Genomic DNA, 144,179 nt, shown 5'->3' on the forward strand with positions numbered 1-144,179 from the left:
ATATATTCTCTTTGCAGATATGACGACAGGTAGCAGAGATAGATCCAGTGGGTCTCGTGGTCGTGGTAGAGGGAGGGTTTCCGCCGAACCCCAGGGACTGTTCAGTCATTGCCCTCTGCCCCGACTGCCTCGTCGACCCCTGTGACGTCACAGGCGAGTCTAGCAGACCAGCAATTCATCATGGTCCCAAATCTGAACTACTTGCCTTCTTCTACTACGCCCCTCTACAGATCCAGCAACAGAGTCCGCAGCAGTTGGTTCCTCTAGTGCCTCCCAGTATAATGCCCCTCCACCACTGCACGTCATTCGGTTGAAGATTTGGCACGATAACATGCAAGCGTGAGTACATACAATTTTTTAATCTTAAGTTTGTTAATCTTAATTTATATGTTTCTATGTGATTATTAATGTTAGGTTTTTTCTGTAATAGATTTGCATGAAACAACAAGCTTGCACACAGGAGATCTCTGAGGTCATTAAGTCAATGTACGATCACCTGTGGTAGAGCTACACGAAGATCCCTACTAAGACCAAAGAGCAATGATTTTAGAAGTGGGCGGTAAGAACCCAATAATGTTGAATTAATTGACTGTATTTGAACTATATTTTATTCTGACTAACTAATGTTGTTGAATCACTTTGTGCAGTTGAAACTTATATGGGATACGGAACATTATCTCATCAGGAAGATCTACGACTACCAGGCAGCTAAACGACTTCAGCAGATGATGAGCAATGTTCATCAGAGGCGCGACTACCTAACAACCTAGATCCGTCCATCTATCAAGAAGGAATTGGAGGCCCATTTTAAAAATGATGAGGGGTTCAAGTATTGCCGTCTGACGAACGTCGCTAACAGGGTTTCACCGAGGTCGTCGAAGTATACAGGTGGGTCTGCGACTTCATGAAGACGAAGAGCAAACCGGTAAGTAGTTTGGTAATGTTTAATTTTTTAGTAGTTACTTGAATTAGTTGTTTGTTGATTTATTTTATTGGATGAGTAGTCTAAGTCGTTGAATAGTAAGGCGACACTAGCAGAGACCTTCAAGTATACCCATATCTTGAAAGCCAACAAGGAGAGATTTGCTGGCGAGCGATCTGCGACCATTATGCGAGTTTCAATTAATTCTAACTTTCATCAATTAACTGTTACCGAATCACAACATATGTGACACAGGAGGATTACACGTAGAGGTTGGAGGTCATGACTCAGCGATCTCAACCGCCTAGTGGGAATGATGAAGCTAGCTCTGAGACCTCGGTGGTAGATTCTGATAGGGTTTGTCGCGAGACTGCCTCTGAACCCCACAAGAATCGCCGCTTCTAGTTTTGATTGTTCTTCACCAGTGGCATTCTCTCCTCCGCATTGGAGGCTTCCTCTGCCTTTGCCTCTGCCACCTGCCCTACCGACCCCCATGAAGTTATCGACTTGAGGGAGAAGGTGCAGAAGATGACACAGGAGCTTCACTAACAAGCAGAGCAATCTGAGCAGAGGTACAACAACCTTCTTGCACGTGTAGGAAGAGTCGTTGCCATCAGCTCGTACCTGACGGAGAGGTTGCAGCAGCTAGATTATTTGCGAGAGCAGATGGAGGTGTACAACTAGCAGATGCGTGATGGAGCCAACGGCGCTACTGGTACTAGCAACAACGCGGCAAGTATGGTACCAACATAAGCACCTACTCCGCTGCCTTAGCAGGGGGATCCCGATGATGACGACGACGATTATCGGGATCTGTAGGGTTTAGAAATTTAATTTTTTTGTCTACTTCATTGTTTTCTACTATTGTGACATTTTATTATCTTCAGACCATTTATTTTTAATAAAATAATTTTTTGATTTCTGAAAATTTTATATTTTTGCTAACAATTTCATTAACAAGTTTTAATTTGACTACTAATTGTGGCTTAACTATGCCAAAAAAATACCATGGGATTTATCGACGGAAAAATCCGACGGCAACTTGGCGCCTAAACACATGATATGGCACCAAAGTTACCATCGGATTAATCCAACAGTAATCAACAACTCAGTCTCAACAAATTCAATGAATAAAATGACGAAAAATTCACCGGTAATTAGTGTCGGACTAAAATTATCCGTCGGTAAACAGTTTCTGGCACCATTTATACCGTCAATTCTAGCACAACGGTAAATCTGATGGTACTCAACGTTTTTCTTATAGTGCTCATAATTAACCAATTTAATTCCTCTGTCTTTTTTTTTTTCTTAATTTCAATCACATATCACTCACTTTTTATTCCTTTCAAGATTTATCATTCAGTCAATCTTCTAGTTAATCTCTTAAAAACTACAACACTTCACTATATTTCCGAACAAATAATCACAATCACAAACAATCAATCACACACATTTCAATTACACAAGTTCCAACAAACAAACAATCCCAAGCAATATACAAACAAATACAATATGATGCATGCCTGTTCTACTGGCCGTGAGCTCACGTCTCGGTTACGTTGTCAGAGTTCCACACATCCGGTAGCTAAACCGGATATGGTCTTTCTATTACATATCCCCAGGAAGAATATAATCGAGGGAGTGTGCCCTACCACCTTCTCCTGGAGGTATCACTAGCAGGAATAAATCGAGAAAGAGTGTCCTACCACCTTTCCCTATGAGGCCGTGCTATATAAAATGAAGGAGAGTTCCTTTCCACCTTGCAACCAGAGAGAATGTGGGGGAATAAAATCGAGGGAGAGTACCCTACCACTTTTTCCACATCCACACCGCAACTCCAAGCAGGCCGAATAAAACCACCATCCTTGTCTGGTGCCAGTGCCTCATTAACAACGCAAGCGGGACAAAACCCATGTCCTTGCCACTCAATAGTCATATTTCAACCATAATCATAATCACGATCAAACATAATCATAATTATAATCAAACATAGTCACAGTTGTAATCAATTTCATACATCTTAATTCCACATATCCCCTATTGTTACTAAAACATTTAACCTCATTATCAATCCGTGAGTAGGACAAAGCCACTATCCTCACCGTGGGCGGGACAAAACCACTATCCCCACATAATAACAATGCACTGAAAAAGCGAGACAATACCACTATCCTTGCCTGGCAAATAATCAATATCAATCAAATATCCATTCAAGTTCTTCACCCATATACACAAAACCATAAATTCAACCAAATTCAAGTCTAAGTCATACTCATTTGTTTCATCCTTAGCTTTCTCTAGCTCTTTCTCAATAACTAATCAAATATCAAGTTTATCTCATTCTTTATAAAGTTTTTCAACCAAAATCAATAAAAGCTCAAATGGGCATTCCCCAAAATTCCATTCTCAACAAATTAAACAAATTACCATCACCACTCTTATCCAATGATCTGATTAATAATCAACCACACTCTTTTATCTTTAACCAACTTTTATAGAAATTGCAGTAGAACCTCCCCTAAAACTCGGATATTTCCACCCTTCAAGGATTCTATCTAAATCAAACATCTCACAAATCCTTCTCAACCTTTCAAAACACCTAATAATTCTCAACATAAATATTATTGACTTCTTATCTTTAATTATCTTTAAGTTATTAAATTTTCAAACATTAGGATAGTAAACAAGTTGTTCAAATCCTAATCCACCCACCAAAAGGCTTCAACCATTGTTACTAATTAATCTTATTACTTAAAATTTTGAAATTATTTAACCAGTTTTATTTAATCAATCACATTTATCCAAAACAGTCTACTTTAATCCATAAGACTCAAACTTTCTCTAAAAATATATTTTTTTCACATTGATATCGAGGGTAACTTAATCCTACGACACATCTCAAAATTCTTAACAAACTATAATAGAACACTAGTAGCGAGGGTTCCGGAATAAGAATACTTACTGTAATTAAGAAGGAACAAGGGAATGGAGCAGCAACAGCAGCTCTTGCAGTGTTTCTGGCAACCACAATGCCGTTCTCGATGGCCAGAGGTATAATGCAACTGAACAAGGGACCACATAGAATATAGCTTGCATAGGGAATTTTCAACCGTACTAGAACCAAAATGGAAAGAAGAGAAGCTTGCAGCGGCAGCGTCAACGGCATCAGCGGCGGGAATGGAAGCAGCAATGACGACTGAATGCACATCGATGACGAGAACTCCTCCTCTTCCTCACATTCTGCTCGTTCTTTCTTTGGGCTCCTTGACGATGTTCTCAATTGATGGCGATGGTGACGACAACACCTCCCGTAACAAGTCCTAGTAGCGGCGGCAACAAATATTCGGCGACGGAGGCACGATGGCAGTAAACAGTTCCTCCTCTTTTGCGTTCCTCTCTCTCCATGAGCTTCTCTCTCTGTGCAATTTTGTCCCTCTTAATGCCTCCCTCTCTTCTGTTCGTTCTCATCCTCTCTCTCCTTTCCCTTTCTTCTCTTCTCCTCTTCTCTGTCTCTTTCTTTCTCTATGTGGTGTGCATTTGTTTTAGTTTTAGGGTTAGGGTTTGGTTTTGAAAATTAGGGTTTGGATAGTGTAAGAATTTTAATAAAATTAGAGAGTAAAGTAGTAATTTAAAATCAAATTTAATTCAATATAATTATCTTTAAGAACAATATTTATTTATCAACTTACAAATTATTTTCAAATAAATATTCTAATTTAAAATTAGAGACAATATAATTAATTTTTTGTTAGTTTATAAAATTGAACTAAATTTTAATTATTCAAATTAAATTAACAAATCTTCATTATTTTTCAATAGCTAAAACTTTAGATTATAAATAAGAAAATACCCAATTATCATGGAATTTATGAGTCTAAAATAATTTTGAACTCAAAGTATCATCAATTTGACTTAAATATTTTTAGTGAAATAATTTTTTGAATATCCTAAACAAATATAATAAATCATAATTAACTCATTATTTTAATTTTTCATATGCTCGGTGTTCCGAGGGTTACCTGAAACTGAAGGTCGATCTTGGACGAGATCTTCTGTGTTGGTCGGTGCTGCTGTGTCCAACCTGTTTAGAGCTGGTGGCCGGAGCTGTCGTGTCTGGCTTGTTGGATCTGGTGGCTGGAGCTGTCGTGTCCAACTTGTTGGACCTGATGGAGCTGTTGGTCCATCGTCACCGAAGGGTGGTGATACCTACAAGAGACTCCGATGCTTAAGTTAGCACGGACTTTAAGCAGGTTTTAAGTAGAATCTGAGTATGAGTTATACCTGGGTGCTCCAGTGTATTTATAATAGTGTGGAGTGACCTTTCTGGAGATAAGATAGTTATCTTATCTTATCTTTCAGTGAAGTCATCTTATCTTTAAGGGGAACCTCCTTTATCTTTCTGGGCTTTGGCTGCCTTTAGATTGGGCTGTGTTCCTTCGTTTGGTCTGCTTTGGGCTCCTCTGGCGATTTGGTTGATCTCTTTGAGAAGAGGTCGGTAATGGGCCAACCTTCCAAGAGGTCGGTCATGGGCCAACCTTCCAAGAGGTCGATCATGGGCCAACCTTCCAAGAGGTCGGCTAACCCGGTCCTTTATAGCTCGAACCGATGCATGAACAGTGCCCCTGCTTGAGTTTGGACCTTTCCGTGAGATCGTGCTTTCAGAGCTTCGATCTCTTTGAGGAAGTTGTGCTCAAGCATCTGTCTGGCTTTGTTTCTTCATTGCTTTGCAATCCTTGCAGATTTTCTAGAGGTTTGGTACTTCACAGTCTGACCTCTTTTGAGTGGTAGTGTGGGTTTTCTACCCTTGCCTTCTGGATCACGCCTTGCTTTAAGTTTGTGTTGACAACCCTCTGCCTTGGCGAAGTTATCCTTGCGGCTTGATATCCGGACTTTTAGTGACTTGTCTGATGACTTTTTAGTGTTCTTTATATAGAACCTTTTTAGTTCGGATGACGTTCGTAACCCTGTTTGAGATTGTGTCTTCTTTGAGCGGAGTTGTATCCCTTTTAGCTAAGCACATTTGAGACTTAAGTTGTTTCCTAACCTTTTGGCTTGTTCTTTTTTGAGATCGTACTTGCGCCTCTTCTTAGCTAACGTCGACCTGTACGGCTTTGCCCCTGCTTGAATTCGGACCTTTTCGTGAGATCGTGCTTTCAGAGCTTCGATCTTCTTTGGAGAAGTCGTGCTCAAGCATCCTGACTTTGGTCGATCTTGAGTAGTTTCTCCTTGTGCGAGTTTGGTAATGCCCTTTTTAGTTTGTTGAGAGGTCTTTTCAGCCTTCTTTCGACTTATTTGTCTTCACTGCTCGGGCTTTTTAGTCATAATCCAACAACTTTTTAGGTAGTGTTCCGATGGGGAACCTTTTTGTTTGGATGACTTTTTAGCTCCGTCTTTGAGGCCCTGCTTTTGGCTTTTTAAGTAGTGTCTTTTTTTTCAAGACTTCGTACTTTTCAGTGAAGCACTTTTGGCTTTGGTCTTTTGACCTTTTCTTGGCCTTTGTGAGATGTTTATAGAGTGTTGGTACTTTGCTGTCCAACCTCTTTTTTATTAGATCTTTTTAGTCCGTCTTCTGTTTAGGCGGGATGACCTTTGGGGCTAACTTGTCCGACAACTTTTTAGTGTTCTTGGTAGAACCTTTTTAGTTAGTCTGAACAATTTTGATGGCCTTGTCGTGGAGCCGTGGCTTTTTGGACAGAGATGTGTCCCTTTTAGCGCACGCTTTTTGTTGGTCCAACTTCTCTTGTCGATCCTTTTTTAGCTTTCGTTTGGTCCGACTTCTCTTGTCGGTCCAAGCTGTAGCTTTCGTTGGTCCGACTTCTTCTTGTCGGTCCAAGCTGTAGCTTTAATTGGCTTGGGCCGACTTCTTCATGTCGGCCTCTTCTAAGTTATTTCTAGTAATCCATTTTTAGTTGGACCTTGCCAGGTCTCTTTTTATGGATTACTTTTTTATAACCTTTTGTAGCTTGTCGGGCCGAATTCATCTTGTCGGTCCCTTCTAAGTTATTTCTAGTAATCCATTTTTAGTTGGACCTTTGTCAGGTCTCTTTTATGGATTACTTTTATAACTTTGTGATTTTTTTGGGCCGACTTTATCATGTCGGTCCTTTCTAAGTTATTTCTAGCAATCCATTTCATTTGGACCTTTGTCAGGTCTCTTTTATGGATTACTTTTATAACTTTGTGATTTTGTTTGGCCGACTTCATCATGTCGGTCCCTTCTAAGTTATTTCTAGTAATCCTCTTTTTTAGGGCTGGCCAGGCCTCTTTCCAGGGATTTACTTTTTATAACTTTGGTTATTGTTGTCAACTGGTCCGACTTCTTTACGTAAGTCCGTCTTTAAGTTATTTTTAGCAACCCATTTTTATTAAGACATCGTCAGGTCCTTTCCTATGGATCACTTTCGATAACTTCTTGCATTATTCTGTTTTTGCCGCTTTTCATCTTTGCCGATTTTGTAGAAATTGAGTTTGATCCTCGTTTGGTCGACATTTTGATGAATTTGGTTTTCATCTTCGTTGGTTTTCATCGTGATCGAGCAGTGAATTTGATTTTTACTTTCTGCCGATCTGTAACTTTATAATCGGGCAATGAATTTTTTGCATTTCAGATTAATGCGTTTTGATAAGAGGATTTGTAGAAAATTCTCTTAAGTTGCAGGCATGCCATGACCTTGGAAGCTCTCGCCCTTCGAGTTCGGTCAGCCTATAGTAGCCCTTTTCGAGTACTTCTACGACTTGGTAGGGTCCTTTCCAGTTTGCTGCCAGCTTTCCTTCTCTAGGTCGACTTGTTCCGATATCATTTCGGATTAGGACGATGTCGTTCTCAGCAAAACCTCGCTGTACTACCTTTCGGTTGTATCTTGAGGCCATCCGACGTTTTAATGCCTCTTCCTTGATCCGAGCTCTTTCTCGGATTTCTGGAAGTAGGTCGAGTTCTTCCTTTTGAAGTTGGGAGTTGGCCTCTTCACTATAGTGGATCACTCTGGGCGATCCTTCTTTGACCTCCACTGGGATCATTACCTCCATTCCGTAAGCTAATCGGAAAGGTAATTCCTTAGTGGTGGAGTGTGGAGTTGTCCGATATGCCCATAGGACTTGTGGAAGCTCTTCAGCCCAAGCTCTCTTTGCGTCCTGTATTCTCTGTTTTGACCCAGCTAGTATGACTTTATTGGCAGCTTCTGCTTGTCCATTGGCTTGTGGGTGTTCTACGAATGTGAATTGGTGCTTTATTTTCAAGTCAACCACCAACTTCTTGAAACCTGTGTCCGTGAATTGAGTGCCATTATCTATGGTGATGGAGTAAGGAGCCCCAAACCTTGTTACAATATTTCTGTACAAGAATTTCTGACTTCTTTGAGCAATGGCATTAGCTAGGGGTTCTGCCTCAATCCATTTTGTAAAATAGTCTACCCCGACGATGAGGAACTTGACCTGTCCTAATCCTTGAGGGAATGGCCCAAGGAGGTCGAGTCCCCATTTTGTAAATGGCCAGGGTGAGGTTACGTTGATGAGCTCCTCTGGTGGGGCGATGTGGAAGTTAGCATGCTTTTGATGTAAAGCTTTGACTTTGTATTTGGGTTTTTGCTCTGTTGTTGCCTCCAAAGGGTGCCCCTGGACTTTCGTGTGAGTCCTGGGGTTTCCCTTTTACTGCTGTATCTGACACCTGATGTTTTGCTGTTATTGTCCGAGCTGTTTCCTTATTTGCCCGAGTTGTTTGGTAGTAACCCCATAGTTGACGTATGTCTTCTCAAAAAAAAACATTGCTGAGATGTCTACTAAGATCCCAGACGGCATGTTTGATTGGCTGGATTCCATAGTTTTAATGCATGTTATTGTGGCTATCCCTGAGTACTGTGTGTGACTTAAGAGGTTCCATAGAATGTGTAGGGATAGGGATGAGGAGAAGAATTATGAGTTGGTGTCGTCGGACTCTGAGGAGAGGGTTTGTTTTCCTTCCTTGACTCCGGGGAAACGACCCTGACCTGATATAGTTAGGACTTTTTCTTCCTCCGAGGATGATGGATTTTGCAGTGTTTCTTGGATGAGGCTTCTATTATTGCCCCCTAGTTTGGTGTTGGCTAGTTTTGAAAGTGCACCAGCTCGGACATTCTGTTCCCGAGGTATATGTCGGACCTCATATCCCCCGAATTATCCGAGCTGTTGGTGCTAGTTTATTTTGAAAGTGCATCAGCTCGGGCATTCTATTCCCGAGGTATATGTCGGACCTCATATCCCCCGGATTGTCCGAGCTATTCTCTAGTTTTGTCCAGGGTCCCCCGAATTACCCGAGGTATTTTTTCATGGTGGGATACTTAGCTTGGTTGCTCCCTTCTATTTGTGAGGTGACTACTCGTGAATCACTGGACACGGTAAGCTCCTACCTTCTTAGCCAGCCTTAAACCAGCCAGTAGTGCCTCGTATTCAGCTTTTATTTAGCTTGATTTGGCTTCCCTGATCGCTTACTGATGAGCGGATAATTTATACGCTTTTTGGCATTATTTTTAGTATGTTTTTAGTATATTTTAATTAGTTTTTATTATATTTTTATTAGTTTTTAAATAAAAATCACTCTTCTGGACTTTACTATGAGTTTGTGTGTTTTTCTGTGATTTCAGGTATTTTCTGGCTGAAATTGAGGGACCTGAGCAAAAATCTGATTCAGAGGCTGAAAAAGGACTGCAGATACTGTTGGATTCTGACCTCCCTGCACTCAAAGTAGATTTTCTGGAGCTACAGAAGTCTAATTGGCGTGCTCTACATTGCGTTGGAAAGTAGACATCTTGGGCTTTCCAGTAATATATAATAGTTCATACTTTGCCCGAGATTTGATGGCCCAAACAGGCATTCCAAGTCAGCTCAAGAATTCTGGCGTTTAACTCCAAAACTGGCACAAAAGCTGGAGTTAAACGCCCAAACTGGCACAAAAGCTGGCGTTTAACTCCAAGAAAAGTCTCTACACATGGAAGCTTCAATGCTCAGCCCAAGCACACACCAAGTGGGCCCAGAAGAAGATTTCTGCATTAATTACTTATTTCTGTAACCCTAGGCTACTAGTTCTCTATAAATAGGACCTTTTGCTATTGTATTTTGATACTTTGACACTTGATCATACTTTTCATACACTTGATCATGTTTTGGGAGGCTGGCCTCACGGCCATGCCTAGACCTTGTTCTTATGTATTTTCAACGGTGGAGTTTCTACACACCATAGATTAAGGTGTGGAGCTCTGCTGTTCTTCATGAATTAATATAAGTACTATTGTTTTTCTATTCAACTCAAGTTTATTTCTTCTCCAAGATATTCATTCGTTCTTCAACTTGATGAATGTGATGATCCGTGACACCCATCATCATTCTTACCTATGAACATGTGCCTGACAACCACCTCTGTTCTACTAGCAATGGCCTGAATGCGTATCTCTTGGGTTTCTAATCTAGGATTGGAACCTTCGTGGTATAGGCTAGAATTATTGGCGGCCATTCCTGAGATCCGAAACATATAAACCTTGTCTGTGGTATTCTAAGTAGGATCTGAGAAGGGATGACTGTGACGAGCTTCAAAATCGCGATTGTGGGGCGTGTGACAGACGCAAAAGGATCAATGGATCCTATTCCGACATGATTGAGAACCGACAGCTGATTAGCCGATGTTGTGACAGAGCATGAGGACCATTTTCACTGAGAGGACGGGAAGTAGCCATTGACAACGGTGATGCCCAACATAAAGCTTGCCATGGAAAGGAGTATGAATGATTGGAAGAAGGCAATAGGAAAGCAGAGGTTCAAGGGGAACAAAGCATCTTCATACGCTTATCTGAAATCTACCAATGAATTACATAAGTATCTCTATCTTTATTTTATGTTTATTTTCATCACCTTAAACTCCATAACCATTTGAATCTGCCTGACTGAGATTTACAAGTTGACCATAGCTTGCTTCAAGCCAACAATCTCCGTGGGATCGACCCTTACTCACGTAAGGTTTATTACTTGGACGACCCAGTGCACTTGCTGGTTAGTTGTGTGGAATTGTGACAAAGTGTGATTCACGTTTGAGAGCTCCAAGTCCTTTGGCGCCATTGTTGATGATCACAATTTCGCATACCACTTACACCTGCACCACTCTCGGTTTTGTTTGAAGAGTCGTCCACGTAGAGATTCCATTTTGTAAGAGTTTTCGGGGCGTCAGTGTACTTTGTAATGTAGTCGGCCAGATACTGTGATTTGATGGCTGTCCGAGCTTCATATAGAAGATCGAATTTGGATAACTCGACTGTCCACTGTAGGATTCTTCCAGCTAAGTTTGTTTTCTGTAGGATGCCTTTTATGGGCTGGTTGGTCCAAACTTTGATAGTGTGAGCTTGAAAGTATGGGTGGAGTCGTTGAGAAGTAAGTATGAGGGCGTAGGCAAACTTTTTCTATCTTTTGATAGTTTAGTTCGGCCCCTTGTAGAGCTTTGTTGATGAAGTAGACGGGTTGTTGCCCACTTTCGTCTTCTCTGACTAGTGCTGAGGCTATTGCCCGACTTCCCACTGCGAGGTATAATATGAGTTCTTCACTTTCCCGTGGTCTAGTAAGAATGGGTGGTTGCCCCAAGAATTTTTGAAATCTCGGAAGGCTTTGTTCGCACTCTGTTGTCCTTTTCAAACCTCTCTCCCTTCCTTAATATACCTCTTTGAGGTGCCTTTTGCAAGATGATTTAGAGATCCCTACTCCTGTGAATCCTCCATTTATCATATGAACATGTCTCTCAGGGGTGTGAGGTGGACGTTCAACTTGTCCGACCTCTTCGGTGTGAGGTGGACGTTCAACTCATCCGACCTCTTCAGTGTGAGGTGGATGTTCAACTCGTCCGACCTCTTTGGTGTGAGGTGGATGTTCGTCTGACCTCTTTGGTTTGAGGTGGACTTTCAACTCGTCCGATCTCTTTAGTGTGAGGTGGACCTTCAACTCGTCCGACCTCTTCGGTGTGAGGTGGACTTTCAACTTGCCCGACCTCTTCGGTGTGATGTAGATGTTCAACTCGTCCGACCTCTTTGGTGTGAGGTCGATGTTCCACTCGTCTGACCTCTTCGGTGTGAGGTGGACGTTCAACTCGCACGACCTCTTCAATGTGAGGTGGATGTTCCACTCGTCCGACTTCTTCGGCCCTTCTTCTTTTTCTTGGTTCATCCGCTTTATTGGCTAAGTACCGATCTAATCGCCATTCTCTTGCCAATTTCTCTATGACATTCTTTAGGTCGAAGCACTCGTTGGTAGGATGTCCGTAGATTTGGTGGTACTCGTAGTATTCTGTCCGATTTCCTCCTCCTTTTTACTTTTGATTGGGTGAGGTGGTGGGATCTTCTCTGTGTGGTATATTTCTCGGTAAATATCCACAAGAGACACCCGTAGAGGGGTGTAATTGTGGTATTTTCTAGGCTTCTCACCAAGTTGATCTTCTTTTTTCTTGGACTCTTTATCCTTGTCCCGTGGTGCGTTAGGAGAATTTGGTTTTTGAGCTCTCTCCTAGTCGAGAGTTCTTCTCCATGTTGATGTATTTCTCTGCCCGTTCCTGTACCTCGTTCAGAGATGTTGGGTGCTTCTTGGATATTAAGTGGCTAAAAGGTCCTTCTCGTAGGTCATTGATGAGACCCATGATAGCTACTTCTGTTGGCAGACTTTGTATATCCAGGCATGCTTTATTGAATCTTTCCATGTAGTTGTGAAGACTTTCCCGATCTCCTTGCTTGACTCCTAGTAGGCTCGGGACGTGTTTGGCTTTGTCCTTCTGGATGGAGAATCTGGCAAGAAACTTTTTAGCAAGGTCGTCAAAACTTGTGATGGATCTTGGAGGCAAACTGTTGAACCGCTTTATTGCTGTTTTTGTTAGGGTAGTTGGGAAGGCTTTGCATCGAATAGCGTCCAAGGCGTCAGTGAGATATATTCTGCTTCTAAAATTGCTAATATGATGGCTTGGATCCGATGTGCCGTCGTACGGGATCATGTCGGGAGCTTTGAAGTTCTTTGGGATTTTAGCTTTCATGATCTCTTTGGTGAATGGGTCTTGATCTTTGTGGGAGCTATCTTCATGACTGGATCGAGCGGTATTAGTTTTGAGATCGGCTTCGAGCTTTAAGAGCTTGTCCTCTAGATTTCGACGTCATCTTGTTTCTCTCTGAAAGTCTCTTTCGACTTCCCGTTGATGTTCAGAGTCTTGTTCCAGCTATTTAAGGCAATTTTGTTGCTCATGGATAGCTTCCAAAATTTTTGCGTTTGGGGGTTGCTTATCTCCCCTGTTTTGAGGTGTGTCTTTGGAGGTGGCGTCCGTGTCTTTGTTTGGCGTTCTGTCCATAAAACCAGAGTTGTGATCGTTGTCATGGTCGTCCGCCATGGTGATGGGATGACTTCTAGGTTCCCGAGCAATGGTGCCAATGTTCCGAGGGTTACCTGAAACTGAAGGTCGATCTCAGACGAGATCTTCTGTGCTGGTCGGTGCTGCTATGTCCGACCTGTTTAGAGCTGGTGGCCGGAGCTGTTGTGTCCGACTTGTTGGATCTGGTGGCTAGAGCTGTCGTGTCCGACTTGTTGGACCTGATGGAGCTACTGGTCCATCGTCACTGGAGGATGGTGGTACCTGGAAGAGACTCTGATGCTTAAGTTAGCACGGGCTTTAAGCAGGTTTTAAGTAGAATCAGAGTATGAGTTATACCTGGGTGCTCCAGCGTATTTATAATAGTGTGGAGTGACCTTTCTGGAGATAAGATAGTTATCTTATCTTATCTTTAAGTGAAGTCATCTTATCTTTAAGGGGAACCGCCTTTATCTTTCTGGGCTTTGGCTGCCTTTAGATTGGGCTGTGTTCCTTCGTTTGGGCTTGCTTTGGGCTCCTCTAGCGATTTGGCCGATGTCTTTGAGAAGAGGTCGGTAATGGGCCAACCTTCCAAGAAGTCGGTCATGGGCCAACCTTAAGAGGTCGATCATGGGCCAACCTTCCAAGAGGTCGGTCATGGGCCAACCTTCCAAGAGGTCAGTCATGGGCCAACCTTCCAAGAGGTCGGCCAACCCGGTCCTTTATAGCTCGAACCGATGCATGAACACTCGGGGTCTTACAAGTTGCAATGGGCGCGAGTAGTGAATATTAGTTAGAGAAAAAGGAAATCGATGTCACACATCTGCATGTGATTCTTAACTGTGACCATGTTTCACCCTACTTGATGTGAGTTTTCAAATCTTTATAATTATTGCATTTAGTAACATACTATATTAGTCATCTAATCAAAACTTCAGTACACTAAAAGTTTCTTATTCATCCTATTGTATCATAGGTTATTCCAAGAAACAAATCTTGATACATCACTGAACAATTTTTTACATTATTTTAGAGAATACGTTAGAGTGCATCTAGTTGACACAACAGATTGGGAACTAGTTGCACTTAGTTGGGCCCAATGAATAAAGGCACAAGTTACCTGATATACAATGTTAATGGATATCGATTCCATTCTTTACAATGGTCAGTTGGAAGAAAAACAGATAACACCGGAGTCTGGATTCAGGCAGTGGTCATTTTGATTGGTATGGTGTATTGCATAATATAATTCAATTAGAGTATTTTTGTCGCACTACGTATAAGGTGTGCGTGTTGAAATATGAATGGTATGATCCAAGTACACGAAAGGAGCACGAAAGCACAAGGACTACAATATCACTAAAGTAAATGTAACTAGAAAATATAGGTACTACAATCCTTTTATTCTACCTCAAAATGCATGACAGGTATACTATTTGCCTTATCCGAGGTCATGCAAGTCTAGTTGGGTGGTTGTGGTTAAGACTAATCCAAGAGGTCGCATCGAGTTTGATGGGACAGAGGTTCAGGAACCTTTCCAAATTGATGACCCAACTCCTTCGAAAATGGTGTTTGCTACCGGTGATCCGATCACCCTTAGGTCGGTTGTTATGGATGATGATATTATTGACTTTAAAGTAGATGATGACACACTACCACTGGATGACGACGATCTTTAGGAAGAAGACAGGTTGATGGAGACGAAGAAGAAGAAGACGGGTTCGATAATCAGGAAATTACCTCGGAAGCGAAAGATGATGAATCTGAATAAGGTTAATATCAATATAGTTCTATCTTATATATTTCTTTATCAAACTTTCATTGTGTTTTGATTCTGTATATTTGATATTTTATATCATATATAAATCACTATTTTCAGATAAAATACTAATTTATTTTTTACTAATTGAGAGTTGACTATCAATTATTAACTATCGGGGTCCATTATAGAATAAAAAAATAAAAAAAAATGACTCTACAGTTGACGAACGGATTTTCGTCGGTAAAGAATTCACAATAAATTCTCGTTGCAAGTATAGTTTCTAAACCAACAATAATCGTTTCATACAAAAATTTAGTTGTCACTAAAACAAACCCAATAAAATTAAACCGAAGTATTTAAACCTCGGGTCGTCTCTCAAGGAATTGCAAGGAAGTGTTCTTGTTATTGGTTATGAATTTTCTGAGAAATTTTTGAAAGAGGAGTGGAAAAATAAATGATTATAAATTAAAGCAATGAAAATTAATAAGAGGTTTTATGTAATTAAAATAAAAAACTTGGCTAGGAGAAGATTAGTCGGAAGTTCTATCCTTGTTGGATTTCCCAAGATTAATAGTAATAGGTTGTTGTTTCTACTTAGTTAACCCTTACCGAATAAAGGAAAGTCAAGTAGGGAGCCAACTTCTATTCACAAGTCCTAATCCCCTTGATGGTGTGCAGAAATTGGCAAATTAAAAATTGTTAAAATATATACGTTGCAAGTATAGTTCTTAATTCGCCAGAAATCTGCTCCTCAATTTAGAAAGATGTCACAGAAAATTGAAATTAAAATACTGGGAGTATGAATCCCAGGTCATCTCCCAACGAGTTGCAGAAAAGTGTGCTATTTTATTAATCAGAGGTTTTCAAAAAGGTTTGAATTGGGCAAACAGGAAATTAAATTGGTGAATTTGAATAATGTAAATAAAAGCCTTGACTGGGAATTGATTAGTTGGAATCCCTATTATTGTTGGAATGCTCTCAGGATTAATTGACAATTAAAGGTTATCCTGTTTAGTTATCCTTCACTAGGTGAAGGAAAGTTAAACAAGTTGGAATGCTACGTCCGCTCACAAGTTGCAATCCACTTAATTAAAAGGGATTGGTGTTAGTGATTAGAAGGCAATCCAACCATAAACCCAATTACAATTTTTCTTTCAAGCCTTCCAACTCAAGGGTTCCTTTCAATCAATTCCCCATCAAGTTAGGGAACTACTCACTCATTGTAAAGGTAAAGTTTATAGCATATAAAAAGGAATTAAGGAGAGACATTGTAAATAAAGTTAAAATAGTCAATAAAACATAAAAGTGATTCTTGTATTAAATAACCCTAAGAATATTCCAATGGTAAAATTAAACAAAGTAAAGAACATGGAAGAGTAAGACCAAGTAAAGAAAACGAACTAGAATGACAAAGTCTTGATGAGGTAATAACTCTTCTCAATATCCCAAACTATGAATGTAAAATAATAATCCTAAAAACTATGAATGTGTAGAGAGAAAACCTAGGGGAGGAGCCAAAACTAGATCTAAAAACTAAAACTTTTTGTAGAATGAATGTTCTTTGGTTTCTGCTTGTTTTCTGGCTCTAGTCTGCTGTTCCGGGCCGAAAACTAGGTCAAAATAGGGCCCGAAATCGCCCCCAGCAAATCTGTAAATTATGCAGATCGCGCACGTCACGCGATTGCGTCGCTCATGCGGACGCGTCATTCGCGTTTCTGCTTTGCCACGCGGACGCGTCGTCCACACCTCCGCGTCACTCGTGCTTTTCCATTTCGCGCGGTCGCGTCATCCATGCGGCCGCGTCACTCCGATTTGATCTTCTCCACGCGGTCGCGTCGTCCATGCGGCCGCGTCGCTTCTCGTTGGTCATCTCCTCAATTTCTTGTGTTCCTTCCATTTTTGCTAGCTTCCTTTCTAATCTCCAACTCATTCTTGCCCTATAAAGCCTGAAACTCTTAACACACAGATCACGGCATCGAATGAAATAAAGGAGAAGTAAAATGTATAATTAAAAGTCTCTAGGAAGCAGTTTTCACCCCTGTAATAATTTCAGGAAGGAAATATAAATGCATGCTATTTTAATGAATAAGTGGGTCAGGATCATGATAAAACCACACAATTAAACACAATATAAACCATAAAATAGTGGTTTATCAACCTCCCCACACTTAAACATTAGCATGTCCTCATGCTTAATTGAAGGAGATGAAGTAAATAAGTATGAACATGCAGAAACTCATGCAATGCAATGCAATCCTATATATATATATATGAATGCAACTATATGATTCTTGTCCACTTGATCAAAAGTAAATAAGTTCTTCAAAACAATTATAATTCAAATTCCACTAATTCAATTCTTATAAAGTAAGAGCAGATAAAAATGCAAGAGGATAGCTCATGAAAGCAGGGAATATAGAAATTCAAGCATGGAACCCTCACTGATGGTGTATGTACACTCTAGTCTCTCTAGTGTATAGGGTAATCACTCTATCCTTTTCTAATCATGCTCTCTGACTTTTGTTTTTCTCCTAATCAATCAACAACAGTTAACATACCAATGCAAACATCATGAGGTCTTTTCAAGGCTGTAATGGGGCTAAGGCAAAGGTAGGGATACATATATGGTTAAGTGAGCTTATAAATTGAATCTTTAATTAACCCAAACTTCAACCCAACCTATATATTTTACATAACTTTAGAATTCATGCCTAGCTACCCAGAGTTCCCTTTTTACATTCCATACTCATGTATCAACTTTTTATTTTAATTTTTATCATATGTGCATTGATCCTTGAATTCTTAATTCAGCATTGGGGTAATTTTGTCCCCTTATTTATTTTTTTTTTTTAAATAAAAGTATGTGAATGCAGATGCATGAAAGTATCGATAAAGAGAAGAGTTATTGAATAGGAAAAACTGAAAATAAAGAAAAGAACGATCATACCATGGTGGGTTGTCTCCCACCTAGCACTTTGCTTTAACGTCCGTAAGTTGGACGCTCCACTAGCTCAATCTTCTGCTATGTGGGGATCTTCCAAGAGGAAGATCTCAAGCTCCTTATTCTTCTGTATCTTCTCGCCATGGTATAGCTTCAAACGGTGTCCATTAACTTTGATAAGTTCAGAGTGTGAAGGGTGGATTAGGTGATAAACTCCGTACGGTTCTGCCTTCTCTACTTTGTATGGACCTTCCCATCTTGATCTCAATTTGCCTGGCATGAGCCTCAGTCGAGATTTGTAAAGGAGGACTAAATCCCCAGGCTGGAACTCTTTTTTCTTGATGTTCTGATCATGTACAGCCTTCATCTTCTCCTTGTATAGTTTTAAGTTCTCATAAGCTTATAGGCGAAGGCTTTCCAGTTCTTGCAGTTGCAACTTCCTTTCAGCTCCGGCTTTCCCAATTTCCATGTTGCACTCTTTGACTGCCCAAAAGGCTTTGTGCTCCACTTCAACTGGGAGATGACAAGATTTTCCATAAACTAAGCGGAAAGGACTCATCCCAATGGGTGTTTTATATGCTGTTCTATATGCCCAGAGTGTATCTTGTAGCCTGGTGCTCCAGTCTTTTCTATGAGGTTTGACTATCTTCTGCAAGATACGCTTTATTTCTATGTTTGACACCTCAGCTTGCCCATTAGTCTGAGGATGGTATGCTGTTGCAACCTTATGAATTATCCCATGCTTCTTCATTAATCTTGTTAGTCTCCTGTTACAAAAATGGGTGCCTTGATCGCTCACGATTGCTCGTGGTGATCCAAAGTGATAAATAATATGGTTTCTCACAAAGAAAACAACAGTGTTAGCATCATCAGTGCTGGTAGGAATTGCTTCCACCCATTTTGAAACGTAATCCACAGCTAATAATATATAAAAATAACCATTAGAATTTGGAAATGGACCCATGAAGTCAATGCCCCAAACATCAAAAAATTCACAGAAAAGCATAATTTGTTGAGGCATCTCATCCCTCTTGGATATATTACCAAAGTTTTGGCATGGGGGCAAGATTTACAAAATTCAGCAGCGTCTCTAAAAAAAGTAGGCCACCAGAATCCACAGTCCAAGACCTTTCTAGCTGTTCTTTGAGGGCCAAAATGTCCTCCACTCTCAGATGAGTGACAGGCCTCTAAAATGGACTGGAATTCTGATTGAGACACACAACGTCTAATTACCTGATCAGTGCCACATCTCCATAAATATGGGTCATCCCATATATAATATTTAGACTCGCTTTTCAGCTTGTCTCTTTGGTGCTTAGAAAAATTTGGAGGAAATGTGCGGCTAACTAGATAATTAGCTACAGGTGCATACCAAGGGACTACCTCAGATACTGCTTGCAGGTTATCAAAAGGAAAATTATCATCTATAGGAGTAGAATCATCTTTAATGTGCTCAAGGCGACTCAAATGGTCTGCCACTAAGTTCTGGTTACCACTCATATCCTTTATTTCTAAATCAAATTCTTGTAATAGCAGTATCCAACGTATAAGTCTTGGTTTGGACTCCTTTTTAGCTAATAGATACTTTAAAGCTGCATGGTCCGAATACACTACTACTCTAGTACCAAGTAAATAAGCTCGGAATTTATCCAGAGCAAAAACAATAGCAAGAAGCTCTTTCTCAGTAGTAGTATAATTGGATTGGGCAGCGTCTAAAGTCTTAGACGCATAAGCTATAACAAAAGGGTCCTTACCTTCACGCTGAGCCAGCGCTGCTCCTACTGCATGGTTGGAAGCATCGCACATGATTTCAAATGGCTGGCTCCAGTCTGGTCCTCTCACAATTGTAGCTTGAGTCAGGGCGGCCTTCAGCTTATCAAACGCTTGCTTGCAATCTTCACCGAACTCGAACTCAATATCCTTTTGTAGTAATCTGGATAAGGGAAGTGCTACCTTACTAAAGTCCTTAATAAATCTCCTGTAAAAACCTGCATGGCCAAGGAACGAACGGACTTTCCTCACAGAAGAGGGGTAAGGTAAACTAGAAATAACATTCACCTTTGCTGGGTCTACAGAAATACCATTATTAGATACCACATGTCCTAATACAATCCCTTGTTTTACCATAAAGTGACATTTTTCAAAATTTAATACAAGGTTTGTATTAACACATCTGTCTAATACTCTAGATAATCCATCTAAGCAAAGGCTAAAAGAATCACCATAAACGCTAAAATCATCCATAAAACCTCCATACAGTCCTCAATAAGATCAGAGAAAAGACTCATCATACACCTTTGGAAGGTAGCTGGTGCATTGCACAAGCCAAAGGGCATTCTCTTGTAAGCATAAGTCCCAAAAGGACATGTAAAAGTGGTCTTTTCTTGATCCTCAGGAGCTATATGAATCTGAAAATAACCTGTGTAACCATCTAAAAAGCAATAATGTGATTTACCTGACAGGCGATCCAGTATTTGATCAATGAATGGGAGTGGGTAGTGATCCTTACGGGTTGCCTGGTTGAGACGCCTGTAATCAATGCAGACTCTCCAAGCATTCTGAACTCTAGTTGCTATGAGCTCTCCATGCTCATTCTTCACTGTAGTGACTCCAGACTTCTTGGGCACCACTTGTACTGGGCTAACCCATTCACTATCTGAGATGGGATAGATGATACCTGCTTCCAATAGTCTGGTCACTTCCTTTTTGACAACTTCCAAGATAGTGGGATTCAATCTTCTTTGGGGTTGACGGACAGGTTTTGCTCCCTCTTCTAAAAATATTCTGTACTCACATACTTGAGGGTTGATGCCTACTATGTCTGCCAAACTCCACCCAATTGCCTTCTTGTGCCTCCTCAGTACATCAAGTAACTGCTCTTCTTGTTGAGAAGTAAGTTCCCTTGCAATGATAACCGAAAACTTCTGCTCATCTTCAAGATAAGCATATTTGAGATATGGAGGGAGGGGTTTCAACTCTAACTTCTGATCATGGGCAGGCTCTGGATTATCTGGAGCTTGTGAAAATGGCAAAGTGCCCTCATTGTCAGTTAAGAGGGTCCCCACACTTGGATCTTGTCCAGTGTGCCTCTCTTCTAATTCTTCCTTGTGAACTGTAGCTACAGTTTCATCTATGACATCACACTGGAAGATAGAATGATCTTCTGGAGGGTTGTTTATGACTCCATTCAGATTGAAGATTACTGTGCAGCCATCTATTTCAAAAGAGTATGTTCCTGAAAAAGCATCCAATTTGAATTTTGATGTCTTCAGGAATGGTCTTCCAAGTAGGATTGATGATGGCTTATCTGAGTCATTATGGGGCATTTCCAAGATATAAAAATCAGTGGGAAATGTAAGCCCTTTAATGTTCACTAAAACATCTTCAGCAACTCCAGCCACTACAATAATGCTTTTATCTGCTAACACAAAACGAGCTGCCGACCTTTTTAAGGGAGGGAGCCTCAAAATATCATATATGGACAAAGGCATTATACTGACACATGCTCCTAAATCACACATGCAATCATAAATTACTACTCCACCAATAGTACAACTAACTATACAAGGACCTGGGTCACTACACTTTTCAGGTAATCCTCCCATTAAAGCAGATATGGAACTACCTAAAGGAATAGTTTCTAATTCATTAATTTTGTCTTTATGTATACATAAATCTTTTAGAAACTTTGCATATTTAGGTACTTGTTGAATAACATCAAAAAGAGGAACAGTTACCTCAACCTTTTTGAATATTTCTACCATTTTGGGATCGGGTTCCAGCTGCTTCCTGGGCTTCCTTGTAAGTTGTGGAAATGGAATAGGAGTATTGTTTTCTGCAGTGTCTGCGCCTCTTGGTGCTTCCTCCTGTGGTTGGAATTCTTCTTCTTTAGCTATGTCATGTATGTCCTCTTCCTCTTCAGCATCTTCTATTTCTACTACCTCTTCAGCTGAGGCGTGTTCTGGTGAGCTTGGCTCCTCCTGATTCCTCTCCTGCAGTGTGGTTCCGGACCTCAGGGTGATGGCATTAATGCCTCCCTTTGGATTGGGTAATGGTTGAGAGGGGATTCTAGTGGAGCTTGAAGGTTGGTTACTGGAATTTTGCATTGATCCAATCTATGAAATAAGAGCTTGCAAAGTAGAGGTCAGACCATTCAGACTGGCATTAATGTTATTCATAATGTTATTTTCCATGGTCTGTTGCCTCCGCTCAAAAGATTGTAGTAATTCTTCATTAGGAGATAAAGAAGAATGAGTAAATTGAGAGGTATGCTGTTGGGTATTCTGTGGTCCTTGGGATTGTCTCAGGTGAGGTGCTCTGTAAGGTTGGTTCTGCTGCCTGTTGTTATTATTATTCCACCTCTGATTTCTCTGATTATCTCTGCCTCCTCTATTATTGTTGTCCCTCCAATTCTGGTTAGAATTGTCCTGCCATCCATGGTTATGATTTCCACCTTGATTGTACCCTTGGTTGGGGCGGTCATAGAAGTTCTGAGTGGATGCCACCATGTTGTCTTCCTGTTGGAGTTGCGGGCATTCATCAGTATAATGGCTATAATCAGCACAAATTTCGCAAACTTTCTGTGGGACTAACTGTTGGTTTTGCTGTGGTGAAGGAGGTTGAGCTTGCTGAACTTGTTGTTGATTCAATTGCATCTGCTTCAGCAAGTTGGTCATTTCACAAATACTCTGAGTTAGAGCAGCAGTCTCTCTGCTAGAGGATACCTCTACAACAGCTTTTGAACGGCCTTGCTTCTGTCTGTGATTCCTAGTAGATTCAGCTAAGTCACTGATCAATTGCCATGCCTCATCAGTGGTCTTGTACTTCTTCATAGACCCATTGCTAGCACTTTCCAATGTGGTCTTATCTTGGGGCCTCATACCCTGTGTGATATAGCTGAGTAACACTATCTTGTCAATCATGTGGTGGGGGCATGCTTCTAGAAGATTATTGAAGCGTTCCCAGTATTCAAAGAGAGTCTTGTTGTCATCTTGAACAATAGTGGAAATGTCTTTCCTCAGTTTATCAGTAACTTCAGATGGAAAGAATTTCTCCAAAAACTCTTTTCTGAGCGTATCCCAGTTGGATACATTTGCTAGGGGTTGAGTGTAGTACCACTCTCTTGCTTTTCCCTCAAGAGAAAACGGGAAAGCTTTCAGCAGAATTGAAGTTTCATCTGTACCATCTCGCCTGACAGTAGAACAGGCTGCCTGGAAATCTCTCAGGTGCTTGATAGGCTCTTGAGCAGGTAAGCCATGAAACTTGGGCATTAAATTGAGCAATGCGATTTTTATTTCAAAATCTATAGCCACTGCTGGGTGATGCGCTTGAAACGGTTGCATTGTAAAATCAGGGGCTCCTTCCTCCTGGATGGTAACTCTCCTAGCTGCCATGTCATCTGCACGTGAATCAACCGAATCAGTAGAATGGGAGCTGGTTTCTTCCTCAAGTTCACTTTCAGATCCGCCCTCAGAGCGGACTAACCGACGCCAAGCTCACCTTATTCGTGAAATAGTCCTTTCAATTTCAGGATCGAATATTAGCAAGCGCGGATCAGGAAGTGAACGCGTCATTTGACGAAAGAAATATGCAGCTCATAGTAGCAAAATAAAATAAAATGCAAATAAATAAATTCTAATTAATAACTTTAGTACTCTATTGCAACTCCCCGGCAACAGCGCCAAAAATTGATGGTGTGCAGAATTGGCAAATTAAAAATTGTTAAAATATATACGTTGCAAGTATAGTTCTTAATTCGTCGGAAATCTGCTCCTCAATTTAGAAAGATGTCACAGAAAATTGAAATTAAAATACTGGGAGTATGAATCCCAGGTCGTCTCCCAACGAGTTGCAGAAAAGTATGCTATTTTATTAATCAGAGGTTTTTAAAAAGGTTTGAATTGGGCAAACAGGAAATTAAATTGGTGAATTTGAATAATGTAAATAAAAGCCTTGACTGGGAATTGATTAGTTGGAATCCCTATTATTGTTGGAATGCTCTCAGGATTAATTGACAATTAAAGGTTATCCTATTTAGTTATCCTTCACTAGGTGAAGGAAAGTTAAACAAGTTGGAATGCTACGTCCATTCACAAGTTGCAATCCACTTAATTAAAAGGGATTGGTGTTAGTGATTAGAAGGCAATCCAACCATAAACCCAATTACAATTTTTCTTTCAAGCCTTCCAACTCAAGGGTTCTTTTCAATCAATTCCCCATCAAGTTAGGGCACTACTCACTCATTGTAAAGGTAAAGTTTATAGCATATAAAAAGGAATTAAGGAGAGACATTGTAAATAAAGTTAAAATAGTCAATAAAAAATAAAAGTGATTCTTGTATTAAATAACCCTAAGAATATTCCAATGGTAAAATTAAACAAAGTAAAGAACATGGAAGAGTAAGACCAAGTAAAGAAAACGAACTAGAATGACGAAGTCTTGATGAGGTAATAACTCTTCTCAATATCCCAAACTATGAATTTAAAATGATAATCCTAAAAACTATGAATGTGTAGAGAGAAAACCTAGGGGAGGAGCCAAAACTAGATCTAAAAACTAAAACTTTTTGTAGAATGAATGTTCTTTGGTTTCTGCTTGTTCTCTGGCTCTAGTATGCTGTTCCGAGCCGAAAACTGGGTCAAAATAGGGCTCGAAATCTCCCCCAGCGAATCTGTAAATTATGCAGATCGCGCACGTCACGCGATCGCGTCGCTCATGCGGACACGTCATTCGCGTTTCTGCTTTGCCACGCGGACGCGTCGTCCACACCTCCGCGTCGCTCGTGCTTTTCCATTTCACGCGGTCGCGTCATTTATGCAGCCGCGTCACTGCGATTTGATCTTCTCCGCGCGGTCGCATCGTCCATGCGGCCGCGTCACTTCTCGCTGGTCATCTCCTCAATTTCTTGTGTTCCTTCCATTTTTGCTAGCTTCCTTTCCAATCTCCAACTCATTCTTGCCCTATAAAGCCTGCAACGCTTAACACACAGATCACAACATCGAATGGAATAAAGGAGAAGTAAAATGTATAATTAAAAGTCTCTAGGAAGCAGTTTTCACCCATGTAATAATTTCAGGAAGGAAATATAAATGCATGCTATTTTAATGAATAAGTGGGTCAGGATCATGATAAAATCACACAATTAAACACAATATAAACCATAAAATAGTGGTTTATCACCTCTCCCTTGGGAAGGATTAGCATTAGTGGCCAGAGAGCCAGCCAACAACTTTCAATCAAAATTAACTCTTGAGTCTTCCAACTCAAGGGTCTCCTATTAAATATTAATCAACTACAAAGCCAAGTTGGAAGCCTACTCCATTGACATGGATGACAATTTTGCATACATGTAAAGGGAGTAAAGAGAAGACATGATAATTGGACTCAATTGAAAATAATCAAGAAATAATGAAACTAAATAGAAAAGTATCTTTGCATTAATTAATTCCAAAATCGAAGGTATCCATATAACTCTAAACAAAGTAAATGGGGAATAAAAAGAGTAAAGGAATAGGAAACAAACTTGAATGATAAAGACTTCAACGGAGGTAGTAACTCTTCTCAATATCCAACTCAAAAGCATAAAACTAGGAATCCTAAAACCTAGAGAGAAGAGAGAGCCTCTCTCTCTAGAAAGCTACATCTAAAACCTAAATTGTGAATAATGGGAAGTGTCCCCCTCCCCCCATTCTTCCACTCTGCAGCCTCTAATATGTGTCTTCTGGGTCGAGAACTGGGTCAAAAATAGCCCAGAAATTGCTGGGGGCGAATTCTGATACGCTGAATTTTCGCAGATGCACGCGTGCGCGTCGCTTATCTGAAGGGCAACCATGAAAAATTATATATCATTTCGAAGCCCCAGATGTTAGCTTTCCAATGTAACTAGAACCGCCTCATTTGGACCTCTGTAGCTCAAGTTATGGTCAGTTAAGTACGAAGAGGTCAGGCTGGACAACATAGCTATTCCTTCAATTTCTTGTATTCCTTCCATTTTTGCATGCTTCCTTTCCATCCTCTAAGTCATTCCTACCCTATAAACCCTGAAAACACTTAACACACATATCAAGGCATCGAATGGTAATAAGAGGGGATTAAACATAGCAAATTTAAGGCCAAAGAAGTATGTTTTCAATCATAGCACAAAATTAGGAAGGAAAATGTAAAACCATGCAATTAGTATGAATAAGTGTGCAAAAACTTGATAAAAATCACTCAATTGAGCACAAGATAAACCATAAAATATTGGTTTATCAACTGTCGGATTTACTGACGAAATTTTTCGATGGTAGCAATCATCCAGGTTCATTTTAAAAAATAAAAAATGTCGTCAGCGTCGGATTTACCAATGGTATAGTGGCGCGAAGTCTCAACTAATGGCGCCGGTATTACCGTCAGATTTTTTTCAATGGTAACATGCATCCGATTTTCATCCCTGAACCATCATATTCCGTCGCTAATTTCGCTGCAAGTTACCGTCAGAACAGAAAATCCAACGATAACGAGTTACCGGCAAGGTTTATACTGTCAGATTATTTTTATTATTCTGCCGGTAAATCCAATAGTAATTAGCATTTTTCTGTAGTGTCCTTGTGTCGCGTTGATCGCTCTATCGCTGCCGTTTTTATCGCTCCTGCCACTGCTGCCACCGCTATTACCACCACTGCTGCCAACGCTATTGCCGCCACTGCTGCCACCGCTCTCCCTGTTGCTTCGTGTGTCACCGAAGTTGCCTCCTTCTTTCCTCCAAGTATGTTGTCCTCCTTTTTCCTCCTATTATTTTTCAATTTATTTAAAAAAAACCTAATGCATCCCTGCCGGTTGGTCACTGCCGCCGCCACTTTGTCGTCCGTGTTGCCACCACGCTAGAAAAGTCCTCTGCGCTGCTACTGACTCCAGGTAACTCACTAATTAATTTTGGGTAGTTAAACTCTAAACCCTAATTCATCTAATTTTAATTTGTTATGTATTAAAAATTTGCAATTAGAATATTTTTGTGTTAGAGATTTAACTATTTTTCAGATTTAGTTCATGTATTAGTTTAGATTTAAGGTTTTTTAATTCTATTTTGATTTAGTATTTTTTTAATTCTATTTTGATGATTCTGTATTTAAAATTTTGTTCTGATTTTGAATTTTGTTTTGATGATTTTGTGCTTATTATTCTCATTTTTAATTCTGTTTTTGCGATTTTATTTCAAATTCTATAATAATTATGCAGTTTGAAATCAGTTCAAGTGAGAATATTGGCGACACAGAAGTTAAGAAGTAATATGACTTGGTGTTGCTCATTCGAATGAATCTGCAAGTGTAAGATCTTCAACTGCATTGTTTTTATTTCTGTTCTGGTGTTGTTTGAATTAATTATTTTCTAAGTTAATTAGTTGATTGTTGTTAATTGTCTGGTTAATCTTAACTTGTTTATTTTCTGAGTTAATTAATTATTGACTTATTGTTTATTGTTGTTAATTTTTTAAATTTATTATTATTTGAGTTAATTATTTTTTGAGTTAATTATTAACTTATTATTTATTGTTGTTAATTTTTTAAGTTTATTATTATTTGAGTTAATTATTTTCTGAGTTAATTAGGGTTGTATTTTTTGATTTATTAGTTTAAAAATTATTAAATTTTTAGATATTTAAAATTATATATTAATTTTAAACAAAAGTTTTAAAAAATTTAAAATTTAAGTTTACAGTCGGTTAAATTCGTGGGGGAAAAATTCACCAGCAAAAATTTTCTGATGGTAATTAGTGGTAGATAAAAAAATTCGTCGGTAAATAATTGCTGGCGAGGTTTATACCGTTGGATTTATTCTTAGGGTAAACATATTAAATTACCGGAGGATCTTTTTGGTAAATCTGCCAGTAAATCCGATGATATCCGACGAATTTTTTGTAGTGTTAGTATTCTCTCCAAACTATATGTAATAAATATTTTAAGAAAGAGAAGTGAAAACATATATTAGAAAGATAACCGATAAAAAAACTAAAAAGGTATGCATATAATAATAATAATAATAATAATAATAATAATATATTTTTATGTGAATAATCTTACATAATTATTTTTAATTATATTTAATTATAAATTTAACATATTTTGTATAATTTTATGAATTTATTTGAATTATATTATTTTATTAATTTTATTATTTATAGAACAGAAATGTAAAGAGAGATAGAGAATGAGAGAGAAAAGTGAGAGAGGTTAAAGAAGAAGGAGAGAGAGTTTGTTAATTTTGGAGGGAAAGATTTTATTTTAACTGTAATGAAAAAATATCTCGAAACATTTTGGTTTATCAAATTAGTAATATAAATTATAAATTATATATAGTGAAAAAGGTAGAGAAAAATAGAAAAGAAGAGAGAGGTAGATAAAAAGATGGAAAAATAAAATTTATTAATTTTGAATAAAAATATTTCATCTCAATTTTAACGATATATATATATATATATATATGTTGTTAAATTAGTAATATAATATAGCTATATTTCAACTTTAATATTTTAATTTTAATTTTAAATTTAATTGCAACTAGAAAATGTCATGTTGTATATTTTGATTGTTAAATTCGTAATTAATTATTTATAATAATATATAAAAGAGATAGAATGAGTGAAAGAATGAAAGAGATAAAAAAAAGCGAAGAGAGGAGGAGAGAGCTCTTTAATTTTGGAAGAAAAAGTTTATTTCAGTTGCAATCAAAGAGTGACATGCGACATATTTTTTATTGTAAAATTAGTAATAGATAATAAATATATTACACTGGTTAATTAATATTAAGTAGGGGTGGAAACGGGTCTAAACCCACTGGGCCAGCCCGCGTAACCCGCCAAAAAAATGGGCCGGGCTGGAAATTGGGACTGCCAAAGAACAAAAGCCCGCCTAACTCGCACCGCTTAAACCACGAGCTTTGGCGGGGCGGAGCGGGCTTTTCCGCTGGGATTAATTTTTTTGGCAAGGGGGTATTTTTACAATTTTTTAACCAAAACCCAACTTTTTCCAACCTAACTTACAAGAGTATGAAGATGAAAATTGAGTGTTTTATTTAGATTATGTTTATGTTGCTTTGGAGACAATATTTATAATTAGGGTTAAGTACTTTTTTCGTCCTTAAGGTCTGAGGCCAAAATCAAAATCGTCCCCAATCTTTTTTTATTATTAAAATCATCCTCAACGTTACAAAACGTTATAAAATCGTCATTTTTTACTTCAATTATGTTTTTTTGACCAAATTACCCTTAACTATTAATAAAAATAATATTAAAAAAACAAAACCTACCCCACCCCACTCCCAATATCTCTTCGTCTCTTCTCCCACCTCCCCTCCCCACATCTCCGATTTCCTTCCTCCCACCCATCCCAAATCCCATCCCACCATCATCATTAGCTCCCAAAAAAAAAAATAAAACCCTATTTCATCATCACCATGGTTACACCATAACAATAAAATAAATCTGCCTCATTATCATTACTATGATTACACCATAAATCTAACCACAAAATAAATCAATAATCCAACAACAACATCCACAAAATTAGCAACAACATAAATTAAAAAAAAAACTCATGTATATGTTCTTTAAAAATTAAAAAAAAAAAAGAAAAAAAATGAAGAACGAAAAAGAGAGAAAGAGAGCCCCCTATTAAATCTCAGTAACGACCTTTTTTTTTTCTTTTCTTTAGCACCCTTCTCATTCTTCAGGTGAATGCAAAGGATGATGTTCAAATCAACTACAAGAAAATTCATCATCTCTTTCAAAGATACTCACTGATACAATTTTTCTGCTAAAAACATCGCAAAAAACTTCATGAGAGAAGATCAAAACTGTCATTCATGACATGCGAAAGTAGTTTTACCCTTCGAATTTGGAGTGAGACAAAAACTGAACTTGGCATCCCCTTTTTGGTCACAACAGCCCCCTCCCAGAGTCGTTTAATTCCGTCGTGGATAATGGTGATGGTGTTGTGATTCAATCTTTGTTTCTGAGATAATGGTGATGGTGATTGTGATAACGGTGATGGTGATGGTGATGGTGATGAGAAGATGAATGGGATTAGTGGTGATGAAGAGGAAGAGTTTGGGACAAAGAGAAAGAGAAAGTGGTTCGGTGATAATGATGAAGGTGGTTAGGAGTTAGTCATGAGGGAGAGAAAGAGACTGAAAGAAAGAGAGAGAGAAAGAAGCTTGGTTATGATGATGAAGTCTGAGGGGGTTGGGGATTAGTGGAGAAGGGAAGAGTTTTTTTTAGAGGATAAAATTGTCTTAAAAATGTTGTTTATGGACAAAAGGATGATTTTATAACGTTTTGTAATGTTGAGGATAATTTTAATAACAAAAAAAGGTCGGGGACGATTTTAATTTTCACCCTACACCTTAGGGACGAAAAAAGTACTTAACCCTTTATAATTATGTTATGGATTATGTTTATTTTTCTTTGGAGACAATATTTATAATTATATTTTGGTTGAAAACTTGGTTTATAATTATGTTTATTAGATATTTATAATTAAAAAGACTTTAATCTTTGTGAGTATAAAAATATAATTTTTTATGTCTTTAAAAATTATAAATTTATTAATATAGCTGTGAAATTATATATATTATTCCGTAGTTAATAATAATAAAAAAAAAAGAGTCTTTGCAGACTTAGCCCACCAGCCCACAATTAGTCGGAATGGAATGGGATAGGATCACCTCACTAGGTGGGGCGGGACAGGCCATCTCGCCAAAAGACGAGTTTTTGGCGGGACGGAGCGGACTTTTCCACTTGCCACCTCTAATATTAAGATAGAAAAATTAGTGTCTTGAATTACAAGTCAACTAGAGTTACTTACACAAACTAATTATGAGAGCCGAGTCTGTTACAAGTCAGTTACTCTCACAAACTAATTATGAGAGCCGAATCTGTTACAAGTCAGTTACTCTAACTAAGTTTGTTAAGGGTTGTTAAGTGTCAGTTAGAGTGGCTATTTAAGTATTATATAAGAGTGTGAATTGTATGAGCTTTATACAATGCAATTTACCAAAAGTTCATTCAATTTTACTCATTTCAATTTCTGTCGTCCTCTCTGCATCACTGCAAAATCTTTTTCTTCATTTTCATTTTATGGTCCAAGATCCTTTACAATTACTTTGTTGAAAATATGTGAATCAACAAATATAAATATATAGAAATATGTGGTGATTAATTATTTATGTCCATGAAGTACTTTATTTTTAAATCAAAAGATAAACAAAAACAAAAAGTGTCCCATAAACATAGAAGCTTCATGGAGGAGGAAAAGCTCAATGATACAATATTACAATGATTTTATAAAATCGTCATAATATTAATGTACTTTATACAATTCTTTTTGTAATGGCTGGTACTACGTAATTATGTATATTTATAACATTATTTTGTTCACACAATTTTATCAGAGTAATCAAATATTTTCTAGGAAATAATCAAATTTTATAGAATATATAAGCAAATATTTTTTACAGCAATATAACCAATTTTTTTATTAATACCAAATATATATCTATATAAAGTGGTTGATTCTTTTTATTTATATAACTCACAATTAGTCATTATCATAGGGTCTGTCTTTAATAAGCTCAACTCTTTTGAGCTTTTTAAAAATGCACAATAACTAATTTATAAATATAACCCATATGGGGGTTTAATAATAATTATCAATTTTTTATATTTACCACATATATTTTTAGAATTCATAATAGATAACCCTAATTTATTTTACCTGTAACCTTCGTTGCCTCTCTACCCACTAATCACCACAACCTACTCTACGATTAATCTGTTCTCTGCCGTGCATCAAGCATTCGTTGCCGGTCTCAGGTCCTCACCCGGCGTCAGTATCATCCTCTTTCTCTTCTCAGCCCAGCACCTCATTGTCTCATTCATTCTCAGTATCCCTCTTCTCTCTTCGCGTCGTTCGTCTTCAGCCTCAGAGCGGTGGCGTGGGTCTCAGAGAGTCAATATCGTCATCTGCGCCGGGGTGCTCCGTCTCCCCCTTCATCGCTCCACTTCCAGTGTTCCAATGGATCCTCAGCCTCGGGTATGAAATTTGCTTGATTTAGCTCCTTTTTTTATCCTTTTATGTTCTGTTGTATGAATCTGTTTTGTTGAAGTCAATTCATTTCATTCAATTAGTTGTTTTGTTTTGTTTATTTTGAAATTTTTTGGGTTCTCTTTATGAGGGTTAAAAAATTTTGGTATTTGTTTTTATGATTTTGATTTCAATTTCTGAGTTTATGTTTCTGTTTATGATGTTATATTTTTTATTTGGTATTGCTGTTTGATTTCTGTTCATGATTTCAATTTCTGGGTTTATGTTTCTATTCAGTTGTGGTATTTGTTTGTATGATTCTGATTTCAATTTCTGGGTTTATGTTTATGTTCATGATGTTCTATTTTTTATTTGTTATTGCTGTTTGATTTCTGTTCATAATTTTAATTTCTGGATTTATGTTTATATTCAATTTTGGTACTTGTTTTTATGAATTTTTCTGAAGCTTAAATTTCAGGGGCAAATGATGATGATGAGGCAGAGTTGGATCTATATCAAAGAATCTTGAATATATATGGTTGATTGTGCCTTAGGTATGGAAAAAGTTGGTGTTGATGGGAAACACAAGCTTGCAGATAAAGGTTTTGCTAGTGTCTTCGAATCACATTTGAGGGAACTTAATGCTCCATTTCATGAGGCTACTCATAAGGCTGGCTGGTTTTTTACTACAAATGAAGCAATCAAGTTATGGCTGCAGTCTAGGTGTTCAACTAAAATAGTTGCTGCTTAGAAACTTCAAGGTTTTTTAGGTGTTCTAACAGTGTCTCCCTCACTATTGATGGTGTTACTTTAGGGAGTCATTTGCCAAGTAGTTTTTATGCATTTTCCTATCCCCTCTGCAGAAATTTTGTACTAGTAGATTAGAAAATTAATATCTTTTAAATAAATTTTTGGATTTATTAGAGAAAATCAATGTATTTGAACAATTCATATATTAATTGAAAATACAGATGATAAAGTATTTTAGTGTCAAGAATGAAGTACAAAAGGACTTCTGATTTTAATGCCAAAAGGGGCTTCTGACTTTCTGTTAATAATAATATTTGAGAAGTAATGGACTTAGAACTTGAAATCTTATCTAAAGAAGCTCTCATATATATATATATATATATATATTAGAAGTCAAAATAAGAATGAATTGTGTGTGATGGCATGCACGTTAAGAAGACCTTCAACCAAAAAATTGACCTAAAGCTCTTTATATAAAGGGAGAGAGCTTTTGTTCATTTCATCATGCAGAAAGCACTATGGGAAAGTCTTGTATAACGAGATTGCAGAAAATGGCTGCCTTCTTTACCAACTATTCCTGAAGTATAGAACTATTGAGTTTTTGTAATTTTGGTCAACTATTAAGTTTTGAAAATTTGAATGATTCATTGACACATGTATCAAGTAAAACATACTGAAACCCCTTTTGCAAAAGCTTCTTTGCTTTAATTTTTTTTCCTGGTATCTGTTGGCACTCATCATGATAATAGTGCAAAGCTTATGTCTCATACACGTAAATTGACCTTGATCAAATTAGACCAAACCATTTACAACACAAAACAGAGTTTCTATTACATAACTTGAAACATTAAATTATGAGTTTCTACTACAAGGTCTCAATTCAAAATCCTTCTGCAAAAGCCACCATTGGGATTCAACCTTCACCTAACTCAATTACTTTCATGTGACTAGCACAGTAGGAGCACCAGAAATTCTCAGGTAAGGTTCATTAGCTGGAATATCACCCATGGAATTTGCTAAAGTCAATGTTTGATTGAAGCCTGACCACTTTAGTTGCATGAATCCACTCTTCTTCCATGGACCAATGTGCAGTTTCTTCTCTTTCAATGACTTTTTGGCAGCTTCACACATAACTCTACGATGGCAATTAAGCATTCTGGCTTCCTGACATAAAGTTCCGGCAAACAAGATACAAGAAGGATGGCCTTAGAAAAAACCAAAACAAGAATCTCTATTTTCCAAACATCAAATAGAATTATATAAAAAATGAAACTTCATTAAAAAAAATTAAAAAAGGGGGTAAGTACCTGTTTGCGTTCCCTGAACCTAGGAGCAGACTCATTGAAGTGTGGCCTTGTCCACTGCTTCCTCCACCACCCTTCTCTTCCCCTTTGCCACCGCAGCTACAACTCCTCCTCCACCACCATCGCCTCCTCCTGATGCTGAAGAGGTTGCTGGGACTCCACTTGCCACTGCAGCATCCCATTGGCAAAAGGCTCAGTCGCAGAGGAGGATGAGCCTTCCACGGCGGACACCTGCGAGAACTGATGAGGAACAGGATGAAGATTATAAAAAGGAGCAACAACGGTGATGTCGTCATTCGTGACGGCAACGCTTTTTTAGAGGAAAGCCTCAATGGTCATTTTCTCGAACAGGCGGTGATTAGATTGAGGTGAGTCTCTGTCACAGTGGGTTAGGTTCATGTCTTTTCAAACATCATCGACGGTTTTGGGCGGAGGAGGAGGGGACGAAGAAGGATTTGAGGGATGAGAGGTGGTCCTTGTTGTGGTGAGGCACTGCGTCTGAAACAATTCAAAGGAATTTGAATGAAATTGAGAATTTGAGTTGAAACATGAAGGTATCTGGTGAAGAAGAAGGTAGGGGAAGAAGCGGAGGATAATGGCCAGGAGGAAGAAGACAACAAGCAGGTAAAATTAGGGTTTAGTTCTCAAATTTTATACAGGGAGAATTTTAAAATATCAAAAGATTTGTATCTTTTGATGTAATTTTTAATAAATTTAAATAAATTAAATATAAACTGTTAGATCGTTTATCAATTTAATCCAATGCTTTAAATTAAATGGTGCATCAGATAAGCTCAAAAGACTTGAGCTGATTTTAGACAGACCCTTATCATAGCTACTTGAGCGCACAATTACTTCCTCTCCAAATAATCTTCATCCTCCCCAACCACTTATATCAAGTTCAAGTTCCAGGAGATTCAATCAAATTATACGTACCTCTCATTAGATACTTTTAAAAGATATAATTTATTTATGTACCTTTTTTATCGACTTAATCTTTTAAAAAAATAATTTTATGATATGATATTAAAATTTTTATAATTAAAATGTCTAGTGTTTAATCTTTGTGATCCTTCAAAAAAACAAAAAAATAGTATAAGATAAATAAAAAAAAAACTTATTTAATGTAACATTCTACCACACAAGCTTTTATGCTATAATTGTAAATCAAAAGTGGTAAAATATTACAATTTCTAAAACAAAAATGTACTGATACATATATACAAAGGATATAATAATATACTAAGAGTCCGTAATGATAAAGACGTCGATATCAGAAAATAGAAGATATATATATATATATAGACACACGCATAGAATTTTGAAAGAAATACATAACAAGTACTAATCTTGATTTGCGAAAAAAGGCCGACTAAAAAGTATTACAAACTATAAGTATACTCAAAATACAATTCTATTTCTTTAAAGTAAAACCTCTAAGAGGGATACACAATTACTTATACAAAGTGGAGAATATATATAAACTAGGTACAAAATATAACTCCCAAAAGAAAGTCTTTGCTTCCCAGAAAGAGTCAAGAACGCTCAACGAGATGCATCATGTCCTGCATATGAAAACAACAAAATCCTACAATAGGTGAGAATTCGAAGGTTCCCAGTAAGATAACAGTTCCAAGTAAAGACAATGTAAAACTATAGGAACTTACTAAGCAATCCTAAACTCCAACAATTTATATCCAAGCCTGGGGTCACACTAATAAAAAAATAGGGTAATTAAGCTAAGAATTTCACTGTACTAGTAATTCATAATCTCAGTCCTTCACAACATCTCTCATCCTTTCTCTTTTCTATATCACAGTCCATCAGCTATGATTCAGTACGTAATTCAATATCAAAACTCAGTTATTCACAAACTTCCAATCACCATATTCTTATCAGGAACAACTCTCAGCGTCACCATTGTCAGCATAAGGGATCTCTCAGTTGTTTAAACACATACAAAACAATACAAAGAATACATAAATAGAGAAAACAGATAAAGCAATTAGCTCAAATAGCATATAGATACAATTATTCAACAAGAAAAGCCAAATACAAGATGCACACCCAATCAATACACACAAATGCAAATGATGCATGCCTGCCCTACTAGCCATGAGCTCACCTGTCGGTTAAACTGGCAGAACTCGACACATTTAGTAGCTAACCCGGATATCGTCTCTCTACACAAAGAAAATTCTCAATCTTTTAGAAGGGAATCCTCAACCTAATTCGTTCATACCACAGCCAGAAATTGAATCGAAGGGAATCCTCAATCTTCTCCATTCAATTTTCTAATGTAACAAGAGAGAAAATCCTCAACCCCACTTGCTCATTGCAACAAGAGAGGGAATCCTCAACCTCAACTTGTCTATCGCAGCAAGAGAGAGAATCCTCAATCTCAACTTGCCTATTCATAAGCGGAACAAAGCCATCGTCCTCACTACATCAATCCAAATCTTATTTCCATCAAACATAATCTTAATCATAACCAAAAATCAAATTAATAATACAGAATTGAATTGAAAGAAATCCTCAACCTTGTTTCCAACTCCTCGATACGATAAGAGAGAGAATCCTCAACCTCAAGCTTGTTCACCACAACAAGAGAGGGAATCTTTAACCTCAGCTTGTCTATCCATGAGCGGGATCAAACCACCGTCCTCACAATGTCAATCATAATGTCTTCTCAATTATAATTACGCCATGAGAGAGGAAATCCTCAATGTAATACCCGGTCTAACCGAAATTAATTAAATAATAAGTTAAATAAGAGCGAATATGGTTGGAAGATTTGGCAATTGGAATTTGATAATTTAAATATGATATTTGGATTCAGTGAATTTTTCCGAGTCGGAAAACATAGTTTTCTGCGTAAAAGCGCGCAGTGAAATTTTGACCGGCAGTACCGGCTGAGATCTGTCCGGTACTACAGCTGAGGAAATTGATTATGGGTAAATAAGATTAAGAAATGAGGAATTATAATTAGGGAAGGTAGAAATATTTAAAGTGCGATTTAGAGCGCTAATCTTAAAGGTTTTGGCCCAAAATTGGGCCAATGGGCAAAAATAAGTGAACTGGGCCTAAGTGGGCCCAAGACCCAACATATATAAACATTAGTTGTGAGCATTTCAGCTCATTTTACCCTAAAAAGAAGGGTTGGGGCGCTGATTTGAGAAGAGAGAAGAGAAGAGAGAAAACCTAACTCTCTTTGATCTTCAAACCACCATAACTTGAGCTACGGAGCTCCGATTGATGAGCCGTTTGCAGCCACGCGTCGCTCTTCTCATCCTCTACAATTCTATCTAAGTTTTGTGGTGAGTATTCCATTCATCTCTGCCCAATTTTCGAAATTCTCCACTGTTACACGTTTTTGGATAATTAGTATTGAAATCTTGTGATTTTGAGTGTTTAAGGATACTCCAACATGGATTCTAAGTGGGTTCTATCCCTACTTCATATGGGCTGAGGTAAGAAGTGCTCAAACCCTTGTGATTTGTCATTTTTATGAGCCCTAGGTTGATGTATGTATGTGATATTGGTTATGTTAGTGTATTTGGTGATGTTGGTGCACAATTGGGAGATTGGTATTGCTTGAGGAGCTTTGGTGAGGCTTGGAGCTAAGGTTGGTGAAGACTTCCATAGAAGAGGCTCAATTGGTTTGGCTACAAGAGGTACGGTTTAAGTTTCATTTAAGTACCGTGTGTTGTGATGAGAATTCCTAGGCTAGATGCCCCTAGGATTAAGTTTGGATTGCGTAAATGGTTGGTGCTAATATGCATAGTTGGTATGTAATGTGAATTAATGATTGGGTTGAGAATTGTGTAGCCTTGTATGCTTGGTGTATTGAGAATTTGATGTACTGGGTAATGAGTATTGATTTGTGGTTTATGCATTTAAATTGTGAAATTGGGCCGGAGGCCATGAATTTTGGGCCGGAGGCCGGAAAAAGGTAAGAAAGGTAAGTTGATGTGTGCATTGTATGATGACACAAGTGATTGGATGAATTTCAGATAATGAATATATGAATGATTGGGTTGGTTATTGAATAATAAGGTTTGAGGAGTTAAGGTGTGGAATTTGGTAAATTTGGGTGAAATTATATAGATGAGGTATGTTGGTTTTGGTTGAGATATATTATATGGTCGTATATGTGATTATGATTATTGATGCCTTGATGGTATGATGATGCATTAGAGATATGTATGTCGTGATATATGCTTGAGGAATGATTAAGGTTGATTCGTGGGTGAAGCCACGTGATAGCGAGTACGATATTGATTATGTATAATGATGGTTGATTGGAAATAGTGTTGTTGAAATTTGGCATGAGGAAGAGTATATGATATATAAATGTGTTTGAGTTTGAGAAAGTGTCAATGTGCGAGTTGAGGAGGCTTGATGTTGATTTTGGTATATTTTGATTGATTTCAAAGAAAGGGCTGAAATTGGCATATTTTGATTGATTTTGAAAAGAGTTGAAAATGGCTTGTTTTGAAAATGGCACTTTGTGGTTTTGTATGAAAACATGTTTTTTGGGCATACTTTGACGGGACATAACCTGGACTACGGATCTTTGTTTTCTGCCAAATCTGTTTAGAAATGAAATTGGATCCGGGATGTCCATGCCGTTCGAAGAACGGGTGAAAAACGATTTAAAATGAGAGAGTTATATCCGTCGGAAGATTGGGGGTTGAATCTGTAAATTCTGCAGCTTTTAACTTAGAAAATTTTTTAGCAGAACAACCCCACGCGCGTAGGCGCACTTGGCGCGTACGCGCCGTTCTTCCAGAAAGCACCATCCACGCGTGCGCGTGGTGTGCGCGGGCGCGACGATGCGCTGCACCAAATGCCCAGCTATTTTCCAGAGAGTTGTGCCAGGGTTGTGCCAGTTTTGTGCCTGGGCGCAAGAGCACCCACGCGTACGCGTGGCTGACGCTTGCGCGCCGTTTGGATATTTTTCAACCCGCGCGTTCGCGCGTATGGCGCTTGCGCGTCGATGAGTTTTTGGCCATCCACGCGTGCGCGTGGAGTGCGCGTACGCGTGGCCCTGTTTTCATGCCAAAGTTGATTTTTGAGTTTTTAAAGCCAAATCTCATACTTTTAAGCCTCCGATCTCACCCCTTATGTATTAAATCATTATGGTATGCCTAGCAATGAGGAAGGAGCTAGGAGATGTGGTAACTTGCAAGTGAAGCAAGGGAAAAGGTTATGATCAATGATGATCAGATATGATTATATGAGATATGGAGGATGACGGTGGAAGTACCGTGTATGCCATGAGCCGAAAGGCTATAATTATTGATAAATGGCCGGTTCTTGATTGAACCATGGGCCGGATGGCTGAGTTATTGCCGGGTTACGGTAAAGCCATTAATGTTTATGGCTGAGTATAAATGCATATATGAATAATGAATGAATGTGTTAAATGGATAATAATGAAAAAGGTTGAAATGTGATGGGTGACCCCGGGTAGTAGGCAGTGGCGTTGTCCACTTGCTCCGGATATGAGACGGGAAAGGATGTTTATGATAAATGAGTTTAATTATGGAGTTTTGAATAAATGTGTATTTGTGATCCCTAGGTAGTAGTAAGGATTGTGGTTCGTCCCACTTGCTCCAGGTTAATGTTTGAGATTTCATAACAATGAGGATTTATAATATGAATTGAGATTGAATGAATATATGTTTGAGATACCTGGGCAGTAGCAAGGGTTGTGGTTCGTTCTGCTTGCTCCGGGTCAATGCTTAAGATACCTGGGTAGTAGCAAGGGTTGTGGTTCGTCCCACTTGCTCCAGGTCAGAGATGGTGACGCCTGGGTAGTAGCGGCAGTAGTGGTGAATCCACTCGCTCCAGGTTGAGCTTTTAAACACCCGCCTGGGTAGTAGCCGCAGTAGTGGTTATTCCACTGGCTCTGGGTTGAGCGGGTAGTAGCAAGTGGGTTGTAGCTCAAACCTACTTGCTCCGCAAGGGGTGTTTCGGTCCAATGGTTAGCTACCAGGACATGTCGGGTTGGCTATATAACTGACAGATGATATCATCAGCCATAGGGCAGGCATTCATCATTTGCATATGTTTGAATTGTTTGGGTTTGCCATTTGTTTTGGATTTCTACATCATATATGCCATGTTACCTGACTATATGCTACTTGTTCTACTTGTACCATATTTGTGTATTACTTGCCTGTATTGCTTGTGTTTGTACAACTGAGAGGCCCCTCATGCTGGTGTCGGTGGGTGTGAGGGCTGTTCTTGATGGGATGAATTGATGATGCAATTTCATGATGATGATGATTATTGAATGAGATAATTGGAGCTCCCTGGGTAGACGCAGTGATGTGGTTTCACTAGCTCCAGGTGAGTGTATGATGCGTTGATATAGAATTGCTGAGGCAGAACAACTGGTGATGGTTTTGCTTATAATTCTGAGTCTGATTCGTGGAAGAGTCAGCGAGTTGGGAAACATGTGAAACATGAATTAGATTTAGCACTCCCTTATGACAGTTGCCTATTCATGGATTAGCGAGAACCTAGGATGAATAATTGGTGAAGAAGTTTAGGATGCTTAGTGAGTTTTTATTGCAGTGCATTGTATTTATTTGGCACTTTTACCGTACTGGGAACCCATGGGCCCGGGGTTCTCATTCCGTATATATCTCTTGTTTTTCAGATACAGGTCCAGGTGCTCAGAAGTGAGTTGTGGGTCGTCTGAGAGACGGCGAAGATCTTTATTTTCTCTACTTTGTGTTATGATTAGAATCTCTCCACCTTTATTTTGAAAAGATTATATTATGTATTGAACTCTTTTGGAACTTGCCTATAGAGGCTCTTATGTTTCCTTTGGGAGAGATTATGATATACTGTTGTCATCTACTTTCATGCTGTACCCTAGCCGGCCTAAACTTCGCGGGTCGCGACTAGTGGCTATTTACTTATGTTATATATATCCATCTGTTACCTATCTCTTAATCTCCTCTACGCCTTGTCCGTATATCGTTTTCGGCTTCACGGTTTATCTTTTGTTGTCGAAACGTGAGTGATACGTCTTCGCGATTTTATTTCTACTCTTTTCAGGCTTCTCGATTAATACTCCTTTCGAAATTACCTATATTTATATATTAAAAATCCACTTGAGAGTCGTACCACCGTAATATCATTGACTTATGACTCGAGCATAAGGATTTGAATATTAGGGTGTTATACTCAACCTCAACTCGTCTATTCATTCCGGGATATAGTGCCTGTCACACTCTTGGAATATAGTGTCCGTCACACTTTTCAATCTTAGCTTTCATCCTAATGCTCACATAATCACTTGCTTTTTGATCTAAGCCTCAAGTCAATTCAATTCCATTATAATCACAATCCTAACTCATAATTCTGTATAACCCCATCTGTTGTTTAGAGCAACATTCTTGGGATATAGTGCCCGTCACACTTCAATCATAATTTCATCATAATCCCCATTCACCTCTATAAACGTATAATCGAAGAGAATCCTCAACTTCCCCAATTCGTTATCAATTTATCAAGGTTAGGTTCATTAATCCCAATCTTTTATCAATTATCAACTCCATTAACTCGTGAGCGGTATAATATCACCGTCCTCACCGCGGGCGGGACGAATCCTATGTCATCCGGTTTAACCAAAAGTTTATTCGAGAATAATTTAATTTAATGCCAAGCGCTCTGTAATCAACCCAATCGTCCAAATTCACACCAATATCAACCAAGCATCCAAGCTCTCAACAATTAAGCTATTCACAAAAAAATTACAATTTTCTCGATCTAGGGTTCATAGAATTAGAAAATTCAAAGGAAAAAAAGCTTTCTCACCTCAGCCCACTTGGAATCTATGCTAGAATATCTCCTAAAAAACCAAAATCACAAGATTTCAGCTCACATATACTAAAAACGTGAATTCAGTAGAGAACTCAAAAATGGAGCAAGAATTTCAAATTTACTCACCACAATAGTTAATAGAATTGAAGAGGATGAGGAGAGCAATGCGTAGCCACAAATGGCTCGTCAATTGGAACTATAAATTGAAAGTTATGAGGGATGAAAAATTATAGTAAATAATGACTTAGGGTTTGCTCTCTTCCTCTCTTCTCCTCTCTACGTGCTCTCTCTCACTCTCAAGACTGAAATGAGAGTGAATAGTGATGAAATGAGGATTACAACATGGGCCCATTTGCAATTTTGAGTCAGTTGGCTCTACCTTAGGCCAAAATCTTTAAAATAAGTATCCGGATTTCTATTCTAAATATTTTTCTTATCATTTTTACAGTTCTAATTTTATCACTCGCAGTACCGGACAGATTTAAGCCGGTACAATTAATTTTAACGCCGATATGCGTTTTTCCGCAATTGATTATATTTTTGCACTCACATTTTATTTTCTAAATTAAATTCTCACTAAGATTTTTGAATAATTTAATTTAATGCCTTCAATATACTCTCACTCATTCCAGAGCCTAAAAACTAGTTTTGGACCTTAAACAGGGGTTACAGAGGTGAAAACACATATTGGATAAGAAAAAACAGTTAAAATTAACATTATCTAAAAAATAGGGCAGTCAGCGTACGCATGCCTTGTGCATACGCATGAGTTCACCTTTGCGCGTATGCGCGAAAACGCGCACAAAAATTGTTCATTTTTTAAATGCAGGTCGTGCGTACGCATGAGTTGTGTGTACGCATGACTTGGCTTTTGTGTGTATGCATAGGTTGTGCGTACGCGATCCCAGTTTTCTGCAACTTCTGCAGAATCCGGTTTTTAACATCAATTTTCAATCATTTATAACTTCCTCTACAAAATTCTATTTTCCTTCATTCTTAAACCGATTTAAAGCTTTCATCATCACCTTTAATTTAAGGTAAATTTCATTCAAATCCAAGTATCGAACACTAAGTTATGGCTCGTCGAAGTGCCAAGTTATGCCTCGTCGAAGTTGGTTAAAAAATTAATTCTTACCCAATTTACACAAATACTCATTTTGACCAATTCTTCAATCCAATTTGATTCAAACCACTTCCATACTATTTCTAAACCTTTCAAGCACTCATTCACCAATTTCCAACTATTTCAAGCCTAACCAAACCCCATTTTAATTCATTTTGTACATTCCATCTACAACAACAACACACAACCCTCATAGTTCCAACATTCACAATCAAACCAAATCAATCATCCAACTCATTACATTATTTCCAACAATTTACAACATGGTACACCGATTCTTACCTCAACTTACCAAATAAGGAATTTCTTACTTTATCAGGCATCCGACCCAATTTTTACATTAATCATCATCATAATAGGAAATAAATCCATAATCTCATATCCAGTTTCATTCAAACCAACACATATTATACACCAAGTATTCAATGCACAAAATTGTACTAACGCATAATTTATCATCAAAACCTAGGGGCAATTAACCTAGGTATTCACATAATTTTATATAATGCCTACCCGAAATCAAAACTTGTACCTTATCAACGACGGTGTTTTTCAATTCTCGAATTTTCTCTCCGGACGAATCCAAGCTATACCAATCCACCAAGCTCCCACCAAGCGCTCCGTAATCAACTCAAGCGTTCAAATTCACACCAATATCAACCAAGCATCCAAGCTCTCAACAATTAAGCTATTCACACAAAAAATACAATTTTCTCAACGTAGGGTTCATAGAATTAGAAAATTCAAAAGGAAAAAAGCTTTCTCACCTCAGCCCACTTGAAATCTATGCTAGAGTACCCCCTAAAGAACCAAAATCACAAAATTTCAACTCACATATACTAAAAACATGAATTCAGTGGGGAACTCGAAAATGGAGCAAGAATTTCGGATTTACTCACCACAATAGTTAATAGAATTGAAGAGGATGAGGAGAACAATGCATAGCCACAAATGGCTCGTCAATTGGAACTACAGATTGAAAGTTATGAGAGATGAAAATTATAGTGAATAATAACTTAGGGTTTGCTCTCTTCCTTTCTTCTCCTCTCTACGTGCTCTCTCTCAGTCTCAAGACTGAAATGAGAGTGAATAGTGATGAAATGAGGATTACAACATGGACCTATTTGCAATTTTGAGCCGGTTGGCCCTACCTTAGACCAAAATCTTTAAAATAAGTATCCGAATTTCTATTCTAAATATTTTTCTTGCTATTTTTACAATTCTAATTTTATTACTCGCAGTATCGGACAGATTTAAGCCGGTACAATTAATTTTAACGCTGATACGCATTTTTCCGCAATTGATTATATTTTTGCACTCACATTTTATTTTTCAAATTAAATTTTCACAGACATTTTTTTTGAATTATAAATATTAAATTCATAATTTTTTTGTTCTCATTTAATTATTAATTATTAATTAATTATTTATTATTTATCTGGATTTTTATACGTAAGAATTATACAAATCTAAAAAAGATTTTTACGTGAGAAATTTGTTAAAGATATATAATTATTTATATATTTTCTTTTAATTTATTAGTTTAAATTTTTTGGAAAAGTAGTTTTATGAGGAATACTTTTATAAACAATTCTAACTTTTAAAAATCACAAACTCAAGCAGGTAATTTTTTTATTTATCAAATACGGAATAAAAAAATAAGGCGTGTTTGTTCTTTTAAAATATATAAATGATTCTTTTAAAAGATTCACCAAATCATGCCTAAGTAAGGTCAAGAATATGTGTTGGTTTGAATCAGCTCACTTGAGTGAAAAAAAAATATTTTTTAAAAAGTAAAATATTTTTATTAAATTTTTTGTCTACATTTGGATAATTTTTTAAGAATATTATTTTTATTAAAAAAATAAATTATTTATTTTGTCTAAAATTTAATAATACTTGTTTTTGAATTAAAAATAAAATAAATCCTTAATATTGAAATTTTATTTTTAAAAATTTATTTAAATGTGAAATATTTTTTTATTAAAAAAATCTTTATAAAAAAAATAAAAAACAACTTTTTGTTTCTTCAAAAACCATTCAAACTGATCTTATATCCTGTCGATTAGGCCATGCCATGGTAGGATATGTAGGGGCTAGATTATTTTAATTGATGCAATTATTTGGCCCTTAAAATCTGTGATATTTTGCCATACCCATAATAAAGGATGAATGCTAGCTTGGTTCAAAGTGGAGACACATGCAAATTTGTTTACTCTATTCATTAACTATTTAACTATGAGTCTAAGGTTTGATTTGGAAAAAATTTTTTAAAAGATATTTGTGTTTTTTAAAAGTTTAAGTTTTTTATTTGTGTTTAGTAAATTAAAAAGATCATGTACTTGCGTTTATAATTTTTAAAAAATTGGAGTACTTTTAAAAACACCTAAAATAGAGCTTTTTAAAATTGGCTTGTATTTTTTAAAATTTATAAGTCTAATATAACTTCATATGTTAACTAATTTTTAAATTTAATATTTATATTTATGTCTATTATAGTATTTTTAAAATTTAAAAGCTATTTTACCAAATACAATTGATATCATTTGTGTTTATTAAAAACTATTTTTAATTTAATTTATCAAACATAAAGAGAGGCGCAAGTATTGGCTAATTGGATTCTTCTCAATTATTTGGACTATTTGGCTACGCAGAAATGAGGCCATCTTTTAGTGTAAGACAACAGAGATTGATGACTGTGTGAAACAATCATTCTTATATGTCAAGGATTGGTGTTGTAAATAACTCATGTTGTCGATGGCAATACCGGAGATGACATAGGAATTGTTATGTTCTTATCGTTCATGTCTTTATTTTACATTGCTCCACTTCTATGTTGAACTCTTCTTTTCAAAAAAAAAAATTAAAAAACCATCTTTTTAAAAGTTAACTTTTATAAACTACTTTTAAAAAATAAAAATTTTACTAAACTAAGACAATTGATTCATTCCAAGTTGGAGGCTTGGAGCATTAATTGGCAAAACCCTAAAAATACCCGCCTCCAAAATCAAATCAGCTTCAACATATTGGTTGAAATTAAAATAAATCTCCAGCAACTAGTTAAGATATTAGACAAAGAAACAATTATTTTCCTAATCTCTCTTCGCTTTGATTCCCTGCAAATTAATTGACATTCTATATGTTCATCAGTACCAGTACGCATTTGATTGTTTTATTTCGCAACAAGAATCTTTGACTTGTTCTTTACTTTTATTGTATGATTGCTAATTGACGCCATAACCTATGGAATCATATATTGGATCGATGGATCATACTTACCCTTAGAAGAAATATTTTTCTATACAATCAATACATTTAAAACTTAATTATAACTTTTTTTAATAAAATTATTCTATTTGTGAATTTTTTTTAAAGAGTAGCTAAAAAAAAATACTTGCTTAATATCCTTATGAACGACTTTTAAGTCAATTAAAACGACACAAACATCCAAAGATTACTGAAAATCTACTTTGACAAATAAATCAATATAATTATTTGCAGTCGGTAGTCGGTTCGTAATGGATAATCAAAAATTAATTATCGTGTGTCACATAATTTTTTGGCTGATGAACATCACTGTCTAGGAGACTGTCACTGCCAATCAGCAATATCAAGCTTACACCAATGTTGACAAAGTGGCAGCTATGTAATTAATTTTGCCTATTAATTATTACGCGTCTCAAATTTAAGTTTGGAATTCGAGATTTATAGTTTAGTAAGATAATAAAGCATATATTTTACAAAATTTAATATCTCACTTTATTATTTTATCAAATTTTTTACTTTAAAGCATCTAATTCGAGTAATATATACGGATGATATTTGCCTTATATAGAATAGTCCAAAGAGCATAGCAAAATATGCCAAAAGATATGGTGATTATGGGTGTTTTTTTTCCATTGATGAGTATTAAAAGATATGAATAATGTTATAAATAAGATATTTTGAGACAACATAAATAGCAGGAATGAAATAATCTAACAAAATTATTGGATTAGAACCAACAAGCAAGTAATTCTGAGAGAAAAAAAATTAAAGAAAATATAAAATTTAAACATACATGTGTTTGATTTATATTTCTATTTTTAGTATTATTAACTTTCAAGATTTTGTGAAAAAATAAAAATATAAGATGAAAACAGAAAATAAAATTTTATTATTTTAATGTTTTTTTTTTTCATTTACAAAATCCTAACAATAGAACAAATAAAATAAAAATTCAAACTAAACATATCCTAATTTTTTTTTTGAAAAAATACTAATGGAAAAAGCAAAAAAATTACGGATAATTCCAAATAATGTCTAAAACAGCATGAAGTGTTCCAATAGAAAACATTTTATCTACAAATGGATGACCAAGACTTTTAGGTCTTTAAAGAAAATAAAATAACAAGTAAGCAACTGAAAAAGCTTGTGATAAATTTACATATCCTTGAAGAAAAAAAGATAAAGTATCAAGTAAATTTTTGAAACTGGAAATGCTAAGTCTCTGAAAATTGCAATGTTGGCACAATTCATCATTCCCAATCTTTCATCTCATTCTGTGAAAGACCTATGATGAATTTACTGTTATATTGTAATTTTTCAAATGTTTATTAAGTATGTATTTTTTTTCAAGATCTATAATTTTATCACAACTTTTTTAAGAACTTATTTACTATTTTTTTCTTAAATATATTTATAAATTTAAAATAAAATTATTTAATAACCTATTTATCCTATTACTCATCATGGTATAAACTTATTCCTATGACGTGAATAATACTTTATTCCCAAGCTTTTGCATGATAGAAATTCACATGTAATAGTATCAGGTTGTATATATGTTTTGGGTAAAAGTATTGTTTGGGAAAAATATTCTATGTCCAATTACATAAGACAATTAAATAAGAGAATTACATGTGAATTTTTACCAAAAAAACATACAACGTGTTGGCAGTTGTTTTCTACATTTGCAATTCTTGGTCTTACTCTTTTGGAATGTTGTGTGTTGACGTAAAAAGTTACTTATAGACCAATATTATTGGTTACTCTATTTGGTATATACGATACACGTACACTTACATGGATATAAAACACATCGATATGCGAATTTTAAAATTCTACATGACACCGGATATGTATACATATAAAATATAAAATATTGTTTAGATAAATCGTAATAATATTTTGATATTTTATTGATATTAAAAAATAAATTAAATTTTTTAATTATTTTTAATCTCTTATTTTAATTATATTAAGTATTTAAAATATTTTTTGTTTTAATAAATAATAATATATATTATATCTAAATTTATTTTAAAAATATATGTTAAGAATAAGACTGAACACACTAACACGTAATGGTATTTAGGTGTGTCCAAACTTGTCTGAAGAAAAACTTTTTAGTTTTTATTAAGACACGAATGGATATAACAGACACGCGTATTAGACGAATATTGGTGAGTGTCGTATCCAAAATATGTCCGACATACAGACACGACAACTTAGCGAAGTGTCCGTACTTCATAATTTATAGGAGACAGAGACAATACAAATTTTCTAAACATTTACGTTCACCCGCTCTCCTCGGTGATCATGGAGTTATTCCCCGTCATAGGATGTGAATTTATTTTTTTAAAAATTTAAATCGATAAAAAAATATATAAATAATTATATTTTTAATATATTTTTTATATAATAATCTTCTTTTACTTTGTGTAAATTTATGATATAAATTTTTTATTAGTTTTATGTTAATTTTTTTTAAAAAAATTTATATAAAGTAAACTCTAAACTTTAAAGTCGTAAAATTTTCATAGTATATCATTAAATTATTTTTTCAAAAATTTAAACCAATAAAAAATAGATAAATAATTATGTTTCTAATTATTATAAAATCACTTATTTTAAAAATTTAAAATAATAAAAAATACAACATTATATTAATATCTATATTTCTAATATTACTAAATAATAGTTTTACTTTTTATTTTTATAAAATTTAAAAATTTATGAAATAATAAAAATATAGTACTTAATTTTAACAACACTTTTAAAATATCTCTAGAATTGCATAGTTATTGTAATCACCGTATAATAGACATCATAATATATACATACACTTATATAATCAAATCGTTTTAAATGTAACCATCCGATACAAATTGTCCGTTTAATATTAAATAGAATAAAACATTTGGTCATGTACCAATCTATCTATTATTGTTCAAGATTTTAGTTAGATGTCAACAATTAACTTGGATTAATGGAGTTAGTGGTTTAAATTTCATTTTATTTATGTAATAATTTATTAATTAAACTCTTAAATAAAATTTAAATTCATAATAAATTAATTATTTATTTATCAAATTAGAGAATATCATAGACGATCAAAAAGTCAGATGCTGAACTAAATAACATGATTAGGATAGAGATGATAAGACATGCATCAATTTGAATATTAAAAATGAAGAGTATTTAATTAAGATGCATGAAGAGATCAATAGTTATTTAAGACGCATGAAGAACTTTTACGTAAGTATCTTATACTTTTTCTCTATGAGAATAAGACATTTTCAAATTATAAAAAAATGTACACATCTTTAAAAATATACAACTATGCATTACCATCAAATTAAAAATACATATTAAAAACAGTATATATTTACTGATTCGGTGATTTTTCTTTTGTAATTTACCCATAGTATTTTTGTTAAAAATGTCCAAAAAAGTTTCTTTCAAATGAAATAATTGATTGAAAAATGAAAGTCCTTAAAAAAAGTGTTATATTTCAATAATTTCGCTTTAGGGGGTCACCGTGTGTAGACTGTGTGAAACATTAAGCGTGGAATGAATATGAATATCTTTAACAAGTCAAAAGATATTTGGAAACTACATCTTTCAATGATTAATGCAAATAAGGCCTAGCTAGTAATACTACTCTTACTCTATAATCAAAATTTCAAATATAGAATGAAATAATGTAGTTTTCATAATTAATTGTACGGTTGCATACATTGACATGACGATAATGCAAACTAGTGTAATAAGGGCAAATTTCTTATATAAATACGTGACACGTTCCAAGGTCTTAACCACAATACTAAATCACTAATAAGTAATAATCTCTCTTATTCACTTGCCATGGCACTTCCAATCAGCAAAGTTCATTTTTTAATATTGTTCATGTGTCTTATAGAATTAGGGTCAGCTCAATTGTCACCGAATTTTTATGCCGCAAAATGTCCTAATGCACTTTCAACAATTAGGTCAGGAGTGAACTCTGCTGTCAGCAAAGAAGCTCGCATGGGAGCTTCGCTTCTTCGCCTTCATTTCCATGATTGCTTTGTGCAAGCAAGTCTATTTTCACTTTCTTTAATGCCTGCCTTTTTTTATTGTTCATTTTTTTTATTACTTTTTAATTTTTTTTATACTATCATTCAATTAAATATTTATATTTATGTGGTTTTGGAAATAATAATGAGTTTTTAGGTTAAATTTTACCGAGGTAAAATATTTTTACGCTGATAGTATATATTTAATTACAATCTAATTCATTTTTAATTATTTATTTTCTACTTATTAAAAGTTAAAAAAATTAAAGTTTCACCTTATATTAGATTATTATTTAACACATGCATATATCATGCGTCAAAGACACACATGCACGTACGTACAAATATATAAATAAAATATTCCAAGTGCTGACAATTGGTTTTGTTGGAAGTTAGAACATTAGAATTCTTTATTATTATCATTATTATTATTACAAATATATAAAAGTAAATAAAGGATATTTTAATTGCCTAATGACAAACTAAAACCAAGTCTAATATATATAAATCCATGTTAATTTTACTTAAGAAGATTGACAATCAAGCTTATATTTCTAACAAATAATTAAATGAACTCTATATATATGTACATTATGAAACTATTAATTTTAATTCTTTACCTATAATTTCTTGTTTCAGGGATGTGATGCATCAGTGCTATTAGATGATACAGCAACTTTTACAGGAGAAAAGACAGCAGGTCCTAATGCAAATTCTATTAGAGGTTTTGAAGTCATTGATTCCATAAAATCCCAACTAGAGACTTTGTGCCCTGGTGTTGTTTCTTGTGCTGATATTCTTGCTGTTGCTGCTAGAGACTCTGTTGTTGCTGTAAGTATATATATCTTAAAATTGATTTACTTATATTATTCAAGATAATTTTTCTGTTATAAAATTATTTATATTTTTCGTTATAAAAAGTTATTATATATACACAAATGTCATAATTAATGAAGTCATTTTGGGATTAGGTGTTTTGTCAATTTCATTAATTCCCACCATGACGAAATAAAAAATCTTCCCAAAATGCACTCAATTTGAGCCAAGTATATAGTATAATATAAATCACTAAATGGCATATAAAATAATAATAATAATAATGTGAAAATTGTCAAAATCAGCTTGGGGGACCAAGTTGGACAGTGCAATTGGGGAGAAGAGACTCAACCACAGCAAGCAAAAGCCAAGCTAACTCAGATTTGCCAGCTCCCACTTTGGATCTCAGTGGCCTTATCTCTGCTTTCTCCAAGAAAGGTTTATCAACTAGTGACATGGTTGTTCTATCAGGTACTTCATTAATCAAATTACACTATGCTACTTATGCAATTTTCCTTATTATACTTAAAAACTCTCACTAAATTTAACGTTATAATTTTTTATTATTTAAAAATAAATTTATTCTGAGAATAAAAAAATAAAAAATATTATCAAATAATAAAAACATATGACTTTAATTTTAGCTATATTAAGTATCCTTAAAATTTAAGTTAAAAAATATGATATTTATGGTTACGGCGACTACCATAATTATATTATTTTAGCAATTTTTTTAAAATATTATTAAAATTAAATTAATAATTTTTTATTATTTAACAACGCTTTTTAACTACTTGAAAGTAAAAATAAAAAGTATTATGAAAATAAAAGAAAATACATACAACTTTAATTTTGCCAATACTTGTTAAGTGTTATTAAAGTTTTTTGAGCTACTATAACTACTGTATTCATAGAATCATAGACTCTACTATTGTAGTATTGTATATATATGCACACACTTATTCTTATGAATGAAATGATGAAAAAATTTCAGGAGGGCATACAATTGGGCAAGCAAGATGCACTTCATTCAGAGCAAGGATATACAATGAGACGAACATAGATCCGAATTTTGCAAAATCATTGCAAGGAAATTGTCCTAGCACTGGTGGTGATAACAACTTGGCCCCAATTGACACAACTAGTCCAACAAGGTTTGACAATGCTTACTACAAGAACTTGCTAGTGAAAAAGGGTCTCTTCCATTCTGATCAGCAACTCTTCAATGGAGGATCCACAGATTCTCAAGTCAACGGTTATGCCAGCAACCCTTTAAGTTTCTGCAGAGATTTTGGCAATTCTATGATTAAGATGGGAAACATTAGTCCACTCACTGGGACCAGTGGCCAGATTAGAACTAATTGCAGGAAGATCAATTAGGATCAATAAGATCAATAATATAGAAAAATAAATAAATCTGGTTTGTTATCTTTTTTGTTTTATTTAATGATCAAGTCTAATAATGGTATATGAACATTTTTAAGAAAATGTTTGAATATTATTATTTGATTTGAGAATTGAATAAATTGAAATATAACAAAGTTTGTTTCAGCTTTTTTTACCTTAATTAGGATGGATGTTGCAATTGTGGTATAGAAACAATTCAATGTCAGTGTTCCCTCTCAATTGTAACTAATATTGGCCAGTTACTATGGAAATTTTAAAAACTATATAATATACATATATTTGGTTCGTTCTTGGTTCGTTCTTGAGGACATAAATACCCTCTATATATATTATAGGCCTCAAAGATGGAGAGATAATCATGCTTATCTTGTATAGTGCTTTACCTATTCGTCAAGTCATTATTAATCCATCAATATCACTCATCATATCTTGATAGTATATCCATATATACGTCACAATTATTTGCATTATTGTTTTAATTTAATATGGCATTAATTCATATGAAAAAGATTGTTACAGTACTCCACCAAAAAAACAAAAAAGAAGAAAAAGATACTTACAGTGAAAAAATGAGAAAATACAATAATTATATCATTAAATTAAAATACAGAACTAATGACTCAAATTACTTTCCTTTGTTGATAACTTACATCTATAATGGTTATATTATTGTATTTTGAATAAAAGTTGGATCCGTGAAGTTTATAACGTTCGAAAAACAGATGAAAAATGATTTTTAACAAAAAAGTTATGTATGTTTAAAGTTTAGGTTTAAAAGCAGGATTTTGCAGAAATGGCTTAAAACAAAAGGTTTTGGTATGTGTGCCCATGCATATACTATTGTGTGCATGCACAGACCAGAGCGTGTTTTGAGAATTGTGCGTACGCACGAGGGGTGTGCGCCCGGAAGCTTTACAAATTGTCCATACACACACTTGATGCGTACGCAAGATGCCGTTTTTGCACTAAAACTCTGTTTTAACTGTTTGACCTTCCTAGCTAGTAAGCTTGTAAACCTCCGTAACTCCTATTAAAAGTCCGATCGCTAGCGTTAGGTTGCAGAAGAAGGGCAAACCCATTGAAGAAATTAGTTTGATATTGAGAAACAGTTGTTGAAATGAATAACTGAATTAAAGATGCATGGATAATGTTGAACGATTGAGATATTGAAGATGATGAGGATTGGTTTCAATTATGATTTTTGAATAAATTTAAATGATATTGAAAATGAGATTGAATCTGATTGTGATATGTGTAACACTCTACCATACAGAGCTTTACGCCTAGGACGTAAATTAAAGGTGAAGCGTTACGACATCTAAAACAAAAATACGTAAATAGATATATACGAAGAATAGTTTAACTAGGAGCTTTGAAAGAAAGGATGAACAAAACAAGACCGAACACACGTCAAACTCGAAAAAGCGATTAGAAAGAAGGCTGATGAGCGGATAATTTATACGCTTTTTGGCATTGTTTTTAGTATGTTTTTAGTATATTTTAGTTAGTTTTTATTATGTTTTTACTAGTTTTTATTAAAAATCACATTTCTGGACTTTACTATGAGTTTGTGTGTTTTTCTGTAATTTCAGGTATTTTCTGGCTGAAATTGAGGGACCTGAGCAAAAATCTGATTCAGAGGCTGAAGAAGGACTGCAGATGCTATTGGATTCTGACTCTCCTGCACTCGAAATGGATTTTCTCGAGTTACAGAAGCCCAATTGGTGCACTCTCAATTGCGTTGGAAAGTAGACATCCTGAGCTTTCCAGCAATATATAATAGTCCATACTTTACCCGAGTTTTGATGACGCAAACTGGCGTTTGAACGCCAACTTTCTACCATATTCTGGCGTTAACCGCCAGAACTGGCATAAAAGCTGGAGTTAAACGCCTAAACTAGTACAAAAGCTGGCGTTTAACTCCAAGAAAAGTCTCTACATGTGAAAGCTTCAATGCTCAACCCAAGCACACACCAAGTGGGCCCCGAAAATGGATTTCTATACAAACTATTCTAGCTTACTCATTTTCTGTAACCCTAGGTCACTAGTTCATTATAAAAACCACTTTTAGAGATTCATTTTGTACCTCATGACAATTTACATTCAAACTTGTATCTTCTATGGCATGAGTCTCTAAACCCCATGGTTGGGGGTGAGGAGCTCTGCTGTGTTTTGATGAATTAATGCAATTACTACTGTTTTCCATTCAATCACGCTTGTTTCTCTTCTAAGATATTCACTCGCATTTCAACTTGATGAATGTGATGATCCGTGACACTCATCACCATTCTCAACCTATGAACGTGTGCCTGACAACCACCTCCGTTCTACCTTAGAGTGAGTGCATATCTCTTAGCCTCCTGATTCAGATCAGACTCTTCATGGTATAGGCTAGAATTATTGGCAGCCATTCTTGAGATCCGAAAAGTCTAAACCTTTTCTGTGGTATTCCGAGTAGGATCTGGGAAGGGATGACTGTAACGAGCTTCAAACTCGCGAGTGCTGGGCGTAGTGACAGACGCAAAAGGATCAATGGATCCTATTCCAACATGAGTGAGAACCGACAGATGATTAGCCGTGCGGTGACAGCGCATTTGGACCATTTTCACTGAGAGGATGGATGGTAGCCATTGACAACGGTGATCTACTAACATACAGCTTGTCATGGAAGGAGCCTTGCGTGCGTGAAGAAGAAGACAGTAAGAAAGCAGAGATTCAGAAGACAAAGCATCTCCAAAACCTCAACCTGTTCTCCATTACTGAATCACAAGTACTCTTTATTTCATGTTGTTTATTTTTCATAAATACAATCACTCTCATCATTAATCTCCTGACTAAAATTTACAAAATAGCCATAACTTGCTTCAAGCCGACAATCTCCGTGGGATCGACCCTTACTCACGTAAGGTATTACTTAGACGACCCAGTGCACTTGCTGGTTAGTTGTGCGGAATTGTAAAAAGTGTGAATCACAATTTCGTGCACCAAGTTCTTGGCGCCGTTGCCAGAGATTGTTCGAGTTTGGACAACTTACGGTTTATTTTGTTGCTTAGATTAGGAATAATTTATCTTTGTTGGTTTAGAGTCACTAAATTTGAGTCTTTTATTTGAGTTCAGTTTTACATTTTAAGTTTGGTGTCAATTACATGTTTTTATTTTTCTTTCAATTTTGTTCGAATTACATGTTCTTAGTTCTCCATTGATCTTCAAGTTGTTCTTGTTTATTTTTCTTGTTTGATCTTTAGTCTTTCTTGTTTTGTGTCTTTCCTTGTTTTTCTTGTGCATTTTCGAATTATTAGTGTCCAAAATATAAAAATTTTTAAGTTTGGTGTCCTGTGTGTCCTTATTTTCTTAAAAATTTTCAAAATTTTTTTTTAGTGTTCATCTTGATCTTCAAAGTGTTCTTGTTGTTCATCTTGACATTCAAAATTTTTCTGTTTGTTTTCTTTGTTTTGATCTAAAAAAGTTCTAAGTTTGGTGTCTTTTTATTGTTTTTCTCTTTCTTCATTAAATTCAAAATATCTTTTCCCTTTATTTTAATTAAATTTTCGATTTTTACTTTTAAAAAAAAAATCAGATTCTTACTTTTTTTATTCTATCTTATCTTAGTCTTAAGTTTTAAAATCATATCTTTAATTTTAAAACATATCTTTTTCAAAACTCCCTAACCACTTTCTCTCTCTTCAATTTTCGAAAATCATATCCAAGGTTTTTCAAATTTTCTTAATTAATCAATTATTTTAGTTTTCGAAACTTTTATTTTATTTTATTTTATTCGGTTGCTTTTAATTAAATAAAATAAAAATAAAAATATAATTTATTTGCAATTCATATCAATTCCATTTTCTCCATCATGGACATAAGTGAAAATGAACAGTCCAGAAGGACTCTGGGGTCATATGCTAACCCCATTACAGCTGCATATGGGAGTAGCATCTGTATACCTCCCATCAAAGCAAGCAGTTTTGAGCTAAATCCTCAGCTCATCATCATGGTGCAGCAAAATTGTCATTATTCCGGTCTTCCACAGGAAGAACCTACTAAGTTTCTGACACAGTTCTTACAAATTGCTGACACAGTACGTGATAAAGAAGTGGATCAGGATGTCTACAGATTATTACTGTTTTTATTTGCTGTAAAAGATCAAGCTAAGAGGTGGTTAAATAACCAATCCACAGCAAGCATAAAGACATGGAAACAGTTATCAGACAAATTCTTGAATCAATTTTACCCTCCAAAAAAGATGACACAGCTAAGGCTGGACATCCAAGGCTTTAAACAAGCGGATCATGAATCTCTTTACAATGCCTGGGAGAGGTACAGAGGGATGCTAAGGAAATGCCCCTCTGAAATATTTTCAGAGTGGGTACAGTTAGACATCTTTTACTATGGGCTTACAGAAAGAGCTCAAATGTCTCTAGACTACTCAGCTGGTGGATCTGTACACATGAGAAAGACGATTGAAGAGGCTTAAGAACTCATATATACGGTTGCTAGAAATCAACATCTGTACTCAAGCAGTGAATCCTCCATAAAAGAAGAGGCTAGGACAGTAACTACTGATCCTAATCCTCAAGAACAAATTGTCGAACTTAATCAGTAATTACTCTTTATGACAAAACAATTAGCAGAATTTAAAGAGATGCTCCAAATGCTAACAAGAATGTGGAAGCACAATTGAATCAGACAAGACAGCAGCTATCTAAACAGATAACAGAAGAATGCCAAGATGTTTAACTAAGGAGTGGAAAGTGGAAGTAAAGACGGGTTGCTCTCGCTTACTTTTCTTATGGCGATCAAAATTTTGAGGAAAAAATTCTTAATTAGGGGATAGATTGTAAAATCCGATAAATTAATTATGAGCCAAGGGGATTAGAAAAATAAATTTTATAATCTAGGAAAGTAAAAATACTAATTTTAAAGATTTTGACCTAAAGTTAGACCAACGGACCAAACTGATTGAACCGGGTCTGTATTGGACCCAAAACCCAACATTTAAATGAAGAATTAGCCTTTTATTTTCCCTCATTAACTGAAACACTCTGAATTTGATGAGGGAGAGGCAAGAACCCTAAACCTATATCACACCAAAACTACATTGGATCATAACTCTCAATTTGTAATTCTGATTGACAAGTCGTCTGCGGTCACACATTTGTCTCAAAATTCTCTTCAAATCTATTCGAACAAAGTGGTAAGAATTTGAATTTCTTATCCAGTTTTTCCCCTCTTACATTTTTGTGATTTTAGGTATTGGATATTGAGGAGTTATGTGATTTTGATGATTTAGAATACTCTAGCGGGTAATTGCTGGGTTCCGTCCAATTGTCCCTGGGTAAAGATAAGAAATCATTATCCCCTTTGAATTTCCAATTGTATGAGATTATAGTATTAAAATTGTGCATGTGTATGAAATTAGGTTGACTATATATATATATATATATATATATATATATATATATATATATATGTGAAGTTGATGTCAAATTGATAAAGTGGTGTGCTTGGGAGTAACTTTGGTGGCTGGACTACCTGAATTGGTGACATTGGAACTTGGAAGTTTGTGTGACAAGAGGTTTTGTGGTGTTTTGTGGCTTGGGAGGAAATCGGCCAAAGTATGGTTTTGGTTTTCTATAGTTAATATATACTGTTACTTAAAAACGTAGACTAGTTGTCATAGGATATGCTTGAATGCTCTGAATTGTGGTTATAATGGTTATAATTGCCATAAGATAGACAGTATTGTGCATGTGGAATTTGGTCGGTGGTTCAAGCATGAGGTTGATAGAATATTATTATGGTCAATGTCTTCTTAGCCTAGAATATGTACTTTATCAAAATCAATTTTCATATTACGGATGAATGTTACATGGTGCTAGGTTCCAATGGAAAGTATGCAATATTCGAACGAAATAAAGTTGTTTGCATGTAGTCCCATGTTTCAAGCAAGACATTTTGGGGAGTACAACTTCAATGGTACAAATTTAGAGTTATCACAAAGGAAGACGGGCTGAAAACCTAAAATAGTGGAGTTTATGTCTCTTCTAATTCAAGAAGTTATGCAAGCATGCGTGATAATAGAGTGGCTATTGATAGTGTTCCATATTACAAAAAAATTGTGAACATAATTGAATTGAATTATAGCTGTCATTTCACAGTGATATTGTTCAAATGTATTAATACAACTACCAGCAGAGGCATCAAACAAGACCATTGGGTCTTACTAGCATTAATTTCTCTCGTCTGATATACACCGGTAATCGAGAAGACCATGAACCATACATATTGGCATCAGAGGCTCATCTCGTATACTACGTGGATGATGAAGTAGATAAAGAATGGAGTGTAGTGGTTCATGTGAAACCACAAAACCTGTATGACATGGGAGAAGAGAATGAAGAAGCTAAAGTTAGTTTTTTTTCACAGCCAGGATTGAACATGTCAGTGGCATTTGACATTGAAGATTTATAATTGACAAGGGATGATGATGTAAAAGACTCCACAGACAATGCTTCTGAAAATATTGATGAGGTTGCATAATAAAAATAGGAAAAAAGTCAACATAATTTAAAAAGGATCTTTGTATAATTAATAAATTTAATAATTTTAATGATGTATGTAATTTGCTAGTTATATTACGATTTGTATTTTTTATATTTCAATTAAGTCTTTACTGATTTGTTGGTTTTAATGAACAAAAGCAGTTTTCTATTTTTTTAACGTTTTTTTTAGAAAAAGTTAGTTTACAATGAAGTATTAATTTCGTTATTGTTCTTAATGTCGTTGTTATGATAATCATGATCTTTAATAATTATTATCAATTGTAATATTATTATGACTAATAAATATTAGTGAACATAAAATGACAGTCTAACAGGGGCAAATAAAAACGGAGGACTTTTTATCATGCTACGCAAGCACAATATTCACTAAAGAAATGGCTATGGCCTCTCTATTCTCTTCATTGGAACATACAATTTTGGTTGTTAAAGACATATAGTTTCATAAAGTGAATGTTAGGTGTTGGTTGAAGGCTATATCAGGACGCTCTTATTTCAACCAATACTTGGAGACGGCGAATGAATCTACTATGCAAGTTTGTTCTTTAGGCATATCTATAAAAATTTGTGTTAAACTATATTTGAATAATATATATATATATTATATATATATATATATATATATATATATATATATATATTAGGTTGATATATGCTAACAAATTTCTGCAGTAATATTTGTTACATTAACATTTAAATTTGTAGGAATTTCATGAATGGGAATCACGAGAAGAAATTTGGGTATATTTTTGTGACATGAGCATCTGGGATGAGCTCTGAAGACATACTTGCTGAATTGAAGGTAAAAAATAAATATTTAATATAGAAGATACATCATAAAGAAATAGTATATTTTACAAAAAAGACTATAAATTATATTTTTTATTATGTTCACGCGCTTTACAAACAAGCATGTTGTTGAGTTGAATATTGCATCATAGGAAGAAATGAAGTTTATAGAATTGCACGTTTCAGAGTTTCTTTCCAAGAAATCTACCTAAAGTCGCAACAAAAGAGATGGTAAGTATTGTTTATTTCTTTCTTCGGGTGTTGTCCAATGCTTAACCCCTTGTTTTCGGCGATAGCATGGCTGACCCTCCCTCTGTGGCGATTAGAAAAGGTTGAGCTTTGTCCACTGTTCGCCATTGGAATCAGGGCAACCTTTGGGAATGAACTAGGGTTTCATTCTCCAGAGCAACAAGCTTAAAGGAGAGTGAGAATTGTGTTTAAAAATGGCATTATTTTTGTGAATGAACCAGGGATTGAATTGTCCACCTTGCTCGCGTGGATATTTAACGGTCACGTGTGTGAGTTAACGTTTTACGTCAACGGTCAACATTATTGACTAATTGTATTGTCTAATAGAGATAAACTTCGATCGGAAACTGTTTTGTGTATTTTAAAATTTTGAGGACTAAAATATTCAATTTTAAAAATTTCAGAGACTAATTTAAATAATTACTCTAATAATAATATCTGTCAAAATAACAATAATAATAAAAGTATTAAGCATAAATAAGTGTTATTTTTCAAATATTTCGCTTCGTGTAGGGCACGTGGAACAGTCCACAAAGGAGGATGGTTAACAAGTCAACACAATAATTTGGAATTATTGATAATGCTTATACATATATAACACGGACAAGTCAAATTTGGTTTCTTAATTATGGCTGCATATCTATCTATATATATAATATATTTATATTACAAGCTAAGGAAAAATCCAAAAGAAACTCGTATATAAATACGTGACATAATTCACAGTATTCATAGCACATTCTTTCAATTTCTCTCTTAGTTTTGGATAATTTCCCTCATTGCCAGCATGGCACTTCCAATTAGCAAAGTTGATTTCTTAATATTTATGTGTCTTATAGGATTAGGGTCAGCTCAATTGTCATCTAATTTTTATGCCACAAAATGTCCCAATGCACTTTCAACAATTAAGTCAGCAGTGAACTCTGCTGTCGCCAAAGAAGCTCGCATGGGAGCTTCCCTTCTTCGCCTTCATTTTCATGATTGCTTTGTTCAAGCAAGTCTACTTTCACTTTTTCTTAGTTTCTATTTTTTTTTAAATGTTACTTTGTGATTCATTCTATACAATCATATATCAAGTGGACGTAAATTCAATTAAGTGGGATTCACATTATATTTTTTTTGGTGTCTGGGATCCACATTATATAAAGACAATAAAAGAATATTTTAAATAATTTAAAATTATCTTATTTAATATTTATTAATTATAATTATAATAATCATATAATTTTAAATTAAAAAATACATAAAATTAAATAATTTAACCTTAATTATTGTCTCTCTAAATACGAATCTAGTAATAAGTTAGACTAATGCTAAAATTCAGTTCCTTATTCCATTTATCAATTATGAAATAATTTTACAATAATGTTAACAATTATGATTTTGTTTGTTATAATTTCAGGGATGTGATGCATCAGTGCTATTAGATGATACATCAAATTTCACAGGAGAAAAGACAGCAGGTCCAAATGCAAATTCAATAAGAGGTTTTGAAGTGATTGATACCATAAAGTCCCAAGTAGAGAGCTTGTGCCCTGGTGTTGTTTCTTGTGCTGATATTCTTGCTGTTGCTGCTAGAGACTCTGTTGTTGCTGTGAGTATATATAACATATAAGTAGATTTAATAATTTGATTTAAAGATGTAATATTGTGGTATGTGAGGGTCTAACAATTTTAACTTAGTACGACTCAAATATAAAAAATACATTGATCACTTAACATTTTTTCTTAATTATTAGAGTACTTGATTATAAACTAATAAATTTGTTAAAATAATGTATCAGCTAGGAGGAGCAAGTTGGAATGTGTTATTGGGAAGAAGAGACTCAACCACTGCAAGTTTAAGCTCTGCTAACTCAGATTTGCCGGCTCCATTTTTTAATCTTAGTGGCCTTATCTCTGCTTTCTCCAACAAAGGTTTCACAACAAAAGAACTCGTTACTCTATCAGGTATAATATAATAATTGACCTGTCAGTTCAGAATAATAAATAATATCTCGTACCAACAAATTATAACTCAAATGACATAGTCTTTTTATATTTATTTAAAGATGACAAATTCGAATCTCACTCCTAATTTTAAAAAATAAATAAATAATATTCCATAAAACTAAATTAACTGAAAAAAATTATATTAGGTAGATTCTTTTTGAAATTTGGAATTCACTCTATTTTTTAAATTTAGCCTTAATAAAATTATTAGTTTTACCATATAGTTTAAAAATATGAGCATTATTTTTATTTTTTATCCTTGTCACCAAATTATTTTTCTATATCACTTAAGTTGATAGAAGAAGATATAAATGATTATATTTTTAATATGTCTCCTCACCTAATAATCTCTTTTAAGTTTATCTAATTTTTTCGCATAAACTGTATTTTTATTTTTTATTTGTCTTATGCTATTTTTTTTTTTTTTGGAATAACAAGAATTGAATTTTAAACCTTTGGACATAAAAATTCTAACACTGTCATAAAATTATTTTTTTCTCAAAAACTTAACTTAATAGAAAAAAGAAAATATATGAATAATTATATTCTGACAATTTTAAAATATTTCAGGAGCGCATACAATTGGGCAAGCACAATGCACAGCCTTCAGAACAAGGATTTACAATGAGAGCAACATAGATCCAACATATGCAAAATCATTGCAAGCAAATTGTCCTAGCGTAGGAGGAGATACCAATTTGTCACCATTTGATGTAACAACACCAAACAAATTTGACAATGCTTACTATATCAACTTGAGAAACAAGAAGGGTCTCTTGCATTCTGATCAACAACTCTTCAATGGTGTATCCACTGATTCCCAAGTCACTGCTTATAGCAACAATGCTGCAACTTTCAACACTGACTTTGGCAATGCAATGATTAAGATGGGAAACCTTAGTCCACTCACTGGGACTAGTGGCCAAATTAGAACCAATTGCAGGAAGACCAACTAAGAAAAAAAAAAAAAAGATTTGTGGATTTTATTTTTCATGTTGGGTATAAATTAAAGTTGTGGGAATTTTAATGTATTTCTAGATGTATTTCAGTTACATTGTAGAAGCAAATTGTTTCCTCATCAATTGTAATGCAAATTTCAGTTTCAAGTATATTGATTAATGATGTTTGAACTTAGTTAATTAATTTTGGTCTATATACCCTACATTATATATATATATATATATATATATATATATATATTGAGAGAGACTTTTTAATTTCTGTATAATTTTTTTAAAAAATTTAAGTTGATAGGAAAATATATATAAATAATTATATTTTTAACATATATGTTCTAATTAACAATAATTAAATTCTAGACTTTAAAATCATAAAATTTCTATTATTATATTATGATACTACTTCTTTTAAAAGTTTAAGTTGATAAAAAACGACATATGAATTATGACCTCTCTAATTCTTATTAAATTTTTTTCAAGCAAATAAGATCGAACAAGAGTAGTTAAACAGAAATTTTCCTTTTTTAAAAGAATAAAAATAAGAAAGAAAAGGCAACTAAAAGGAGCATAATAGTAGAGACAAAATAACATTCTATATTGGGAGTATTTCAAGAGGTGAAGGTTGATAAACAGATATAAAGATTAATATTGTTATGAAGATTGGATACCTAAAATGTGAAGTTTAATTTATACTTTAGAGGGTAGGGTACGCAATTTGATACTGTTTTAATGTATAATGAAGAGAGCAATGTTAGGAGGTTAGTAATTTTTGTGATTAGTAGTCATCAAATAGCCATCAATAATGATTTAATAGTGTGAGATTGGTGTGAGATTTCATCTAATGGCTCACCTTTCTCTGCTGGTTATATGCCGGCCAAAATTCAATAAAATTGCTGGCCCTAGACTTTTCCTAAATACTATTCTAGTTATTTCCTCAATTAAGATGAAACTTCTAACATAAATTCAACAATTAAACTAAGGTTTTTTCATTTTATAAAACTTTTACCTTTTGAAAATAGTTTATTAAAATTGATTTTTAAAAAATAAATTTTTAAAAATTATAACATCTATATTTGATAAATCAAACTAAGAATAAACATAAACAGCAACAATTGTATTTAATAAAATATCATTTAAACTTTAAAAAGACCATAATAAATATAAACAAAAGAGTATATTTGGATATTTATTAACCTATAAAATTATATTAAACTTTTTAATTTTGATAAGTACAAGCTAACTTTAAAGAACACTTTCTTAAATACTTTTAGAAATATATATATTTTTTAAAAATTGTAAAACAAGCACATATTTTTTTAGTTTATCAAACACACAATGAGGTGTCACTTTTCTAAAAAAGAAATTACCAAACCAAATCTAAACAAACACTTGTAACACACTATATATTATTAAAGGAGAACTCAAGAATAAAACTAAGGAAACGGATCCTTTATTAAAAAATTCACTTGATTTATTATATATACCTTGATTTGCACAATTTTCAGCCAATGAAAACATTATAAACGATTTTAGCAAGAAATAAGAGATCATCAAAACGCTATTTATTAAATAAAAGTATTGTATTTTTTGTTAATTAAATAAATTATAATTTTTTATTTATTATATTTTAATTTATATCAATAATTTAGATTTAATATTTAAGGTTTAAGGCTTAGTATTTAAAATTTAGAAGGTAAGATGTTTTATTTTTTTTTTAATAGCATGTTAATTTTTAAGAAATGATACACTTAATTTTCTGAGTGCATTAGCATGGGAATGGACCCTCTCAATTATTAAAAAAAATTGAGAGAATAAAGTATAATCTCTAACCCTTCATTGTTTTCTCTCTTATATTTATTTTTGGTCTTACTTATAAAATTAATGGTGAGAGATCACACTTTATTTTCTCAATTGTTAAAAAAATTGAGAAGATAGGTACCAAAATCATCACAATTTTTTTAAGGACCAATAACATTAATAAAATCACCTATATTTATTAAAATCAAAACCATATTCGCTCTTGTTAAAGATCAACTATATATTGTCTTACTTTGCTAGTTAGCTACGCCCCCACGGACACAAAATGCATGCCATGCATGCATATTCTAAGTCATTGACTTTGGTAATTCAAAGTAAACGAAACAATATAATTCTTAATTAACGTAACTACGTAACTTCGCTATGCTTGCTTCAATCATGGAATAATTGCATGCATGATTTGATTATGACATATATATGGGTGGCAAATTTGATTCAATCCTCTTATCATTATCCACGCGTTTTTAGTTTGACAATTTTGATTTGTGCCAAAAGAAGCCACAAGACATGTTGCAAGTGTTTGATGACGTCTCTCATTATTCCAAAACTCTACTCATAATTATATTCTGTCCTCTTCTCTCATATTTCCGGGTTCATATTAGAGTTTTGTCCTTTAACAAACACAAGTCACTATTCTTCTATATTTATAAATGAAAATGGACGACTTTCTAAATGAAAGCACAAAACATGTTTTATTTATTTATTTGTTTATTCTCTCTACATCTCGTTAACTACACTTGTTCTCTCTTTGAAAGTAGAAACAAGTAATGACCAATTGATCAAATTTCGGTGGAATTAAATCGAGTTAGTCCAATAAGAGAACAATGTTATAAGCACTATGTAGTATTTTTTTTTTTTATACATGTTTTATTTTTTTATTAAATGCGATGATAAGTGAGACAAAATAAAAAAAAATTATATTATACAAAATATACAAAAAAATATATATACAAAACGTAATAAAAACATCATTTTCAATTCTAATAATAATAATAATAATAATAATAATTGGAAAAAAATCTTAAAACTAGAACTTGAATATATACAGGAGCTACGATCAGCAGAATGAAAAAAAAAATATTTTAAAAAGTTATATTATTTTTAATGGTCACTAAAAATTTTACTACAAAAATTTATATAATATATATGTAGAAAAAAAAAAAAAACAAAAAATTATTCTATCACATTTAACTTATATTTATACTCATCTTTTACCGCATAGCACTCTATTTTATATAACATAGTCAGTCCAACGACAGTACAATAAAATTTTTCTTTGATTTTGAAAGGTATCCTTTTTTGAACATAAAACCAAACACACTCCACTACTTTGACTAGCCCACTTGTATCCATGTTTTATATTCTCACTAATTTCTCCATTATTATGTGTTAAGTTTTCGATAACCAATATTAAAATTTAGTTGAACTTTATAGTATTTTATTTTAATTTATTTATGAAAAAATTCATATATATATATATAAAATTAAAATAAAAATTTAATTTTGTTTCTTAAATTTTAATGGACCTTAAATTAATTCTATGATCTAATTTGGTCCTTTTGTTTCAATTGATTCAAAATAGTATCTCAAATTTAATAATTACATGATCAATTTGATTCTAAGCTAATTGAAAATTAAGGAATCAAATTGAGCCACATAATTAAATAAATTTAAAAGATTAATGGTGATTTTGTTTGTAGTAATATTACAGGAATATAAATATTTTAAAATTATGTCAGTTTTATTTTAGTGTTATAGATTGTGGTAAAAAAAATTATAGAATCAAACTATTTTTATAAAAAGGTCATAGGGGACAAAAATCTCCGTCGACTAAGAAGACTAGAGTCTCTGTAGATAAAAAATTAAATAATAAATTTTTTAGTTATTATTTTAATGTGAAAGAGTTTAATTTTTTATTAATAATTAATTGTAACATTCATTATCTAAAATTTAAAAGAATTTAATATGTATACTTTTATATTTGATTAGGTGTTAAGTCTGTCGCACAAATAAAAATAATTAATTTTTATACTTGTTATTTAAAAATAATATTCTCTCTCTCTCTCTATATATATATATATATATATATATATTTAATTAGATATTAGTGTAAAAAATTTATCTTGATAGTTATAAAACTAACTCAAAATCAACTTTTTTAAATATTTAAAGAAAGTAAATAAAATATAGATTAAAAAGATAAGTGGTAAAAATTTAAAACTAAATAAAAAGTACTAAAAAAAGTAGGCATATAATAATAATATATTTTTTTATGTGAATAATATTATAGAATTATTATATTTAATTATACTTAATTATAAAATTAATGTATTTTTATAATTTTATGAATTTATTTGAATAATATTATTTGATTAATTTTTTAATTTTATTTTTTGTAGAACAAAAAGGTAGAGAGATAAAGAATAAGAGAAAAGAGAGAGAAAGATAAAAAAGAAGAAAGAGCAAAAAAGTTGTTAATTTTAAAAAAATATATTTTAATTTTAATAAAAAATATTTCATGACACATTTTAGTTTGTTAAATTTGTAATATAAAAAATAATTATAAGTTATATATAGAGTGGAAAAGGTAGAGAAAAATAAAGGGAGAGAGATAGATAAAATGATGGAAGAAGGAAATTTATTAATTTTGGAGAGAAATATTTTGATTGTTAAATTAGTAATATAATATAGTTATATTTCAATTTTAATATTTTAATTTTAATTTTAATTGTAATTAAAGAATGTTATGTTATACATTTTGATTCTCAAATTTATAATTAGTCATTAATATTAATGATATAAGAGAGATAGAGAAGATGAAAAAATGAGAAAGATAAAAAAAGGAAATAGAAGAAAAAAGACCCCTTTAATTTTAGAAAAAAATAAAAAATTTATTTTAATTATAAAAAAATAATATGTGATAAATTTTAATTGTAACATTAGTAATAGATAATAGATTTTCGAACAATTAAAATTTGAAAAACCAAATTCAGTTCCTCGTAAAATTTAAAACTCCAAATTGATTCTTTTACTATTTTTAAAATTCGCATGGTTTTCAAAATTCTAGGGGACAAAAAAGAAAAATTATTCAAATATTTCGTCAATGATGAGCTGTGTTTATTTGGACTAAGAATAGAAGAAGATATAGAATCAAAAAATGGAAGGATCTTAGCAAGTGGAAATGTACAAATTGGAAACATTTTTTTTCTATATTCAAATAAAGCATAACACGGAGCTTTTGGGCCCTCTCCCATGCAAAGAAAATAAAATGAGTATAGATACTATGTCCCAAAGACCCAAAAAATAATAATAATAATAATAATAATAATAATAATAATAATAATAATAATAATAATAATAATAATAATAATAAAACTATACTTGCTTTCAGTAGTGCACCTCTTATTTATTTATTTATTGGGTTCAAGTCTGTGAAGTAGCTAAAAGCCTAAAACAAGTTACTGATGCAATGGGATTAATATAGTTATCAAAAATTCAATTAAAATAATCTCTTAAATTAATTAGTTTATAATATGTGGATCTAAGAATTATGATATCCAAGACCAACAGTAATAACTAATTTTTTGTTGCTGGAATTTTGATCTCTAAATAGAAATAAATATTTGGCTATAAACATTATTCGATGTTTAAATCTGATATTTTTATATGTTTATAAATAATTAAGTCATCCATTTTGAGTTTAGATGTCACCTTATATCACTGCCAAAAAAAAAAAAATCGACAAATAATAGCAAATATTTAGCGATAATTAACACGGAAAAAAATGCTGGTACTGTTACGCTGTCAGAATTTAACAGTGGTTTGACTCGAATTGTGACAACATTAAGGTGTATATGTAGGGATAGTGTGGCGAAAAATCTTATACAACTAAATCTGTTGCGTTTAGCAACAGTGCAATAGAAGTGTCATTAATATAGTTTATTTAGCAGCTGTTTCGTTTAAATCACTGCAAAATTACGTATCTCTTATACAAAATTTGTATTTTGTTTATGTTTAAAAAATGTTTAATTATTCTATTGGTTCCTATAGTTTTGCAAAATTTTCAATTAGGTTCCTATATTTTTTTTCCTTTTAATTGAGTCTTTGCACCAAATTTTATTTTTAATTGGATCCCTATACTTTTTTTTTCTTTTATTTGGGTCTCTGTACCAATTTTTTTTAATTGGGTCCCTATATAATTAAACCAATTACTGTTAAGAGGGACCTAATTGAAAAAAAAAATTGGTGTAGGAACCCAATTAAAAGGAAAAAAAGTATAGGGACCTAATTGACAATTTTGCGAAACTATAAGGACTAATAGAGTAATTAAACCTTTAAAAAATTAGTGGAATATAATCTGAATAAGTTCATAGGCAAATTCTTTAATGTTGTGCTAATTTCCTTTGAGTTGGCATGTATTTAGTTTCTATTATATATACTAAAAATTTATACCTTAAAATTGAAGAGACAAATGATGTAGAATCTTTTGAAATACCTCTTTTAAAGACAATGAGATGATTTACCACATGACATTACTGCAAAGCTGGATTTTTTGGGGAGTACACCAATTTTATCGCGCAGAAGGCCATATTCTTCTGATAATCATGACTTCCAAAAAAAAAACCATGAATTTGAATGAACTGAAATGGATATTTATAGAAGTCTATTTGATTTTGTCTTTTCTATTTATTTATTGCACAATATTTTCTTTTTAGTTCATAGGTAATAATGCACTTATACATAATAGTTTCAATTTAGCATTTTTTTGCTTTTTAATTTGATTGAATGTTATTTATTTTAATTACTTTTTAATAAATTAAACAAAAATAAAAAATAGCACAAAATAAAAGAGAAAATTATTAGTTATTATGAAATAAAAAAAATTTATTAAAACCAAAAAAGAACTAATAACAAAAATAAAAGAAGTTGGTGGCGGTTTATAGAACCGTTGCAAAAAAGATTGTAATGTTATATATGTATTTTTATTTTAGTGACAGTTGTCAGTTGCAATATAAACGCTGCATTTTTAAACATTGTTGACATATTGTGGTGGTTTAAAACTGTTGCTAAAAGATAGACATTTCTAATTTCGAAAAAAATTATGTTCTGCATTGATTATTACTGTAGTGTATATATTATTGGTGGGCTTAAGAGGCCCATAAATAGTATAATTGCACGATAAGATAAGATAAGATGATAATATTGAACTAACTTTTTATAATTTAACTCTTTGCTAGTTAAAACTTGATTTGATGAAATGGCAAGATCTACAATTTTTTTTATGACTATCAAATTTACGTGCCACCTCTAAAAAAATTAGATAAAATAGATGTTTTGAGTATTAACATATATGAAGGTGTAGACTTCTACAACTAAACTCATTCATAACACTAATCACAAGTTGCTAATTATTATTACTCTATATTTCTATTGTATTTGTTGCAGATATATAATTACTCATATATCTCTTTTTTTTGTTAATTTACATTTTTTAAAAAAAATAATTTTTTGATATGGTATTAGAGTTTATATGACCCAAAAATTTAGAATTTGATTTTTGTTATTTCCCAAAAAAAAAAAAACTAACATAAAGACAAATAAAAATAGAGAAATGGTAGGGGGCAGCAATTTTGGTATTTTGTAATTATTAATTGGCCATCAATAGTATTTTTAATGGTGTGAGATTACATCTAATGGTGAGAGATTATTCACTTTTGTTTTGATGGTTAAGTGCTGGCTAAAAAACACAAAAGTTGCTGCCCCTAGACTTTTCCATAAAGATAAGCTAATGCAAAAATTATGCAAATCTAAAAAAGACTTTTGTATAATAGCAAATAATTGATTTTTCTTCCGATACGAGTTAGTGAGAGGAATATTTGTATAATTCCGTTTATTAGTGGTGTATAAATACGTGAGGCACTTCATGGGATCAAAATAAGCACAAATAAACCATCCATAAGCCTCGACATACATAGACCTTGAGAATTTGATTCTAATTGTAATTCCTTCACAATGTCCATTCACAAACTTGTTCAATACTTTCTCTTATTATTCTTGTTTATAGGGACAATAGTGTCAGCTCAATTGTCCTCTGATTTTTACTCAACAACATGTCCAAATGTTCTTTCCACCATTAAAACACAAGTAGACTCTGCTGTCAACAACGAACCTCGCATGGGAGCATCCCTCCTTCGTCTCCATTTCCATGATTGCTTTGTTCAAGCAAGTCATCTTTCACTACAACTCTTTTAATCATTTTTATTTTTTCATCTTTCTTTTTTTATTTATTTATTCAATAACAATCGATATAAAAACATAAAACGTATACAAAACTATCCAAAGTAGTTTTTCATTAAGGATACATGTGACCATTTACTTTTATAAGGATAAGTTAAAAATATAATCTTTCGTATACCTTTTTCTATGCGATAAACTTTTTAGGAGAAATAGTTTTATATCAGGGTCATTACTTTAACCTAATTGTAAATATGCATGTGATGACTATATTTAAAATCTAAAAAATTTATACCATTTAAAATTCATACCAATTAATTATTGATTGATTTTTATTATTCTTTTTTGAATTTACTTTTGATATATTTCTTAATACATAAAAAAAAAAATCATATATGCCACCTTTTATGTAAGAATTAAACTGATGCAATAAATCAAAACAAACCTGTTTACAAATATTATGCCTTTTGTGTCTAAGGATTTCCTGCAGTACAACAGTGATTTAGAAAGAAGCCTAAATAAATTCAATATCATATTAAAAACTAATTTTCAATTTGTTTGCCTTAGCTTTAACAATTCTCATTTTGCTTGTTTTAAATTGTTTCAGGGGTGTGATGCATCAGTACTATTAGATGATACATCAAATTTTACAGGAGAAAAGACAGCAGGTCCAAATGCAAATTCAATAAGAGGTTTTGAAGTGATTGATACCATAAAGTCCCAAGTAGAGAGCTTGTGCCCTGGTGTTGTTTCTTGTGCTGATATTCTTGCCGTTGCTGCTAGAGACTCTGTTGTTGCTGTGAGTATTTTTTTTAATTAAAAAACAAAAATAAAATAATTATGTTATAATATTATTTATTTTGTACATCTATTTGATTCATTTTTTTTTATTATTATCATTGGATTCCTTAAGTAAGAGACTCAAATCAACTAACATTCATATTTCTTCTAAGAAAATTTTATTTGTCTACTAACTAGAATGGTGTAAAATCTTTTATTTAATTTGATTGTAGTTTTCATACACTTTTTAACTCATTTTTATCCTTTTTTTTTTTTGCCTAAATTTAACAAGTGTCTCTAATAAATATCAAATTGAATATATACAAATATCATTGTCTTTTCCGTCTAATATAATAGAGGAGGGGAAGAAACAGTTTTTTGTTTTTTTTTTCAAAAAACGTTAGATCAAGTAAAGTACAAACAAAACTTCATGTTTGGTTGCCGACTATCCTCCGACACGGCCACCATATAGTAACGACTTTTCGAAAAATAAAAATAAAAAATTAAAATTGATTCTCTATATGTATTTTTATAATATAATATAATGATAATTTTCAGCTTGGGGGGCCCAGTTGGACAGTGCAATTGGGAAGAAGAGACTCAACGACAGCAAGTTTAAGCTCTGCTAACTCAGATTTGCCAGGTTTCTCGTTCGATCTAAGTCAACTTATTACTGCTTTCTCCAATAAAGGTTTCACAACCCAAGAAATGGTTGCTTTATCAGGTAAATGCATGAGAATATATATATATATATATATATATATATATATATATCTTCCATGCGTTCAGCTTATTATCTGTGGAAATTTTATTTATTTATTTATTTTTATTTTCAGGAGCTCACACAATTGGGGAAGCAAGATGCGTGACCTTCAGACAAAGAATCTACAACGAGAGTAACATAGATTCCTCGTATGCAACGTCATTGCAAGCGAATTGTCCTAGCGTAGGTGATGATAGCAATTTGTCACCAATTGACACCACAACTCCAACAACCTTTGACAATGCTTACTTCAAGAATTTGCAGAGCCAAAAGGGTCTCTTCCACTCCGATCAACAACTCTTCAATGGAGGATCCACCGACTCTCAAGTTACCTCTTATGGCAGCGACGCGCAAAGCTTTGCCACTGATTTTGCTAACGCAATGCTTAAAATGGGCAACCTTAGCCCTCTTACTGGCACCACTGGCCAGATTAGGACCAACTGCGCAAAAATCAATTGATCAATTAAATTAATTAAGGATGCTTTACATATAGTCGAATTAAAAGGATGGATGAGATGGATAAACAAACACAGAAGACAAATGAATATTGAAAAAGATTATATATGAAGTGGTTAAAAAAATTTAAGTATAAACTCAACGATGGACATCGTTTAAACTATATGGTCGATATCATCTAATGAGGATATAAGATTTTGTTATTATTGTTGCAAACTTTAATTTAGGTATTACAATTTACAAAGCCAGTACGTTTAAGCAATCATTGTATGTAATATAAGTTTGGATTATATATATTAGTGTTTTGTTTTGTAATAATATAACGGGCAATATAAATCTTTTAAAATTATGTTAATTTTGTTTTTATATTATAGCTTATGTTATAAAAAATTTATAAAAATAAACTATTTTTACTAAAAAGTCTTAAGAGATAAAAGTCTTTGTTGATTAAGAATATCAGAATTTTCATAATAAAAAAATTAAATAATAAATTTTATAATTATTATTTTTATGTGAAAGAGTTTAATTTTTTACTAATAATTAATTTTAATATTCATTATCTAACTCTTCAAAAAAATTTAATGTATTGCACAAAAAAAATTTATTTTTTATGCTTGTTATTTAAAAATAATAATTTCTCTCTATATATATATATAACTAGATATTAGTATAAAAAAGTTATATTAGTAGTTATAAAATTAGTTTAAAAATAATTTTTTTTTTGAAATAATGGAATCTTGACTCTAATTATTAAGCACAATATTAGTATTCTCTTCAAATTATATGTAATAAATATTTGAAAGAAGAGAAGTGATGAAAATATAATTAAAAAGATAAACGATAAAAATTTAAAACTAAATTAAAAAAAAAAACTAAAAAAATATGTATATAATAATATATTTTTTATGTGAATAAAATTATGAAATTATTTTTTAATTATATTTAATTATAAATTTAATATATTTCTTATAATTTTATGAATTTGTTTGGATTATATTATTTTATTAATTTTAGTTTTTATAGAATAGAAAGGTAGAGAAAAATAGAAAATGAGAAAAAAAAGAGAGAGAAAGGTAAAGAAGAAGAAGAAAGAAGAGAGAGAGAGTTTGTTAATTTTGGAGAAAAATATTTTATTTTAATTGTAATAAAAAAATATCCCGTGACATATTTTAGTTTGTCAAATTAATAATATAAAATATAAATTATAAATTATATATAAAGTGGGAAAGGTATATCGAGAAATAGAGAAATGGAGTTTATTAATTTTGAAAAAAAATATTTTATTTTAATTTTAATGAATGTCATATGACATATTTTGGTTGTTAAATTAGTAATATAATACAGTTATATTTTAGTTTTAATTTAATTTTAATTATAATTAGAGAATGTCATATTATATATTTTGATTGTTAAATTTATAATAAATTATTAGTAATGTATATAAAAAAGATATAGTAGATAAAAAAAATAAAAGTGATAGAAAAAGAGAGAGATGAACAGAGAATTTTTTTAATTTAAAAAAAAAAAAAATTTTTAATTATAATGAAACAGTAATATGTAACATATATTGATTATAAAATTAGTATTATATATAGACATACACGCACACTAAGGTCTTCGGTATGCAGTTATTTAATTTTAATATAGAGAATTATTAAATGATGTGTTGCTTGATATAGGAGTTTAACGAGCTAGAATGAACAATAATTATATAAGGTAAATATTTTTATAAAGACATTTTTATAGAAATATGACATTATAAAGTGTTAGATCGTTTAAATATATCAAATAATTTAATAGTTTGCAATACCATTTTATATGAAGACATCTTCATGAAAATATTTACCATCAATTAATCACGTGTATAAATATACAAAATGGCTCTATAGTATACAAATATATATAAAAAAAAAAATTTACCCCAATCTCATTAAACGACGTGCATATCAAAATCTACAGGCAGCAAAGAACTCTCCTTTCTGTAATTACTTTCATTCTCATTCTTTTTGCCTTTCTAGGTTGTGTGTGTAAGAGTTATTGAACAAAGGTAAGAGTTCTATTCTGTAATACGAGTTACACACACTGTATTCTCATCAATTCTCGTCTCTTGTTTCTATCAACACTTTTATTCTCAATCAAGATACAAAAGGACACCACTCAAGTACCATGTTATTAATCATTCTATATCAACCTTAATTAATACCATATCAAAATTATAATAGTATCACATCAAATTTCCTCATAATCATCATCACATTAGGTCTCATCTCAGTGTCGTGCAAATCCTCACAATAAATATCATAACAATTTACTCATGGTTATAAAATACTCATTTTTCTTGTGGTGCAAGTCTAGCTTTATAAGATTAATTAATTAGATTCTATATTTTATAATTTTTAAGTTTGTCATTTTCTTAACTAATTTCCAGGTCAGGTTGTTTCTTGTGAACACAAATATACTGGCCATTACAGCTTCCAATAATTAGTGATATTTATTTCATTGAGTTGTATAATCCCCCACTAATGATTATTACTAAGAATTTCTATATAAATTAAATTATTAGCTCTGTCGTATATATGACTTCCAATGACTTTTTTTAGAGATATATAGCTCAGCATAAATGACGCATTGTGCATGACGCAATTTTTGTGTAATGGTTAAAGAAAACGTGATTTCACATACTAATAATTCCTAACGTGATTTCACATTTAACTTTCAAAAAGGAGATACTCGAATCATAATAAACATATCAGTGCAAACTGCATAATATTTTTTTAGAAAATTTCACCGCCTCTTCTAACTGTCCATCTTCAAGCCCCAAGATATACTTGGTAATAGTTTTGATCAAATTGTCGATGGCTCTATTGACTTTAATGGAAAAACTTCGAACCCTCTTCTAGTGATCCTTTTCAGACACATGCATGTAAGTCTAGCAAGAATTTGATCATTTTCATTGTTCGCATTAGTGCATTTTATTTGGTCAATCAATAGTGTCAATCCTAGTGATCCTGCAATATATACATATATGAGTCTCCAATGTAATTAAAGCAACAATAAATATACAAGAAAAATTTTTCAGCTTCTTCTTCTTCCATCTTCTCTCATTACACTCAAATTCATCAGCAGTCATTGTTGACATTCTGTTACCGCTGTGCTCTAAAAAGTTTGGTTTAACATAATAACATGATTTCTTCAATGAATGAGTGGGATGGCAAGGTGTATTATTAAATAATGTACGTTATGCTTATGTAGATAATTATAAATAACTATGTTTTAAGAGTAATCAGCATGAAGTATATGATGTTCCGAGAGTGAGATCGCAAGGTATAAAGAAAAAAGATTGTGTTTAATAAATTCCAAACCGGGGTAGCATTTTTTTTTTTTTTTGGAAATTATAAAAAATGATGGTTCAGGTTCACTAGGCCTACAAGGCCATTTTGGGCCAGAAGGGCGGCGGCCTGTAATCCCTCCACTGTTGGGAGCAGGAAGTGGTCGCTGCTCTGTTATTAAACCAGCCTCACGCATTGCCCTCCATTCTAGGAGCCAAGTGGCCTAGGCCTTCGCCCAAACAACCGGGCCCAACTCTCAACTTGGAGTGGGCAGGCCAACAGTTTGCCATTGCAAGCCCAACCTAGCAAGCCAAAGTACCTGTTCCATCACCTTAGTTACCCCCACTTGGGTCACAAGCTGGCGTTACACAGCTCGGCGGAAGGAAAACTACAATCAGAAGCTTATAAGAACTATGCTTTTCTTCTATCTGCCCGATATAGGACTATAGTGATATATCCAAATTCTGCTGAACAAAACAAATCTATAGAGAATGCACTATAAGAATTCTCGAAGAATACCGTTAGATTCTTTGATATAAACCTTAGAATTCTCAATTCAAGGAAAACAATTTTTTGTCCTTGCAGACCCTGAAACTTATAACAGAATTCAACTTTAAGATACCAAACGTAACAGGCAATAGAGAGACAGATTGTAATATACATATTTTATAATTAATTGCAAGTATAATATTTACAGTACATCAAAAAGACAGACAAAAGAAATAAATATAAAGGTTGAAACTATCTTCCTGACTAAGATAAGATTAACATTGTCAATTTTCATTTTCATCCTAATATAAATGCTAATATTTATCACAACCTTACTATATTTTTGTGCCTTATTTTTCCTAGTGTTTCAACTTCAACATCAAATTCATCTTGTTCAGAACCAACAATCCCAATTCCATTTCCATTCTTGGTTTCTCCCCATAATATCTTGACAGCCACGACATCACCACTGCTTAGAACAACCTTGTAGACCTTCCTAAATAATCCACTCCCTATCACATTGTCTTCACTCATCAATTTCACAATTTCAAACTCATCAAAGCCCAGCTTATGAAACGACCTCCACTTTTCTTCTTCTTTCTGAAGTTCCTATATCTTAGGTAAAACACAACCACCCCAAGGATGAACAAGATTCCAACCCCTTGGGAATTGTTCTGTGATTTTAATTTGGAAATGAGGTTTGGATTGATGAATGATTATGATGTTGAGAATGTTGAGATATGAACTTTGAAATATTCATTTGGCATATGAATTTGAATTATCTGAGATACGAGGTTTCCTGGATAAAGTACCATGGCTTGCCACCACGTGTACCAGGTTAAAAACTCGATACTCTGTTGACTCTACGACATAAGTGTGACCGGGCACTATATAAATTCCCGGGAATGTTATCCCCATTGAGCAATATTGATTATTTAAGAAAAAGCTATGCATAGACTCTTGGGATGCACATCAGGGGACAGTCTAAGGACAATTCAGACTTGTCGAGTTGGCTGGATAACCGACAGATGAGCCTCATCAGCCATAGGACAGGTATGCATCATATGCATTTGTATGCTTTGCTTGGGTTTGAACTTGTTTTGGTTCGCCTAATTGCTAAACTGTTCTTAACTGCTACTTGAACTATTTGCTGTAACTGCTACCTACTTGTGCTTTCCTTGTCTGTCTTGCCTATGTTTGTCCTGGAGTGCTACATTTGAGAATGGACTTTGGTGCTGAATTAATGACTATGTTGTTTGATTGCGTAGTTGGTTTCTGATTGAGATTTTCTTATAAGGAAAAGTTTCAGATTTCTGAAAGATTAAACATTGTTTCTTTGAAAATGTTTTGAAAGATTTCCTATGGGTTTTAAAAGATTCATAAGGCAATGATAATCACTGAACTTGAGAACAGTTTTTTTATTAAATATCTTCTTATGACAACTTTGAAATTCCATGGTGAGACCGTGTGGTTAGGTTCTCACCTTCCTACAGCTTTACCTTTTCAGGAACCGGATGAAGAAGCATTAAGAAGAGATTATACTGCGTATGGTTTATATGTTGTTGTATTAATTAGATTATTTTCTTCCCTCGTCTTTGTTATTACAAGTTTGTAAGAGGGATAGGAATTGTATGTTTTATATGTATAATATATTGAGTTATTATGTAAGGAGTCTTGTATATGAATCTATGCCTATTTTCTTCCCTCGTCTTTGGTTATTACAAGTTTGTAAGAGGGATAGGAATTGTATGTTTTATATGTATAATATATTGAGTTATTATGTAAGGAGTCTTATATATGAATCTATGCCTATTTTCTTCCCTCTTCTTTATTATTACAAGTTTGTAAGAGGGATAGGAATTGTATGTTTTATATGTATAATATATTAAGTTATTATGTAAAGAGTCTTGTATATGAATCTATGCCTGCTTGTATTTTTCTTAAGATAAAATATTTATTTCTGATTTTTTAAAGAAATCAGCAATACAGTGTCGAGTCACAGGCTCCTATTTTAATATTTAGTATGTAAAGTAGTCGTAATACTTCTTGCTATCAGAGTAGCGCAGCCGGAAGCGTGACTTCTGATAGTGAGGGTGTTACATTATGGTATCAGAGCAGTCTTTCTTGTAGAGCCTTGGGAATGGACTGATTATGCTTTAATTGCATACTCTGAGAGTCTGTCATGTAGTAGGTCTTGTTTGAATAACGAGAATAGAGCTTAATGCACATGACGGTCTATTAATTAATGCCATTAGTCTTGCATTGCATAATTCATGGTATTAAGTTTGGCCGGCTTAAAACTAGTGAATTATATATATGTAAGCACTAATGGGTTGTCATAGACGATATGCGAGTCATAGATAACGCGAGTCGTGGGTTTTAGGAATGTTAGAAACTGCGTTCCAGAGATTAGTTCCGTTTCGACGTATAATCTTTATTCGTGCTTGACATTATCTTTTTCTTTATCAATTATATTGGAATCCCTAGTTCTTGATTTCTTTCTTGGAATGTGATTTGGATATTTTTCTACTATATCTTGTCATTCATATATATCTTTACTTGATTATGTTCCTAATTGTTACTTGAATCTTTAAGGAACATTCAATCTTGATACTGTTCATAAATTTAGTATTTGTCGATTTGATCTCCAATTAGTTTTGGTGCAATGCATAATCCTTGATTCCTAAATCATTTGAAATATTAAGAGTCGCGATTCGTAGTAAACTGATTATGCGATTTAGTTCTTCTGTTTTGTATTCTGTAACTATTGTGTGTCCTGCTCGGATTACAATCTTTGATTTTGTGTTTCTTCGTAAAAATGATAAAAGATGACCTTGTTTTGATAAAATGTATCAATTCTAATAGTTTTCTTCTATAACTCTTATCTTGGAATCTTGTTTTAAAAAATAGTTCCATTTTGGTTCTTTTTCTGTTTGATTCTGATTGTAACCATTATTTGAATTTTGAATACGACAGCCTTTGATTTTGTAAGTACTTTCCTACAATATATATATATAAAATAATAAATAAATAATTTCTTTATATAGTTACAACATGCTTCTATCCAAGAGTATTACTTAGTCTTTATTTATCTTTACAAGAATACTTTACTTTAGATTTTTTTATTTGAACATAATTTAATCCTTTTGTAACATTATCCCAAAATTTTATGCACACACACATATATATATATATATTTACTTAACTATGTATCTACGAACTCTTCAAGCTTCCTAAAGTAAGATTTCTATTTTCATTTCAGTTAATTTTCATTTAATAAACTTTACACAAATCATTTTAATTTGAATTTGATCTAGTATAACATAATATTTACCTTTGTTTAGTTTTTTTTGAAAAATATTGAATTTATATACTTTCTTTAGAAAAAGATAAACCAATTCCCTTAGGTTCAATTTGAAGTTGTTCTAAATTGATGTGCTCTCTTTCCTATTATTGCTCATGTTGAAGCTCTTGAATTCAGAATTCCTTCTTAAACTTTCGAATTAACTCCCTTTACATTACACTTCATTACTTATATACATCCTTGTTTGTTGATAATCTCACGTATTTTCAAAGTCCTTGCGAAATACCATCCTTGTCTAATTGTGAACCTGAGCAATCTCCCGATTTCTTGCAAATACCGTTTATGCCGTTTGTCCTTCTCTTCTCAAGTTCTGTATTCCTTGTATGTTAGCTCCTAGTGACATGAATTGTGCACACGAAAAATAAATTTGGTAAGTGTACAAGGTTATAAGGAGTCGCGGAGTTTCAAGGTAACGCAAACATATATACTTTGCTCAGTTCCCCCCATTTTTTATTTCATATCTTCTCTTTTTATTAGATAAGTTGATCGTCCTCTTAAATTTATCTATTCCTTGTGGACCTTTCATTTGATTGCGTTCCTACATATTCCCTTGGATTTTGTAAATGACGTCCTTGACTCTGGTCACTTTCTTGTGAATCTTGTACTTTGATTTAGCTTGAATTCCATTCTAATGGATGCACCGTTTTCTTTTCATCGTCTCCATTGAAGTTCTTTAATCTCTCTATATGTACGCCTCTTATTTGTAAATTGCTATCTAAATCTTTAAGAATGTCTATCCTTCTCATTATACTCCTCTTTATGAAATCTTGCACTCTCTGACATAATATTGGAATTGTTTTAGGTACGATGCCAACCCTTAAATCTTTGAAAATGTAAAGTGTCCCTTTTTATTATATTGTATCACTACAAGAAAAAGCGTATTTATCGACGCAAAAAAACGACGGCTATCTCTCCCGTCGATAAATTTCGACGGCTTGCTGTCGATATTTAAAAAAATAAAATTTAAAAATAAAATAATAAAATCGACGGCCTGGTCGTCGATTTTTTTATGCTGCATTAACCCTTCTTAAACTATCGTCGTATCGTCGACGAACTAGGGAGACGAAAATACTTTTATTTTAAAATCGACGACCATGTCGTCTATTTTTATATTTAAAATATCGACAACAGTTCCGTTGATAAATTGGAACAGTCTAGATTGCTTTCCAAAATTAAATGAATAGTGTGGATTTAATGTATAAAATAGACGTAAAAGACGTTGCTTTTTTTTCAAATTAAAATCGACAACTCTACGTCGATTTTTATTGCTAAAAAAAACAATCCTGCACCCACTTCCCGCTTCCATGTTCAGAAGCACAGTTTTGGGTCAAAGGGAGCAACACACAGTGACCCACCAATTCAAAAGTAGTAGCACTCAGTTACTCTCTCCCTCTCTAGCGATCCCACAGCCGAGTTGAACAAAGCCTCCATATTCTTTTCTGCATTCCTCACAAACCCTCACTATCCGCTGCCGCCATCACGGTTATGCCACTGTCACTCCGTTTGCTCACGCCGCCGCGTGCTCTGTTGCTGCCGTGCCGCTGTTGCTCCCCACTGTTGCTCCTCTTGCTTGCGCCGCCGCTGCTCCTTCTCTCTGTTGCTGCCGTCGCTCCTCCTACTTTGGTCCTTTTCCGCTCTCTCTCAATCAAGCTCACAAGAACCAGGTATCGTTTTCTAACTGTTACTGAACTCTTTCCAAAGCCAACTTCAGTTTCATTTGGAAATTCCCTATTTCAGGTGTAAACTTGACCTAATTGTAATATCCTGTTCTCTAAATTTAAAGAGAATATATAATATATGTTGCGAAATCGATAATTTAAGTTAGCTCAAGAGAGACCATAGCTTTTGCATCTCCTGAAGCATTGAGTCCTTTACAATTGAGCCTGAAGTAAGGAGAATCAAAAGACTCAAATCTCATTTGTCACACAAAATCTAGGACGAAGATCAAGTATAGCTCTTCTCTAATCCTACTTCTTAGTTTCAATAGGATTTTTTTTTTATAGATCCTAGTTTCAATAGGATTGATTTCTTATTATTTGAACACATTAATTTGAATCACCTAATTAATAATATTTGGATAAATTATATTCAATTTCCTAAAATATTTCTAAATTATTACATTCATCTCTTCTCTAATTGTCTAATTTATACTAGCCATCCCTAACTTATGATTTTTATTTTTGAAGTGATTTTGAATTTTTGATATACTTGCTGCTTTGGTACAAGGAACAAGAAAATTGGAGTTGAAAAGGTAAGTGAATTGCATGCAGTTCCAATTAAGGATCCAGCTTCCAGATTGAAAAAAAAATTGAATACTTTTTACTGTTGTATCTTGGTTCTTGAATATAGTTCTTTTCTTTTTTTTTTTTTTGTCTTGCTGTGCAGTGTAGCAGTGCTAGTTGTTCCAATAGTCAGTTCAGTGGTTGCTCTGGTGGTTGGAATTGTTATTGGGATTTATATCTGGAAACACAGATACATTCAAAAGAAAAGAAGAGGTAAGTGACTTATTAGTACCTTACTGTACTTACTTAGGAGACAATTATGTTTAAGAATGTTTACTCACTCGATCATCATTCTGGCTTCTAGGTTCATATGATGCACGTTTTGCATTTTCATAGGCTTGTATAGATATATAAATATATAATATAATATAAAGTCTCTCTGTATACTTCGCTGGAAGTTGTACTTTAGTGGCAAATTTGTTTGATCGGTTATTGTAGTTGAAATTTCTATTTTGCCTTATTTAAGAGAGATCGTTTTTACTTATTATTAGTTCTCCATGCATCATGGTCCCCTTTTGAAATATTTGTCTTCGGATACTGTGTACTCTTTATGTGTTTAATTAATATAATGATCATAATATAAGCTAATTCATGTGTCGTAATTAATCCTTGTTAAGGAATTATGAAAGTCCCATTTAAATATGGGTTATATGGCGTCCCCTGCTAATTCTTGATTATTAACTACAATAATAAACAAGTAAAAAGTATTTTAAGGCAAAAAGAAATGAGTATAGCATAGGTAGATACTAAGGGAAACTCATGTATTATAGTTATCTATAATTTGTGGAGTTTGGATCCTTGGAAGGTCCTCTTCCATCAAAGCTCTTCAGCATTCCTCAAATTCAGCAAGTGTAAGTTCCTAAGATCCTTATTTTGAATCTACCTTTATTATGTTATATAAAAATTGATGTTATTTGCATTGTAGGAAACTGAGGAACAATGAATTGAACAATACATTAGACTTAGGTGACAACATTTGTCCATTGCAGCTTGTTGATCTTCAAGACAACTAGATTTCCTTAGTAATCCTCCGTTCGCAATACAAAAACACATTGATGTAATTATCTGGTTAGAAAATATTTGCATGGTTTAGGAAGTTGATTAACAATTATAAATGTTTAATCTCTTGAATTTCAGTCTTATAGGAAATCCAGTGTACAGTGTTCTCTCAAACACGAACTACTGCCAACTTCAGCAGCAGCCTAAGCAACCTTACTCGACAAGCTTGGCGAATTACTTGATAAGCTTATTTTAAATTCAAAGTAGCTTTAGTCAGAAGGGTAACTTTCATTACAAAACCTGTTTATAACTTAATCATAAATGGTTGGATCATTGGCAGTATGTATGGAGTCTTATACTATAGGCTTAACCTTAAAAGGATTAGTCCTTTCTGTGGGAAGTGGATGAAGAATAAATAGTACAATAAATAGTAAAAGGTTGAATGAATCTGATTAAAATTGTGAACTCTTACAGGTTGCATTCAGGACCAAGGTATTCCATCCCAAAATAAACAGTAATGGCAATATTTGCCTAGATATACTGAAAGAACAATGGAGTCCTGCTTTTACTATATCCAAGATAATGCATGCATGGACATATTTTTCTTCTTCTGTTTCATGATATGATATGTTGTATAAATGCTTATTGTTAAAGCTAATGATTTTATGCAGGTGCTGCTGTCAATATGTTCATTGCTAACAGGTCCTGCTGTCAATATGGTATAAAAATTGTATTTTATAAAACGATATTGCAGTCTAAACAGAGCACAAATTATTTTTTGTTTTTTTTTAAATGTGATTTTGTGTTTTTTTTTTCTTTAGGATGAGTTAAGACAATTCAAACATGGCTAGTAGACTTAAGGGAGGTGTAAGAGTAAAGAATCCAAACATGGCTAGTAGCACTAAGAAGATGCACTGAAGCTTAGCTTAGTCTTCATTCAAAACTATTTAGTATTAACGTCTAGGGAAGTTGCTATCATTACCATAAAAGGTTTCCTTCTTTAACATTGCTTCTTTATTTCTTTTAATAAAAAATATCATAAAAATAGGTTATCACATGTAATTTCTTCCTACAGAGAACCAAAGACATCAAGAGCCACACGGTATCTAATCCCATAGGTCCATATGATCCTTCATTTGCAAGTTCCAACAATAACCTTCCCATTCACATATACATATACATATACATATACATAAACATAACATGCTTTCTTTATTGCTATATATTCTGCACCTGATCCCCCCACTAGTCTTTTAAAACTATATTTTTCATAATATTTTCTATGTTGGTGACAAACATATTTGTCTATTTCTATCCAAGAATTCCAATTCCATAGATTTTGAAATTAAAATCATCATCCATTTTGAACCCACTAGGCATATATGATGGATGGTGATGATGAGTATATTCAAGCATCTAAAGGGAAGAATGTTGAAAGTTTCACATGTTCAGAAGTAGCACTACCACAGAACAAAAATGCTAAGAAGAAAAAGAGTAAGATAGAGAACAAGAGAAGGTTCAGTGATGAGCAAATTAGATCACTTGAGTGCATATTTGAGTCAGAGTCCAAGCTTGAGCCAAAGAAGAAGATTCAGCTAGCAAGAGATCTTGGATTGCAGCCAAGGCAAGGTTTTATATGGTTTCAGAACAGATGGGCAAGGTGGAAATCAATTTAAGCTAAATTTATATGATTGATATAAGTTTAAGGCTTTATATGCAGTAATATTACAAATTTGGTGGTGAAGTTTATGACTGTGTGGTCTTGGTTAAGTAAAATCTATAACCTCATACTAAATTAGCAAACAGATAAGCCTCTCACATGGAACATATTAAGATTGCTCGGAAAGAAATCAAGCAAACTGTTGCAAGTATTTCGAAACAAATAACAAAACTTGCTAGGACATGCATTTTTGAAAACACGTTTGTTCGACAGCATCTTTCAGAATAATAAAAAATGGCATAAATATCCTGAACTCATTGTAGTTTAAGATGATGTAGGCTACTAAAGCATTCTTGTTATTTTTCTGTTTTCTTATTGGTTGACTTTAAGAAATATATTGGATGATTGATAAATCCATTTCAGCTTATTTGTGAAGTTTGTTTCTCCTCTTGGACTCTGACACTAGTGTTTACCTGACAGATCACTTTTCCTTTTAATGGTCCTTTATAGAAAGCATATGGACTTGCCTCCTGAATTTGACAGATCACAAGTTTAGTTAAGGTATGTATCTGAATATATTATGAATTGTTAAAGAATGTCATTTTAATAAATTTTCTTTAATTTTCTGTTTTACCTTTTAATAAAATGTGTATAGGATATGGTTGGTAGAGATGGAGATCGCAGCCGTGGCCGAGGCCGAGGCCGAAAGGGGAGCCTCAGATTCACATGATGCCTACTCTGGGTGTGCCAAGATCATGCACTCAACAAGCCAATAAACCTTCCAACACTGCCTCACATGGTGTGCAGAGTGATCCAAGCTATTTAATTACTTTACTTTAAATATTTTGTATTATTAGTGGATTGCAATTTAAATGAATATAAGTCTAAATTTAGTTATTTATCTTATCTTGAGTTTTCATATTAGAGGATTATTTATTACTTTGGTAAGTTTGTAAACTCATTATCTAATATTTAGTATAAATTTTATATTTATATTTAAAAGTTTATTTGTCTTGTTATCTAATATTCTGTATACATTTTATTTATATATTTAAAAGTTTATTTGCATTAATTGTTTACTATTTTTCAAATAAAAAAAATAATTAAAACATATAACTATTAAAATCGACGGCAACTGTGTCGATTTTATTAAATCAAATATCGACGGCAATGCTGTCAATTTTATTAAGCATATTTTAGACGAAACTGTTGTCGATTTTATTGAATCAAATATCGATAACAATGTTGTCGATTTTATTAAAACATATTATAGGCAAAACTGTTGTCGATTTATTTGAAACAAATATCGACATAAGTGCCGTCGATTTTATTATATAAAATCGACGGCAACGTTGTCGATTTTAGTAAGTATGCAGAATTTTCAATATCATATTATAGACGAAAGAGCTGTCAATTTTATTACATTATTATCGACGACAAGGCAAGCCGTCGATTTTATTAGAATTTTAAAAAATCTACAAGCTTAATAGCGACCACCTCCTGCGTCCATTTTGCCGTCGAAATTTAATATTATCGACGGCTTAGCCGTCGATTTTAACGATGTTTCTTGTAGTGTATTGGCTTATGTATTCTAAATTGTGCCATTCAATTTGATATATCGTTCCTCCTTCTCTTTTCTTGACTCCATTGTTTGAGCATCCTTGTTTACCTGCAATTGCATTTATTCTTTCAAATTCTCGCGAACGCGGTCCTTGTCGCTTTTTCTTTCTTTTCTATGGTCTATTATCCTTCTGAGTATACTTCTTGCGACCGTTAAACTTAGGTAAACGACACCTTAGTCCTTTAGGACACATTTGGTGAATGCAAAAGATGAAACTCGTAAGTATACGACATCACAGGGAGTTGTGAAACTTTGTTTTACGTGAAAGAGTTCTGTTGATATGGGATTTATGACCAGTGGTAAGGTTTGCAAAGTGTTTAACAAAGTTGAGAACCTTCGCATGAGTTGCTCAATGAAGTACGATTAAGAATGGTGGAGATAAATTATGTTGAAGTTTGAATAGTTGAATCTCTGAAGTTGGTATGAGATCAGTAAGTCGATGTTAAGCACATCATTTTAACCCCGGCTTGTTTTATAAACTTTTTCTACCTTACTTTTTCATCACGTGTTTGAAACATATCATCTTGTACATTAAGCCTAACTTGTAACTTCTGTTTCGTATCACACTTATATCCTTTATACTTTTATGGCATATGAAAAGCCTGGTATTTAAAACTATATGTATATATATAATGAGGACTTTTTGCCATCTCTTTAAATAAGTTCAAGAGTGAAGTAATATGAAAATCTCTTTTATTTTGTATCAATTTTCGAGGACGAAAATTTTTATAAGATGGGTAGGATGTAAGCCCCAAGACTTTTGAAAAGTCCTATTTTGAACTAATCTCAAATTATATATTTATTTATAGTTTCAATTTTAGAAATTATTTTTAGTGAAAATAATTAAAGGCAATTAATTGGATTTGAAATAAATTAAGGTTTTTATCCAAATTTTATACTTATGGATTATTTTCCTATTCATGATTAAAGTTCTAGAAATTCGAGAAATAACGAGGTTTGGCTATTTAAATTAGAATTTTGTCTAATTTTATAATTATTGAATTATTTTCTATATTTAAATTATAAAATTGGTAGTTATGAAATAATAAGAATTTTATATGATTAGATTTTAGATAATTTAATTTATATCATTTAATACTTTAAGTTAAAGATAAAGAAAAATTAATTATATTATCATGAATTTTCAATTAGAGTAATTTATTGAAAATCGATTAGCATTTTTATACCACAAATAATATTTTAAAATAATTTTAGAGATTTAATTAGATTTTCAAAATTTATACTCCATGCCCCAATTTTATTAAAATTATTTTACTATAATTAAATCCAAAATCTTAATTTTATACACAAACCCTAACCTCAACTAAATTACAATTTTTTCCTTACTCCTAATGAAATCCTAGCCGCCATTAGCCCTCACCCCACCCTTACCAACACCTACAGCAGCTGAAAACCCCTTTTTTTGCCAACCAAAATACACGTAACCCATCAGGAAAAGAAAGAAAGAAGGAAAGAAAGAAGGGAAGAGGGGAAGGGGACCGCCGAGAAGAAGGAGAGGAAGAGGAAGGGAAGCTGTCCGCGCCCTGCACCCGCGTCAGTTTCTCGCTGCCGTGCTGCTTCGCCGTCCATGGGGAGTCGCCGTCGCTGCCGATCTGTCACGAGCCGCCATCGCAAGTCAACGACGAAGAGAGAGAGAGCCGCGAGGAGGAGGATCGTGCCACCCAGTCACCATTATCGTCCTCGTTGCGCCGCCGTCGAGCCCACTGAGCAGAATCCCATCGCCGCCGTTCGCACCTCTATTGCCGTCCGAGAAGCTTCCATGGCCATTGCCGTCGAGCTCACAAGTGAGAGAAGAGAGAGTTGCAGGTGAGAGGGAAAGGTGTTGCACCGCCGTTCTTTACTGCGCAGCCACCGCCATGCCTTGTCGTCGCCAGAGTTGCCACCATCGCGTGCCACCGCCGCTTTTCACAGTCGAGGAGAAGCCTTGCCTACGCTGCTGCCTTCTGGGCTAGATTCATCGGTAACCTTGTTTCTTGCTTTCTTGAACCCTGTTCTACTTCTTTTCTATTCCACTGTTTTGATTATTGTTGGTGTCTCTGCTGCCTTAATCACTCAGATTAATGCTACTGCCACCACTGGCTTGCCATTTCTGCTCGGATGTGCCCTTATTCGCCGTTCTGATTATTGAAAGGAAATGTTGTTGAAGCTATGGCTTCTCCGTTCCCCATTCTCTTGTTTCTTTTCTGGTAGGTAAGACAAATTCTGTTGTAATTTATCTTGCCATAATACTCCATTTCGACTCTGTTTTATTAGTGTGTAATGTTTCTTTTTTCCTTACTTGGTTGTATTTATTCTGTTTGTTACCTAGAGCTGCTGTGTTTGCGGTTATTACTTTTGCTTGCCATTCTTCTCCGCTAGCAGAGGGTGCTTGGAATACAAATCATGATGTAGTTGCTGCAGAATAAGGTGAAAAGAGGGTTTATTGCGTTAAAATAGCTGCGGGTTTGATTATTTGAGGTAGGATTTTTCTTAAATCTATTTTACATTACAGGGTTGTTATAAATCGATATTAACGCGTACATTTTTGTGATTTCGTGAGTCTTATGAATTGAATTGAGTTATTTTGGTTGAACGTGATTATTAGTTTGATTGATAAACTGATCGATTGAGAAAGTTGGATATTTGGATTAGTTGATTGATGTTGTTAAAGTGGTTTTCCTTGAATTATTGAGAAGATTTATTATTGCCTTTTAGGTTAATTTTGGAAACGGTTTGATTTTAGAAAAGATTTAATATTGAAATTTGATTTGATATTAAACCCGATTTGATATCGGAATTTGATTTTAAAATAAATTTGGAAAAAGACTTGATATTTGAAAACGGGTTATTTATTGAGAATGATTTGCTATTTTGGAAATGATTCGAAAAGTGTTTGAGAAATGGTTTGATTTGAAACTGTTTGAGAAGACCGTGAATTCTTAACTATTGATTGATGCTGTTGGTTGAAGTCGGTTTAAATTACGATTTATAGGATTGGTTGATTGAATTCTGGATTTTGCAATTTCCTTGGATTGAGTGTTGTTGTGGTAATGGTTATTGGAAGTGATTTGACTGATTAACAGGCATTTGGTTTGGTTTGGTTGGGACCTGAAAAGGGTGGCAGTGTCCAAGTTTTAGAGGAGATGCTGCCGATATTTTATAAAATTGGAAGTTTTATTTGAAGTAATTAATTTAAAAGATTTGTGTTTAAAACATTATACGTTTTAAGATTGATTTATTTATCAAAGAAAGAATTACATTTTGAATTGGGATTGTTAACGGACGGAATGGAAAGAAGGATGATGAGAATTTTCTTTGAAATATGGTTTCTGAATGAATTTGGAAATGAGGTTTGGATTGATGAATGATTATGATGTTGAGAATGTTGAGAATGTTGAGATATGAACTTTGAATTATTCATTTGGCTTATGAATTTGAATTATCTGAGATACGAGGTTTCTTGGATAAAGTACCATGGCTTGCCACCACGTGTACCATATTAAAAACTTGATACTCTGTTGACCCTACGACGTAAGTGTGACCGGACACTATATAAATTCCAGGGAATGTTACTCCCATTGAGCAATATTGATTATTTAAGAAAAAGCTATGCATAGACTTTTGGGGATGCACGTCGGGGATAGTCTAAGGACAATTCAGATTTGTCGGGTTGGCTGGATAACCGATAGATGAGCCTCATCAGCCATAGGACAGGCATGCATCATATGCATTTGTATGCTTTTCTTGGGTTTGAACTTGTTTTGGTTCGTCTAATTGCTAAACTGTTCTTAACTGCTACATGAACTATTTGCTGTAACTGCTACCTACTTGTGCTTTCCTTGTCTGTCTTGCCTGTGTTTGTCCTGGCATGCTACATTTGAGAATGAACTTTGGTGCTGAATTAATGACTGTTGTTGTTTGATTGTGTGGTTAGTTTCTGATTGAGATTTTCTTATAAGGAAAGGTTTCGGATTTCTGAAAGATTAAACATTATTTCTTTGAAAAAGTCTTGAACGATTTCCTATGGGTTTTTAAAGATTCATAAGGCAATGATAATCACTGAGCTTGAGAACAGTTTTCTTTTTAAATATCTTTTTATGACAACTTTGAAATTCCATAGTGAGACCGTGTGGTTAGGTTCTCACCCCCTACAGCTTTACCTTTTCAGGAACCGGATGAAGAAGCATTAAGATCAGAAGGGTTATACTGCGTTTGGTTTATATGCTGTTGTATTAATTAGATTATTTTCTTTCCTCGTCTTTGTTATTACAAGTTTGTAAGAGGGATAGGAATTGTATGTTTTATATGTATAATATATTGAGTTATTATGTAAGGATTCTTGTATATGAATCTATGCATGCTTGCATTTTTCTTAAGATAAAGTATTTATTTATGGTTTTTCAAAGAAATCAGTGATATAGTGTCGAGTCACATGCTCCTATTTTAATATTTAGTATGTAAAGTAGTCGTAATACTTCTTGCTATCAGAGTAGCGCAGTCAGAAGCGTGACTTCTGATAGTGAGGGTGTTACTTATATAGCTTTAGAAACAAAAATGACAACAACAATAACAACAAAATCTTGTCCCACTAGGTGGAGTCGGCTACATAGATTAAACGATGCAATTGAACTCTATCATGTATCATGTCTATAGAAAGACCATTTACATGAAGATCTCATTTGACCAATTCATGGATGGTCTTCCTCTGCCTTTCACCATTTGTCTATCTTCCATCTCTTCCACCTTCCTGACTGGGCACTCTATCGGTCTTCTTTTCACATGTCCAAACCACTTGAGACGCGTTCTACCATCTTTTTCACAATAGGTGCTACTCTAACTCTCTCTTTTATATATTCGTTCCTTATTCTATCCAATCGCATATGACCACTCATCAATCTCAACATCTTCATTTCTGCCCTACTTAACTTATGTTTGTACTCCCTTTGACCGCCCAACACTCTGTACCATAAAGCATAACCGATCTGATAGCAATGCGCTAGAATTTACCTTTAAATTTTGAAAGTATTTTTTTGTCACATATAAAACCAGACACATTTTGTCATTTTAAAAACAATTTTTTTTAATTTATCTTTGTTTCTATTCATTAAAATTCTTTATAATAAAATGTCACGCCTCTTCTAAGTTTATTGTTCAACACGTAGATTATATATTTCCTTTTTTGGATCTAAAATTAGTGTTTTTCTATGTAATATGTAAATACTGTTTGTCTATTTTTATGAATTAAAATATTTTTTCTCTAAAAAAAATAATTATTCACTTTTAAACTCTTATACTTTTACAAATAATTATCCATTCAAAAAATTAATTTAATACTAATCCTTCTTTTGCATTCATATCCCTTATTAATATACTTTAATCAACTTCAATAATAATACTAAGTAATCATAGTAATTGATATTAAAGGTAATTTAATAAATTCATTTATTTTAAAATCTTAATACATTTAATAGTTTTATTGATCCGAACAAAATTTAAAAAATAAAATTTAATTAAAGAAAGGAGAGAGTAAATTATAAATACACAAAATAATAGTTCTTAGTAAATAGTATTTTTACAAAAAATAAGATATTTTATTCATGAGGATAAAATAAGAATTGTCCATGTCTAGGACATTTGAAAAAAAAATCTCCCAAAAATTTAACATGAGCTAGAATCAGAAATAATTAAAGAAGTAATGAAACTATCAAAAGTGAAAGTTCTTCGGCATAAGGGATTTGAGAGGAGTTGTTCAACTAGCTTCCAATAAGGTTCCAAAGTCTGCTCAGGAGTGTCATATTCGTGTTGGTTGAAGGGATGTACAAAAATCCTTGGTTAAAAAATCAGTTGATGAAGTAAACATCTCGTTTTATGAAGAAGCATTTACATTTTAGGTATTATAAGAATAAAATGATGTTTATTGCCAAGTATTTTATGTAAAGACATATCTAAGAGGGAACTTTTTCAGCTGTTTAGTTGGACTGAACGCATAAACGACATATACTTATTGAGAAAGTAAAAGAAGGTAGTTCATACATCTTTGCGTTCATACGATATACTATAAAAGGAGGAGACTTGAAGGCTATAGTAGATATAAATCGTATTAGATTGAGAGGTAAGGTTGTATTCGTGGGGGAAGCTAAATATAGGAGAATGTCTGATGTGAAGGACACGAACAAGGTGCAGCCACGAGGCCAGCTATCACCAGGAAAAGAAGAGAATCAGAAAGTCTCAGCTATCCCTACTAAAGATCTAACAAAGGAGAAAACGGCCCAAAATCCACACAGGAATGGGTGGACAAAGAAGGTGGAAGTAGTTGTGGCGAAAGAAAACTTGGTTTGGTTGCAGAGAAGCCTGGTAGGTAGAACGACGAAGGCTATTGACTATAGGTCCTTGAAGGAATCGGTTGCAAAGAACTTTCCTCAAGTTATTGAGGTGCGAGAAATGGAAGCATATAAAGCTCTGTTGACCTTTGACAGTCTGTTGAATACGGAAGAGACTTACACATTCAAAATGAATAGTCAGCTACAGTTGTTTCATAGTGTATGGAGATGGGACGAGTCAGAGAGGAGTGAAACTCGAAGAGTGTGGTTGGAATGCTTCGGGATTCCGTTACATGCTTGGTCCGGGGACACTTTCCGGATAATAGGGAACCAATGGGGTGAGGTGGTTGGCTACGACGAAGTGACGGAATCGTGCCGGTCCTTTAGTGTCGGCCGTAGACAAATTGACACATGTGTGATGGATGTGATCAATGAATGGGCCCATATCACAATAGGCACTAGTGGATTTGACATTTTGGTAAAAGAAATGGAACGTGAAACATATGGGACGAATTGTAAGATAGAAACTATGGAAGATGAAATGTTCAGATGTGAACAACAGAAGAATATATGTGCAAGAGTTTGTGATGATGTAGTTTTGTGGTCGGAAAAATCATTAAATTTGACAAACCGTACAGATCGGGTAACAGAAGTGATAATGGAGGGGTTGCGAGAGGAGGTTGAAGACAAGGATAGATTGCTGAATTCAGAAGCAATTTTAAACGAGTGGAGTTATGAATATCTAAGTCTCAATCAAATGAATTTAGTAACATTTCAAGCTCGTAATGTTGGCTTGAAGGAATAGATGATTTAGTGGGATATGAGGGGAGCACTAAAGTTGATTCCGAATTAACTGTGTCTTAGGATTATTTTTGCAACTCTAATGGGCTGGCTAAGAAAAATACGAAGAATGAAATACTAAAACCTAATCATAGGCACATGAAAAACCCCTATTTTATGATTCATCTTGTGCTCAATTAAGTGTTTTTATCAATTCTCCGCCCACTTATTCATATGGATTGCATGGTTTTATAATTCCTTCCTTATTTTATGATATATGTGAAAACATGTTTCCTATGCTTTAAAAAATACTAATTTTAATTATCCTTTATTACCATTCAATGCCGTGATTTGTGTGTTAAGTATTTTCAGGCTTTATAGGGCAGGAATGGCTTAGAGGACAGAAAGGAAACATACAAAAATGGAAAGAAAGCACAAAAATGGAGTTTTGAAGAAAAGGCAGTGACGCGCACGCGTGGACGACGCGGACGCGTGTCTAGCGCGAAATGGCAGTGACGCGTATACGTGAACGACGCAGACGCGTGCCTAGAGCAGAATACAACTGACGCGTACGCGTGACTGACGCGCACGCGTGACAAGGAAAAACTCCAAATGATGCGAACGCGTGACCCACGCGCACGCGTGATGGACGCCACGTGCAGAAAATTACAGAAGTCGCCCCCAGCGATTTCTGGACCCTTTTTCGGCCCAAATCCAAGTCCAGAAACACAGAATAGAAGCCAGAGAATGGGAGAATCAATAACAACAATTCATACAACATTCAAAATACGCAATTTTAGGTTTGAGATGTAGTTTTAGAGAGAGAGAGAGAGAGAGGTTCTCTCCTCTCTCTTAGGTTTTAGAATTAGGATTTCTTTTACTTTATGGTTATTACTCCATTCCAGGTTCAATGTTTACTTTAATTTTATATTCTCTTCTACTTCTAGTTACTCTAATGCTTTTACTTGTTAATTACTTATGTTGCCAAATTGGCTTATGAATCTTTCCATGTTAGATTTGAATATTCTATTTAATATAAATTGAGGTATTTCAGATTTATGATTATTTTATTCTATTTATAATGCTTTTAATTTAATTTAAGATTTATTCCCTTTTTACTTTGGTTAAGTAATTGGTGACACTTGAGTTGTCAAACTCAGCAGATGATTGAAAATTGGAAATTGCGGATTGATTTGGATTGCTCTAAAGCTAGTCGTTCCACAGGAGTTGACTAGGACTTGAGGATCAAATTGATTGGTCCACTTGACTTTCCTTTATTTAGTAAGGCTTAACTAAGTGGGAGCAATAACAATTCTCATCACACCTAATAAGGATAACTAGGATGGGATTTCTAGTTCTTATACCTTGCAAGAGATTTTTATAATTATTAATTTATTTTTCTTGCCATTTAAATTACTTGTTCCTTATTTCAAAAACCCAAAAATATACAATTTCATAACTAATAATAAATCATACTTCCCTGCAATTCCTTGAGATACGACCCGAGGTTTAAATACTTCGGTTATAAATTTATTTGGGTTTTGTTACTTGTGACAACCAAATTTTTGTACGAAGGAAATTCTTGCCGGTTTAGAAGCTATACCTACAACGTAATTATTTTTATAAAAAAAAATTCTTTACCAGCAGAGTTCCGATCGTCAAAAATGGCGCCGTTGCCAAGAAATTGCAATTGTGTGCCTTATTATTGGTTATTGTAAATATTTTATTTTGCTCGTTTATTTGTTTTTATTTTTGTTTTTAATTTTTAGTAGCTACTATGAGTTTGGTTCTAATGTTGTTAGAAGGAATGGAAGTTATAACAGGAACATGCATCAAGGTTGGAACAATCAAAGTTGGAAGGAAACACGAGGATCTGATCAACCCTTTCGGCAACAACACCTTCCAAGATACCATGGACAACGACCATCCTACAATGTATGCCCAGACAATAGATATGGTGGACCCCTTCGTGACAACCAACACCCACCAAAATATTATGGTCAAGAGCCATTCCGAGGTGCGTACCAAGATGATAAATATGGCGGACCCCCTTGTAGTTACCAACAAGCCCCATCATATGCCTATGAACCACCTCCTCAACATAGCTATGAACCACCACACTCACAAACCACCCACCACCATTCACCTCCATATGACCCTAACCCTTACCCACTCCAATTCCAATCCAATTACTCCCAAGAACCACCACTTCCATATGCACCATGTCCATATCCATCAACCCGAGAATCACAGGACCACCTCAAGGAAACAGTGAATAAATTTCATGCAACCCTTCACCAATTGGATCAAGCGATCAATCGATTAGCTTCCCGACATTCGGACACTCAAGGAACCCCCATGGCTTCATGTGGATAATATAATGAAGAACGTAGCATGAAGGAGATACTAGAAACTCCAGTGGACAGTACGGAGCATGACTTTGTACTGGAACAAGTGGATGAAGCTGTAATTATCAAAGAAGAAGAATTGGTTAAAGACTTAGGAGATGCTGAACCTCCATGGGAATCAAGAATTGTGGAGAATTCCGCCAAGCAGTTTTCAATTGATGCTAAGGAGGATAGTGCACAACCCTAGAAGCATATATCTTATGAAGAACTGGACGGAACAGCTAAAGAAGCAAGTTTCCTTGGTAATTATCATCATGAATTAAGCTCTCCTAGTAACGAACTTGCATCCGCAAGTGAATTCTTTGAGATTGAAGAATCTTCCCCAAGTGAATACGAAGATGATGCGGAGGTAGAATTCTCCCAACCTCCAATTTATGACTTGAGTGATGAGGAAGATATCAAAGGCTTTGATCAGGACGTGGTTGCAGTTGAAGAAGTTTGCAAAGAAGTAGAGGAATTCACAAGGGAATACAAGGGAGTAGAGCTTGCAAAACCACTGGAAACACCTATCCCAAGGACATTACCACCAATACAAACTTCAAGTGGGTAAAATTCTTAGCCTTTATCTTTACTTTTCCACTTGAATATGGTTTGCTTGAAACAGATGGTCAGCTTAGAGCTCTTTAAGGCTTTAAGAGTAAAAGGAAAATGGCTCGCAATCAGAGCTGGTACGCAAGATTCAATAAAGCTCCACGCTTCAATTTGAGGTACAAGGATTGGTTTCGAGCTCGATTGAATGGGTCTCGGAAGATGTTTGGTCATCTTAATGAGAATTCAAATTCCGTACTACCCGGCTGGAAAAATGTAAATCAAGACAAAGATGGGTACAGAAGCAAGGTTTAGGATCCTGCAATTTATCCTGATAGTCAACACTCCTGGAGTCTGAAAACCTGCTTTAATTTGCTCAAAGGCTTTACTTGCCTAGTATGGGACCCTGGAGGCTATTGGAATTGCAAACGTTAGTGGAGATTTTTGGATGAGTTTAAGCATAAGCCACCATGACAGGGAGCTCAACGAATGTCCAACTTAAGGACTTTAACTAAAAGTGCTAGGTGGGAGACAACCCACCATGGTATAATCGTTCCTTTTTCAATTTTAATTTTATTTCGTTTTGTTTGTTTTTCATTTTATTTTATTCTATTTTTATTGTACCTGGATTTATTAATAACATCCGCATCTGCATTTTACATTATGCATACTGCATATTTCATATTGCATAAAAAAAAAATGCACCCCACGCGTGCGCATGGGTCACGCGTGGGCGTCGACTCAAAATCGACGTCACAATCTAATGCCCAGAAAGTTGGGCTGGAATCGTGCTGCTGGTATGCGTTAGGCACAATTTGGGCCACGCGTTTGCGTCAGTGACGCGAACGCGTCACTTCCCCTTCACACACACCACGCGAAAGCCTGGGCGACGCGTATGCGTCGCATGGAAATTATTGCCCCCTCAAATGAAACAGAGAGTTGCGCCAAAACGACGCTGAATTTGTGCGTTTAGCACAATTCTGAGCGACGCATACGCGTGCACCACGCGTACGCGTCACTTTCATTATCCCTCGCTCGCGCGATCGCGTCAATGACGCGTCCGCGTCGTTACGTTTCCACCTCATCCACGCGATCGCGTGACCCACGCGTCCGCGTGGATTTGAATCCACTTACCCCCTTCGACGCGAAACCCTAACCCATTTTGCGTCCCTTTCCCCCATTCCCCTTTGCACTCTCTCTTCCCCTCTGCCACCACCGACCAGCCACAGCCACCACCGCCCTGCCTTGCCGCGCCCCTGCCACCGCGCCGCCCTCGCCAACCCCCTCCTCCCTTCTCTTCTCCCCCTTCTCCTTCCCCTCCCACCCTTCTCCCTCCACTGCCCCCCGCCCCATCACTGAGCCATCACAGCGCCACTGCCACCACCCAGAACCTCCGGCCGACCACCACCACCCCCCATAACCCTCACCCTCCTCGCCCCCTTCTTCTCTTCTCCCCTCTCCCTCTGTCAACCCCTACCGCCACCAAGGACCGTCGCCGCGCAGCCCTGCCACCACCGCGAAAGCCATGTCAACCACCCGACCCACCACCATCTCTCTTAGTCGAATTTCTATTCCTCTGCCCATCAGGTTCTGCCGAACAACGATTCCTTTTTCAGTTAGTTAGTTGCATATTTTTTCGAATTTTATTCAAATTAGGATAGTTAGAGATGCATGATTGTAGTGGATTTTAGGTGGTTAGGTAGCTAGGATGTGGTTAGTGGATTTAGGCCAGATAATTGCGCCGTTCTTGTTACTTGTTTTTATCTGTTTCGCAATTTTAAATTTGCTATGATGATAATACTGTTCATATGCTGTTCTTTCCCATTCTTTAATGCAGATTGAGTTTGTTTATTCTGAACTCATGTGAATTACTATTTGTTACTCTTTTCTGCACTACTTTATATCATATGAACTGTTTCTGCTGCTGTTTATTACCCGGGAACGTCCAATTTTTAGCCGGAATGCTACCTAATTTTTTCCAAATTGTTTCAATAAACTACCATTCATGAATTGGTTTTGGTAAATTCAAGTTTTGCACTAATTGGTTTCAACCAAGCCAATTCATAAATGAATGGGCTAGCTTTCTTATTCTTTCTGATTCCCTTATTCATTAAACCGCCTTATTGATGATTTTACTTTCATTCTGCAATTCTTTTATATGAATTATCATCAATAATCTGCAATATTTACTTGAATGTGAGTTACTTGTTATTCAATTTTGTGAAATTTTTGATGAATTAAAGAACCACAACACCATGCCACTTACTTTGACTTCACTTTTTATCTCCTAACTGCTTTAACTCTCTAACTTTTCTCTTGGTTTTTACCTAACAACTTTCAAACTATTTCAAGGCATGATTACTGTTGTTCCTAATTAACAAGAATTCCGCATATCATAGATTTTGGATTGTGAATTTCATTCTTAAACTTTTAACTTGAATACAGTCCAATATTTTACAATTATTTAACTCACTCCATGCTTATATTGCTACTTTATTCCTCTTTTGCCCTTCTATGCTTATATTGATAAAATCCTATTTGCTTACCTATTTTCCTTCTTTAGTTCCTTAAACTGTATCATGGAACTTCTGCTTTTCAGGATGTCTGAACCTAAAAGCAAAGGAAAGGGCAAGGCAACCACAGGAAAAAGGAAAAGAGGAGAATCCTCTACCACCATCTTAGATATCCTCCATGATGATTCCTGGCGGGAAAAAAATTTTACCCCGCAGGAAAAGGCTGATCAGTTGGTGCCTGCCACAGACCCAATAAAGTTTGCCAACAGATACTGTGAACTCAAGTATCCGGTCTTTCAAACTTCAAGGAATTTATACCTGGAAAAGACCCTTAAAATTCCAGAAGAACTCAAACAATACACCTCAGAACAAATTAAACAGAGAGGCTGGTTCTTCTTGGAGAGGAACTTAACTGAGGTCAATTCATCCTGGGTCAGAGAATTCTACTGTAACTATTTCAAAATGACCCTGGATGCCATACAGCTTAGAGGCAAACAGATTCTGGTTACTAAGGAAGCAATAGAAGATATCCTCCAGCTCCTACTTAATCAGATAAACCAGATGGTTATCAGCAGGCTGAAGAGGATATGAGATTCATGAGGTTTGACTGGGACGCAGTAAAGCAGACTATAGCTCTTGATCCTACTGTCCCATGGGTCATGGACAAGTCCACAGTGGCCCCAAAGGGAATAAAGCTTATCTATCTAAATGATGAGACTCGGCTTTGGCAGCAGATTCTGAGTAACTACGTGATGCCGAGCACTCATGAGACTGAGGTGCCAGCTGCCATGATTACCCTCATTTGGTGTGTGATGGAAGGCAATGACCTATATCTTTCCCGCTTCATTCGGTATTATATGTCCAGAGTCCATGTCCGAGGCACTCTGCCCCTTTTATACTTGATTACTCAGATGGAACACCGAGCTGAGGTGCCCTGGAAGATTGCTGATGAAAAGCCACCTGTCGCCGAATGCTAGAAGATTATCCCACACAGCAAGAAGTTCCAGGCTTTGGGCTACTGACCACCCTTTCTCACTGACTCTACTGAGGCAGCCACATCTTCTGCTGCCCCTTCAGCTCCTGCTGCACCAGCCACCACCACAGTACCTCCACCTGCTTCAGAGCCCACCTACCACCTGGTGCGCCGACTCTTCGAGCGCCTGGATCGGATGGAGCGCCGCAACAAGCGGTGTTATGAGCATCTGAAGCTAATGATCTGGTCCGACACCCCTGACATCCCCTCCGAGCCTAACACACCATCAGAGCCATCTGAGGAGGAGGCAGATAACCATGAGGCAGAGGCATGTGCAGAGCACCAGCAGGGAGCATCTCAGCAGGCAGAAGCCCAGCATGAGGAGCCTCCGCAGTTACAGCCAGCAGATCTAGAGGTCCCTCTACAGACAGAGCCTCCACTTCAGCAGGCAGATCCTCCGACACTCATACAGACTGCAGACCCTCAGACCACCACAGAGACACCAGCAGCACATCCTTCCGAAGATGCCACTTCTTCACACCTAGCTTGATAGAGCATCGAGGACGATGCTATTATTTAAGTGTGGCGAGATCGCCATCTCTGGCAAATCTTTTTGGTGAACCACTTTCAGACTCTCTTTATCCTATTTTTATATTTTTTTCTATATTTTATTTTATTTTATCTTATTTGTCTTTCAGTACTTGTGCATTTTTCTTTTACTGTATTTCTGTTTACTTTATTATATTTCACACTTTGGTTTGTATATATCTTAGATATTTAGTTTAGTTTGCACTTTTAGCTTATTAAGTTGTGATATAGAAAATATGGATTAATTAGTTTAGTTTACCCTTTTAGCATACGATAACTTGGTTTAATTGAAAATAAAAAGAGTAAACTAGAAACTTTAGCTTTTCAGAATCACAACAATCCAGTCAAAAATGAATATTTGTGAACACTGTGGATATCATTTGAAAATGAGCAGTTCAGATAGAATCGAACTTTCGATTGATCCAGGTACTTGGAATCCTATGGATGAAGACATGGTCTCTATGGATCCCATTGAATTTCATTCGGAAGAGGAATCCGAATCCTATAAGAATCGTATGGACTCTTATCAAAGAAAGACAGGATTAACTGAGGCTGTTCAAACAGGCACAGGTCAACTAAACGGGATTCCTGTAGCAATTGGGATCATGGATTTTCAGTTTATGGGGGGTAGTATGGGATCTGTAGTAGGCGAGAAAATAACCCGTTTGGTCGAACATATATATATATAGCAATAAATGTGAGTTAATTGATAACATTTTTTTCAAGGAAAATACTAAATTTTATAAGAGCCATTCAAAGATTCACATTGAGTTGAATGGAAACTCTTGATTTCTACTTGCATGATATACATAACTGATATATGATTTTTGAGCCAAAGAACACACAACCCGTGAGTTTTTGAGCTTAATTGTATGGTTACATTTAACCATAATTTTCACTCCTGTGTGTTTCTCCCTTCTTTTCTATGCTTGCAATCTTTACTTTGTTTCCGTCTATATGTCCAATATAGAATGTATTTACATACTTGCATGTGATTGAGGCCATTACTTGTTTTTGCTCACTCATCCCAAATAAGCCTACCCTTTTATGTCACCCTTGTTAGCCCCCATGAGCCTTTTAATCCCCTTCTGTTCTATAACCACATTACTAACCTTAAGCAGAAAAATAATTTAAAAATCTCAAATTGAATCTTTGGTTAGCTTAAGGTAGAGATTGTGAATCCACTAAGTGTGGGAAAACGTGGGAACATGAGTTGATAGGAAAATGTTAAATTAATAAAATAATCAGAAATTTGGGAGCATGCTCATGTGAAACCAATTTAAATTAAAATACCATGTGTATTGATATATGTTGTGTTTATGTTTCAGATTAAAAAAATTTTCTTAAATAAATAAGGGGATAAAATTACCCCATTATTAAGCTTAATAGAAAAATCTATGCACATGGGATAAAATCAAAAATAAAAATTGGTACATGAGTATGTAATAAGAAAGTGGGAAAATTATGGGAAGCTAGGCAAATTTTTATAGAGAATGTATATGTTAGGTGAGATCTTAGACTAATCAAAGATTCAATTGTATAGCTCACTTAGCCTTATATATATATCCTCACCTTTACCTTGGTCCCATTACAACCTTTAAAAAGACCTCATGATGTTTGTATGTATACATTAGATATTTGTTGATTAGTTAGATGAAGAACAAAGTTTTAGGAAGCATGACTAGAGAAGAATAGAGTGACTAATCCCAAACACTGAGTGACTAGAGAGTAAACATAAATCCAGTGAGGGTTCAATAGCTCATTTCCATATATCCATGTTTAATTATTAATTATCTTGCAAGTTTGTAAATTATTTTAACTCAACTCAATTGTGAATGTGTTTTAATATGGTCTGGCTTTAGTTGTACATATATGATTCCTTGAAAATATGAATCAATTTAACCACATGTAAGCTTTATGTATATAGGTGGATAGTAATTAGAAATGCATGATTCATTTAAGTAGCTTGTATTTAGAATAGGTTGCATTGCATAAGATTCCACCATTCTACCTTCATTCTTTTCTCTTGGATTTAGCATGAGGACATGCTAATGTTTAAGTGTGGGGAGGTTGATAAACCCCTATTTTATTATTCATCTTGTGCTCAATTAAGGGTTTTTATCAATTCTTTGCCCACTTATTCATATGGATTGCATGGTTTTATAATTCCTTCCTTATTTTATAATATATGTGAAAACATGTTTCCTATGCATTAAAAAATATTAATTTTAATTATCCTTTATTACCATTCGATGCCGTGATTTGTGTGTTAAGTATTTTCAAGCTTTATATGGCAGGAATGGCTTAGAAGACAGAAAGGAAACATACAAAAATGGAAGGAAAGCACAAAAATGGAATTTTGAAGAAAAGACAACGACGCGCACGCGTGGACGACGCGCACGCGTGCCTAGAGCAGAACACAACTGACGCGTACGCGTGACTGACGCGCACGCGTGACAAGGAAAAACTCCAAATGACGTGAACGCGTGACCCACGCGCACGCGTGACGGACACCACGTGCAGAAAATTACAGAAGTCGCCCCCAGCGATTTCTGGACCCTTTTTTAGCCCAAATCCAAGTCCAAAAACACAGAATAGAAGCCAGAGAATGGGGGAATCAATAACAACAATTCATACAACATTCAGAATACGCAATTTTAGGTTTGAGATGTAGTTTTAGAGAGAGAGGGGTTCTCTCCTCTCTCTTAGGTTTTAGAATTAGGATTTCTTTTACTTTATGGTTATTACTCCATTCCAGGTTCAATGTTTACTTTAATTTTATATTCTCTTCTACTTTTAGTTACTCTAATGCTTTTACTTGTTAATTACTTATGTTGCCAAATTGGCTTATGAATCTTTCCATGTTAGATTTGAATATTCTATTTAATATAAATTGAGGTATTTCAGATTTATGATTATTTTATTCTATTTATAATGCTTTTAATTTAATTTAAGATTTATTCCCTTTTTTCTTTGGTTAAGTAATTGGTGACACTTGAGTTGTCAAACTCAGCAGTTGATTGAAAATTGGGAATTACTGATTGATTTGGATCGCTCTAAAGCTAGTCTTTCCATAGGAGTTGACTAGGACTTGAGGATCAAATTGATTGGTCCACTTGACTTTCCTTTATTTAGTAAGGGTTAACTAAGTGAGAGCAATAACAATTCTCATCACACCTGATAAGTGTAACTAGGATGGGATTTCCAGTTCTTATACCTTGCAAGAGATTTTTATAATTATTAATTTATTTTTCTTGCCATTTAAATTACTTGTTCCTTATTTCAAAAACCCAAAAATATACAATTTCATAACCAATAATAAATCATACTTCCCTGCAATTCCTTGAGATATGACCCGAGGTTTAAATACTTCGGTTATAAATTTATTTGGGTATTGTTACTTGTGACAACCAAACTTTTGTACGAAGGGAATTCTTGCCGGTTTAGAAGCTATACCTACAACGTGATTATTTTTATAAAAAAAAAATCTTTACCGGTAGAGTTCCGATCGTCAGCCCACTAAAGGAAACAAGTGCAGCAAGCATGTGTTGGGCCACGAGGGCCCAATCTTCAAAGCCGTCCTTCATGCTGGTGACACAGGAACCGCTTCTGGGCCAAGTTAGAGGAAAGCGGGTCGGCCTTTAAGCCTCCAGCAGGAAAGAGAAGCGCCTGCACCTGATATCGCTACACGTGAAGTTCTTCGTGACATTGGAGGCGCGGAACCTAAGCTGCGAACACATCATGGAGCAGGACGCCTAGGGGTGGCTGTTGGAAACCAGTTACAAGGGTCGATGCATAACTTGGGATGTGATGGGTCAGCGGAAGGTGAAGGTCCGAACAAGCAGCGAGGATCCCGGATTGAAGGCGGTGTTGAAGGCTTGTGGACGATGCAGGCGCTACACATAGAAGATGAACCACGTGAATTCGTTGGTGAGTCCGGCTTGGCCAACGATGACAGGGTTAGGAAGGTTGGGAGCGGTGGAGGTGCGGTTATGGAGGAGGGGTGCAGATGGCTAAAAGTTATTGGGAGGGATGAACGGGTACAAGGGGTCAAGGGGGCAGATGTTGGACCGAACGGCGGACACTGTAACAATGATGATCCTGAACACAGAGGTGGAGTTATTCAACAAATTGACATTGCAAGGCGGGGAATTGAAGCATCTTGCGATAGAATTATACCAGAACCGAATGAACGAGATGAATACAGTGATGATGAGGATAGTGTGGAGGAGAGAACATATGCAAATGATAATGAAGCTAGTGATACTTAGAGTTCAAGATTGAATGAACAGTTTCTAGAAAACAAAAGGATCTGGGAATTAGCAAAGGAGTCAGGAGTGGTGCTATATAATGAAAATGATGACATTATGGCAATTCTCCAACAACAGAATGAAGAAATTGTTCAGAAAAGAAGATTGGCGAAACAGAAGGTAAAAGCTAGACGGAGCAGACCCAAGTCACAAAAGAAGGTGTGCAATAACTATTTAAAATGATTGTTAGTTCTTGAAATGTTAGGGGGTTGAGGGGTGATGGAAAGATGAGGATGGTAAAGGACTTAAAGAGAAAATATAGATTAAATTTGCTAGGTTTGGTGGAGACTAAAAGACAGTCAGTGACTAGGTTTGATGTTTTAAAAATTTGGGGAAATGGTTGTGTTGGCTGGGACTATGTTTAGTCTACCGGTGCGTCTGGTGGGTCGTTGCTAATATCGGATCAGGAATTTTTTGAAATTAGAAATTGTTATAAAGGTGAGAGATGGTTGTATGTTGAAGGAGTTCTGCTACAGAATAATTTTAACTGTGCTTTTATTTTGGTGTATGGTGCTCATGTTAGAGATGAGAAGCTTACTGTGTGGGAGGAGCTGAGTTACATAGCAGGTTTATATCAGGTTCCCTATTGTTTCATGGGGGACTTTAACGAGATTGTACAGGTGGAAGAAAGAAGAGGCGCCGATAGCTTATCCTTGTCGGCGGAGGAGTTCAAGAATTGGATACATGACATGGATCTAGTGGACTTACCGACTACTGACCGTAAGTTTACTTGGTTCAAAGGACGATCATGTAGCCGTATTGATAGGGTCCCAATGAGCTTGGAATGGATGGAGGAGTTTCCAGAGACTCGTTTACGAGGTGGTCCAAGGGGTTTGTCTGACCATTGTCCTATTATAGTGGAAAATAAGAAGTTGAGAGATGGCCCGAGACCGTTCAGAAGTCTGGACTCATGGTTTACACATGAAGGCTTCTTGAGGATGGTAAAGGAGGAATGGAGAGGATTAGGAGAGGTGCAATTCACAGATAAATTGAAGGCATTGGCAATTCCTCTGGGAAAATGGCATAGAGACAATTTTGGTGATATGGATAAGAAAATTTTGAAGTTTGAGGAAGAGATTAAGAAGATTGATGATATGGCAGGCGATGGGATGTATGATGGAACGGTAGAGGTAAGAAGGAAAGGGCTTGTGACGTGTTGTGAGAAATCGTATGTAAGAAAAGAACTATATTGGAAGCAAATGTGGCGCTCAAGACATGCGAGGGACATAGATAAAAACACGAGGTACTTCCACAACTTAGCATCGGCGAGAAGGAGAAACAACAGGATTGATGCACTAGTCATTAATGGAAGATTGATAAGGAATCAAGCTAGAATTAAGATTTTAATTAGGGACTTTTACAAGGACTTATACCATTAGGAGGAGTCGCCGTTGATAGGGTTCAGAGACGGTCTGGTGGAGATGATCAGTGAGGATGATGCTTTGGCTTTGGAGATGCAACCGACTTCTGAGGAGGTTCGAGAAGCAGTGTGGGATTGTGAATCATCTAAGGCTCCCGGTAGTGATGGTTACAACACGAACTTCATAAAGAAGTGTTAGGATGAAATTGGCTCTGAATTCACGGGAGAAGTGTTGGGCTTTTTCCAGTCTTCTAGATTACCGACGGATGCTAATCTCACTTGGGTTGCACTGGCACCTAAGTTTACTACAGCATAGGAAATCAAAGACCTCAGGCCGATTAGCATGGTTGGGTGTGTGTACAAATTCATTTCTAAGATGTTGGTTAGGAGAATGTGAGCAATAATGCCACGACTAGTAGGTGAGACACAGAGTGCTTTTGTTAAGGGAGAAAGATTCATGACAGGACTCTTATTGCTTGCGAAACTGCTCAATGGATTAAACTGAGAAAGAAGGCAGCGGTGATAATAAAGTTAAACTTCCAGAAAGCATATGATAGAGTCAAGTGGAGTTTCGTGGATCTTGTGCTACAGAAGATGGGGTTTGGATGAAGATGGAGGGGGTGGGTTATGGAGTGTGTCAGTACCTCCTCTATGTCAGTATTGATAAACGATTTGCCCTCTAAGTCGTTTAAGATGGAAAGGGGCCTACGACAAAGTGATCCACTGTCTCCTTTTTTGTTTGTTTTTATCATTGATGTTCTGAATAGGATGTTTGGGGAGGCAGTTAGAAATGGGCGCATATCTCCGCTACTGGTTGGTAGAGATAATATTGAACTGTTGCATCTTCAGTTTGTGATGACACTATTCTGTTCTGCCTTCCAGAGGAAGAGACTGTTAAGAATTACAGGAGGATTCTTCGTTGTTTTGAGTTGATGTCGGGGTTAAGTATTAACTTTGATAAATCAAGCCTGATTCCTATTAACTGTGATGATCAGTGGGTTCAGCGTATGTGCCGCGTGCTGGGTTGTAAGGAAGCCTCCCTTCTAGTAAAATACTTAGGGATCTCGCTAGGAGCTAATCCAAGATTAGTGAAGACTTGGAAGCCAATAATTGACAAAGTGGAAGAAAAACTTAGCCTATGAAAAACCAAGATTCTCAATAAAGCTGGTAAGTTGGTGCTCATTAAATCTGTGTTAATTAGCCTTCTAGTATATTATTTGAGCCTATATAAGATGCCAAAGGCTATTGCAGACAAACTTATTTCCTTACAAAGAATATTTCTATAGAGTAAGGAGGATGGTAGGAATGGTATGGCTCTGGTCAGGTGGGAGGTGGTGCAGATGCCCAAAAAATTTAGTGGGTTGGGTGTTGGGGATGCCATGCTGCGGAACACATCCCTTCTCTTTAAGTGGTGGTAGCGCTTCTCAAAGGAGAATTGTCCGCTGTGGAAAAAGGTAGTTTGCTCGTGTAATAACCTGAACCCAAATATGTTGCTGTCCTCTCAGGTTTTACCTATCCCGGGGAGGAGGGGAGGGAGGGCTGGAAGGATATCTGCCAGATACAGTTTAAGGATCAGCAGGTAAGACAGAAGATGATTACTAGGTTGGCTATGGAGGTGGGTGACGGGAGAGGGACTCGGTTCTAGGAAGATGTTTGGCTGCGTGGTGGTGCTCTTAAAGATCAGTTTCCGAGACTTTTTTTTCAGTTTCAAACCAAAGAGGATCTGTTATAGGGGATTGTGGGTTTTGGGATGGGGTTGAGTGGATATGGAACTTCCAATGTAGGCGAGAGCTATTCCAATGGGAGTTGGATCTAGTGAACCAGTTGCATGATTCATTAAGGCTGGTCAAACTGGCTTATGACAGAGAGGATAGAGTTGTATGGAAATTTGATAAATAAGGAGTCTTTTCTACTAACTCTTTTGTGCAGGTACTGCAGGCGGACATACTTCCGGAGGATATAACAAGTTACAGTTTCACTAGGACAATTTGGAAAGGTCTAGTTCCACCAAGAGTTGAACTGTTTGTCTGGTTTGTATTGATTGGTAGGGTCAATATGAAGGAGAGGCTGAGTCGGTTAGGAGTTATTAACCATGAAGATGTTGAATGTGTCTTATGCAACGAAAGTATTGAATATAGTCACCACTTGTTCCTTGGATGTGATTTTTCTTGACAGGTTTGGTGTGCTTGGTTATCATTTGTTGGAAGGCAATGGTCGTGCTCAGAAACGATGCGGAAGCATTTTATAAGTTGGACTGAGATATCAGCTAGCAAGGAGGAGCGCAAGAGGTTGATGATGTATTTCTGTGCGATTATTTGGAACATCTGACTAGAAAGGAATAGAAAATTTTTTCAGAATAAAGGAAAATGGGTTGACGAGATTATCTATATGTTCTTCATAAACTATAAAGAGTGGTTAGGTATGGATCCTTTTTGTTGTTGATGGCAATATTAGAGATAACAATGGAATAAATTTTAGGGTGTGTGGTTCAAGTATTACTTTGTTATAAATATTCCATTCTCATGGGAATCAAAGATACCCAAGGAGAAGGTAGGAATTAAAATGATGGTATTTTGATTTCCGGGAATTAAACTTACTTAAAAATATCTTTTCAAACTTTGAACCAAACATTGAAACATAATATTCCTATCTTAACATTCTTAAAAATTATTTATAATTCCTTCAACCACACACACCCTTAGTGTTTTTTGAGTTGGGTAGCTTTTGCTTTATGATTTTATACTGGTTCTTTTGCTGGTTTCTCTCGCTCCACTTGTTGCGTTGAATATAAGTAATTTTTTAACTATGCATGCGTTACAGAACAATTGTTGACTTGTTTTTCTTTAACGTGCAACAGCTGTTACAGTGCTTTTCTTCTTGCCTAAATTGCTCTTATCCCTTTTAATATCTTTTGTCTATTTCTTAGGAAACCTTCGGGCTTCGGCTAGATGGAAAAGTGATCGCAAAATAATATTTACAATATATATAATATTTTTTTATAGTGTACAAAATTAAATTTTTTATTGATCAATCAAAATGGGGAAATGAATCTAAATAAAAAATAGACCAGGACGGTGTATTTTCTTTATTTTAGAAAAATGTAAAGAGTAAGAATTTATTTTGGATTTTTTATTAGAGAAAAAACAAAGAACATGGTGTGTTTACTAATTTGTGGATAGGAGGTGAGTTAAGATACTTTGTCTTATTTCATGATAATCTTTCTTTTTCTTCTTGGAAAAAAAAAAAAGAATGGAATGATTTATATTTTATTGAATAGCTGATTGTTGTATTTTCTGTGAATCAGACACTAGTGTTCCAAGCAATTTTGTTTCAATGGTTAAATTTTTCTAAAACAAGAAGTTACTTTTATTTTATTTTAGATCCTTAAATTTTGCTACTTGTGTATTTATTGACAAATATCATAACTTTTGGAAAAAAAAATTGACATTTTTCTCTTTATTATGAAATGTTAAAAAACTTTCTTTTCTCATATATTTGTTTTTTTAATTATTCAAATTAAATAAATATAATATTTATCAAAACTATAATATGGAGACAATTTACTATTTTAAATACACATTACACATTCCAAATATACAGGTAAAAAAATCATTAAAAACACAAGTATCCAAATTCTAAGATATAATAAATTAAAAAAAAACGAATACCGAATATTTGGGATATGGTCATATGGATATAATGAATTTAATGTCAATGTATAGAAATATGTATGTTATTAAAATTATTTAAGTACAATATTATGTACTCATATAACTAATTAAATATTTCAATTTGAAGTTATGAAAATTATCAATTAATTTATTTGCATAAAATTATGCATAATTAAAAGTTTTTGCATATATTTTTCTCATTGCATTTAGTATTTGAAAACATATTTTTTAGAATTTTAAATCGTCAATTTTATCTTACTTTTTATTCCACTTAATAACGTGATATATTTTCTTTGTATTTTAGGATTGTAGACATGAGTACTCTTAGGGTACCACTTGGGCATGCCAAAACTATTTGGGGGGCGGGTTAGGTAGTGCTTGTTTTTAGAAATTAAAACTTATATGAAAAAATTAAGATTTAATATTATGTTTAGTGGTCAGAAATTAAAATTAAAATTTTAATTTTGGGATATAAAATTATAATCTTTTTACTATTTCTAAAAGGTGAACACAGAGTAGACTGAAACTTCTGAGATCGGAGATTAAAATTTTAACAATTTTAGTTCTAAATCTACTCCTTAATCTTCGTATTTATTTTAAGGTCTAATTACTTGGTTGGTTCTTATAGTTTTACTAAATTTTCAATTAGGTTCCTGTTGGGAGTAGGAAGTATGACCACAATCCAATCAATCATGTGTTAAATAATTTTTTATTGTTATTATATTAAAATGTTAATATAATAAAGTCCTTGATTAAATTTAGAGATTTATCATTGTGATAGTGATCATAATATTGAGAGATAAATATTTTATAATTTAATCTAAATTGTTCTTGGTCATATGATTATTAAAAAGGACATTAATAATCCAGAAAGATCAATATATATATAATGGTCTTCATTGGATGAAGATTAATAGATCTCATTTATTAAATTATATATATATAGATGGTGTATATAGAGATATGACCATTGAACTGACTCACTTTGAGAATTCCTAATGGTTATAATTACCGTACATTTGTCAATAGGATATTCTCAAGATGAACATAGTAATAGAGTTTCCTTTGACCTGCGACTGTCATAGTAATTAACAATGTATTTATTATACTTTGATTCCGGACACCTAATACCTTAGGGTGCTAGTTGAATGGATATTGGGTATGATTTAAATACTTGTAGAATTAATGATTAGTCAATAAGGAATCCATCAACTCTTGGTAAAGAGTTTGAGCTCTATGATTATAATGACCGAGATGAATAAAACCTTAGTCAAGGGGATTGAATGAATGAAGAAATGAGTTTCTTAGGTCATTCACAGTTTATTATAATAATGGTAACAAGTTAGAGTTTGACAATTAAACCATACTCTAAGGGTTAACCAAGAGCTGGAAAGATGGAAAGAATTATATTTTATTCTTCTGAGGTTCTTAGTAAAAATATATTACTTCATACTATCGGGTCGTTGAGGAGTGTTGCTAGACGCCAACCTTGATTAGTAAATTTAGTATGACTAATTTACTACCCGCTTAGTATTGAACCTATGGGGTCACACACTAACGAGTGTTCTAACCTTTGTTGTAGAATTATTTAATTATTATTTTAATTTGATCAAATAAATAATTATATTAATTTAAATGGAATATTATTATATTATTTGCTAGCACCAAGAATATAATAATAGTATGATGATTGAGAATAGTAAATGAGATTTGAGAATAATTAGTTATTCTATTTCTAAATTTGGATGAGATCTTAACTGATTCTGTTTCAAATTGAGTTATGATATGATTCATAAATTTGAAGGATTCAGATTTAGAATTTTAAGATATGATTGAAATTTGAATTGAGATTCAAATTTAAAATCAATAACAAATCTCATACTATATATATGTATGCCAAGAGGAGAGGAATGTGACAGATAAGAATAAAACACAAGGATTTTATTCCTTTACCTCTACACACATAAACGTATGTGAGCCTAATTCTTGGAGAAGAATTTTATGGCATGCAAAGAGTTGCAAGAGGTTTCTCAATTTAGATCAGATGTCCATTGGTCAAGGAGTTGACAGCAAAGGTTGGTCTCGGTGTGGATACGCATAGCGCCTTCGTACCATCGAAGGAGAAAGTGATTTTTACTAAAGCGTCTAAAGGTATTTAGATCTGATCTATATATATTATTGGAATAAAGTTTAAGTACAAAATAGATATTTAAGGATTACTTTCTTTTTCTTCCGCTGCGTGTTATGAACACATGGTAATCCTTCAATGGTATCAGAGCTTTAACTTTTTTGTGTTTAAATTTTTATTCCTGTTTTCTTAAAGTTTGTGAATTAATAAGATTAATTCAAATTGTTTTTAAGCATGTGATGTATTTATTTCCATTGAGATGGTTTTCTAATAAATTAATAGTTAATTTATTTTAATTATTTAATTGTGATTAAATTATCATTCTTTTAATATAAAAGTTATATTTATAATCGAATATTTTGTTTGATTTTATTTATTTATTAAATTTTATTGTGATTTTGATCAAAATAAAAGGAATAAGATGCAAAATATTTTTTGTTTGTTTCTCATATATATAAGTGTGTATATAAATGTCAAATTTGATTTGATAACTTTTTAAGACTAAACGTTAGTACATGAACAATCAAATTTTAATTTGATTGATGTGTTTTGAACACTATAATATTAGAAATTAGTTTTTTTAATATTCTTGATTATAAAGAGCGGCCTGACAACTAGGAGTTTTATTTTCAAGATAATAATCAGTATATACATTTGATGTATTAGTGATTTAATTTTATATTTTTACCTAGACAACCTGGGAGTATAAAATTTAATCCATGAATACTGGTAGAAATTCTCTAACAATTGAGATAAATCCTAAAAGTTAGGAGTTTGCCAAAAATAAATTTATCTCTTGTTTACAAGGAGCAACCTGACAACCAGGACACTTGTACTCAAAGATAGAATGTATTTATGCATATGATGATGTATAAGGAGAATTAATTTTATACTTGAATCTAGACAACCTAGGGATATAAAATATAATTCAGTTAAATAATTGTCTGACAACTAGATAATTATTTGGGATTATAATTGTATGGAATACAATTTAATCATATTTATTTGGAATAGGTATGAGTAACAACTTGACAATCAAGATACTCATTCACGATTCTAAATAATTTTTTTTTCAGAAATATAGATTTTTTTATTTACTTTCATATTTTAAAATTTTTAAATATGTCCATCTTTCGTATGGCATACTTTGAAAGTAATAAATTGGCTATACATTGAGAATTGTTCTTATGTATGAAAAGGTTATCATGGACATGATAATCCTATTGAAATAATATTCTCCAATAAATTTGGTTATGGAATGGTTAGAAGTTGTGAAGAATTTAGAATATTGCTTTACTTCAACATGGGTTGTTTTGACAACCATGAGTTCTAATTTCAAAGACAATCTACTATTTATTATTAAACATCTTGAGAAGATGTATTATGTCCAAAGCAAAATAGTACGACTATCAAAGATTTTATTTAAACTAGTGGGAGTATTGGGCAATATATTTTGAATTAAACAACTTTAGAAGTTGAAATGCCGTTAGGCAAATGGCTTTAGCGAGAATTGTTCTTGCAACCATTTTTGGAGATTTATTTTGTTACAAACAAAATTTCCTTAATATGATTAAGGTTTGTGATCTTTTTAGAAAAATTCAACATGAGTATTGAGGATGCGAATCAAAATTGCTCTTAAGGGTTGGTTTGACCAATAATAAAAATAGTGAGTATTTTTATTATAAGAGTTTTAAAGTAAAATCTCTAATATCTAATTGATATTCTATTAAATAGAGAATGAGATTCTCTCCGTACATAAATACTAGTATTCTATGTACTCCATTATGTTTAAGAAGCATGAAATTTGATTTAGTTGAATATCACTATTTGTTAAATATTTAGACTACATTTGTGGCTAAATTAACAAATTTCTCACTAAATCAATTTTTTACCCATATGAGATATGAAAAAGGCCTAAACTGAAACTCAAGAATATTAGTGTTTGGAGATGTCTTATGTGTTAAGAGATTGTACACTAATAGAATTGATATTAGGTCTAATAAATGAGATTTATTGGTTACCCTAAAGAAATAATGAGATTATTTTTATCACTCTTCTTATGACAAAATATCTGTGATAAGAGGTTAAATTCCTTTTTAGAAAAGGGATTCCATCTTAAAGAAAGAGTGGGAGTACAATTACTTTTTATTAGAATTTGTATACCACTCAATAGAGGATATACTTTCTCCTGAAAGTATAAAAGGTTTGATCGTCAAACTAACTTTTCGAAAAAGTAGCCTATTTGTATAATGATACAATTCTATAAAGATAGATCTAATGGTTACTTAGATTTTTTTATAATCATGTTCAATAAGGATTGTCCTTAAAATAAAATTATGCACTATTGTAGTGGGAGATTTCATGTTTTAAGAAAATGTAATATTTATTATGCACTAGGCATATTTTGCAAAAGGTCAAGTACATATGCTCAAGAGTTAAGGTGTTTAAGGTCAAAAGAGTTTTGATAAACACAAATGTGCATTAAAAATTATACACATGATGGATTGGCTCTAGTGCAAGTGGGAGATTATTGTGATAATAGTATGCCCAAGATCCAATCTATCATGATTGGCTCTCGTGCAAGTGGGAGATTGTTGGGAGTAAGAAGTATGACCACAATTCAATCAATTATGTGTCAAATAATTTTTTATTGTTATTATATTAAAATGTTAATATAATAAAGTCCTTGATTAAATTTAGAGATTTATCATTGTGATAGTGATCATAATATTGAGAGATAAATATTTTATAATTTAATCTAAATTGTTCTTGGTCATAGGATTATTAAAAAGGACATTAATAATCCGGAAAGATCAATATATATATATAATGGTCTTCATTGGATGAAGATTAATAGATCTCATTTATTAAATTATATATATAGATGGTACATATAGAGATATGACCATTGAACTGACTCACTTTGAGAATTCCTAATGGTTATAATTACCGTACATTTGTCAATAGGATATTCTCAAGATGAACATAGTAATAGAGTTTCCTTTGACCTGCGACTGTCATAGTAATTAACAATGTATTTATTATACTTTGATTCCGGACACCTAATACCCTAGGGTGATAGTTGAATGGATATTGGGTATGATTTAAATACTTGTAGAATTAATGATTAGTCAATAAGGAATCCATCAACTCTTGGTAAAGAGTTTGAGCTCTATGATTATAATGACTGAGATGAATAAAACCTTGGCCAAGGGGATTGAATGAATGAAGAAATGAGTTTCTTAGGTCATTCACAGTTCATTATAATAATGGTAACAAGTTAGAGTTTGACAATTAAACCATACTCTAAGGGTTAACTAAGAGCTGGAAAGATGGAAGGAATTATACTTTATTCTTCTGATGTTCTTAGTAAAAATATATTACTTCATACTATCGGGTCGTTGAGGAGTGTTGCTAGACGCCAACCTTGATTAGTAAATTTAGTATGACTAATTTACTACCCACTTAGTATTGAACCTATGGGGTCACATACTAACGAGTGTTCTAACCTTTGTTGTAGAATTATTTAATTATTATTTTAATTTGATCAAATAAATAATTATATTAATTCAAATAGAATATTATTATATTCTTTGCTAGCACCAAGAATATAATAATAGTATGATGATTGAGAATAGTAAATGAGATTTGAGAATAATTAGTTATTCTATTTCTAAATTTAGATGAGATCCTAACTGATTCTGTTTCAAATTGAGTTATGATATGATTCATAAATTTGAAGGATTCAGATTTAGAATTTTAAGATATGATTCAAATTTGAATTGAGATTCAAATTTAAAATCAATAACAAATCTCATACTATATATATGTATGCCAAGAGGAGAGGAATGTGACAGATAAGAATAAAACACAAGGATTTTATTCCTTTACCTCTACACACATAAACGTATGTGAGCCTAATTCTTGGAGAAGAATTTTATGGCATGCAAAGAGTTGCAAGAGGTTTCTCAATTTAGATCAGATGTCCATTGGTCAAGGAGTTGACAGCAAAGGTTGGTCTCGGTGTGGATACGCATAGCGCCTTCGTACCATCGAAGGAGAAAGTGATTTTTACTAAAGCGTCTAAAAGTATTTAGATCTGATCTATATATATTATTGGAATAAAGTTTAAGCACAAAATAGATATTTAAGGATTACTTTCTTTTTCTTCCGCTGCGTGTTATGAACACATGATAATCCTTCAGTTCCTATATTTTTTTCCTTTCAATTGAATTCTTATACTGCTTTTAATTTTATAATTGAGTTCTTTTTAGTGTAAAAAATATTAGAGTTAATTAAATATTTCTTCACAAATTGAAAGTATTCATAATTAAAAATTTATTAGATCTTTGACAACATATATTTTTGGAGAAATATTCTGTTATTTTAATATTTTTTAAATAAAATGATATAATTATAAAACTAAAAATAGTATAAAGACCTAATTAAAAAAATATAAGAATTTAATTAAAAATTTGGTAAAATTATATATAAAGACAAATAGAATAATTAAACAGAATAATTATATATAGGAACATAATTCAATATATTTTTACATTAAACATTATACCGAGACTTAATTTAGTCTTAATTTTTGTTTTCTATCCGTTTCTATCTCACAGTTTCAGTTTTAGTCTTGCAGAATGACATGATTGATAAAGTTAAAGGTAAATTATATCATCTTGGAAGGGTAATTTTTTTTTAACAAAGTGGGTTCTATACTTCTATATGCTTAGCTAAATATGTTATGCAATTTCTTATATGTAGAATGCAGGTGAATCTTTTTCCTAATGAAAATTATATTGAAATTGATAGGCAAGTCAAAGGTTTATTTGGAGTGGTAATGCTTCAACAAGAGGAATGTACCTGACCACATGGAAGTTTCTAATCACTCCCAAAAACATGAAGGTATGGCTCTTCAAGATTCTCACATCACTAAAATTAAGGTACTGGGAAAATTTGTGTGCTGGGTACTTCATCACAGAAATAAATCATGAGTTCAAATATAATTTTTAGTAAATACTTAAAATATAAAGATCTCTTTGAACCAGAAAAGGATGGTAAATAACTAAATATTAAGGTGAAAACTCAGGTGCAGTTGATTTCATGTGAAGTTGATAGCTGAGAGTTATTAGATGAAAATTTAGTCAAATAAGTCAAATCATCTAATTACTTTCAGTGATCAACTTCACGTGAAGTCAACTGCATCTGACTTTCCATCAAATATTAATGTATCTGGAGAAAGAGGGTTACACTTGGGACTTTAATTTGGCTTAAGTACATAATCCTTTTGGTTTCATGCGCGTGTGGTTGCATAATATGAGGTTTTACATGTTAATAAAATCTTAATGCACTTTGTCCCTTATGTTCCATAGGATATTATGAACTTTACTGTATGAGGCTTAATTAGGTTCTTTTGTTTCTGATATACCCTACAAAATGTGAAATGCACATGGGACATAGCTCAATAGATAGGACTTAATTAAATACCAATTTCTCTGCCGACAAATTAGATAATGAATCAAGCACCAAAACAAATGTTTGGTTGTTGATTGTGTATCCTTCAATGAAGCTCATCATGCTTCTTTTTTGGTCATATATCAAATCAAAATTTATTAGGACGAAAACAAAAACAACTATTTTATCCATAAGATCTATTGTAACCTAGTTAATTAATTATTTACTGGCTCTAGCTAGCAATTATATTTTTACTGGCTCGAACACTAATTTTACTTGCGGTGCAATTTAGATTAAATGATTTTTTCAAAAAAAAAAATCTGATCTAATCCGATCCAATTTCAAGAAGTTTGAATTGGATTGGATTTGTGGTTTTGTAAATTAAAGAAAATTAAATATACATAACAAGTCTCAACATCAAATATTAAATAACTAACAATGACATAACAAGTCTTAACAATATTTTAAAAAACCAATAATAATATAACAATAGAAGTAAAATTATAAATTAGTTAAAATAAATAAATAAATAAATAAATAAATAAATTTTGAACATAAAATATTTATTAAATAATAATAATAATATATGAATAATATAAAAATGTATAACAAAATAAACATATTATAAGTAAATTATAAATATAATAATAAAATAATAATATTATAGCACATTATGCGATTTGGATTGGATTGGATTAGTTTTGAAAAGTAAATCTAAAATCTGAAATGATCCATACGGTTTACAAAAAGTAAAATTCAACCAAATCTAAATTAGTGCGAATTTAATCGATTTTTTATTTAAATTAAATTCAATGACCGGTTTAATTTGGATCAGTTTGAATTTGAACACCGCTAATAAGAATAATTTTTCAAATATATTTTTATTTTTGAAAACATAAAAATATTAAAAAAATATATCCAAGACTTCTTTGATTAGAAATAAGAAGAACGGTTTAGGAGGATTAATCATTTTTCTTTTGTAATAATTTATTAAAAATATTTTTTTAATATTTATTATATTAACAAATGCATACTTTGGATGTTAGAACACTTTATTTTTTTGTTGCTCACATTATTCTCCAACTTGATAGGTTAAGGATTAATATATCGCGGATCTGAGTTTTATTTAAAGATCTGCCAATGGGTTGCTATATACATAAAGTAAAATTCAAACTCCCAATATTTGTTTAAACAGATGAATGAGTTGACCATTCGACCAACTTAAATTGATTTGGATGGTAGAACACTTGTTATTAGCAAACCCTTATTTAATAAAGAGATTTTCTTTTGAACACTTCTTAATTTTGGAAATTGGAAATCATATTCTATCTTAAGACTAGACTCTGGCAACTCAAATTCTCTAAATTAAATAAATTAAGCTAACACAAAATAATGTTGTTGTTGTTTACTAATCTGACAAAAAAAAAAAAGGGGAAATCAAACAAATCTCATGCATTAAGAATAATGCTGCCATGTTCACTTAATTAATTGATGTATTGGTTTATTTATTTAATTTATAGTTGACAAATTATATGGTTGCGTTTGGTTCTATATGAAAGCAATGTTTTTTGCATTAAGTTGAAATTAGTTAAAATATGACTTAAGATGAATTTGGCAGACATATTAAATATTAGTTATAAATAAAATGTATTTAGAATTGTGTATTTGATTAGCATGGGAACACAGTTCCTTTGGTTATATATTAATTGCAGAAAGCTAGAAATTGAAGATATATATGTCCCTTTATTACCATAGATATTTTACAAATATATGAATCCGTGACACACGAGAAATGTTGATGCAAAAGGTAACCCCAAATAATGTATGTACAAGCCCTCCTTTACCAACACGACACAACAAATAAATAATCCAAAATAGATTTTGGATTAAAATTAAAATCAACATGACCATAATTTTGTAACTAATAAGATTTTTTTAAGATAGTTCGTTACTATATTCGACCCGAAAAATATGGGAGAAAAAAATAATAACTTATAAGTGATAAAAATATCTTAAAACTAACAAGATGTGATCATTGTTATTTTAGTAGTACTAAATTTCACAAAAATATTAAATAAATAATAAAAACTTATATTTTTTTCTTAACATGGTTAAACGATTTTTTCGATTGAGAAAATTGAAGGGAAGTAGTGATGGAAATTGAGGGCCGAATAAATTAAATGGCATGATTGCAACTTTTACCGGTGTTTGGTTTTTGCAATAATAACGAGTTAATCACTTATAGTGAGACAAAATGAAACACCTTCAAACGGGGCCCAAAAAATCAATTGCTTTTTTAAAGATATGCTGCTTTTTAAGTGTTCCTTAATTTCTTCTACCCCTCCAACACTGTGAAGTGTCAAAGGACAGAATAGGAAACCAACTTGGGAGTGGTCAGCTCACTCGTAAGCTTAAATAAGTATCATGAGTTTAAATTTCACATTATGCATACAATAATTTATTAACTAACCACGAATTTTTAAAATAAACTTAGATCAGGTTGAGAGATACCATAAAAAAAACAACATAGAAACCTATACCCATACATCAAAATTAATAATTTAGGGAGCTACTGTTAAAAATAATAATTTAATATATGATACATAATGTATTCAATTCTATGTTCTCACATCAACTCAAATATTTAAATTAAGTATTTATTGTTAACTTAAAAAATTCATGTATAATAGATTTGTTTATTAAAATTAAATGAGTTCTCAATCCTCTTTCTTGTTGGACTAACTAGCACTAGTTTATTAATTATATTATCACCAAACATAACAACAAAACCCCAGTAACAAGAAGCAGAGAAATACAGAATAAATAACAAGGTCCAAATATATAGAACTAAGAATTGAAGTACATTATTGTTCTAAATTTTAAGCAAAGAGACAAATAATATATTTGTCTTCGATGGTGTTAACTACATAGTAATATGTATAAGATACACATTTCAAGTAGCACAATGCAAACTTCTTTATTGGACAGAAACAAACTAAAGAGACCCAACCTAGAAAATTGGTTGACCCCTATGAACCCTGAAAGAGCAAAACTTCTATAGAAAGATATAATTTACACAAAAACTATAAGCTTTACTAAAATGAATACTCTTATGTTTCTTATTCACTTCATAAAGATAGACACAAAATAATTAAATGATTAGGATCTATAATAGAGATCAATAAACATTTCCAACCATTTAAATTCTTTTGTCTATCTCTATTTACATGACATGATCATATAGATAATAAAAAAAACACTAGAGTATTCATTCCTACATCAATTTAAGAGAAATATTTGTATGACTGTAAAATATAAGTAGTTGCAATATTTCTCCTAACTTGATTTAAACTCTCTAAATTGCAAGAGAGTGAAAGGATTAATTAATTACCTTATCTTCACATCCTCCATAATGAGTCTCCATTGTTGGAATTATTAGACTTATTAAAGGTAGTAGAACAATGAATGCCAAAGCAGAGTGTTGAATTTGGTGAAGTAACATCATCACCATCTTCATCATGATCACCCCTAAAATCAAAGGATGATCCATGGCTTAAGAACCTTCTCCTCCTTCCAACAACCTTAGATGATGAATCTGAGGATGACCATGAAGAGGAACAATTAGATGGGGATGAAAATGATGAATCAAATGATGGTGGTGATGATGAACAATTAGATGGAAGAATGGCCTTCTTGAGATTCATCAATTTAGGGAAAAGAGCCATGAGAAGCTTCTTCTTGCTGTTGGATCTTGAACATGAGCCTATTTTCTTCATGGTATTGTTGTTATTGAAGTAATAAGAAGGCGGCGGCGTTAGAGGAGGAAGAGCATCTTCAGAAAATTCGTATTTAGGCGTGCCAGGTTGCGATTCCCAGACAAAAGGAACCGTAACCGCGGCATCCCTAAAAGACGGAAGTGACATTGAATTCTCTTTAGATAGAAGCCTACAGAAAAATTTATCATCTTGCTTGATTTGAAGAACAGTTCCCTGCTGAGGAACTTCAATAGCTTTGCCACTAACCATTTTTTTAATTTAAATTTGAGAATTTGAGTTTTGGTGGGATTCACTACTAGTGAGTCTCTAACAAAGAAGGAGACGTAGAGAGGGGTTTTAGACTCTACTTTTAGTCTTTGAGCATGTAATAGTGTCACACACACATATCTTTTTATATGCACATGATGCAACTTGCATTATTGAAAGCAATTGGTATATTTTAACAACCATTGTTTATACAAAGAAGGATCCTAATGGTTTTGACCATTTCCCATTGACGTAATTTTTTTTATTATTGTATGTATCAATGTATGTCTTTGGAAACTGGAAAACTGAAGTATAGATATAAGCCACAAGTTCAAGTTATTAATTGAAAGATCAATACCGTTAAATAATTATCAATTAAATAATTTCGACGATCACAATCACAATCAGCTAAAATCTCTCTCTCTCTCTGGGTATGTCTAAAATGAGCTCAACACTTATGTGCTTATTGAATGTGCCACATTTATATAGACCATTAGATTTGTTTAGATTAAAATCAAAGGCTAATATAAAAGAAGAGCATTGATGGGCTCTAATAAATACAGAATATCATAGTACATAAATAAATATTTTAAATGACAATACTTTAATACACAATACTTTAAATGACAACATAATCTTTTATTCTTAAATAATTAAATATAAAATATATAAATACAAAATATCTAAATATTTTTATTTATTAAAATTAATTATTATGCAAAATTTTTTATAATATTAAAAAATTATATTAAAATAATATTTTAAACTGTAACATAAAAATATAAAATTATTAAAATTTTATTTTATATTACTTGATAAATAATTTAATTATTATATTCAAAATTTATTAATTAACTACTTTTATTAAAGTATATAATATAATTTTTCATAAAAATATTTTTAAAATATAATTTATTTAAAATATTATATATAATACATGATATATATACGTTGATTATACAATCTTATATATACGTAAATTATATTTTTAATGACATAATAATACACGTAAATGTATATATATAAAAAAATTTACTCTTATCAGTATATAGGAATTAAATTCGTACCTAATGAATAAATTATTATAGAAAAAAAATAAATTTGATAAAATAATTCTATAAAGATTTTTTTTATTTCATTTTTTTTCAGCACACTACCCAAATCAAACTCTCACAGTGAAGTGAAGTATGCTGAAGAAAACCAAATAGGGCTTAAGGATCAATTAAACTGGCATTATTCGATATAGAAGTATCTGAAATGTGTTAAATAAAATTAATAGTCTAATAAGTAATAACTAACTAATTACTATTAACCTATATATAATAAAATATAATTTATTTAAAATATTATATATATATATATAGATTATACAATTCTATATATACGTAAATTATATTTTAAAAATATTTTTATGGAAAATTATATTATATACTTTAATAAAAGTAGTTAGTTAATAAATTTTGAATATAATAATCGAATTATTTATCAAGTAATATAAAATAAAATTTTAATAATTTTATATTTTTATGTTATAGTTTAAAATATTATTTTAATATAATTTTTTAATATTATAAAAAAATTTTACATAATAATTAATTTTAATAAATAAAAATATTTAGATATTTTGTATTTATATATTTTATATTTAATTATTTAAGAATAAAAGATTATGTTGCTATTTAAAGTATTGTGTATTAAAGTATTGTTATTTAAAGCATTTATTTATGTATTATGATATTCTGTATTTATTAGAGCTCATCAATACTCTTCTTTTATATTAGCCTTTGATTTTAATCTAAACAAATCTAATGGTCTATATAAATATGACACATTCAATAAGCACATAAGTGTTGAGCTCATTTTAGACATACCCTCTCTCTCTCCCTTCTAATTATTACATTGAAAAAAGTTTGGTACCAACAAAATTTCAGCCATAATTAGGCAAAATTTTCTATAATATACCTCATTTACATCATTTAATAACAGTTTTATTTTTTAGTCCAATCTCTTATCATTTTACTTATCATATTTTTATCAATTCTACTTATTAATGATATTAATTATAATATCGTATCCCTTATTATTAGGCATTCTTGTAATTAATACTTAATATTCTTTTTTATAATTTAATTTTTATATTTAAGAATATAATAAAGATTAATAATAATAATTAATAACGATTATAATTTATCATTGTAATTGATTCTTACTTTGTTCCTTCGCCTAATGGAAATACGATTATATCACATAAATTTAATAATTGTAATTGATTATTATCATAAACGCTTTTTTGTTTTATTATTATTATCAATATCCTTTTTTATTGTAATAATTTATTTATTTTTTAATTATTTATCATAAACGAGAGGAAGAGGAAGCTCTAGCTTTTTCTAATTTATTTATTTTTTACATATACAAACTATTATATGTTTATTAGAGAATACAAGCCTTAGATATCGTCTGATGATAAAATAATATGATTTTTTAAATAAATAAATTAAGAGTAAACGATAAATAAATTCCTAACTTTTTATCTCAAAAATAAATAAGTCATCGACTAATTAAAAATACAAAAACGTCTATTATTTTTTAAAACCTGAAATATCTATTAAGTTCCTCCGAAAAATTAATTTGTCTTTAGATATTTTAGATAAAAAGACTTATATGTTTTATATTTTAAAATTTTAAAGATATTTTTATATTTTTAATTAATTAAAAATTTATGTATTTTTAAATTAAAAAGTTAAAGACTTATTTATTTATTTTTTCATAAATTAAAATCTATATTAACATTTTATATTTTTTAAAAATTATTTATATGTTTGTACTATATATTATTTTTTATTATCACTATAAATAAGATATATGAAAAAATTATGTTTATACATATTTTATCTACCGTATAAATAAAATTTGTATATACTTATTTCGTCGTTTGCACTAACAGCGAGATTAGATTATTGTTGCAGTACAATTTTGATCAATCTTAGGAGGTGAATTTGATATAATTTGAATCGTATCGATTTGTTTTTTAATTTTTAATTTAATCCAATTTTATTCAAATGATTGTGATTTGATTTGTATTGATTTTAATTTGTTTTTAAATATAATATTATTCAAACTATTGTGATTTAGATTTGGTTAGTGATTGTACCAAGCTATGAATGTGAAGCTATAGTAAGAAAAGAGAACAACGAAAAGAGAATAAATATATGGTAAATAAGGTTTTAAAAATCAAATCAGTAATCGAATTAGTAAAACTAAAAATTGAAAGGTTTAAAGATTATTTAATTGAAATTCAACTGAAATTAAATCGAATATAATAAAATAATATATTTATGTACAAAATATAAAAAAATAATAAATTTTTTTATAAAAAAATTTCATTTTCTATCTCTTCATATTTTTATAAAAATTCCTAATAAAAAACTTCTTAAAAATTAAAAAAATTTAAATATATATACATATCAACATACAAATATATTTTTTTTCAAAATTTAAAATAATAAATTAATTAAAATTCAACATCTAAATCTAAAAAAATAAAATAAAATTACATAATATAATATAAAAAATAAAATAAATCTTAACACAAAAATATATATAATACATGAGATTATTACTAACATACTTATAAAAATATCTAAAATATTTAAGATAATTAAATAAATTCGTATTATTTAAAATTATGGGAACATAATCAAAATTTCTATTTGGATCTCCACAGTTATTTCGAGATAATTTCTTTTTTTATCTCTGCTCTCACAAAAAAAATGCTCTATAATTAAATCTCTATTTAAAATAATACCCAACAGAATTTTTGGTCTCAAAATTTTGCCACAACTAAATAAAAATGGTCTTTAAAATCCTGCCTAAAAATAGATGCAAGTAGAGCTTGTTGTTTTCAAGTGTGATTGTTGTTCTCACTTCTCATTCAAATGATCATCAATTGGATTATAAAAGAATCAAAGATTAAAGTTGCTGTCATGGATCTTTAGATCAGAGCTCTTGATGTCATATAAAGATTGTACCAAATTATGAATGTGAACAATGAAGTATATTTTGACTATTAGTTTATTAAGAAAATAAAAGTTATATCTATACACTCTGCCAAGTACACATTTATAGTACAGAGTCAGAACCAAAAATTAGCTTAACACTTGTTAACTAATATAACTACCAATAACCAAACAATAGAATTTGAGCTACAATTATCCATATTAATAGAATATATTTTGACTTGACAATTATCCTTCATGATCTGTTTATATCTTATCCAATATTTAAATTTTATAATTTAAAAAAATTATTTATTACTTTTTTAAATCAAATTATATTCAACTCAAATTTTAAATTAAAAAAATTTATTATATCTATTATTATATATCCCAGTACCTTGCCTCTGCTTCTTTGGACAGTTTGAGGCTTTATGCCTCGACTTACCACATGAGTAACACAATCCCCATCTAGCCTTGCACGAAACATCAGGATGGTAACTCTCACACCTAGTACAAGCTTGCTCATTCAGAGGCTGGTTCCCAAATCTCCTTCCCGGGACATTGTTGTTATTAGGCCTCCTGATGTTATTCTGACCCTGAGTCTTCTGTGGTACAAAATTTCCCCGCTTGAAAGGCGGACTTCTTTGGAGCAAAACACTTTCCTCGGTTCTGTGGAAAGGGTTCCCTCTGGCTTCCCTTCTCTGCAGCTACTTTCTTCACATACTCCTCAGCAACTCTGCTCTTGTTTATCAACTCGAAGAAAGTTCTGATCTCCATAGGCCCTACTGAACTGTAGATGTCGCTTTAGAGCCCTTCTTCATACTTGATGCATTTTCACTCCTCGAAGTCTCCCGGAGCTCCTTGACACATGCGGGAGAATCTAAACAGCTCTTCAAACTTGTCTGTATACTCAGATACAGACATAGCACCCTGCTTCAACTGCAGTAACTCCAATTTCTTGGCCATCCTGGCAGAATTCGGAAAGTACTTCTTATAGAATTCCACCTAGAAGGCATCCCAGGTGATAGGATCATCACCCTGCTGCAAGAGATGCCGGGTTCCCTACCACCAATGTGACGCTTCCCCGGTGAGCAGATAAGTAGCAAACTCGACACATTGCTCTTCGGGCACCAGCTGTGCTTGCAGTACTCGCTCCATGGCGTGAAACCAAGTATCAGCTTCAGTCAGGTTGGTAGTTCCCTTAAACTTTGGCGGATTAACCTTTAAGAAGGTCGCCAATGTCATCGGACCTTGAGTCCCGTTTCCACCATTTCCCTCATTATTATGGTTGTTCATCTGCTGTCCGAGTGCCTCAGCAGTGGCCTGCATAGCAGCAACCATGTTCTACAATGCAGCCATGAAATTTACCGGGTTGTTTGGATTGGTTTCCGGCCCATGAGTACCGGCATGTCCTCTCCCACGGCCTTGACTGCGTCCATGAGGCACCATCTGGTTCCTATACACACCAAACAATCGATATCAAGTTGATCAGTCTCAATATCAGAAGTCTAGTGCTTCAAAGTTTCAAATGCATGCTCATGAACGTTTATACCAGTTATATCAATCAAATATCCTAATAGCACATAAACACATACACAGAAAATGCACAGAAGCATAGTCAGTCCATCCCTCAGGCTTTATAGGAACGAACTGCTCTGATACCATAATGTAACACCCTACTACACAGAGTCTTATGCTTAAGTCATAAAACAGAGGTGGCAAGGTATTACGACCTCTAAAAACAAAGTTTAGTACGTATAGTAGTGTAAAAGGTTTACAACTAGAAGCCTTTGAAGAAAAAGGGGTAAATCAAAATTGTTAAATCGAAAAGCACAACACTCCGATCGATAACATAAACGAAATAGATATAGGATAAACTAACATGAGAAGATGTGCAAAAGGGAGCCAACAATACAGATATCAAGGCTTAGGACTCGATTTGCGAAGATAACCGGTCTGAACAAAGAAGTATACATACATGTATATAAAGGAACTATCCAAAACAAAACCCAAAGGACTAGATACAAAAGCTGTTTCTCCAAAATACCCTCTAAGAGAAGTTTATATATATATATATATATATATATATATATATATATATATATAAGTATCTAAAAATGTATATAAGACCAAAATAAAATTCCGAGAGCTAAGGATTTTTGCCAAAATAGACGCCTCCAACATGCCTCAGCGAGGAGCCTCACGTCCTGTATCTGAAAAACCACAAAATCTGCATGGGTGATAACCGGAGATTCTCAGCATGGTAACAATGCCCAAATATCTAACATGTAATATCTTGGGAAAGCTTCCGAAGGCAATCCTAGAACTCCCATATTATAATCAAAGCATATAAATATACTAAGTCATGAAAAATGAAAAATAGGCGACTAACTTAAGGTTCTTCAGGCTAACTAAATATCCCCTTTCCAAATCCTGCAACCTCCCAACCGCTAACAGTAAAGATATGCAAACACAAGTATATCAAACAGAAAAATGCACAAGTAGTAAGTAGATAAGACAGTTACGCAATTAGCAAGTAATGATGCAATCAATTAGGCATTCCAAACAAATCACATGTAATGCATATGATGCATGCCTGTCCTAGTGGCTTATGAGTCTCATTTGTCGGTTATAAAGCCAACCCGACAAGTCCTGGTAGCTCACCATTGGATTGTCCCTCTGTCGTGCATCCCCAACTCGAGTTATCCACAATATAAATGATAATTTCACACCCAACACCCTCACTGGTGTATATATATAGGGGGCGACCTAATCCGGAACTTTCACAGTGTTCGGCCACACTTACGACATAGGGTCAGCAGAGTATTGAGTCTCCACCTGGAGCACGTGGTGGCTAGCCACTGCTTTCACCCAGAGAAACTCATATCTCAGATAGGTGGAGTTCAAACAATCACAATATCAATAATTCAATTCAGCATATATGCATTCATTCTCAGCCATACATTAGCATTCATCTCAGCCATCCGGCTTAAAATCATAGTTGATTCTCAGCCATAAACCATCATCTCATACAGTCATTCGGCCCATATCATACACAACACTCTACCATCATCCTCAACAACTCATATCATCATCATAAACTATAACTCATCATAATATCCCCTTTCTTCATCCACAAGTTACCCCTTTCCTAGCTCCCTCTTAATCACTAGGTATTTTACCTTGATTTAAGATCTAAAAGATGAAAATGGAGGGGGGGTTATAAGCTTGAAAAAGTCTCTCAGAAGGTTACGAGCTTATTAGAAAGGTGAAAGACTTGAAAACAAGGTTTTTAAGTAAAAACAGGGTCGTGTGCGAACGCATAGGAGTGTGCGTGCGCACGCCCAGAAGTGTTTTCAGAAAGTGTGCGTACGCACAGAAAGAAAATTTTCCGATGTTGAATGTGCGCACAAGGTGTGCCAGTGCCATCGACAGAACGTCCTTTCCAACGTGTGCGTACGCATAAGTCTATGCGTACACACAGCTTGCAAGACTTTTTTGGTCATGTGCACGCACAGAGCGTGCTAGCGCTCCCAGCAGAAGCCACTTCCCTGTGTGTGCTTACACACAAGTGTGTGCGTGCGCACAGGTTCAAAAATTCACAGGGTGTGGTGCGCACAGACTTGTGCGTGCGCACACAAACCAGAAATCACAAATTCTGCAGAATTTGCAGAATTCAGATTTCAGGCCCAAACTTTCAATGATCATATCTCCCTCCACAAAATTCATATTTCTATCAAACTTAAATTTTTTTTATATAAAAAGCATCGAATTCCAAAACAATAGCTCAAGATATGATCCGTTGAAGTTCATCAAAATCTCAATTTACCAAAGTTTATAGACTTCCAATTTCCAAAGCCTACACCTCCAAATCCATTAAAAACCAACCATTCCAATATCAAACATCTCTAACCTCTTATCCAATCATCAACCCACCAATTTTTTCACATTTAACCAAATCTCAAATCAATAATTTCAATTTATAATCAACATTCCATAGTTCAACTTTTCAAGCATTTATTCAAGTCATCAATCACCATCAACATACACATCATTATCACATACCAATTCTTTCTCAATAACAAGAGCCTCAATCTTACCAACACTTTAAGCATATCAATTCCACATTACTCATATTCTTACATGCTCATCAATAATTAGCAACACTCTCAACCAAACAATCATCATTCATATAGTTTCAACTTAATCCACATCATCCAACAACCACACCAACATTTCACAATCCACTAAATGCATACATAACAACACAATTTATATCATCCATCAACTACCTCAATATTTCAAAATCTTATCATAGGGCCATTAGCCTACGTTTTCACAACTATATTACGTTTTAGATATAGGAAACCGAAATCATACCTTGGCCGATTCCCGTTCCACCCAGAATACTTCAAATTTCACTTTTCTCTTAACTTCCAATGTCTCCAAGCTTCCAGAAGTCAGATTTCCAAGCACCAAGCTCCTTTCCAAGCTTTCCAAGATATCAATCAAGCTTTACTATGCACATACACACTTCTTAAGCCACAATATCACACCCAAACACAATAACTCAATACCCAAATGCTTTAATTTAAAATTTTCACTAGGATTTGAGATCTCTTACCTTACCCAAGGACCAAGGAGGCAAAAACAAGCCTTCCCTTCAAGTTAATTAGATCCTATAATACAAAAGAGCTCCTAATTTTAACATCTTTACCCAAGAAATTCGAAATTAAGAGTGTAAATTCAAAGATCAAACTGTAGCTTACCTCAAGAATAATTATGTGAGTTTTATAGAGTTTGACATTGCGGTCGCATGGCTACAAACGGTGCGTCGGTTGGAACTCCGAATCAAAAGTTATGATTAATGGAAGATTAAGTTGATTGAGAGCAAGGGTTTCATGTTTCCCCCTCTCTTCTCAGCGTGTGTGTGTTGTTTAAGGGAAAGAGAGAGTGCTGAACTCTAAGCATTAATGTGGCTTGGCTGGGCCTTGGGCTCAACATGGGTCCGGTTGGTCCAGTTTGGTCCGTTCGGCCCAATCTTGAGCTGATTTCTTTAAATTGGAGTCAAAATTTTTGTTTTAAACTCCTCAATCATATTAAACCATGAAAACCTCATTTTTCACTTTCTAGAATATATTTTAATTTACGGGTTAATTAGTCATTAATTAACTGGGTTTTACAGGTCTGGTTTGACCGATTTAGTCCGTTTGGCCTAATCTTGAGCCAAATTCTTTGAAATTAGTATCAAAATTCTTGTTTTAATTAGCTCTATTCTATTTTACTATAAAATTTATATTTCTAATTTCTAGCTTCTACATTCACGTTGGAAAAGGCTAATTACATTTGAGAAATTAAGTGAAAATTTTATTCCTTTTTTACCAATGCTACCCTTCATTTTCTTTTATAAAAAGGATATAAGTAACCATATAACTTTCACAGTAGTTCTTTGTGTATGTTTTTCGTTCCAAATTTTTATTGTGTTTTTTTATTCATATGACAACTATTGTTAGAAATTCTTATTTTTATTAATTTTATGATATTTTTATTATTTTTTATTTATATAAATTCTTTTTTATCCTTTATTCTATTACATTTATATTGTATATAAATTTTTTTATTTTTTTATTTAGTTTTATTCATATAAATTTTATTTACTTCTTGTAATTTTTTGTTCCTATGATATGTGTTGTTGGTTGTAATTATTATACTCTATGTTTGTACGAAATTTTGTTTTTTGTTTTTATTGTACTCCTTATTATACTTTATTTTCGTTTTTATTATATACTAATTATAAAAATGTTATAATCCAAAATGATACTAAATTAAAGAATAGTAACCGTACTAAAATAATTATAGAATATATTTTTTTGTTTGACATTACAAAATGTATAGTACCCTTTTAGTGTTTTTATGTATTAAAATATATTTTGTCAACTATTATATGTTACTTTAATTTAATTTAGTAAGTAAATATTAATTTTATTATAAAATAAATTAATAAAATTTATTTAAATATCTAAAATAAAATGATAGGATAATATAAAAAATTATTTAAATTGATGTCACTTTTAGTAATTTTTTCATCTAAAAGTTATTTTGAGTAGTATAATCCAAACAACATTTATTTTACTATAATATATTTTGATATAAAGATTGCCAAATATAAATCATATTAACACAAATTTACTTTTCATCAAAATCAAATTTACAAAATCAATTTTATAAAAACTCTCATTTGCAAACTGTAATCCAAACACACACTTAGTAATTGTACCAAGCTATGAATGTGAGCAATGAAGCTATAGTAACAAAAGAGAACAATGAAAAGAGAATAAATGTATGGCAAACAAGGTTTTAAAAATCAATCCAGTAATCTTAGTAAAACTAAAAATTCAAAAGTTTAAAGATTTAGCCAAAATTTAACTGAGATTGGACCGAACATAATAAAATAATATATTTATATACAAAATATAAAAAATAATAATTTTTTTATAAAAAAATTTTATTTTCTATCTCTTCATATTCTTATAAAATTTCCTAATAAAAAACTTCTTAAAAATTAAAAAAATTAAATATATGTGCATATCAATATATAAATATACTTTTTTCAAAATTTAAAATAATAAATTATTAAAATTCAACATTTAAATCTAAAAAAATAAAATAAAGTTACATAATATAATATAGAAAAATAAAATAAGTCTTAACACAAAAAATATATATAATACATGAGATTATTACTAAAATACTTATAATAATATCTAAAATATTTAAAATAATTAAATAAATTTGTATTATTAAAAAATTATGGGACGGAATCAAAATTTCTATTTGAATCTTTACAGTTGTTTCAGATTTCTCTTTTTATCTCTATTTTTGCAGAAAAAAATTTTTATCATTAAATCTCTATTTAAAATAATATCCAACAGAATTTTTGCGTCTCAAAAAATTTTGTCACTCCTAAATAAAAATGGTCCTTAAAATCCTGCCTAAGAATGTATGTAAGTAGAGTTTGTTGTTTATAAGTGTGATTGTTGTTCTCACTTCTCACTCAAATTATCACCAATTGGATTATAAAAGAATCAAGGATTAAAGTTGCTTTTATAGATCTTTAAATCAGAGCTCTTGATGTCATATAAAGATTGTACCAAATTATGAATGTGAACAATAAAGTATATTTTGACTATTAGTTGATTAAGAAAATAAAAATTATATCTATACACTCTGCCAAGTATACATTTATAGTACAGAGTCAAAACCAAAAACTAGCCTAACACTTGTTAAGTAATATAACTACCAATAATCAAACAATAGAATTTCAGCTACAATTATCCATACTAATAGAATCTATTTTGACTTGAGAATTATCCTTCATAATCAATTCAAATTTTAAATTTAAAAAAATTATTATATCTATTTATATTACAAAATTCATAACTAAAATTAAATATACCACATGTCATTATTTTTTCTTTACAATTAAAGTTAAATCTTTTTCTTTAAAATGAAAGAATTCTCTCTTTCTTCCTTTCTTTTTTTTATCTCTTTCATTCTTTCACCTATCCTATCTTTCTTATATATTATTATTAATGACTAATTACAAATTTAACAATCAAAATATGCAACGTGACATTCTCTAATTATAATTAAAATTAAAATAAAATTAAAATTAAAATATAACTATATTATATTACTAATTTAACAACCAAAATGTGTCACATGACCAATGACGAATCTAAAAAATTTTGTCCATAAAGACAAAGTATACATAATATAACAATAATTTTTATAATTAAAATTTGTTATTATAAACCATAATTAATCTTAAAATTATCTAATTAATAAATTAAAATACTGAAATAATAACATATAACTTCAAATTCTATTTTTTTTGAAAAAATTGAATAATATTTTCATTGTCAATACAATCAAATGCTCTTTTTCATTATATATCACTAAAAAATTATTTAAAATTCATCTCCCATATGATTAGAAGCCGACTCTTTATTACATTCATAGTTGAGAAAATTATTTCAACTGATATTATTACTAATTAAAAAAATAAATTCATGATATGTAATGGTGATATTGTTTTAAATATTTCTCTAATACTAAAAAAATAAATTTATAAATCTAAATTAATTTATTAATAAATATAATATTATCTAATTATTTTCTATTAAATATTTAAAATCAAATTTTATATATTTATAAATGATTAAAATCAAATACGACAAGGTAATTCAATAACATTGTGGGTTTGTAGTTGTGAAAAGTTCAATAACATTATGTCCTTGTGGATATGGACTACAAGAAATTACCAGAATAGCGACCGATTTTAGTGACCGATATAAGATTTCTAGGACGAAAAAAAGTTGGTCACTAAATTAGTCGCTAAGTTTCATTCAACGACTGCTTTTAGCGTCCAACGAAACTGGTCACTAATAGCAACAAATTTGACAACCGATAATATTTTTCTTTGACCAGAATAAAGTTGGTTGTTAAAATTGGTCACTATTTTTTAATTTAGCAACTGATTTAGTAACCAAATTAAAACAGAAAAACTAATTTTTGGTTCTTTTGGTCACAAAATGGGTCGCTACTTTTAATTTAGCGACCGATTAGCAACCAACAGAGAAATAGGCTAAAAATAGTTGATCGCTAATTCGGTCGCTACGCTAAGTTAATGACCGATTTTAACAATCAATTATAAAATACTGTTTTAAAGATGTTGGTCGTTAAATTGGTCTTTATTTCTAAATTTAACGACGGATTCAACGACAGAAATATGAAAATAATGTTATAAACTAATAATAGGTTGCTAAATTGATTTCTATTTTAAATACACTGAGTTACCCTCACTAACCCTAACGCAACCACACCATCCTCACACTTCTCACTAACCCTAACATGCCCACCATTAGAAGCACTGCACAACACAACACCCTTTCCATTTGCATCGCCGTCATCGTCTACTAGAAGTCTTAAACCTTCTTCATCGTTGGCTCACTGTCTCTCACCTTTTCTGTCGCTGGCTCTTGTGCCATCTCGCCGAACTCCGTTGATATCTCTGTGGCAATGTTACTGTCTTCTGCCTTTCTCATGCACGTAACAGCCTACCTAACTACTCATCAAAAATCAAAATGTGTTTATGTTTATTAGTACCTCTTGAAAATTTCTCCCTATTGAGAGGAACTAACATTAGGTTTCTAAATCAGTAATTAAATGCAACAAAACTATGATATTATATATTGAGGTACTTTACCTTAAATGCTAACACATTTGTTATTTTTTGTTTTGATAATAGAAACGAATATTAAAGCTGCATAAAAAGGAAAAACAATAATGCAAAGAAGAGACAATTAGGGTTTGGTTTAGTACACCCTTGTTGTGTTGGAAAATTAGGGTTTGGTTTAGTACACCCTTGTTGTGTTGGGAAATGCGATGACACTATAAAAAATAGTATAATTATCGATGCTAAAATTTGATGGTCAAATTTTTCATCGATAATTTTCGACGGCTTGTCGTTGATAAAATGAAAAAGAAATTATTAGAAATAAACTATTAAAATCGACGACCATGTCGTCTATTATTTTAGCAACTTTCTAATCTCTTAACTTTTATCGTCATATTATTGACGGAATGATGGGTGGAATTTTTTTTCCTTAAAATCGACAGACTAATTGTCTATTTTAATAATTATAATATCGACAGCTTTTACTGTCGATAAATTTAGACGATTGAGATTTGTTTTCAAAGTTGGATGGATGGTGTAAATTTATTTAATAAAATAGACGGCTAAAGTGTCGGTTTTTGTTTTAATTAAAATCGACAAAATCACCGTCAATTTTTATCAACAAAACATCATCCCCACATTTATTTCCCGTGACCTCTGTATCACTCAATTTCCCCAAAATTAATCCCAAACCTTAAGAGATTCAGTACCTAAACTAATTAATCCCAAAAGTTAACTCCAAAATCTCAGTGAAGCTGCTTTTCTCTCTCTCTCTCTCGCACTCTCTCTCTCTCTATCATTCTGTCACATTATGATTCTTCTTCTTCTCTGTCACCGCATCATCCTCTTCATGTAAGTTTCTCTCTCTCTCTCTCTATCACTCTGTCACATTGTGATTTGTGAATCTGCATGTAAGTTCTTCTTCTTCCACAGATTCGTCATTACAACATCTTTGCCGATCGCCGTCGCTATGATCCTGTTGCCGTCGCAGTTTCTTGTAAGTTGCTCCTTGTCTCTTTCTGATAATTATATTTATTTTTCAATTTTTTATCTGCTATTTTTATCATGAAATTCTGAATTTGTGTTTGTTAATAACAATCGCATCAATATTACTGGAACCTAGTTTAGCATAATCAATTCTTCTTGCGGTTGTTATTTAATTTATTTTGTTTTTGTTAATGTGGAATCTAGAAACAAGAATTAGAACAGTTTCGCCAATAGAAAGCTTCTTGAGAGAAAGAACTTCTGCAAGTATGTCAAGATTCCAGAACTACTCAGTTCTATCAGCTCTTTTGAAGGCGATTCGTGGAAGTACTTTTTGTAACTCTCGCTTGAGTAAGTATCTATCATGTGCATGTTTCTATGCTTGTCAGCATCAAAGATTTGGGATGATAATTGATGGGTGAAAAAATGGCGGTTAAGAAATTTTAATAAAAGCAACGTTGCAAGTACAGTTCTCAACCGACAAAAATTTCACTGTCAATTTAAAAAGATATCACAATTTAGAATCAAATAACTGGGAGTAGAATTCCCAAGTCATTTTCCAAAGAGTTGATAAAAGGGTGTAATTTATTGGTCAAGAATTTTTTGAGAAATTTTTGAAGTTTGAAAATGGAAAAATAAAATAACTGGAAATTAATGCAAGGAGCAATTAACAAGAGATGTTGTGTATTTTGAAATAAAAGGCCTTGGCTGGGAGAAGATCAACTGGAAGTTCTATCCTTGTTGGTTTTTCCCAAGTGCAATAGTAAAGGTTTATTGCTTCCACTAAGTTATCCTCTTGCAGTTGCAAAGGAAGGTTAAATGGGTAGCACTAACTCTAATTCACAAGTCCTAATCACTTCCTACGGAAGGATTAAAGTTAGTGAAAATTGAGTTAGTCAGAAATTTCTAATTACAAATTGCCACTTGAATATTCCAACTCAAGAGTTTTTAATTAATCAACTCCCAAGCCAAGTTGGAAACTTTAAATCATAATATGAATGCCATTTTTAACAATGACGGAGTAAGAGCAAGTAGGAGACATGGTAATTAAAATTAAATTAATGAAAATAAATTTGGAACTGATAATTAATTAAAAGAGATCAAGCAGGTAATGGAATTAAATATAAAAATGGTTCATTGTATTAATAATTCAAAATTGACAAAATCCGAACATGAATTGGAGAAACTAAATGGAAAATAAAAGAGCAGAGTGATAGAAAGGCAAACTATAATGATAAAGACTTCAATCAAAGGTAGTAGCAACTCTCTCAAGATCTAATCCAAAAGCAAAACTAAGAAAAATACTAGAACCCTAGGAGAAGTAGTATTTTTCTCTTTAGAATCTAAAACTCAAAACTAAAATTAAGTGAGAATGAAGTGTCTCATGTCTCAGCTACATCCCTGACTCTAGTCTATATTTTCGGGCATGAAACTGGGTCCAAATTGGCCCAAAAATTGCCCCCAGCGAGTTCTGATAATGCAACACGTGACGCTCTGTCACGCGTACGCGTCGCCCATGCGTACGCGTCGCCCACGCGTACGCGTCGCTGTTCTTCTGCGCTTGTCACACGTACGCGTCGGTCACACGTACGCGTCGCTGTGAGATGCGCCATTTCATGCGCACGCGTCAGCCATGCGTGCGCATTGCTACTCGCTTCTAATCTCTTTGGTTTCTTGTGTTCCTTCCACTTTGACATGCCTCCTCTTCATCCTTTAAGTCATTCAAGCCCTGTAAACCTAAAAACACTTCACAAACATATCACGACATCAAATGGTATTAAAGGATAATTAAAAATTAACAATTTAAAGCCTTAAGAAGCAAGTTTTCAATCATGTTGCAAAATTAGGAAGGATTTGTGAAACCGTGCATTTTACATGAATAAGTGTGTGAAGAATTGACAAAATCTACTCAATTTAGCACAAGATAAACCGTAAAATAGTGATTTATCAATCTCCCCACACTTAAATATTTGTATGTCCTCATGCTAAACTCAAGGAAACCAAAAGAGTGACGGAAGACAAAGGTGAGACCTATGCAATGCGACCTATCTTATATGAATGCAACTACATGCTAAGATGCTTCTACCTACTTGGTTATTAGTAAACAAATTCTCTAAGACAAGCATAAACTAGATTTCACTAATTTAAATCACAAAATAAAGTACAGGTAAACTTGCAAGAAGAAAGCTCATGAAAGCCAGGAACACAGAACGAGCATCGAACCCCCACTGGAAGTGTTTACACTCTAATCACTCTAGTGTTTGAGGGTCAAGTCTCTCGGTTCTCTACTAACCTTGCTCTCTAAGGATTGCTTTTCTTCTACCAATCAACATAATTTAATGCACAAATACACATATCAAGAGGTCTTTTTAAGGGTTGTAATGGGGTTAGGGTCAATGTGGGAATGTATTTGGTTAAGTGGACTAAAATCCAAATTCTTGATTAACCTAAACTTTTCACCTAACCTAAGACATTCCAAGTCATTACAATGTAAAATCTATAACCCATTGATTATTTTTGTCACCAGTTCATGCACCTTAATGTCTTTTAAATACAAATCATATGCATTAATTTAATTATTTCACTTGGGGCATTTTGTCCCCTTTTTTTTCTTTTTTTTTCTTTTTCATATGCATAAATGAGGCATATGATTAAAATGTTAGGTGCATGAACAAGTCCCCAACCATATTCGCATTTTCACATAGGAATATAAAATACCCAACTTCCTAAACATGTATTCCCAATTCGATTTCCCACACTTAATTCATGTTTACCTCACTAGTCTAAGATAATCAAGGATTCAAATTAGGGACATTCATTTTTTTATGCTTAGAGTTAATGATGTGCTATAATAAATAATAAATGGGGTAGAATAGGCTCAACATGGGGTTGCAAGGGTAATGATAGGGTAAGACTATATGGATATGTGAGCTATGTAGTGAAACAAGCCTCAATCACATACGTGCTGATAAACCCATATTTTATGATATATATTGTGCTAAATTTAAGTGATTTATTCAACCCTTCACCTACTTATTCATGGAAATTGTATAGTTTTGCTTTTCCTTCCTTATTGTGTGATATATGTGAAACATGTGTTTTCTATGCTTTAAAAGTAATTATTTTAATCATCCTTTATTACCATTCGATGTCGTGATTTGTGTGTTGAATAGTTGCAGAACTTCTAGGGCAGGAATGACTTAAAGGATGGAAAGGAAACATACAAAGATGGAAGGAAAGCACAAAATGGAGTTTTTGAAGAAACTGGCAGCGCCGCGAATGCATGGACGACGCGGCTTGATGAGCGGATAATTTATACACTTTTTGGCATTGTTTTTAGTAAGTTTTTAGTATGTTTTAGTTAGTTTTTAGTATATTTTTATTAGTTTTTAGTTAAAATTCACTTTTCTGGACTTTACTATGAGTTTGTGTGTTTTTCTGTGATTTCAGGTATTTTCTGGCTGAAATTGAGGGACCTGAGCAAAAATCTGATTCAGAGGCTGAAAAGGAATGCAGATGCTGTTGGATTCTGACCTCCCTGCACTCAAAGTGGATTTTCTGGAGCTACAGAAGTCCAATTGGCACGCTATCAACGGCGTTGGAAAGTAGACATCCTGGGCTTTCTAGCAATATATAATAGTTCATACTTTGCCCGAGATTTGATGGCCCAAACCGGCATTCCAAATCAGCTCAAAACTGCCCAGCGTTAAACGCCGGAACTGGCACAAGAATGGGAGTTAAACGCCCAAACTGGCACAAAAGCTGGCGTTTAACTCCAAGAAGAGTCTTTACATGAAAATGCTTCAATGCTCAGCCCAAGCACACACCAAGTGGGCCCTGAAGTGGATTTTTATGTAATTTACTCATCTTTGTAAATCCTAGGCTACTAGTTCTCTACAAATAGGACCTTTTACTGTTGTATTTTCATCTTTTGATCACTGGAATCTTTTGATCACTTTAGATCCCTAGATCATCTTTGAACGTCTAGTTCTTAGATTATTGGGGCTGGCCTCTCGGCCATGCCTAGACCTTGTTCTTATGTATTTTCAACGGTGGAGTTTCTACACACCATAGATTAAGGTGTGGAGCTCTGCTGTACCTCGAGTATTAATGCAATTACTATTGTTCTTCTATTCAATTCGGCTTGTTCTTGTTCTAAGATATTCATTTGCCCCCAAGAACATGATGAATGTGATGATTATGTGACACTCATCATCATTCTCACTTATGAATGAGTGCCTGACAACCACTTCTGTTCTACAAGCAAACAAGGCTTGAATGTTTATCTCTTGGATTCCTTGATCGGAATCTTCGTGGTATAAGCTAGAACTGATGGCGGCATTCAAAAGAATGTGGAAGGTCTAAACCTTGTCTATGGTATTCTGAGTAGGATTCAATGATTGAATGACTGTGACGAGCTTCAAACTCGCGATTGTGGGGCGTTAGTGACAGACGCAAAAGAATCACTGGATTCTATTCCGACATGATCGAGAACCGACAGCTGAATAGCCGTGCCGTGACAGGGTGCGTTGAACATTTTCACTGAGAGGATGGGAGGTAGCCACTGACAACAGTGAAACCCTACATACAACTTGCCATGGAAAGGAGTAAGAAGGATTGGATGAAGACAGTAGGAAAAGCAGAGAGACGGAAGGGACAAAGCATCTTCATACGCTTATCTGAAATTCCCACCAATGAATTGCATAAGTATCTCTATCTTTATCTTTATTCTTTATTCATATATCATCCATAACCATTTGAGTTTGCCTGACTAAGATTTACAAGGTGACCATAGCTTGCTTCATACCAACAATCTCTATGGGATCGACCCTTACTCGCGTAAGGTTTATTACTTGGACGACCCAGTACACTTGCTGGTTAGTTGTGCGAAGTTGTGATAAAGAATTGAGATTGCAATTGAGCGTACCATGTTGATGGCGCCATTGATGATCACAATTTCGTGCACCAAGTTTTTGGCGCCGTTGCCGGGGATTGTTTGAGTTTGGACAACTGACGGTTCATCTTGTTGCTTAGATTAGGTATTTTTCTTCAGAGTTCTTAAGAATGAATTCTAGTGTTTCAAGGTGATGTTCTTATCATCACCAAAGCTGATTGATTCTCATCAATTTAGCTGTTGAATGCAATGTCCTGCTGAAGCTTGGCTAGCCATGTCTAATTCCTTTAGACTGAAGCTTTAGACTAACATTGCATGATTCCTGGAATTCTCATTAAGAATTTTGATATCTTTATTTTCTTTTCCACTTAATTCTCAGAAAAAATCCAAAAAAAAATTACAAAATCATAAAAACCAAAAATATTGTATGCTTCTTGTTGAGTCTAGAGTCTCATGTTAAGTTTAGTGTCAATTGCATGTTTCTGTTCTTCTTGCATTCATTCATGTGTCTTAAGTGATCTTCAAGATGTTCTTGATGATTTCATTGCTCTGATCTTTAAATTCTCTTGACTTGAGTGTTTTGTTGTTTCTCATATGCATTCTCATTTTGTTAGTGTCAGTAGTATACAAACTTCTAAGTTTGGTGTCTTGCATGCATTGTTATTTAGTTGCATTTTGATTATTCCTCATCATTAAAAATCCAAAAATATTTTTAATTTATGTCTTTTCAAGTCAATAAAACAGAGAATTGAAGATTCAGAATATACAGCAGAGGAATTATACAGAAAAAGTTGGGCGTTCAAAACTCCCAGTGAAGAAGGCAAACTGGCGTTTAAACGCCAGCCAAGGTGCCTGGTTGGGCGTTTAACGCCCAAAAGGGGTGAGTTTTGGGCGTTAAACGCCAGAATGTGCACCATTCTGGGCGTTTAACGCCAGGATGGCACAAGAGGGAAGATTTTGTTTTTAATGCCAATTTTTTTTTTCAAGTTTTCAAAATTTTTCAAATCAAATCTTTTTCAAATCATATCTTTTCAATCATATATTTTCAAAATCAATTTCTTTCCATTTTCAAAAATACTTGCTAACAATTAATGATTTGATTCAACATTTCAAGTATGTTGCCTTTTCTGTTGAGAAAGGTTTAATGTTTGAATCATATCTTTTCTTGTTAGCCAAGTCATTAATTTTCAAAATCAAATCTTTTTAAATTGTTTTTCAAATCATATCTTCTCAATCACATCTTTTTAAAACCATAACTTTTCAATCATATCTTCCTAATCACATCTTTTTCAAAATAGTTTTCAATCATATCTTTTTAATTTCTAATTTCAAAATCTTTTTCAAAAATCACTTGATTTCTTTTCCACTCTTAGTTTTCGAAAATCAATTAGTATTTTTCAAAATGTTTTTAAAATCTTTTTAATTTATTTTCAAAAATTTCTTCCCCTCTTTTCACATCCTTCTATTTATAGACTAACACTCCTCCTTAATGCACAATTCGAACTCCATCTTTCTTGATAAGTTCGAATTCTTCTACCTCTTCCTTCTATTTTTCGTTTCCTCTGACACATCAAGGAATCTCTATACTGTGACATAGAGGATTCCATATTTTCTTGTTTTCTTCTCTTTCATATGAGCAGGAGCAAAGACAAAAGCATTCTTGTTGAGGCTGACCCTGAACCTGAAAGGACCTTGAAGCGAAAACTAAGAGAAGCTAAGGCACAACTCTTTGTAGAGGACCTAACAGAAATCTTCAAAGAAGAAGAACCCATGGCAGCCGAAAACAACAACAATGCCAACAATGCAAGGAAGGTGCTGGGTGACTTCACTGCACCTACTCCCGACTTCTATGGGAGAAGCATCTCTATCCCTGCCATTGGAGCAAACAACTTTGAGCTTAAGCCTCAATTAGTTTCTCTAATGCAACAGAATTGCAAGTTCCATGGACTTCCATTGGAAGATCCTCATCAGTTTTTAGCTGAATTCTTGCAAATCTGTGACACTGTCAAGACCAATGGGGTTGACCCTAAGGTCTACAGACTTATGCTATTCCCTTTTAATGTAAGAGACAGAGCTAGGATATGGTTGGACTCACAACCTAAAGAAAGCCTGAACTCTTGGGAAAAGCTAGTCAATGCCTTCTTGGCAAAGTTCTTTCCACCTCAAAAATTGAGTAAGCTTAGAGTGGAAGTCCAAACCTTCAGACAGAAGGAAGGAGAATCCCTCTATGAAGCTTGGAAAAGATACAAACAATTAATCAGAAAGTGTCCCTCTGATATGCTTTCTGAATGGAGCATCATAGGTATTTTCTATAATGGTCTGTCTGAACTGTCCAAGATGTCTTTGGATAGCTCTGCTGGAGGATCTCTTCATCTGAAGAAGACGCCTACAGAAGCTCAAGAACTAATTGAAATGGTTGCAAATAACCAATTCATGTACACTTCTGAAAGGAATCCTGTGAACAATGGGACTAATCAAAAGAAAGGAGTTCTTGAGATTGATACTCTGAATGCCATACTAGCTCAGAACAAGATATTGACTCAGCAAGTCAATTTGATTTCTCAAAATCTGTCTGGAATGCAAGCTGCACCAGGCAGTACTAAGGATGCTTCATCTGAAGAAGAAGCTTATGATCCTGAGAACCCTTCAATGGAAGAGGTGAATTACATGGGAGAACCCTATGGAAACACCTATAATCCTTCATGGAGAAATCATCTAAATCTTTCATGGAAGGATCAACAGAGACCTCAACAAGGTTTCAACAATAATAATGGTGGAAGAAACAGGTTTAGCAATGGCAAGCCTTTTCCATCATCTTCTCAGCAACAGATAGAGAATTCTAAGCAAAACCACTCTGACTTAGCAACCATGGTCTCTGATCTAATCAAAACCACTCAAAGTTTCATGACTGAAACAAGGTCCTCCAATAGAAATTTGGAGGCACAAGTGGGTCAGCTGAGCAAGAAAATTACTGAACTCCCTCTTAGTACTCTTCCAAGCAATACAGAAGAAAATCCAAAAGGAGAGTGCAAGGCCATCAACATGGCCGAATTTGGAGAGGAGGGAGAGGCAGTGAACGCCACTGAGGA

General features: G+C 33.4%; 5 protein-coding genes and 4 long non-coding RNA genes across 21 annotated transcripts; 6 read left to right on the forward strand and 3 right to left on the reverse strand.

Moving 5' to 3' along the window:
• Nucleotides 1–31,548: 31,548 nt before the first annotated feature.
• Nucleotides 31,549–33,007, forward strand: LOC112743804 (uncharacterized). The gene is made up of 2 exons (XR_003172443.2): nt 31,549–32,022; nt 32,480–33,007. It is a non-coding gene; the product is annotated as an uncharacterized lncRNA (long non-coding RNA).
• A 439-nt stretch (nt 33,008–33,446) lies between these two features.
• LOC112743805 (uncharacterized) lies at nt 33,447–35,007 on the reverse strand. The gene is made up of 2 exons (XR_011871173.1): nt 34,071–35,007; nt 33,447–33,927 (listed from the first exon to the last, which is right to left on the reverse strand). It is a non-coding gene; the product is annotated as an uncharacterized lncRNA (long non-coding RNA).
• A 14,958-nt stretch (nt 35,008–49,965) lies between these two features.
• On the forward strand, nt 49,966–52,860 carry LOC112743806 (cationic peroxidase 1-like). Its single transcript, XM_025793151.2, has 4 exons — nt 49,966–50,370; nt 50,991–51,182; nt 51,473–51,638; nt 52,162–52,860. Exons 1-4 carry the CDS (start codon nt 50,161–50,163, stop codon nt 52,545–52,547), a joined length of 954 nt encoding a protein of 317 aa, XP_025648936.1. The 5' UTR covers nt 49,966–50,160; the 3' UTR covers nt 52,548–52,860.
• On the reverse strand, nt 50,732–52,868 carry LOC140178330 (uncharacterized). The gene is made up of 2 exons (XR_011871174.1): nt 52,730–52,868; nt 50,732–52,447 (listed from the first exon to the last, which is right to left on the reverse strand). It is a non-coding gene; the product is annotated as an uncharacterized lncRNA (long non-coding RNA).
• An 8,040-nt stretch (nt 52,869–60,908) lies between these two features.
• On the forward strand, nt 60,909–63,307 carry PNC1 (cationic peroxidase 1). Its single transcript, NM_001376214.1, has 4 exons — nt 60,909–61,166; nt 61,575–61,766; nt 61,957–62,122; nt 62,735–63,307. Exons 1-4 carry the CDS (start codon nt 60,960–60,962, stop codon nt 63,118–63,120), a joined length of 951 nt encoding a protein of 316 aa, NP_001363143.1. The 5' UTR covers nt 60,909–60,959; the 3' UTR covers nt 63,121–63,307.
• Nucleotides 63,308–70,863: 7,556 nt separating this feature from the next.
• On the forward strand, nt 70,864–73,523 carry LOC112743808 (cationic peroxidase 1-like). 3 transcript variants are annotated; one of them, XM_025793154.3, is made up of 4 exons: nt 70,864–71,163; nt 71,783–71,974; nt 72,514–72,646; nt 72,792–73,523. In XM_025793154.3, exons 1-4 carry the CDS (start codon nt 70,954–70,956, stop codon nt 73,175–73,177), a joined length of 921 nt encoding a protein of 306 aa, XP_025648939.1. In that variant the 5' UTR covers nt 70,864–70,953; the 3' UTR covers nt 73,178–73,523. The 3 variants fall into 3 exon arrangements, with proteins under 3 accessions (XP_025648939.1, XP_025648938.1, XP_025648940.1); XM_025793153.3 differs by having other exon boundaries at nt 70,865–71,163; nt 72,514–72,679; XM_025793155.3 differs by having other exon boundaries at nt 70,866–71,163; nt 72,514–72,598; nt 72,792–73,206.
• Nucleotides 73,524–81,588: 8,065 nt separating this feature from the next.
• Nucleotides 81,589–86,299, forward strand: LOC112743810 (homeobox-leucine zipper protein ATHB-12). 10 transcript variants are annotated; one of them, XM_072214685.1, is made up of 8 exons: nt 81,589–82,020; nt 82,543–82,607; nt 82,742–82,851; nt 83,409–83,695; nt 83,776–84,356; nt 85,014–85,297; nt 85,778–85,858; nt 85,953–86,299. In XM_072214685.1, the coding sequence occupies exons 5-7, from the start codon at nt 84,276–84,278 to the stop codon at nt 85,851–85,853; spliced, it is 441 nt and encodes a 146-aa protein (XP_072070786.1). In that variant the 5' UTR covers nt 81,589–82,020; nt 82,543–82,607; nt 82,742–82,851; nt 83,409–83,695; nt 83,776–84,275; the 3' UTR covers nt 85,854–85,858; nt 85,953–86,299. The 10 variants fall into 10 exon arrangements, with proteins under 10 accessions (XP_072070786.1, XP_072070791.1, XP_072070788.1 ...); XM_072214690.1 differs by having other exon boundaries at nt 83,409–83,489; nt 83,564–84,356; nt 85,967–86,299; XM_072214687.1 differs by having other exon boundaries at nt 83,409–83,489.
• Nucleotides 86,300–88,225: 1,926 nt separating this feature from the next.
• LOC112743811 (uncharacterized) lies at nt 88,226–91,327 on the forward strand. 2 transcript variants are annotated; one of them, XR_003172447.3, is made up of 4 exons: nt 88,226–88,899; nt 88,996–89,129; nt 89,248–89,396; nt 91,087–91,327. It is a non-coding gene; the product is annotated as an uncharacterized lncRNA (long non-coding RNA). The 2 variants fall into 2 exon arrangements; XR_003172449.3 differs by having other exon boundaries at nt 88,996–89,125.
• Nucleotides 91,328–120,767: 29,440 nt separating this feature from the next.
• On the reverse strand, nt 120,768–122,106 carry LOC112743813 (uncharacterized). The gene has a single exon (XM_025793161.3). The coding sequence runs from the start codon at nt 121,977–121,979 to the stop codon at nt 121,353–121,355; it is 627 nt and encodes a 208-aa protein (XP_025648946.1). The 5' UTR covers nt 121,980–122,106; the 3' UTR covers nt 120,768–121,352.
• Nucleotides 122,107–144,179: the final 22,073 nt, after the last annotated feature.

Source organism: Arachis hypogaea, chromosome 14, assembly GCF_003086295.3.
Source record: "Arachis hypogaea cultivar Tifrunner chromosome 14, arahy.Tifrunner.gnm2.J5K5, whole genome shotgun sequence".
Taxonomy (NCBI): Eukaryota; Viridiplantae; Streptophyta; class Magnoliopsida; order Fabales; family Fabaceae; genus Arachis; species Arachis hypogaea.

Bases quoted from the DNA above. Each gene is read 5' to 3' on its own strand.
- LOC112743808 (XM_025793153.3), top strand. From the start codon at position 70,954: ATGTCCATTCACAAACTTGTTCAATACTTTCTCTTATTATTCTTGTTT. The intron at 71,975-72,513 runs GTGAGTATTTTT...GATAATTTTCAG, and splicing joins CTAGAGACTCTGTTGTTGCT to CTTGGGGGGCCCAGTTGGAC. The intron at 72,680-72,791 runs GTAAATGCATGA...TTTTATTTTCAG, and splicing joins AGAAATGGTTGCTTTATCAG to GAGCTCACACAATTGGGGAA.
- PNC1 (NM_001376214.1), top strand. From the start codon at position 60,960: ATGGCACTTCCAATTAGCAAAGTTGATTTCTTAATATTTATGTGTCTT. The intron at 61,167-61,574 runs GCAAGTCTACTT...TTATAATTTCAG, and splicing joins TTCATGATTGCTTTGTTCAA to GGATGTGATGCATCAGTGCT. The intron at 61,767-61,956 runs GTGAGTATATAT...ATAATGTATCAG, and splicing joins CTAGAGACTCTGTTGTTGCT to CTAGGAGGAGCAAGTTGGAA.
- LOC112743806 (XM_025793151.2), top strand. From the start codon at position 50,161: ATGGCACTTCCAATCAGCAAAGTTCATTTTTTAATATTGTTCATGTGT. The intron at 51,183-51,472 runs GTAAGTATATAT...TGTCAAAATCAG, and splicing joins CTAGAGACTCTGTTGTTGCT to CTTGGGGGACCAAGTTGGAC. The intron at 51,639-52,161 runs GTACTTCATTAA...AAAAAATTTCAG, and splicing joins TGACATGGTTGTTCTATCAG to GAGGGCATACAATTGGGCAA.
- LOC112743810 (XM_072214689.1), top strand. From the start codon at position 84,276: ATGCTTATTGTTAAAGCTAATGATTTTATGCAGGTGCTGCTGTCAATA. The intron at 84,357-85,013 runs GTATAAAAATTG...TGAACCCACTAG, and splicing joins CAGGTCCTGCTGTCAATATG to GCATATATGATGGATGGTGA. The intron at 85,298-85,777 runs GTGGAAATCAAT...TTTACCTGACAG, and splicing joins TTTCAGAACAGATGGGCAAG to ATCACTTTTCCTTTTAATGG.
- LOC112743813 (XM_025793161.3), bottom strand. From the start codon at position 121,979: ATGGTTAGTGGCAAAGCTATTGAAGTTCCTCAGCAGGGAACTGTTCTT.